This window comes from Nipponia nippon, unplaced genomic scaffold (genome assembly GCF_047370975.1).
Source record: "Nipponia nippon isolate SJK-2023a ecotype South Korea unplaced genomic scaffold, ASM4737097v1 scaffold_13, whole genome shotgun sequence".
In the NCBI taxonomy this organism is placed as follows: Eukaryota; Metazoa; Chordata; class Aves; order Pelecaniformes; family Threskiornithidae; genus Nipponia; species Nipponia nippon.
In genome coordinates, this window is record NW_028262324.1 from 17,189,360 (window position 1) to 17,316,506 (window position 127,147).

General features: G+C 52.7%; 1 protein-coding gene across 1 annotated transcript; it reads right to left on the reverse strand.

Annotated features, from left to right (window-relative positions):
• Positions 1 to 13,929: 13,929 nt before the first annotated feature.
• CDH22 (cadherin 22) lies at positions 13,930 to 100,953 on the reverse strand. The gene is made up of 12 exons (XM_087750101.1): positions 100,888 to 100,953; positions 72,518 to 73,483; positions 67,195 to 67,489; positions 56,526 to 56,645; positions 46,295 to 46,462; positions 45,040 to 45,227; positions 43,938 to 44,191; positions 36,472 to 36,608; positions 28,272 to 28,393; positions 27,839 to 27,956; positions 18,515 to 18,766; positions 13,930 to 17,063 (listed from the first exon to the last, which is right to left on the reverse strand). The coding sequence occupies exons 2-12, from the start codon at positions 72,740 to 72,742 to the stop codon at positions 16,525 to 16,527; spliced, it is 2,418 nt and encodes an 805-aa protein (XP_087606227.1). The 5' UTR covers positions 72,743 to 73,483; positions 100,888 to 100,953; the 3' UTR covers positions 13,930 to 16,524.
• Positions 100,954 to 127,147: the final 26,194 nt, after the last annotated feature.

The following is a 127,147-nucleotide window of genomic DNA, read 5'->3' on the forward strand; positions in this document are numbered from 1 at the left end:
AGCCCCCAGGCTTGCAGGGAGCAGCCAGGGGCAGACCAGGCACAGCCACCAGGTCACCAGCAATGGGGAGCACAGAGAGCCCTGGCGAAGTGCAGCGTGGTCCCAGGCTGCGCTGTCCCCAGCTGCTGCCTCGAGGTGCCAGGGTTTGTCCCGCTGTGCTCCCCCTCCCAGGGGGCCAGGAGGTCTTACCGAGACATACAGAAATTCTGCCTGCTGCCATGATCTGTCACCTCCGATTCTGCTGAATGTTTAAAAACCACCTGAATCTGAAGTGACAAATCCATCATTGACCATCTGCCACTTTGCACAGTCACCCTGCAGCAGTCCCTGACATTTCCAGCTCTGCCCTGACACAAGCCAGTAACTCGGAGATGAAAGGCATCAGCCCCAGCAGGCTGACAGGCGCTGCCCCCCGCCAGCCCCAGGCCCCACCACATCCCATGCAGAAGGGACAGCTGGGGTACAGGGGCCCCTCCCCAGCACAGACTTGGTGACCGTCTGCTGACTCCTGACAAGCACGTTGCTCCAGGCATGCCAGCCCCCCCACCAGCACAGTCTGTGGGACAGAGCCCATGGGACACCCCGCTGAGGGCATGGCCATCCCTAGAGCCAGCTGGGAGTGGCATCCCGGCCACCCCTGAAAGGAGCGCCGTCCCCGGGAACGGGGGCTGCTGCAAGCCCCGCAGGCAGCACCGTGCCCTCCTGCATCTGTGCCACAGGTTTCTCCCAGCACAGGTGAGTGTGTGGGGCTCCAGTGCAGGGTCCCCAGAAGCCTGCCCCTCCTCAGGGCTGCACAGGAGCCTTGCCACATCCCCACCGTGGGACAGTGCAGGCGGGCTGCCACACGTGCTGCACGAGGACTCAAATGGATGCCTGCTTGTGCATGAAGGACAACCCACCCTGGGGCCCTCTCCCCATCACCTGGTGGTAGCTGTCCTGTTTACTCCAGGCAGATCAGCATTGGCACCCTGCAGACCCACAGCTCCAGGGAACAGGCTGCTTTGAGGCAGGGTCATTCCCACGAAAAGAGCAAGCAGTATTTGCCACTCATCCCCTTGGCAGCAAAACACTCATGCGCCTCTGCTTGGCTGCAGCAGCTCCTGCAAGGTGAGCCCATGCTCAGCCCAGTCCCTCCCTACCACCACAGGGACCAGGCAGAGGGGGTCCCCTCTCTTGCAAGGTGCTCTCCCCCAGCTGCTCCCCACACTGGGTGCAGGAGAGCGTTACAACTACCAGCTTCCCAGCAAGGTGGCTGCACACCGGAAACCTTGTTTGGGGCTCCATGGCAGAGGCGGTGGCACTGCTCATCCCGGGCTAGCAAGCTAGCAGCAGCCCTGGCACTGGGGACCAAGCCCCAGAGCCCCGGCAGGGAGCAGGGGCTGCCCAGGAGGTCTGCCCAGGGCCCAGGATGCTCCTGGGCAGGCAGTGTGGCTCCCATCTCCCAGGACCCCAGGGTGGGCCAACAATGCTCACCACGGTGGCCCTGCTGAGTGCCTGTGGAGCCACTCCTGGCAGCCCTCCTGCAGAGGAACCACGTTGCAGCAAGCCCTCGGGGCTCCTCACCACCTCTCCTGTGTCCACAGCAGCCCGACAGGGTGGGGGAGTGGGGCCGGGTGCCAGGAGACCCCAGGGGGATGGTGGGGGCCGTTGCCCTACACCTCCAGCTTGGCTCAGGCCCCGAGCAGAAACAGCAGGGCTGTGGGAGAGCTCCTGCCTGCCGTTCGCTCCCTACTTGTAGCTGGCACAGAGCTGCAATTTACAATCAACCTGCTGTTTGAGCTAATTGTGCTGTAATTGCTGAGCTGTGCTCCCTCCTGTTTCACCAGAGAGCGGCGGCTCTTACACGCCTCTTGGCAAGCCGGCACATCCCACGGGCGGTCCCATCGCTCAGCCCACTTGCTTCCACCCTAGCCGTGCCGCTGGGCAGAAGCAGTTTTCCGTTCACTCCCTCTGCCAGCAAACAGCGTCTCCCGTGTCTGGAAGCTGCTGGTCGCTCTACGAGCCCCCACTGGGAGTGGTTGCCGGAGGACACAGGGTGACCAGGCACTGCCACACCACAGGGTGCACAGATGGGCAGGCACAGGGCACTTCTCCAAGAGACACCTCTGCCTCCTTGGAAGGCATCTTGCCAACGTTTCATTTTGATTAGATAAAATTTGTGCAAAGGAAGGAGCATAACAGACTGTGCCTGAGTCCAGGGGAGCAGCAGGACGGCGCCTGGGGTGCTCACTGTCCCACTGCAAGGCGATGAGCTAGCAAGCACTAAGGGAGGGAGATGTCAGGTTATCAATTGTAATTAAAGGACACTGTCACTGGAGGGGCTGGGCTGGTTCCCAGCAGCTCCCTGTCACTCCCCCGTGCTGATGCTGCAAAACTTGTACATCCTCCGTGCTATTTTAAAATCCCATCTTTAATAACTCCGAGACATCAGGAACCTGCAGGACAGGCACAGGGGGACATCAGGCACAACAGGGACAAGTGCGTGGGGAACCCGGTCCCTGGCGAGCAGGGAGGGCTGCAGGCGGGCGGCCCCCCGGCCCGGTGCCCCCCGCTGCGGTGCTCCCCGCTGCGTCCCGGGTCGCCCCCGGGGCCGGTGCAGGGTCGCGGCGGGGCGGAGCCGGCAGCGCCGCAGGCAGCGCCGGGCCCGCGGGACTGGGGGTGCGCAATCAGCACTAATCAGGCAGCTCACTAATTGCTGGGCCTCCTGCGGGGCGGTGATGGCTGGAGGGAGCCCGGCGGCGCTGCCGCAGCGGGCGGGCGGTGGGGCGGCTCCGGCTGCCCCGCACCAGCGGCCCTGCCCGCACACCCTCGCTGCTTCGCGTCCAGGGCAGGTGTCATCTCGTTTGTCTAAAAGCATTCGTGAAGAATGAGAGTTAAAAACTCACAAGGACGCTGTGATTCTTTCAAGCGAAAATGGTTTTAAACGGCAATTTTTCTGAGAAAACTTCCTCTTCTTCCATGTCCCAAGAGTTTTTCTCCAAGTGCTGCGTTTCCCACAACGTGTCGCTGCGTGGTTCCAGCGCTGAGCGTGCGTGGGGCCCCATCCTGGCTGCCCGGTGTCCCCGCTGGGTGCCTGGCACGGAGGGGCATCGCGCCCTGCGGCGAGGCGTGTGCTGTCCTGGCAGAGGGTCCTGCCCTGCACACACGGCTCGGCAGGACGTCCGCAGCCTGCCCTCAGCGTAGGCTCGTTCCTTCACACACATCTCCACCTGACAGGCTGGGCCCTATGTAAATTCCCACCATAATCACACTGAGAGCTATCAAACTATCTAATTTAATTTCTTTGTGAAAATAAATAGCTAAAGTGGCCCTAGGTACATGCATAAATACTTCAGCTTTATGTTGGATCTGTTATTACTTCTCCCAGCTTGTGCAGTTGTAATGCACCCTTAATAAGTACATATTTATTGCACGTCTCGTCCTGGTGGAATAGTGAGGAGTTTTTGCTGAATAAGCAGGAAAACAGCTTAGTCTGTAATAAAAAAGGAAGGGAGTTAAAAGAAAATATGCTGGGTAATTAATGATTGAGCTTTGAACAGCCATAATTTTTTATTAAGCAAGTATGCAAATATGGTATAAGTGGCTATGTTAGTATTCGACAACTTTTTTTAAACATTGATGGCTGATCTCTGGTAAGACTATCTCTCTCTTTCTTTGTGCCTGTGTGTACAGAGACATGAAGGCGGGCAAATGTGAGCATTTCCGCATGTCCATGGAGGTATTTGGGAGCGTGTACACAGGGAGCGTGCATTGCTCGCGGCAGCCCTGGCCAGCGAGCACACATGTGGCTTTGTACTGCTCCCCAGGTCTGCACAATACACTGCCTTATCTTCCTCCTCATTTGCTGTCATCCATTGTCTCTGTCTTTCTGCTGCTTGCTTTGCCTTGCCTATATATTTGTTGCATGCTTCTTTAATCCTGATAAATATATGGATTAGTGCGACACAGGGCTGGGGATACTGGGCTGGGAGAAGAAGCTCCAGGGATGCTGCCACCACTCAGCTCCAAGTGCCCTGCTCCCGCTGGCCAGCACTGGCACCCATTGGGCTGCCCATCCACCAGCCATGCCTGACGGCGCTGCTGGGTCCCTGCTCCAGCCCCTGGGGCAAGGTCTTGCTGTGTATCCGGCACCTGCGGCTGCGGAGAGGGGAAAGCAGGCATCCCTGGAGCACGGGACAGGCAGAGAGGGACGATGGGCCCCGGGGGTTCCTCCCAGAGCTCCATCCTTCCTGTGAAGCCCACAGCAGCCCTGTGAAGCAGAGATTTCCCATGCAGAGTTGCTCCGTCCCCAAGCACTAGCACCACAGCCACGCAAGCCAGGATAGGCACACAGGTGACAAAAAGTTACTGAGTGTGGCCAAACCAGCTGGGGCTATCACTCCTCTGGTTACCAGAGACCACTGCACCCCATGCAGACCCTGAGGCACTGTGGGGCAGTACGAGGGGCTGACAAGGGCTGCCCGAGCATTCAGCTGCCCCTTCTCTGTGAGGAGGGTCCCAAGAGTGCTACTGTCCTGGGGCACCAGGGGCAGGAGGGGCCATGCCAGCACCACGGGCGTCCCAGCCACAGGGTCTGATCAGGGCTCTTGGGGCTGTTGATGCTGCAATACAAGGGAGCACCAGAAACTGCGGGGGCTGCCCACAAACAGCACAAGGAGGCTTAACTCCCCAAACGAGTCCTGCAGCTCCATGGTCAGAAAAGATGGCACACCAGAGCAGTTTTTGACATGCTGAGCTGGAGCTCGCTCCCTGGGGAGCAGACCCTGAGTCTCCCTCCCCACTGGAGCAGCAAGGCAGAGAAAGGCACCAGCTAGCAAGGATAGCCAGGTTGCAGGAGTGACAGGGCCACAGCAAAGCACACAGCGACACTGGCAAACAGCAAGCTGATCTCCTCATTAGCCCTCATTAGCACGTGGCTGAAAGACAACACGAGTTTAAATTAAGAAGACATCACAATGGTCCCAACTGTGTTACCGCTGTGCTCAGGAAGAGCCCGACAGCTGCTATTTAATATACCTTCATGATCTGTCAGGGCATATGCACGCTGCACAGCGTAGCGCCTGTGCCTCAGTACACACATGCTTCTGCATGGCTGCACATCTCCACATGCAGACAAGAGCACCTGCTTCTGCACGTGCCCACCTCTGTGCAGGCATGTGTGTGGGGCGGTGGGACAGCCACGCTCAGCACCGCTTCCCGGTGCTGCCAGCCTGGCCCACGACATGGTGGTACAGGTCTGCTGCTGGGGAAGAAGGGTGTTCCTCCATCATCAGAACACCTTGCTATGGCTCTGTGTGTGCCTTTGGACTGGGCGATGGGGGTGTGCCTGTGCACGCCTCCGCATGTGGCCATGCCTGTGGTGACACAGCTCTCTCGCACGTGTGCTCACCTGAACCCCAGAGAGTCGTGAGACAGCTGGAAGAAGCCTGGCTGCAGGCTGGGGGAGCTGAGGGGAGGCAGGGCACAGGCTGCTGGGGGGAGACGGCGTCATGCAGGGATTACTGCTACCAGCACTGCAAAGTGGTGATATTAGCACTCAGTATTTATATGTTCCCAATGTGAGGCTTGCTAATGACTCCCACTGACACGGGGGAAGCTGGTGGCTGTCATGAGAAGGGAAAAAAAAGCAAGTTACTCGTGGGCATGGAGGGATCCAGCACCTGCATGGTGGGAGGAGCAGGGGGGCTGATGCTGAAGGCTTGAGCTCGCCCCTCTCACCAGAGACAGGGCCCTGCATGCAGGGGCTGAGCAGCCTGCTGGTGTCCCATGCTGCTGCCTTGCCTGCAAGCTCATCTGCCAGCCCATGGTCCATGCCTCCTGGTCAGCAGGAGCCCAGATCAAGGACGGCACCTGCCCCTTGTGCCAGGACATGCAGAAGGACCTCAGCAGTCTGTCCTGTGAATGGCATGGGTGGCAGGCACTGCACCATCCCACAGTGCCAGCAACCTGGTGGGTCTCATACAGAGATGGGATGTTCCCACCAGCCTTGGCAAGGAAAGCTGTGCTCACGGACTGATTGCTTCCTATCAGGCACTGCCAAGGCCACAGCAGCAACAAACGTTCTCAGCCACGGATTTCCCTGCCAGGCTTGTGAATTTTCCACCTATTTAGTGACAGTATTGGAAGTGCAGCCGGGTGCATTAAGCTATTTCAGCTGGTATTTACTATGCACCAACACCTGTGCAGGTCATGCATTGGTGCAGTGAGACTCACGGGCACTGCCCTGGGCAGCTCTGGGCACCTTGTGCGGATGGGGGAGCAGTGGGCATCAGCAGCCGGGAACCGCAGGCTGTGATGGCGCAGGGGCTGGGGCTGCCGACCTCAGGAAGCCTGGCTCGCTGAGACCACCGGACCCCTCTGCCTGGGTGCCAGGCACTCCCCACCCATCCATGCACAGCAGTGCCTGGGGCAGGACCCAGGCACCACTTATGGCTTTCTGCACCACCCTCCATTTGGCTGCCCTTAAGGGCAAGGTCTGGAGCCTGACCGGTCTGTGCTCACCTCACTGCAAGGAGCACATGAGACCCTCAAGCCCTGTGAGCATCCTGCACGGCCTGGAGGATACACAGAGAAATGAGTGTGGGGATGAAGCACCAGGCACCCCTTCATTTCAGAGATGGTAAATGGGAGAAGGAAAGGTCATCTTCCCGGGCCCCCTCGCTGGAGGAGCAGAAAGCTGCTGCAGCACAGCGCTTAGTGCAGACCTGCTGCCTCAATTATTTATAGGTACCATGGGTAGAACATGTTTTAATGACATTTGTGCTGGAGCTCAGCAGTGCGGATCTGCACTGAGCCAAAAGGAATATGTCAGAGGCTTTACGGATGGTAAAAGCAAGCATGTCAGTCACAGTGGCATGCTCACCTCAGTCCCTATATCGTGCTCCCCCTGCCCTGCAGAGAGCCCGCCCACAGCTCCCGTGATGGATTGATGGGCAAACCCACAGACATGCAATCATAAGTCACCAGTTTTTTTTATGGGCAAATCACAAGCAATAAGCTTTCCCACTAGAATTAGAATGACATCCTGGAAAATTATGCTCTGGTTTTACAGCAGATGACAGAAGAGCAATGGACTCCTTGGAAGGGGGTGTCTGTCCTCCTGTCAGGCAGCCACAGCCCGAGGCTGGGCAGGACAACAACACCCCATGCTGGGCAGCCTCGGGGAAGCTCTGCCCTGCTGGGGACATCTGCCCATCCACCCACCCGCCTGTCTGCCTCCCTGTTCACCCCATGCCAGCCCTCCTTAGGCCTGGGGTGGTGCAGACCAGGAGCCGGTTGTGTGGGCATGTGCTAGCAGGCTGGGCAAGGATGGGGCAAACCTGGCAAATGCAAACCTAAGCAGGAGATGAAGGGGATAGGACAGACCTGGGGATCTGACTTGTGGCTGGGCTACATTGGCTCTGCACACAGGGACCCATCCCGGACCACAGTGGCCCCAGGGTGATGGGAGAGTGTTGCTGTGCAGAGGCAGTGCTGGGTCTGTGCAGCCCTGGACAAGACAGTCTGGCAGGGGAGCATGGCTGCCTCTGAGTCCCAGGAATGTCTGTTGCTCTGGTGGCAGGAAAGGGATGTGTCTCTGCCTAATCTTGTAATCCTGCAGCCACCCTCTCTCTGCAGCTGGTGGGCTGGGGGTCCACAGGCCAGGGTCTTGGCAGCCAGACCTCGAAGCAGCAGAGGCTCCCGAGCAGGCTGGCTGGACATAACGTGCTCCAGCACCTCCAGTGCCTTCCTGGAGAGGAACCCAGGACACTGAGCTGTGATGCTGCAGCATCTCCAGCTCGCCTGTGCATCCAACAGCATGCCTTGTCCTGGGATTTAAAGCTAATTGGTCCTAGTGTCTCTTTGCATTTCTGCTTGCAGAATGTCATTTTCTTCAGAAAATGCTCTTTTGCAATTACTGTGAATTACACATGAAAAGCAACTCACCACATATTGATTAGAGCCCAGGAAAAGCACCAGAGCCATTTAGAGTAGATTAACTTTTTCTGGAAAATGGTTTCACAGTTATTTAAAGAGATTAATCAGTTCATTTCAGGCCATTTACTATTGTTTCTAGGGCCTAGCCCCCCTTGTTAGTGCGTGGCCTGGAATATCCCCCTCTCCATTGAGGGAAGAGCTGAGGCCTTCCCGGGAGGAGGTGTGCCAGGAGGAGGGAAGGAGCCCCTGTCCCTGTGGTGTGTGTGTGGGTTGCTGCTCTCCTGGTCCCTGCCGGCAAAGCAGGTGCTGCACCATGGCTGCCCTGGGGCATGCACAGGGCACACCGCCTCAGCCAACGAAAGTACAAGTGTGCTTCATGCCAGCTGTGGCAAAGGAATTGGAGAGCAGCATTTCTGGGAAGCGGCCCCCACCGCAGGCCAGGGCTGGGCTGTGGTTCTGGGAGCTGAACCTCCAAAGCAAGCTGTGCCTGGACAGACCCTGCAGGAGAGCTGCACGGAAGGGCTCCTGAGAAAGCTGCAAGCAGCAGAGCACAGCTTTCTGCCGCCTGACAGCCGCCTCAGAGCCAGGGCCTGCCCTCTGCACCGACGGCGTGCGCTGGGGTCCCTCTTGCTTGCGGTCATTGCACCCGTGCACCCTTGCCCTCCTCCAGCTCATGGCGACGGCAGGGTGGCATGGCCATCTAGCACCCTGCAGGCAGAGCAGGCTCCCTCCCTGAAATATTTCAAAGCATTTTTTCCTTTAGGAATAAAGTATAGAAGTCAAATGGCTCCTGTGGTGGAATACTTTCCAAATGTCAACACAATCTGTGCTACATTATGGCTAAATGTGATAATCTTAACGCCTGGCTTCTTGATGTCAGTGGCACTGAAGTCTGATGGATTGACAGACAGCCAGAATGACGTGCAGTCATAGCTGATAAGGGCTCTCTCCAGGGAAATCACAGCTTTTTTAAAGATGTTGGCAGCTACTAGCAAGTACCTTTTTATTTAAAAGGATTACAAGCATTGATTGCACTTCCTGTTTTCTTTTTATCACATTTCTGCACCAAGTGAAGCTTGTGCTGCGAGCTGAGCCTTTCAGACAATTATTCTGGAATAATGAAGGCGTGTCATGTTGGCTGTAATGAGTATTTTCAATGCCTAATTTGCGAGCAATGTGAAGGGATTTCAACAGCTGCCTGGTTCCTGGCTAAAGGTGAGTGACTTCTGACCGCTGAGGAAGCTGCTGTAGGCTGACTCAGCGGGGGTAAGTCGGGGTGGATTGTTTGTTAGTGATGCGTGCTTCTCCCAGCAGAAGAGGGATTAAAACTTCTCCAATTACTGTGGTTAAAACACTAGCTAAGGGGACGCATTCTGCTTAGGAATGGCTGGTGCCTGCTCCCCCAGCAAACAGCTGGACTAATGCATGCTCACCTGAGCAGCTCCTCACAGCAATGATAGGGACAGATGAAAAATATATGCCCATAAAACCACAGTATAGCTGGACAGGGCAGTTAACCATCCCCAAGCCACAAACACTCGCTGTCACTGGCAATAGATGAGGGATGTCTAAGAACAACTGCCTGGCATCCGAACGACAGATGACTGGCAAACGCACTAGCAGAAGTGGTGCATGGGCAGCATGCCATGCTGCACAACCCAAGAGAGGCAAATGCTGAGGCACTCAGCTCCCACTCCCATTTTTACCCTTCCTTGCTGCCCAATGTCATGACATTAAATGCCAGATGCTGACCCTCTGCACCTGGGTTCCAGCAATGGTAAGGGCAACAGCGAGGGCAGGCTAGACTGAGGCCCTTTGTAAAGCTGGGGCTGTGCAATTACTGTGCAGGGGCCCCCTGGTTTTTCTTTGCTGTGTTGGTACAATGGCTGCATATCCCGATTGCTTCAGACTCTGCCCACCTGTGTTGGATCCAGCTTTGCAAAGCCCAAGGTCTTTCCCTAAGAATCTGAAGAACAGTCATTAAATCCACGCTCATCTGGAAAAGGATTATGAGGCTGGGAAAAAGCCCAGGCTGGGATGTGTGAGTAGTTGATAGCCAGCCTGGCTGCTCCGCATGGCACCGGCGTCCTGAGCGGGAAGCAGTCCTGGCAGGCAGCAGGAACGCCCATTCTTCACCGCACTGCCCTGGCGTGCTCAGCAAGACGAGAGGGAGATTTCAGCCCCATTGACTGACTGTCCAGGAGCAAGATTCCAAGGCCAAGTAAAATTCAACGATTTTGTTTCTCTCTAATGTCTCTGGCTGTGGTAACACATAGCCGTGACAGCTGCCTGGAAACTCAGCTCCTGTCCCTGCCAGTGAGCAGGGAGGAATACCTGCTGCTGCAGACCACAAGCCTAGGTCACCACCAGGATGGTGGAAACACTCCCAGGATGGGCTGGGAGGCAGTGGAGCCACAGCAAGGAGAGAACAGAAACAGGAGCACTGCAGCACAGCAAGAAACCCCTAACAAGACACAGCTGTTGTCTTTGCACTGAGCACAAAGAGCAGAGATGCAAAACTGAGATTATGTGGAGCAGCAAGAGTCTGATACCAACCCTAAAGGAAGCTCAAGGGCTTGGTAAATGAAAGGATGCAGGGAGCTGTGATACTAGCTTTGGCAGAGGTGGTTAAAGGAGTCAGGTTTCTGGTGACAGAGCAGCTTCCTCAGAGGATATGGAGGGAAAAGTGATCACCTTCTTGAGCAGTGTACTACCAATGTGAGTGGGAGGTGGAGGCTTACACGGCCTTGCCTGCACTCAGTTAGCAGAGATGTATTTTTCTCCTGGGGGTGCAGATATCACTGCCCTTTTTTCATTTCCCCTTAATGATCCCAGTGGATCACATCCATCTTTTGTAAATAACTCTCCAGAGGAGGCTTGGACACCTTGCCTTCTGGAGCTCGCTGTGGCTCAGAGCGAAGGCATTAGCGGTGACCACTGCAGCGTCTCTGTGCTGGGGCCAGGAGCAGAGCTGCAGTATCCAGCTGCCGTCATAGCACAGGGCACCAACCTTGCAGGACTCGTTCAGAATGTGATGGTGGTAATTGCCACTGTCCTCTCCCAGCAGACAGCCACAGGGTCGTGCCTCAGCCTCGGAGCGGGGTGGTGAGGGGCTGACTCGTGTGCAGGTGCCAGGAGCCCTGTGGAAGGACGTGGAGCACCGCAGAAGCCAGGGCACCCGGGGAGCAGCCGCTCTTTGGCAAAAATGCCCTACAAAGCAGCACCACTGCAGCTGCTGTGCTCTGCTCCTGCAAAGCAGCTGGCTGCGACAGACTTCCTTCAGGCTAAGAAACGCCCAAAGCTGCAGGCGTCAGCATGCAGGGCACAGCATGGCCAAGTTCCGACTGCCACTGTCACCTTCTGAGCACATAGCAGTCACCTCTGCATGCGTTTGCTTTGCTCCTACAGGAGCCCGCTCTGCCCAGCAACTACCTATTCTGTGCGCCCACTGCCCCACTTCATGCGGACAAATGTGGGCATCGTTAATGAGCTGGGAGCCCTTGGCCCATGGTACTGCGTGCTCCATATCCCCAGGGCTGCCTCTGATGTGAGAAAACTGACCTGGAAGAAGCATCTTCACTCCACACTCACCAGCAGAGCAGCCCCTGGGTTTGCCCAGCTGGCCAGCTCAGCCCCTGGATCTGAGACAGTCCTGTCACTGGACACCAGTCTGCAGAGCAGGACTCGCTTAGAATCATAGAATTGTTTAGGTTGGAAAAGACCTTGAAGATCATCAAGTCCAATCATTAAAGGTTGGAGGCTTCCTCTCCTGCAGAAGCAAGGAGGAGATCAATCTGCCCTTGCCCTGCCCTGCAAGGAGCCAGAGGCTGCTGTGCAACTGCTGAAGACAGAGAAGTAGCTATAGAAAAACTTCCTCAAAAGGGCCTGTGTTGAGGGGGTATGGAGCTCTTAAAACATCTTCACAGATGCTTCTGCAATCAGAGCTCTCAATAAGCCTCCTCTTTTGTAGTTAAGGGTCTGGTTCTGGCTGGCAATTTGTTGCTTTGAGCTCTCTCCATTCGTCCACAATATCAAGAAGCAAATCCTTCTGCATGGCCCAGGCTCATCACACTCAATGCTAGGCACTTGTTACCTCCTTTGTTAGGAGCACACTAACTGCAGGTGCTTCCTCTGTCAATGGGGAGTTCCTAGGGCAATCCAGCCCACCTGATCCCCAGAGTCCCAAGGTAGCTAGGCTGCTTGTTTGGGTGCCTGAAGTTGTACAGCAGGATTCCAAGAGAGCGCATCTCTGTGCTGGAACATGAGAGCTCTTGTTGCTAAGGTCCTGGGCTGAAAACCCAGGGTGCAAACACAGAGCAAACATCAGTAGCTCCCTGCAAAGAGCAACTGGCCAATGAGTCCAGAACTGCTGGAACATACAGCTGTGAATGCATTGCTGACACACTTGCTGTGTGTGAGCAATTAACAATGACGCTTACAAAAAGGCCTCCTCAAGGCTGGTAGCTATAGAGGCACTTGCTGCAACTGTGAAAAGAAAAATAGTGCATACATTGAGGTCTGGCAGTACACCTTGCGTGTCTGAAGAACCCTCCAGCCTCAAGGCTCCTCCTCTCTGTTACAGCATCCCACTAACTGCTGTCATCAAAGGTCACCAGATGCTTCTTCCATAACATTTAGTGAATGATCAAGGGAGCAGGATGGGAGTGGAGGCACAGGGATGGTGAAGGATATGGAAACGCTTAAAGACCTCAGGGATCAATAAGCCTGTTTCAGAGTGAGGACTGCAAGATGCTATTTAAATGAATGTCACTTTATGGAGAGGTTTAAATTCTACCTGTGCTATCTGCTGACCATTGATGCCACCACAGAGTTTCGCACATCCCCTCTCTCGGTGCCGGCCAGCTGCTCTGTGCTGCATCCAGCCCTCTGCAGCGGGCCATGAATGGGTGCCAGAGCATTCGCAGCTGCGCACCTTGACGAGGCTTCCTGGGCCCAGGGGCATTCATGCTTGTTTGCCATTAATACATTGTTCATTCCCCAGTCCCTTGCCATCAAGAAAACCACCAGCAATTGATTTATCTGTGGTCAGGCTAGAGTGTCATTTATTTGCATCATTTCATTATTAAAACTGAGTATGAAGGAGATTTTTTTGCTGCAGCCAATAACTGAACACTGCCGTAATACACGGCATTACCAACACGAGAATGGGTCATGGTAACGAAACCCGTTCACAGTGCCCAGCTGTACTGAAGCTGGGAACAAGTATATGAGCAGCATCCGTGCTTTAGTGATCAGCTAGTCAGCTACAAGGCTGTCCATGACTTCAAGAGAACAACACTGAAGATGCACTTTTTAAAGAACGTTAAGGAACTCTGTTGGCTGAGACAGGAAGATCACGAGGATGCATCATCAGACTTTCCTTTGTCACTTGGTGTGAAGTTTGCCTCTTGTTCTTTCTGCCATTGTTCTGCAGGACCAAGGACTGATGACCCCCTTGCAGGACGAGCTGCTGCCACTCTCCCATGGTGGCAGTGCTTCTGGGGCCGTGCCAAGGAGCCTGCACCCGGCTGTGGTGGCTCACACCCTGGACCCTGGTGCTGGGGCGGCTCCTGCTGGGAGCAGACGTGGCAGGCAGGCACCACATCCAGCCTGGAGCACACAACCCAGCACCTCTTGCCACTCAAAGCACAACCCGACTTTTTCCACTTGAAGAGATGGAGAAAGCCAAGGGCGTTTTTTTTTTCATAATTTCCTTCAAATTCAGACAGAAAAACTGACCCTTGTCTTAATGAAGCTCTTTCTGATGAGCATTTCAATGAAAAATGGGAAGAAGCCAGAGAAGCAGTGTCCTGCCAGTGGGAACTTGCTGCAGGAGGCAGGCGATTAGGCTGCTGGCTCCTGGCAGGGAACACGCTGTGCCGGGCTGTGCTGCAGCCCGTCCTGCTGGCAGGGCAGCCAGCCCAGTCCCTCTGGAGAGGTGCTGATGGGACCACATTGACAGTACAATATGAGGAAACAAAACAAGACAAAATAAGCAAATAAGACTCATGCTAGACGACAAGGAAATAATTTATTTCCAGGTCCTAGAAAGACCTTGAAAAAATAACAAGGGTGAGGAAATCAACCTCCTAATTTCATTTGGGTAGAGAAAGAAAACCAAAGTGACTCCATCAGATATTGTGGCAGCTGCCAGCTCCTCCTGATGGGCGCGGGTGGCCAGGCAGTGCGGGGCAGTGCTGCACAGAGCAGCTGGCTCACTCAGCACCATGCTCCTCCCGTATTTACACGTGAGAGAGAAATTAAAACGCAAGCGTGCGTGCATGCGTGTTGGGGAGGACTGGCTGGTCAGGGATAGGGAATAACCCAGTGGGAGGCTTGCTAAACACATACCCTGTCAGACTCCATCTCCTACGGACAGAGCCCTGCTATTGCACAACACTTTTGCTAGAGGAAGGGCCAGCTCCGGAGGGGCTCGTGCACAGCTCTTCAGCCCGGAGGGAAAACACAAACACATTCCTGAGGAAAGAGAGGGGCATCACCTGCCTGAGGCTGCATGGCCAGAACCAGCACTCAAGGGCCAGTGCAAAGCAGCCTGTTGGCCCTGCTGACTCCTCAGCATCATCACAGTGAATCAGCAGCACGCCGGGGCGCAGGTGCCAGCAGCAGGCGCCTGCCACCTCCTTGGAAGGGGACCAGAGAGACCCTGAGAAGCGAGCAGCTCCCAGTCCCAGCACAAAAGCCAAGCTGTGGCTCCCGCATGGGCGGATGTGGCGGCAGCGGGTAGGAGCAGCCGAGGGCAGGAGCCGTGGCAAAGATGCATCCTGCCCCTCTCTGCTGTCAGGTCTCTTGCTGCAGCCAAAGGACCAACACCAGCAGCCGGGAAGCAAAATACAGCAAAAAACCCGAACACGCATGTACGTTTACATTTAAAACTTCTCCAAGGATAGAAAACACTGTGGCTAAACTAAAAGGACAAACCCAATAACAAGCCCAGGATGTGTCAGGCCTTGAGAGACCTTATCAGTTACCTATCAATGATATAATTGATTTTTTTTTTTCAACATGAACAGATAAGGAGCTGCGCTAGCCAACACGGCCTGAGAAGCTGCCCGTGGGAGTTGCTCAATGTGCTGCTCAATTTACCCTGGGGGAAGTCAGCAGGCTGGAAAGGTGCAGGGCACTGAGCACTTTCCTCCAGCATCATCTGCAGCCCAAGGAGCAATGGTACATCCCGCCAGCCTCCTCCTGACCTGCCTCTCAAAACCAGAGATTTCATGCAAAGGCGGTCCTGCTGTGGGAGCTTGTGTAGGTTTCTTGCAGGGCACCGGGCTGGGGTGGGGACACCCCGGCTTCCCTGAGGTGTCACAGACCCGGTGCCCAGCCTGCAGCAACCAGCTCAGCTGTGCAGCAGCGCCAGCAGGATCTGGCGTCATGCACGTGTCCTGGGAATGGCTTTTCTATCGCCAATGGTGATGCTTTGCTGTCACAGCTGGGTGTAAGCAGGAATTATCCCTCCAAACCAGGGGGCTGGGGCTCTTTCGTGCCCTACAGCATGGTCCTCTAGCCAGGACGCAGCTCTCCTCCACCACTGAAGGCCAGGGTGCAGTAATGTCCCGCCTTCTGCCCTGCGCAGCCCATGCCATTTGGTAGAAAGGTAGCACTTGGCTGAGAGCCCTGCAGACCTGGGCCCAGCCTGCCCCAGTCTGCACCCCTCCAATGGTGCTCCCCAGCACCACGGCTGCTCTGCAGCTCAGGCCACAGCACTGTGCCTCAGCAGCGGGTGGGATGTCCCCGTCTGTCACGGGGGCAGTGGGGCACATCAGGACCTTGCAGACGTCTGCTGTGCAGGGAGGGAGAGCCCCTTCAAATCACAACCATCTTTGATAACCACAAGAAAGGTCTAAAAACTGAGAGGTGAAGCAATTGCAGCTTAGAGGTGAAGTGTGTTTTGAAGTGAACTCTAGTGCAGCAGTCGACCTGTGCAGGATGTGACGCTGGAGCCCACGTCCAGCACGCACATCCCCAGCGCAGCACGCTCCCTCCGACACGGCACCAGCAGCCAGGCGCCGCAGAGGAGCCCACGTGCAGAGGGAGGGAGGACTCCAAAAGCAAGAGAACCTAAAGGCGGGGGGGAAGCTGAACATAAGTTAAAAGCTTGTTTCCCTCTGCAAGGAAAGCTCTTAAAGAAATCAAAGCACTTCAAATGCTCTGACTCAAGCGACAAAAACAATTTAGACAACAAATGACTCCTGTTTGCTCTTCCTCTCCTGAACTGGGCTCACTGAACAGATCTATTTAAATGATAATTTGTCAGGGAGAAACCCCCTCCAAACTCTCTTGAATTAGATTTTCTCTTTCTTAAATTAACGCATAGTACTTTAATGGAGACTGGTATTAAGGAGATGATGACGGCCACAGCGGCTCCTTTGGGCACTCCAGCCTCGCCATGCAGGTGCAGAGGCACCCCAAACAGGAGGCAGCTGCCGAGAAGCACGTCGCCCGGTGCTCCCTGGCCCCATGGCGGAGCCCCTCTCTGGCAGCTATGGAGCCTGGCTGGAGGCGCATGCTGTCCCTGCGCGGCACCTCACAGCATGGAGCTCTGGTCCAGGAGGTGCTGGGAGCCTCATTGGGGGGGTGGCGGGATGGCTAGGACTCCTCGCTGTCCTCCTCGCCCCTGCGCCCAGCGTAGAGCGCTGCCAGCTGCCGGAAACGTGGCCCCCAGCCCCCCAGGTAGGAGAAGTCCTGCTCTGAGCTGCTGGACCAGGTGTTGATGGAGCTCAGGGAGGGCACGGGGGAATCTGAGCCCTCGAAGGCGTAGGTCTGGAACGAATCGTAGGGTGGCACGGAGAGGTCCTCGTCCGCCTGCTCCACCTTCTTGCAGATATAGTCTCTGAACACGGAGAAGTCCAGGTCTGGGCTCTGCACCCACTGTGGGAGGGTGTGGAGCTCCGAGGCCGGGTTTCCGCTTGGGCCCCCCTCTCCTGGCCCCCCACCTCCGTCACCGCCTTTGATCTCACTGAAGTCATAGAGGCTGCGCAGGGCTGACATGTCATAGGCCTCTGTGTCCTGCTCGCCACCCCCTTCGTCATTGTATTTGATGACGTTGTCCCTCATGTCCTCGTCATCCTCAGATGTCATGTGGCTTTTGTGGTGTCGCTTCAGTGTGAGGATCAGAAGGACCAGCACTGGGAAAGGAAGAGACAGTCAGACAGGAGCAGGGGCTTGTGCAAGCTGTGCTCCTGCAGGAGCGAGGACGGCCCATGCTCAGCGGCAGGGTGCAGAGGCATAGCACCCTCCGGCACAGGGAGCCCCACAGCCGAGACCGCCGGCATGCCAGCCAGTTCCTATCAGCCAGGCTCATCAAGTAGCAGCTGTGCTGTGTCACTGGCTAGGAGAGAGGTTTGACTGGGCTCCAGTGCAGACCAGGAGCTTCCTTTCCCATGCAGCGTGACTGCTGAGACAAGAGGGACAGATGGATGAATGCACGGCTGGACAGACAAATGGATGGATTCTGCAGAAGATGAGTAAGAAAAAGGGGTGCATGATCGCTGCAGCTGCCAAATGCTGGGAGAGTGAATGTGGAGCAGATGGCACAGAGCCTGAGCAACGAGCCGCAGATGTGTCCTGGATCATCATCCATTCATCCCATCACCTTTAAAGCACCGATGTGCACTTTATTCGTTTGGGCAATTAGGCAGAAATTTGTTTGCACTGCGTTGGAAAATGAAACCAGTGTAAAGTGCACCCTGTGGGAAAGGGTTTTCTAAATGGAGATACAGCAGGAGACGGGGAGCAGAGATGTGCCAAGGAGAAGAGACTTCACTGAACAACGCACTGGCTTCCACAGATGCCCAGACAGCCCTCAGGAGCCAGCACCAATGCCGGAGAGCTTTCGGCAGCAGTGTCCATCAACTGCCCTATGCTAAACCTGAGGGCATTGCAACACCCCTCTCCCAGAGCCCCTTCCCACGCACACAACAAGCCCGTGCCTCCCCTGCACCTTCACACTGTGCCGTGGCAGCCCAGCACAAGCTTGTGCCAGCGCGTCAGTGGCAGCCAGCAGCATTCCCAGGGTGCAGGTCCTAACCTGGGCAATGCTCTGGTTTGCGTGCACCCCAGCTCCACATCCTGCCCACAAGCTCACGCACACTCATGCTGACCCTCTGAGCACTCTGAGGTAAAGAGCACAACTGCGTACCCCACACCTGCTGCCCTTGGCCACCGTGCTGGGATGCACATGTGCCCCATCTGCTGTGAGATGCCTGCTGTGAGTGTGGCATGGCAGCCTGCGAGCAGCTCGGCTCCTGCCCAGCGAGGTAGGGAGCAAGCCAGCAGCTCTCCAGCCTCTCCCAGGCAGCAGCCTGTGGGCCTGTGCACAGGGAGCCCTGCTCTGGCTGCCCTGCTGAGCCCAGTGTGTTGGAGCTGGGGCAAACATAGGAGCTTCCCCGATGGTCCCCCACTGGCAGGGGGCTGGGCTTCCTGCCCCCCATGCTGCAGCTACCAGCAAGGAGACAGGTGGCAGAGGAGCCTGCACCGTGCCCACAAGAACCGCCTGCGCTCGTTTGCGTGATGCTGGATAGAGAGAAGACAGGACAGGACAGGACAGGAGGAGGCTGGGGGACAGGCAGACACTCACCGACCAGAATGAGGATGCACACCAGCAGCGCAATGAGGGCACCGGGGCTCAGCGTAGCTGATACGACGTAGGCTGTGCTGTTGCAAGACTGGATGGCCCCGTTGCTGTCACAGCCGCAGACGCGGATGGTCAGAGTCCCCGTGCTGCTGAGGGCCGGTGGGCCACTGTCTACCACCAAAATGGGGAGCAAGTACACATCCTGCTCCTGACGATTGAAGCCCATTCTTTGTGTGTGCACCGCAGCCGTGTTGTCTGCAGGGAACAAGTAAACCCACAGCAAAGTCACTCCCATAGCACAGCCAGCAGGACCCGCTGTGAGCTCCTCCACACTCGAGATGAACACTTGGGGTGCTGCCGGGCTGCTACCACTCGCATAGTGGTTGTTTGTGCGCCAACTCCAGCAACCACCCAAAGAGGGGATGGGGCCTCCCTCCTCTCCATCACAGGGGAGCAGGGAGCAAGCTCGTGGCTCTCCTGTGCCACAGCCCCTCAGCAGCCCAAGCGCCCGTAGGTGGCCAGCTACGCTCCAGCACACACCCCTTCACTGGGCACCTCAGGGCCAGCCCAGTGTCTCACTCACCAGCGTACCCAGGGCACGGCGAACCCGATACAGGAGCAACAGCACGGAAGTGTCTGAACCATGCTGACAAACAATGCAGTTGGAGCAGAGAGAGGGAAAAAAACCCTTCCAGAAGACCCTCTGAGACTGGCACAGAGCAGGAATCGGGATAAAAATCTGTTGCTGACATTGAGACCCCCTCCTGACCTGACCTGGCCCGCTCAGTCCAGAGTGGACAGGGGTCTGCAGATGGCACTGAACCTACAAGAGCAGTTACTGCTTCCAAACCTGAGCACCGCAGGTGAAGGGTCCTACCTCAGCCAGAGGCCCAAATACCCCTAGGATCCTTTGTAACTTCTGAAGGAGCAGGCAGAGCTCCTTCCAAGCCTCCCAGCCGAGCCAGCCGTCCTCCTCTCCGTCTGCTCAAACCCTGCTGTTTCAGGGGCTCAGCCGGCACAGCATAACCAATTATGATCCCATTAACATGGCCACTTCACGGACCCCTCCAGGGCCCCAGCGCCAGAGATGAACCCAAGCAGCAGCTGTGCACAGGCAACCTGGAGCAGGGAGGGTAGGAACAGGGACTGAAGATTAGCTCGGCGCTCTGCTCATGTGTGCTACTCACTGCCAGCCAGCAGCAGAGTGGGCAGGAAGGGATTGAATAGTAGCCGAACAATTGTGGCCAGATGTCAGAAGTCGCTGCCGACTGTCTGCAGTCTTTATCTAATAAAACGTAGATTGGCCCGCTCACAGCAAGGTGCTGCTGTCTACAGACTTTCTCCTTATTGCACCTGATTTATGCTGGACTGGCCCCTTTCTGTATCAATCAGCTCTTCGATCGGAAAAGACATCTATTCTAATTCTGGCTCTTGGGCTGCCTGCCACCACGGAAATTGCTGTATGGATCGGGTGCTGCACGGGAGCACATGGAGCATGGTGGGGACAGGAGGCAAGCCAAGAGCAAAGCAGAGGGGCAGGCACACGCTGAGCCACAGGACAGGGAAGATCCACCGGACAGATGGGAAGCGGGGCAGATCCCAGAGGCACCGTGCAGCAGCCAGGGCACAGCAGAGCACAGAGCCCATCTCCCCCCCACTGCTCGGGGCTGGGGGCAGAGTCAGTCTGGGCAGAGCCTGCCAGGATCCCAGTGCTGAGCCCTCACCCAGCTCTGTCAGTACCAACGGCAGAGGCACAGATGACCTGCCCACAGGACTGCTGCAACCAACCCCAGCAAAGGCCAAGTGAGGGCAAGGCTGGTCTCTGCTTCGTGGCAGCCTGGAAGAGGAGGAGCTGGGGGTGATCCGCGCCCCCCATGCTGACACAGAGGTGCAGAGGTGAAGCCCACTCAGCATGTGCTGGAGCCAAGCGTGGCTAGGTGCAGCAAGAGCAAGGAAGATGGGCTGCCTGTGCCCAAAGGGGAGGCAGCAGTGCACGGGCTTGTGCGCGGAACAGCGCTCAGCTGTCATGGCACTAAATACCAGATTGCTGCTTCCTGTCATCAGGTTTCTGGACTCAGCCCACCACAGTTTTTTGTGTTGCCAGAATACAGCCGTGTGGCTGGGGAGAACAGAGCTTTTGGCACCCTAGCTGCGGAGAGCTGGGATTCCAGCATAAAGGAGACAGGGAGAAAGTAATCTCTTCCAGTTCACCTGAGAGCACAGGTCTGCCTTGAAGAGCTCAATGTGGGAAATGCAAGGATACCAGAGAGAAGACCACACCAGCCAACATTTGGAGGCTGCACTGAATGCCACAAGGGTGATGTTCAAAATCAGATCTTATTTATGCACACAGAACTGTGCTGCAGGTTACTAGAAAAACTCTTCCTTTGGATGTAGCATCTTTTATCCATTAAGGGAATTTTCCAGGTAACCTCACTCATCCCTGCTCACAGCAGCAGACTTCAGGCAGGCAACATCCTCAAGAGCACAGAGCAGAAGACAGCAATAAGGCAAACGCTTGTACGACTTGATCTGGGGACAGTTTGCCTCAGAATGGAGATACTGCCTGCAATATCAACACTCTGCCTGCAAGGCTGCAGCGCCCAGCACTGACCCATGCTTCCTGAGTCAGACGTGATCTGAGCGCTGCAGCGTCGCCAGCCCATGGAGGGGATTGCCCACAGCAGAGAGCACAATCTTTCTGCACCACATGCGTTGCCTGGCTTCTCTGTATGCGAGGCAGGGACCACCGACCCTCCGCCTGGGCAGCCACCTGGTCCTGCAGGACATCTGCCACCATGGCTGAGACTCCTAGAGCAGTACATGGCCCCAGCACAGAGGCAACTCGGCAGAGCTGTCAGGAGGAGCAGGGGAGCACCAGCCCCGCAGGCGGCAGGGAGGCTGAAGCAAGTGTGGCAGCCTGCCGGCACCAGTCTGCTGAGAAGCTGCCTATTGCCTACCAAGGATGATCTAGGAAAAAAAAAATTGTTATGCCAATCATTTGCACAAAGGTAACAAGATCTCATTTGGTGCTGCTCCCTCAGCTTGCTGCAGCATAGCAGGGAGATATAAATAATGTTAACGGCACCATCTCAGCAAGAGGCCAGGACTAACTTGTAGCTAGCCCAGCTAAACATAAGCCTTGGGCATCTAGATCCAGTAGAGATGAAGCCACAGGACAAATGGGACAGACCCACTTGCTGTGAGCGAGCAAGGCTCTGGCCCTCAGCCCAAGAAGGTTGCCTTCACTGGCACTGTCACACCAGCCAAGTAACCAGCCTGAGCTCGTGGTGGGATCCTGGCCCAGAGTATCCCTGTGCATACAGCCCCGTACCTCCATGTGCTGCTCAGCCTGTCTACAGCCCAGGTCTGATGAAATGCTCCCCCGGGCGAGCACCCCTTTAGCGCTGCATAAATGCAGGCGTAGCACCAGATCCTCACCTCTCTGGAAATGCAGCAGAAGGCTGGCGACTCCCCTTCTGTTTACAGCCTGCTCCAGCTCCTGTTAGGGAGGAGGACCTGCCACAAGGCACACTATTTTTAGAAACAGTCTCTAGAAATCAAAGGGAAATATATGTGCAAGTTGCAGAGAGGCAGCCACTAACCTCAGCTCAGCTGAGACTGCTCAGACAGTGCATTGCACTGCTGAGCTCCCTCACCTCCAAGTACGGGAAGGAGAAATATTTTCACTGCTGAACCCACAAAGTCAAAATAAAGCAGCCAGTACTTAAATTTATCAGCAGCATGACAGACAGCTCTGCTCGGAGAAACCTGAGCTCAGGAAGGGGCTGAGGTCTTGTTCTGTAACCCAGAACTCGGTGCTAGGGAGAAAGACAAAAACCACAACTACAAAACACTATTTCAAACATCATGAAACTACATTTTTCTCTCTTGAACAGGGTGACATGAACACTTCCTACAGGAGGGAGACCCACAGAAATTTCACATCTATACCTGCGACATTGCTCACCAAGGCTGGATAGCCAGACCCCAGCCTGGCAGAGACCAGCCCCCTCCAGGCACTGAGATGGCTCCAGCCTCTTCCCTGCTGCCCACCCGCTGTGCCCACTGCTCCCCGGGCACCCTGGACAACTGTTTTCTCTGTCGGGTGTTTACATCCCTGTAACTTGCAAAATTCTTCTGTGTTCCCTTCTGAGATACTCCAGAAAAAGCAGTGCTGCTGCCATGCAATGTAGTCTATTTGACCATAGAAGCAAAGAAAATTTTGCCCCGATCTGGGAAAATGTATCCTGGAAAATGCATCCAAAGCAACTTCCTACAAAACAATGTAATTTCTCTTGGTACAGTTGTTTCTTTACATGCAGCTGACCCAAGGCAGTTGCTTCAGGATGCGTGTCTTGCCGTAGATTTGTTTGTATCAGCACAGCCTGAGTTGTGGCAAAGAAAAGCCAGGCAGGCCTGGCCCTGCAGCCTCTTGTGTCTCTTCCTCTGCAGCAGCTTTCTGCTAAGCCCATTTCTGGGGTCATGAGATTGAGGAGCAGTGTTTCCCAGCAGGTGGTACTGAAATTTGAGCAGACATTAATCCACAGATTTCCTGCACAGATGAGTTTGGATCTCCACACTTACGTCTTCCTGCCCAGTCCTCGTGAGGTTGCACTTTGTGCTACAGTCACACCACTCTAAAGGTTGTGCCATGTGTTCTCTGAAGCCTCAAGCCAAACCACTTACTATCATTGCCATCTTGCTATACAAACTGACATTTACTCTGCAGGTTTCCTATGCCGCCCTCTCCCTGACCACACAGTGACATTACCCCGTGTCGCATCATAACACCTTGTGCGACAGACAGGAGACAGCATCTCTGCCTGCTTGAGGAGCAAGTCACCAGACAAGGCCAACCAATGTGGGCTGAGTGTGCAGGGACCAGTCAATACTGCTGTAAGAGGAAAGTTTAGGAACGCAATATACTCTAGTGGTAGCGTAGCATCACTAGGAACAATAAAATAATTAAGTCTCTCAGAGTCCCTCTTCAAAGAAGCTCTTGGCAGCTTCAAAGACAGAACTAATAAATCCTTCTCATAACTCAATCTTGAACAGCGCTAGGAGAGCAGAAGGGAGAAAGTGACCTCCAGTTTGGATTTTGACATCCCTGCCCTCTCCCTCACTCCTGGGGCCACATGAGCCTTTGCCTTCCCCTTCTCTGGCAGCTGTTCTGCAGCTCTGGTGCCCAGGCACGCCAGGTCCGCGGAGGTGCACGTGGCTCCCAGCTGGGCCCATGGCCACGCTGTCACTGGAGCTGCCCAAAAGGAGCACACCCCTGGCTCCAGCCCCGGGTGGGTGCAGCTGGCAGGAGAAGAATCCAATTTTTTCCTTTTGCCTCTTCCTTCTCCCAAGTTCTCTGGGTGCCAGGCCATGGCCTCAGTGCTGCTCATTTACCTTTCACTCTGCCCCCGTGGAGCTTTGATATTCTTTTTCACCCCCCTGTCAGCATCTGCGCTGCTTGTGCTGAGAACAGCATCCCTGCAGGGCTGAAGGAGGCTTCCTCTATCCTGAGGCAGTCCTCGAATCCTAACATTTTGCTTTTGATTGTTACAATTTTCAGATCTTCTATCACCCATTACGTGTTCTTAATGAGACCTGCAGAGACTTCAGACATCTGCTTGCCTAGCCCTTGAGCTCTGGAGTCAGTAGCTCTGTGTGTTGCTCCATATTATCTAGCACCCCTTCCAGGTTGCTGGGCTTGGATATTTTCTACCATCCCTTCCAATACAATTAGAGTTTCTTGGAGAACATGATTTCAGGCTTTAATTGCCTTTGATCCTTCTGTAATAAATTTTCTCAGGCCAGAAATATCCAGCAAAAGGCAAGTTAGGAGGCAGAGGATGGTGAATGCCTTTGGAATGGCACCAATTGGACCTGGGTGAGGTCAGCTTTTCCAATTCTCTCTCTTCCTTTAGGCACTTCATTTACTGGGCATGTTCCTTCTGGATTGGGGCTGTTGTTACCACACATGACATTTATTCCTTGTCTGATGAATTAGGAAGTGCTTGAGCACTCCAGACAGAGCAAAAGCAAGGAGAGATGCCATAGGAAACGGCACTATTTCTAAAAGCCCGACTCCTGCAAACCAGCTATAATTCAGCTAACACAAGGTCTCCTGCAAGGTCACCTTTTGCTCTTGTAGCTCCAACCTGGAGCATCAGAGCCAAGGCAGCTTTGCATGCTGCTGGGAGCTGACGAGCAGGGCTACAGGTGTTAACTGCAGGCACTTTGCAAGGGCCATCCCCGCTCCATGCAGTTTTGGCTGCAGTGGGGCCTCACCCAGCAGGGTTTGGGCAGTGTTGTGACTGTATCATGGCATTATCAGGCTGCAGCAGACCTGCCCTGTGACCACTGCCATATGCCCACTTACCAGCAGGTATTGCACAAGCTCTTCATCTGATGGACAGGCTGCCCCCTCGATCACCCTGGGCTTTGCCTAAAACCCTCGCAGGCTTCCTCCATGCTGCCCACGAGGAGCCCTAGAAGAGCCTAGGCAGAGCTCAGCATCCTCTTGTGCCCTTCTGTGCTACCCTACCTGGCTCTGCTCCCACCTGTGCGACATGGCTCTGCACTTTAACATTTAACCGACTCTCACTCCTGCTTCTCCAGCCTCCTGCAGGGTCAGTTTTGCCAGCAAGGTGCCTGCTCGAGCAGCCGCCTCCCTCGCTCCCCTTGCCTGCTGGGGCACCCAGCAGCTCCCCGAGGGAGCCCCTCCACACTGCAGCCAGCTCAGACCCTCGACACCTCTCTGGCATCTCGCAGCTAACTCGCTGCTGGCCATAGCCACCCAGGCTCCCCTCCTACCAGCCCTGCCACAGCCGGGTGCTCTTACCCTGCCTAATAAACTGTAAACAGGAGCATTCCCAAGCGGATGCTGGTCCCTGCCATGCTGAGGACAAGTCACCCTCCTGAGGTGGCTTTCTGCTGCCTTGCAGGAGCCGAGGGAAGTAGGTGCAAAGCAAAAGAGAGAAGGATTTAAGGAAGAGCTTAGTGAATCCATCTGTGCTGACATTCATCAGTGTCACTCCTTGGCTGCAAAAGCAATATTTATAAATCACGTTTCAAAACTGGCTACAAATTTGTACAAAGAAACAGATGGGTTGGTGGTAGCAGTTTGTCACCACTGATATTTATATGGAGGAGTAGAGACAAGTGCAAGAGGGGTGAATGCATGAGAGGGAGGCAAGGGGGGGGACAAAGTAGGACACAGCAAGGGAACCCATGAGAGCAGGGGGCAAAGGTGAGTGCACCCAGGGTGCTCAATGGACTGGAGAAAAAGCAGGGGGGAGAAATCAAAGGAAGGGAGATGACACCAAAACGCACACACATTAGAAATGAAGGGTGCCTCCATCCGCACAGGCAGCTGCCTCCTCTTGCTGTGGAAGACAGCATCACTTTGCAATTGGGAGGGTCTCCAAACACCCCGGGAATAACCCTGCAGCAACAGCATTTGTTTTCCTGAGAACAGAAGGCAGGGGGTAATGCCAGCTTTTACTCATTTTATGCAGTGTTGCACCACATGCAAAGTTTGTGGGATCGTTTAGCACGAAGGATTACCCTGTGCAACGAGAGCCTCATCCCACTCAAGAGAGCAGCAGCTCTGGAGGAGATGGCGGTGCACGAGCCTGTGTCCTGCACCCTCCTCGGGTTCTCGGGTTGCTGCTGGTGAACCCCGGCTGAGCGAACGGGGGGCAATCCCCACAGAGCACCGGGCAGTGAAGCAGCCCCCGCTGAGCTCCAGCCACCCCTGGCCGGGTCCCTCCTGCCAGACAGGCGGGGCAGCAGTGATGGCTCTGAGATTGCAACCCAGCAGCAGCTTACATCCCGGCTCAGAGCAGGGAGTGCAGCCCCAGGTCCCTCAATGCTTCTGGATAGGTCCGGGTAGGGACAGACACCGGGGTTTAACTCAGCACGCTCAAGCATGTTTTCATAAGGTCCTTCAGAGCAAGTGAAGGAGTTAATCACTGGGCGTGGGGCAAAATCTTGCAGAGGATTAAAGCTTGCTTACATGATAAGAAGCAAAGGTCTTGTGAACAGCTGCCCCATCAGTGTAGGGGGAGGGACTCGGGTCAGGAACAGCTGCACTTTTTAGGACACAAAGCAGTATCAGTCCTTCTACAATTACGTCTGAAGCTTTTTGCTGCAAGTTCCATTTTGACCATCCCTAGTAATGCCGAACAAGCAGGATCTTACATCAGCAGAGGGTTCCTCTGATAAGCTCAGAACAAACTAAATCAGACTTTTGACAGATGAAACTGCAAAAAGAGGGAAAAAAAATGGTTTAAAAAACCAACAACAAACCACCAAGCATTTCAACGTGGTCTGCTGGCTTCCATCTGGGCTGACCCCTTTGATGAGTAAGGGCACATCCGGCTCAAGAAGATCCCAGTATCTGCAAGGGTCTCTACTGTACTTACCACTGCAACCAGCACCTAAATTCACCCAAGACACCAGTCAAAAATAGGAAGCAGCCTGATAACTACCTTTCTAGATTGCCATCATCCACACAAATGCAGCCTGACCTTGCAATCCGCAAAACCAGATAGCAGCCAGGGCTCAGCCAGCAAAAACTGTGTCACACCTCGTCAGTTACAGCAGCAGGCAGGGATTGAGTCATCAGGAGCCGCTCAGCCCAGAGGCGCAAAGAACCCCAGAGCTTCCCAGAGGAACGGATGGGCCCTGCCCAGCTGCACTTCCCAAAAGACAGGATGAGCCTCAGGAAACACAGAGGAACCACGCTTCTAAACCACCACTTAACAGGGAATCTGGCTCTGCTGGCCATGTCCCAGGGAACCAGCAATGGCAGAGGGCTGGCTGCTGTATGGCCCCGCTGCCTCCCAGGACTCCTGAGCTGCTCCCATTTGTTGGGGGCACAGTGGCTGCCCACCTACATGGCAGCCCCGGGATGACCTGTGCTCCAGGATTTACCTTGGAGAGGGATAAATCATAATGCTCAAAACAGGAGAATGTTCATCTGCAAATGCACATCATCCCCTTGCCTGCGGGCAAGTTAGAGATTTCGCATCAGGAAAGGGACTGAGAGCCCTTAAAACATCAAAGGCTAACCAGACAGCACAAGAGGAGCTTTGGACCTGTCTGCAGCAGAGAAGAAAGCTGGCAGAGCATCCTTGAGGAAACCCAAACTGCTAGCTGACCAGTCCCACCGTTTCAGGTTAGTAAGGAGCCTTGCAGGGTACCCAAAGCATCCTGAGCTCCACCTGGCACAGATGGATCATAAGCCCACAGCCCTGTTTCCCTCCCCATGGCCAGCTGTGCCACTCAGCCAGGAGGCTGCAGGACTGGGAAGGGTGCAGCAGGGCTTACCCTTAATATCCAGCAGAGAAAAATGGTGGTTGTTGGTGGCTTCAGATGCCAGTGTGAAGTAGAAACGATGGCCGCTCTGAGGCTCATCACGGTCCACAACGCTTATTGTTTGGATCAGCTGTGGAGAGAAAGCAGAGGTGAGAATCAGTGCTGCCTCTGCAGCTCCTCCCACGGGCCCCACTTGCAGGGTCCAACCCAGCAGAGCATCACTGGCTTCTGCCACAGCAAGGGATGAGCCTTTGCCCCCATAGACAGGGTTAGCCATAGGACACCAGCAAAGTGGCTCCCAGCGTGACAGCAGCTGCACAGGAAGATGTTCAGGCAGAAGGGGAAGGACGGGCAGGCTGGCACTGGTCCACAGTGCTGCTCACAGCACGAGACCCCTGCAGGCGCTGATGGAGACCCAGGCGAAGGGCTGGGGGACACCCACTACCTGGCCTGGCTTGGCATCCTCACACACAGCAGCTTCATAGGGGGTGGCGAGCTCGGGTGGATTGTCATTCACATCCAGGATACGGATAGGGAGAGAGGTTCTCGACACCTGTGAGTGATTATCTGAAACAAAAAAAGCAGCAGAGCTTCAGCAGGAAGAGCCATCTGCTACTAGCAGGGAGCAAACCCTCCTTACATCTGTCCATCCAGAGGCCATCACGGCCGCTCAGCTGCTGCCAGCGCAGAGGGTCATGCAGCTCTGCCTGCCCACAGCACAGACCATCTCTGCGGGCCGGCGGTGCCCACAGAGTATTACTCAGCCTCACCACACCTGTTTTCCCGTAAAGAAACCCAACCACTGGGCTACATACCAAGGACTCCCGAAATGCTGTTGTTGGCCTGTTCTACCCCTGGAAAAGCTGAGCAAGTCCCCACAATAAGGGTCAGCCACCACCGATGAGCATCTGTGCTGCAGCCAGAAAGCACCAAGAGGAGACAAACAAATTCAGATGCAAGAACATCACACCCTGACTTGGATCCTGACCCTTACACCTCAGGGGGCTAGCAGCAATGGCTGAGAGCCAAGCGAGCAGAGAGCCAGGGTGTGAAACAGCTGGTATCAACTAAGAGCACAGGACAGTGATAAAATCTGCCCCATGCACCTCCACCACACCCAGGTGATTTGGGGTTGAATGCTCCCTGTCAGGGCATGAGACTCCTGCCCTGGGACTTGGGCATTGCACACTGACACCAGTTTTTACATTGCCATCAGCAGCTTGAACTTGAACCAAGCACCATTTGCCAGCTGGCACAGGGGGGTCACACGATAAGATCTAGGGCAGCCCTTTCACCCCCGCACGCACCAGCCCATGCCTCACACAGGCAGCAGCGCTGGGGGGCTCGCTGCCCGCTCCCCTCCCTTGGGCGCACGCGGAGCTGCTGGTGCTGCTCTGCACTCGCTCCACACACGGGATGGGGATTGCATTTACAGCTCTACTCACTGCAGTGCCGCTCTACCCCACGGCATGCACCGCAAAGGTACACTGAGCCCTCGCTATAAGATTATAAATCACTCTGGAGGGCCTAATGTTTTCTGAAGCACCTCATATGCTTCCAGAAATGAGAACTCCCGCATACTCCATCTCCTTTGTTTTACCCAGAGGTTGCAAAACTGTGACAGACCCGATGCCTCTCTCCTCGCTTGGGCAGTAGCTCTGCTGACTGTTTGTCTATAAAATTAATGCTGGCCCCCGCAGCTCAGGTGGGGGAGGACCCAGGCGAGAGGGGATTTAGCACTGCTCCATAATAACTAGGAACCTAAGCCCCCTCCCCAGAGCTGCCTTCACCCCTTTCTCATGTTATCACTCCCTCTCACCCAGACCAGCTGCTCTGGTGATTAGATGGTTGTTTTCGGGGGAGGGAGGCAGAAGTCGTGACTAAAACCCTCGAACGATGTGTTATTTTAAAAGGCATGTTGGTGCAGTGAAATAAACTGCAATTGTTTTCAGGGAGAGAGAAAGGGGGAGGCAGCGGGGTGGGAAGGGAGGGGGGGAGACCAGGGGAGGTGGAGGTGTGCCCCTGATGCCCACTGGGGTCACGAACGAGCAGGAGGAAAAAGGGTTCAATTCCCACAAGAAAAAGGATGACAGCATCTCATCACCCCCTCCTCAGCCCACAGGAAGATGGATAACCATCCCTGCTGCTCAGCTCTGAAGCAAGCTGCCATTGCCCTACAGGCACTACAGAGAGAAAGATGAGGAAAGGCAAAAAGAGAAGGGAGGAAGAAGAGTCCAGGAGGAGGAAGAGCCCAGGGCCCCACCTCTTCCCCTTCCTAACCGCGACCCAGAGGAGCAGTTCCTCCCCTGGCGCCTGATCCGACTGCGAGCAGGAGCCGATCCCAGTGCTGCCGAACTCTCCCCAGGACCCGTCAGCGTGGCACGTGCAACAGAGGGTCTGCAGGGCCAGGTCAGGACACCTGGGTGAGCCTGAGTATGGCAGCTTCCCTTTGAGATCACATCTCACAACCCCATGAGGAGGGATGTGATCAGCCTATTCAGAGCTGGGCATAACCGTAGGTCTGTCGTCTTCCACAGCACCAGCGAGCAGCTGCCAGGAGTGGTTTATGAGTGGGGTCATCCATGCGCCGCAGCACAGTGCCGAGGACCTGTGTCAACCCCTCTGCCAGAGCCATAAATAACATCCCTCTCCCCTGAGCACAGCTCAAAGCACAGGTGTCCTTTCTAAATGCACCCAGTCATAAAAAAGCTCTCCTTTTGCCCCCTCCAAAATTTCTGAAGCCTGAGGCTCATGCTTACTCCTGGCTCAGTGACAGCTTTAAAATTTGACGTCTCCAGGAACATCAAGGTTAGAAATGCAACCCTTCCATTGTTGTCTACACTTCCAGTGAGGCACACATAGGCTTCCTTTTAATTTTGATTGTACCATGACCTTTTTGAAGGTTCCTCAAGTGCTCTTTAGCAACCTTCCTCTTCCTTTGAGCCAGTACCTGGATTTATGGGTGGAAAATATGAAAAACGGTTGGATGCATTTGAAGAATCAAATAATCTCCAAAACATCTCTGAAATATGTTTTCTGTAACTTGTGTGGCATAAACTGAATTTATGATGGTCAGAAGCGAGAATAAGATTGTTGGAGTACATCTGTGATGAAAGGCATGATGCACCTAACTAATGCAGACTTCACATCTACAAGGCCAAAAGCTCTGTGCTTGCTCTACATACACCAAAATGTACGCACGTACCCCTACACATGCTCCAGCACACAGAAGTAAATGCTCAGCAGGCAGGTACCGCTGCCAGGAAGAACAGCAGACTGGGTGGATGACGGCTGCGGGAAGGCACAGAAACATGCCCTTGAAGGGCTCCACCAAGCTGCACCTGGCCAGGGGACGGGGCAGAGGGTTGCGTGTGCCAGGCTGAGTGCGACTGGAGAGGAAAAAAGTCGTCTTCCATTGCAGCGTCTCTCCTCGGTATTCCAGTTCAGCTGACTGACATGCAAATTAGTTTAATTATTTCTTCTTCTAAAATAAATTATATTTTGCAGTGGCTGCAATATGTTGTGTCAGGCAAAATTACATTCAATATTTTTAAACTAATTGATGTCAGCCTTGAGAAAACCTGATTGACAGCAGCGAGGAAACTAGGCTGCTACCTAAACGCTTTCCTAAATTAAAATTAAACATGCCGTTTTTCTGCGTTTCCTCCAGGAGTTGGAATGCTATTAATCTGAAAAGACTAAGGAAAGAGACATGGAAAATACACAGAACAAGGGGGAGATGTTGGAACCACAGCAGTGCAGTATGGAAGCTCCAGGCTGATGACTGGTAGCTGCCTTTGCCAACATGGGCTGAATTATTTCAGAGCTGCTGGAGCCTGCTGGGGGTGGGGGGACAGAGTTCTGCCCATCGCTTCCACACTGCAGCATCTGCACTTTCCTCAGTGCTACAAACAGTGCAGCTAAGGACAAGCAGCGAGCGTGGCCTGGACCCCCCGTGCCGGGATGCTGCCCGGTGGGCAGCGCAGCAGCTTTGAAGCAGGAGAAAGCCACAGTCCTGCTGCATGATGACGCTGAGACTGAGCCTCAAATGCTCCGGCTGAATCTTCAGCGACACCGCAAACTATTTTTTTCTTTAATTAACCATGAAAGTAATCTGAACAGTAAAACATTAGTCTTAAAACATTCAGATGCAAAACACCAACAACATGCCCTCTCCCTGGATTCTGGACAGCCAATCGCTTGCTGGACTAACACCGAGCAGCTCTGGGCAACTGCTCTCAAATGCTGGAAGCTTTGCAGCAGAAGCTCACAATAATGGGAAGGCATTGCAGAGATGCTTGACGACCCCTGCCACGGCAGGAAAGGAGGGGATCCCTGGTTACTGCTGCGCTGGGATCCAGTCCTTACCCCTCCAGACCTTCACACAAACTCACAATAAAGCACTTTGCATTTTTACACCCAAACCTCTACTGTGAAGCTCCAAATCCAACCATAGCTGAAGCACACATACTATTTGCACTCCTGCCTGCACATATGGCCATGTAGTGATACCACACACAGAAAGGCACTCTGCAGCTTTCCTGGGGTCTGAAGCACAGGTTGAGGACCATGGGCTGCTGTTTGTGGCTGCAGCACCTGGGGAAACACAGCTCACAGACACCGTTGGGCACAGTGTACAACCCACTCTCTTCTGCCTCAAGACCAATTTGGTACAATACTGGATTCAAAAATGTTTATTTTAGTAGGGAAGCCAGAAGGGCAGGGGTGGAATTTATTCCTCAGTATCTCAGCAAATTGGGAGAACAAAATGCAGATTAGAAGACTGGGATGGGCCACTCTGCTTTCCAGCACTCATGCCATGGCTGTGAAGCACAGGGTGGTTTTGAAGATCAGTGCAGCTGCCTGACTGCAAAGCAGAGCACTGATGGCAAGGACAAAACAGGGGCGTGCCAGGGGTATGGCTCGTCGGACACAGGCAGCTACATCAGAGGCTGGAGCTGAAAACGTGGCTCCCAGCTGAGGGGAAGCAAAGCGGAAGCAGCAGTTAAGCCAAGTAACATATAAATGGCTCTCACCTCTCCTGAGTCCTGCCTGAACTCAGCAGCATGAGAGTCATTAAATCGCATCCAAACACAATGCTCTGATTAAAGCCAGTCTCCAGCAGGAAGATTTATCATCTCAATTACCAGCAGTGGCCACAGCAGTCAAGGCCTCATCATTTTACATGAGCAAAGAGGAAAACAGGAAGAGAATCACTAATATTAGCCCAAGGAAGGTAAACAGCTTGTGAGGGAGATGAAGATTTATCTCTGGAAACACTTGGCCTGGTCCCAGGCCAGATTTGCTGAACAGCCCCCATGCTTCCTGCTGGCTGCCACATTGCAAGACCAAATATTCTGCTGGTCACCAGCCGGCAGAGGCAGCTCATGCTGGGGACTGCCTGTTCCGCAGGGGGAGACCTGCCCCTCCTCTCCTCCCGCCAGCGGCACACAGCCCAACCAGCCTCACAGGTGCAGCCAGGCACCTTCTGCAGCTTTTCTTACTGCTCCTCAGATGCAAATACACTCTCTCTGGTTATCTGTAGGTGGGACATGCACCCCTGGAAATGGTCTCTGCTGCAGCAGCACTGGGTCCCAGATGGGGCTCTCAGAGGTGGGGGGACAGCTCTTGTATCAGAGCTGCTCAAACCTAACAGACAGGCTGCCTGCGGGAACAAGTGCTGTCAGTGGGCAAGCTTTCCATCAGCTGCTGTTTGTTAAACCCTTCTCAGGACAGTCCTGCCAGCAGGCAGGGAGGGCAACTCAAGGAGGCCGTAGGGAGGCAAGACCTTGGTGTAATACACTCCAGGCCACGTGCCCATGCGCCACAGGAATCGAGCAGGCACAGCTTCCCACCAGTCCCAATGAGCTGGGGTGCCAGGTATAAGCCCAGGCAGTAGGATGCCTGGTGGGCTCGCTCCATTCCTTCTGCAAAGTTTACATCTCACTGAGGAGAGAGGAAGAATATTTTACCACGTGCCTCTGCCAAAGTTGATCACGTCCTGCTGGGCTGTGCAGCAAACCCTGCAGCAGCCAGCTGCAACCCGCATGCCCACAGCAAACACCACAGGGCCTCACCAGCTCCCCCCAGCCCCAGACACCTATGTGCTGGGAACTGCTGCGTGCTGGACATGCCAACACCAGCGCGGAGGCTCCCAGCCACCCCGTGCTCCGTGCTCACGCTGCCGCGGCTGATCCCACTGTGCTGGGCACAGCCCGACAGCTGCTGCACAGCCCTGCTCCGAAACCCCTCTATCACTTGGAAGGCTGTACCTTTACAACTGCCCTTTCCGCCAGAGGATTCAGACATAAATTGTACTTTAAATTCAATATCAGTCATTAATATTTCATGGTTACAAAACATGAAGGATAACGTCACTGGGAGGAACGTCTGGACAGTTAAAACAGATGAGTCAGAGCTCTCCACAGGAGAAGTCAGAGCACTGAAGAGCCTCCCTGGCTTTTGAAGCGATCCAGCCTGACAGGCTTCCCTGCCGGAGGGGAGCCACAGCATTTACTGACTTGTTCTGAAATCCTAGCTGTGGCGTGTAAATATTGTCCTTCTGATTCTTGTCACCTCAAGTTTCCTCTGCATGCTGAGTTGTGCTGCAACACCACAACCCCCTCCTCCCCGACCACTGCTGGCAGAGCCTTCCCATGGAGCCCACCGGACATGCCGTGGCTACGCAGGTGTGGCCGGGCAGCATCAGCATGCCTGCCCATTGCTGCCTGATGCCAGGCAGGGCTCATGACAGCACTGCAGCCAGACGGTGCAGAGGTCACGCTGGCCAGCAGGCACAAAGCATCAGTGCAGAGAGGCGCTTGGGACACACAGCAGAGCCAGAGATGTCCCCCCCGGGGCGGTGTGGGTCTGGCCAGGGCCGCTACTCCCTCCTCTCCCTGGGGCAGCCAGGCCTGCACCCTGGCCTGGCTAGAGCAGATGGCTGCTGCTGCGGCAGGGTGGCCCCGCAGCAGGAACCGATCTCTGGGCCTCAAGTCAGGCCCTGACACAGCTCCTCGAATGTGAATGGCATCTTCTTGCTCAAGAACGAGCAAAGAAATGAGATCCGGAAGTCCTGAGGGGTCTCTGTGAGTGAAGCCCGGGGAAGACTCCTGCTCACAGACAGACAGGTCTTGGCACATGCCTACAGATGTCAGAAGGTGCTCTGCAGCCAAAGCAGCTCCCTGGTACCAGCTGTCATGGAGTAGCAGAGCACAGCAGGTTCCAGGCTGCCCTGGCAACTTGCGCATCCAAAATGTGGAAAACTTTGAAGAATACGGCAATGCCTTTCTGCTTCCCAGCATTGTGCCTGGGACTGAAGCCCCTTCTCCATCTTCAGGCTCGGAAAAAGGATGAACATAGAGCACACCCTGGGGCCCATGGGGCCAGATCCACCATTGTGCACAGGACCTGCAGAGCCAATGAGCCAAGGCACTGTGCCAACACGACAGAGGCCAGTAGGATGCCCAGGGCAGCCTCACCGACTTCCTACCCGCAGCAGAATACCTGCAGGGAAGCAAAGCCTGCCCTTTGCTGCTATTATTTTCTTTTCATTCCTCAGGAGTTTATTCAGAGCTCCAGGACCCAGATTTGTTCTTTTCTTTCTTAACTGGAAAAGAAAAGACAAACAGAACTTCTGCTAGAAGCGTCCACACTAGGCTCTGCCATTCCCATCATGCAGAGGGAAGATAAACTAACAAAACCTGCAGAGCCACTAAGCTGTTCCCTCCTGGCTCTCCCAGCTGGGTGTGAGCAGATTTGCCAGTTACTGTAAACACAGGCTAAAGGATAGCACAGCTATAAGGGAAGGTAGAGACCATTACCAGCACTCTCATGGAAGGGTCAGAAAGGAGCTAATTTCAGAAGAGGACCAAAGAGCTTCACCTCATCCTCTGCCTGAGACTTTTCTGCAGGGTGAGGCCAAGTGCTGTGGCCAGAGCTGAAGCAGCCTGGTGGTACCAGCCCTGGCAGCACTGCTGCTCCCCGTCCCCAGCACAGGGGCTCAGGGACGCTCTGCCCCCACAGCTCCTTCCCACTGCTGCAGTGCTGGGACCTCCCATCCATTCCTTGCTGTACCTTGCCAAGCCTGCAGCCACACCAAGGGCAGGGAGACCAAGGAGAAAGGGCATGGGAGGCATCCAGAGCCACATACCCAGTGTGCAGGTAGAGCAAGTCTCAACCACTGTGAGCCCCCAGCAGAAGTGAGCGCTGGCAGCCGTCTGTGCCACAGGGCTCCAGTTGATTTGGCATCCCCCCACAGCATATGGCTGAAGCAAGGGGACGTGGGTGATGTGAACACAGACCCCCTGGGAGCCCCCAGAGCTGCTCAGCAGGTGTGAATGCAGGGAGCGAGCTGCGCAGGGATGACTGGCAGAGCTGGCGCATAGGTAACACAAATTTGATTAGTGTTCATCAAATATACTATTCGACCATGCTCCCTTATTAATGCTCGAGTCAGGAAGAGTATTTTTAGGTTGTCTAGGGAGATGTCAGACTCAGCGCTGCTGCTTTTTTTTTTTTTACTTCAGTGTTAATTAACACTTGCATCTTGGTCACCTCTACAGTGAACACACCCATATTTCCCCCTCTTGCCCATGCTGGTCCAGCACAGACTGTCTGCTCCACACAGCAGTCCTCCATCTCACCTGCTTCCATCGCCAGGACAGTGATGTTGTGCCACCCTGCTGTCTCCCGGTCCAGGACCTTTCCTGTCACAATGGCACCTGTGTTGGCATCGATGTCAAACATCCTCTCTGCGTCTGTGCTGCGGTCGATAGCGTACCTGAGACCAGGCAAAAGGGGAAACTGTGAACAGCTGGATGTGCCAGACCCAGCCTCATCATCAGCCCCAGGAGTATAGGGATTTAACACAACAGGCCCTGTATCACCGCTCTCACTTTTCCTCTGCTGCAGCATGGTACATGAAGGCCATGTTTCTACCAGACTGCAAGCCCAGAGCCCTCAAGTAAAATTGAAGCGTGGCTTTTGGTGCATAAAGTGGAACTAAGCACAGACTGTGGACAAGGGGGAAAACCTGCTCTGATGGGAACCTTATGCTCAGGATAGACAGAATGATATAGAAATCATGGGCTGTAACTTCACTCATGACTCTGGGAAGCTCCTGAGCTATAGGTTCAGGAAAGACACCAACCCAAACTGAAGGAGGACACCTCTGCTCAAGGAACCCACCTCACCTACCACCCTCTCTCCTGATCCTGCCACAGCACCCACCCAAGTGAGAGACCTGGAGGACAGTACAGCAGCACACAGGCAGGCTGTGAGCTGGACCTGCAGATAACCTGAACTGCAGCTACAGCAGTTACAAATGGCAAGGTCTCCTCTGAATCCAAATGGAACCTGTGCAACTGGAGCAAGAACCCTGGCAGCAGAGAGGTGTGCAACAGCCAGCATCCCAACAATCAACACAGCACATCATCCCCAGCAGCTCTGAGATTTGCCCTAGTTTGGGCTTCCTAGTTTCACAGGAGCAAGCTGAAGAGCTCCTCCAGCTCTAGCTGCTCAGCAGAGACCCTTCACACCCAGTTCTCACTCTCCTCCTTCAGCTGCTCCAGCGCTGGCCCAAACAGCCCCCTCCCTGGGCATCCCATCAACAGCCCACCCACTCCCCATGCCACCTCTGGGGAGCACAACTCCCACCTCTTCCTGAAGGGCAACACCACAGCTCACAAGAAGAGTCAGACACCTGGGTTTAGCCCTGCACCTTAGCCATGACACCACAAGCCCACGCAATCAGTACCAGTGGCATGTCCTGCATTTCCAACCATTGCACACAGAATAAAGCAAGCTAACATTAATCAGGGCACAATTAGATGTGTGCTCCTTGGAAGCAGGGACTGGAAGGAAAGCCCGATCCAGCTGAGGCCCTTGAGCACAGCCGTAACACAAATAAACACCACCACTGCAATCAGAATTAGAAATCCAGAAGGCCTAGAAATCACAAACAATAAAGCATAATGTTATTGTGTACAGCATCTTTCATACACACTGCATCCCAGAGTGCTTTACAGAATTAAATAATACAAGACAGCAAAGAGTACAAAGGATAAATTACCAAAAGGAGGGCTGTGAATAAATTAAAGCCTTCAGTCACATGTCCAACAACAGAAGGAAGATAAACGTAGGGAGAAAGCAAGCTGGAAAGCTGACAAGACAGGACAGTACTGAGAGGCCACATCAGACAAGAGGAGCAGAGCAGGACAGGCTCTAGGTTAGAAGCACATTCTGGATGGTGGAGGCCCTCCACACACTGTGAGGCAGCTTTCCCAAGTGCTTGCGCCTCACCTGGCACAGTCCAGCTGTGGTCTGTGGGTCCATCATCCACATGGCTTGCAGCTGAGGAACACCAGCTCACCTTCTGCATGCAAGGATAATCACTCTGCACAGAAGCATCGATGGCCTCCATGCCCTTCTGTCCCATGCCCTAGGGGGGAACCAGCTGCAGATGAGAGTGCCTCCTGAGGGGCACCTATCCACACAGCCGGGCAACTCTGTCTCTGATGGAGGCACATACAATGGCATTTATACACTGTTTAAAGTGTTATACAGTACCAGGTTACATTCCCTAGCTCTCTCCCTTTCAGGCAGACAGGGGGATGAGAGACAAAATACAACAGCACTTGCTTGTAGTTAAGGAAAAACATTCAAAAATCACTATCTAAAGCGCATCTGCGCACATTCACAATCTAGCACATTCTGCACCTATGTGGCTGGCTTCCTCCCCCCTCCTCGCATCTAGAGGTGATGGGGATCTGCTACACAAAGCCAGGTACAAGCCTAGGCATCTCTGAACCAACTGCCAGGGACTTCCTAGCCATCCTGCATTTTCTGCCCCAACTCCCAGCTGGAAACAGAGCCTCTACAGGCTTGTAGCCAGCTCCACAAGGGACAGTGACACTGTCTTGGCACATACTGCAGCCTCTCATCCACTCTGTGCTCGCTCACTGCAAAGGGAAAGGAGAGGTTTGGCCACTCTGACTTGTACACATCAGTCCAATGTACTGCTGGAAGGAGGAACGGAAACTGGGATGTCAACACCTAATATCTTTCCAATACCATAATTGATGCATTTGCATAACTGTTTCCATTGTTCTCCCACATCACCTGACCTGGAACACATCCTGTTCTTCCATTCCACTTTTGAATGCTGTTACAGTTCAAGATGGTACTTACTCTTCATGTGCCTTCCCTGCTTCTCGGGTAAGCACACGCCCGTTTTGTTCACACTCACATCATTGCTGCCTAAACAAAGATGTCTGCAAAAAATAGCTACACAGAAAAACCCAGCTAGTGACTGGAGACATCACTGAGCCTGGAAACATCTGACACCGGCTGCCTGCATGGCCAGAGGGCAGGAGGCTGGTAGGGGAGCACTCTACCTCATGCCACTGGTAACCTTTTCTAATTGCTTTGCTGCTAAGGTTGTCTTCTGCCACTTCAGAATTGTCTGCTGAGGACTGACTGCCTGTACTCTATAGCAGGGCACAAACCAAATCAGAAATCTGATCCCTTTGTCACCACCGCTACACAGAGAGCTGCCACCTTCTCAACACTGCACCAGGGGAAGGAGACAGAGCTCTGAGCCTTGCCTGCATTTGCCACAAAAGCAGGGCTGAGCCTGCTTCTATGTGCTGTGATTTTGGAGGTGGCCAGTCCAGGTGGGTCTGTAGCTCTCCATCTGCGCAAAGTGCTGTGGAGGCTCTGGAGCACTAGGCTGGCTCTGGAGTTGGGGACTGAGGGGGGACAGGGATGTCCATCCACCCCACCAAAGCCACAGCCATAACCCGCTCAGAGCTGCAGATCAACCTGCTCCACGCAACAACAGACCTCCCCCCTTCCACGAGCTTATGGCTAACCCTGTGCTAGTGAGAAGCTATCCACTGTGCTGTTTACATCATTTTGCGCAATACAATCTTTACCAACCAAAGTCTGTGCTGACCCCCACAAGCTTCTCCACCTCTAGTAGTCCAGCTTCATATTCATCTGTCCCACTGAAGTCAAACAGTGCTTCTCACCTGGGAAGGGGCAGCAATTAATCCCTGGCTCCTCCAGGTACTCAGAGATAGGGCATATGCTCATTCCTCCTAAAGCTGGCTTGTGCTCCATATCTGGAACTGCAGTCCCCAGCTCTGATTGGGATGCGGACCTTGTAATCCATTTTCCTCTCTTCCTGTTGGCACTGCCTGTTGGTTTGGATGTTACAAGTGACTGTTTAATTTAGACAGCTTTCTTGGTCTCATCTTTCTCGTGAATGCATGTCTCAAGCAGTTTGTTTCACTTCTCCCTCTGAATGCAACGAGGAGCACATTTTATGCCATGTGTTTTGTTAATAGGGAGCTTTTCAAACACTATGTGAAAAGCTTTTTGTTGTGTTTGTTTTTTCCTCCTCTCTTTTGTGTTGAAGCAGGTTGTAGTTCTTGCTGTGCTGTTGGAGTCTATAAAATGCCCGTGTCCAACACATGCCTATGGATTTGGTGAATGCCAAACAAGAATATCTCTGAGAACCTTAAATCCCAAGCAACATCTTCCCACTGCTGATAAAGCCTGGAATGCACACAATCAGAGCACAGGCTCCCACTGCAGAGAGAAAAAACAAAAGGCTCCCATACATACAGCCTCACGTACACAGACAGTCTATCACTATTACCTCACAATGGCTCAGCTGAGAAAAAACTGCACTATGCCCAGCTAAAGCCAAAAAGCCAACTGGAAACCAAATTCTTTCTGAAAAAGAGTGGTTGCAGCTTTTGTTAGGCAACAAACACGGATGGAATAAAATAAAAAGCACCGGTCCTTTAGAAAGGCATTTCCTGCCTGTACCACGGTGGGTTTTTGTGTTCCTCCCAAGGATGCATGCAGCTCCTCTGCCGTGCTGAACTTCAGCATGACTCCCTACTTCGCAGTGTCAGCACCAGAGGGAGGGTGTCCCTCTCAAGCAGCCACAAGCTGGGGCTGCTCACCCAGAGAGGTGGGGTGCTCTTTGGGCACCCTATGCCACAGCTCTCCTCCCACCTGGGCAAGCGGCTGCCGGGGCTCTACATCCATATGCAGCTGGGAGAGGAGCAGCAAGCAGTGCCTCGGATGCCTCCCAAGGACAGGGGAGTCAGAGGCCCCTTCAACTCTCACATCTCCATAACAAGTCAGTTTGCAGCCCAGCTTGTCTGGAAGGGATTTGTTCTCACACTAAGTGGGCACAGCCTTGTGGGACAAGCAGATCACCAGGAGGGCAGGGGACCACCAAGCTGAAATATGCCTCCAGAAGCTGCTTCAGGCTGGACAGTGTGGCAGGAGCTGCACAGCCCTGTTTGTGCTGGCCTGGGGAAGAAAACAAGAGCCAAGGGCACCTCCTTTCCCATTTGGCTAAAAATACTTCCCAAACCTCGTTATTGGCAGCCTAGTGTCAGCACGACCTGGAAACGCTGACAGAGGTGATTTTTACTCTGCTGTCTCTGGCAGGAGAGAGTGCATCTCGTCATGACAGAAGGTTGGGGCTCTCCCCTATCTACAGGGCAGAGCCAACACACAGACCAGAGTCCAGGAGACAGCAGCCACTGCAGAAACACAGCCATGTCTTTGCTCCCACCTCTAGCAGATGAGGATCAGGAAGTTAAAAGGGATCCACTAAACTGCAGCAACTTGAAAGGGTTCATACCAACTTCAAGGAGCTGAGGATCAAATACTGGTCATGCTGTCAGGACCAGTTGCTCTCTAACGTATCAGAGGTGAAGTACAAGTGCTGGCTTCTTGTGACTGTACTTTGGAGTAGCACACTTGAAATGTGAGGTGACTTACTGCCGTCTCCTGCTGACGGGTTAGTGTCACATCCTGGCAGGGTGCTGCAGGACACTTGTGTTAATGTTTGTGCACCACTTTGAAGCTGTGAACAGCTGCCTATGTGGCAAAGCATTTTATTAAATCACCTGGCTAGCCAGAAGACAGGAAAGCAGGAGAGATCCAACAGCACCTTCTTCCTGCATTGATGCCACATCAGCGTGACCAATATAAACCTGCATTTCCACTTGGTACATGCTAAAATGGCAGGGAAGGCTCACCCACCCACACTCCCCAGGCAAGCACTAAGTGAGCATCAAAAGGGGACGGAGCTGCCACTGCTCATAACAGCAGACACTGCAAGAACAGAGGGGAGTGAAGAGATGGACTGATAGAGACCAAATGCCACAAGGGAGCATGGGGGACACAGGATGAGCTACCTGCCCAAGGATAGCTGGAGGGAGGACGCATATTTGAATGCATCAACCCTGACAAAGGAAAACATGTTGCAATTCCCAAGCTGCAGCAGATGTCTGAGTCTTGTTGGCTGGGCCCTTGTGCCCGAGCATGAGGCATTGCCTTGTCTGGCACTAAGCTTGCTATAAGAGAGGCACTTGCATAGTGAAGTTTGGGCTCTAACCTTCTTGCTCCTGCTGAGCACTTGAATCTGCTTCTCTCTGCTCCAAGTCCCCATCACCTTCTGCACAGTAGCAGAAAGCCTCCCTCCTCTGCTTTCTTTTGTTCTGTCTGCAAACAATGCAACAAGCTCCACAGGGAAGTAGCACAAAGAGCAAGAAAACACAAGAATAAGAATAGTTCTGTCCCCAAGGCCTCTTTCCTACAATTACAGATCAGAAAATAAAATCTATGTTCTGTAGCACCGCTAGAAACAGTCAAGTGAAAAAGCACATGCACACATGTACACACACAGATGTGTAGAAAGACTGCACACATCTGAAGAGTGAAAGCTAACAGCCACATGCTCAGGGTGGGCAACAAAGAAAGAAATCAGACATGTAGCCTGAATGGAGAGGGTAGCCACATGACAAGGTGAGCAAGAGGTACTTGAGAACATGTCCAACAGACAGCACTGACTAGTGCAAGTGGTGTAACACTCACGTATATAGTTCTAGTTCCTGGCATGCCAAGACTGATTTCATTCACATTCACCCTAAAGACAACTTTCAGCACCCAGCTCTGTGACACAACTCTCTGCTAGCTGCCAGGCATCTGTAGATAGCAGCTTTCCATGTGTAAATTCTTCTCTGAGCTTTCTAAACATCTCAATCTTCATTTCCATGAAAATCTGGAGATACCCCTCACCCCACCTTGAACCAGTGTGTTCCCCATGGCTGTACAGCGCTGGAGCTCAGCACCCCAAGCAGCCACACGAGGACATCATTGAATGGAATCAGTAACTGTAATCGAGCCCTCCCTGGCCACGTCCTCCTCCATCCCACATCCCTGTCCCCGCTGTGTCCCAGTTTATTGCTGCCTGGGACGGGCTACCTACAGAGCTCTCAAATGTAAAGCCATCGCTGCTCATTTGAAGTGAGCAGCTGTGCACAAGGCGCCTTCAGCCCTGCCGTCACCTGGCATGAGAACACACATTTCAAGGAAAATTTCCACACGTTGAGGATGTTTTCTGAATACCAGCTTTCCACCCCAACTGCTTGTGACTTGGGCCAGTTGGCAGAGCCAGAAGGCTGCTTTGTGCCTTAGGTATTAAAAATTTAACAAGGTAACAATCTCTTTAGCCACAAATTACATGGAAATAGGAAATGTCCTGTGCAGATAAGCTGCTGCCTGGATTATGTCCCCTGCCCAAATATAAACTCCTCTGATCTTTGATCCCTGTGCACACATGCACACACACAGCGAAACTGTGGCTCCGCACTTCCCAAGCCTCACCTCATTTGCCATCCTTCATCACTGCCCTCCTGTCATTTCTGGTCACTTGTCTGGCCTGTGTCAGGCACCATTGCAGATACCTCACTGTCAGCAGCAAGGACAGGCAAGCCACCTTCCCCGACACTCCCTTGCCACTCACAAATCCATCACTTGCCCGTGACATATCTGTCACCTGTGAGATGGCTGCTCTTGCTTGCGCACAGGCTGCCATTCACCTGCCAGCTTCCTGTCCCATAGGACACATTCATGTGCTTGGCCACGCATGCAGCACTTGCCACCCTCACCTGCGCTGCCCCTCCTCCTCTGCCCCAGCCATGGCCACGAGGCCCCCCAGGCCACGTGTGTCCCTTGCAGGTGACCCCATGCCCACCATTGGAAGGAAGATGATATGAGGTTTAGGCAGCTGCTTTACCGGACAGGATGGTTCACTGTGTCCGGGTCAAGGGCGGTGACCACCCCCACGACAGAGCCAACGTGTGCGTCCTCCTGGACCTCCATCAGGTTGGAGGGGGGCTGGAACTCAGGGGGCTCATCGACGTCCAGCACCGAAACCCGCACAATGGTCTGGTCCCGGAAGGTGCCCAGGTCCACAAACCGCGGGTCCACGAACTTGTTGAGGGCCTCCACCACGACAGTGTGCACTTTTTTTGACTCGTAGTCAAGAGGCTGGGACAACAGGAGAGGGTTAGCCATACCCAGCCTGAGGAGCCCCCCTGCTGCCCTTTCCTTCACCAGAGACATCACAGGCAGCACTAAATCCACCTGCTCCCCAGGCAGCACCTCCGTGGGAGGCTGCGAGCTTGTGCTCTGCCCTCCTGTCGGCAGTGCCCACGCTGAGGGGGGCAGAAGGAAGAGGAAGCCTCCAGGCCGCTCCCCCCAGGGCCTCCAACAGGGCATCCAGGCTGCGCAGCGTGCCGGCAGCCAGGATTCATGGGGAAGACAGCACACTGTGTGCTGCAAGTGAGCGGGTTTTGATCATTAATCACCCTGCTATTATTTCTACAGGAGAGGCGATCTGAATGCAGTGGCCTTGGTGAACAATCATTCTTTCTTGCCTTCATCAAGTGTTTGCTTGATTGTTTTTCCCACCAAAAGCAGATACAGTCAAACTGCTGTTGGTCAGGTATAGGAATTAGGTGGGCATATTTCTCCCCTAACAGGTGCTATCAATAAAAGCTGTAAGCACTCGTCTCCATAGCCCTATGCACAGCTTCACCTATGCACGGCTTGCTTCTTCACTGCCACCCAGGGAGCCGCCCTGTGCAGGCTCCAGCAGGCACTGCGCTGCTGCTCCTTTTCAGCCTTTCCTCCCAGACACAGGTCTGCGTTCTGCTATCCAGGCAGAACAGAGGCAGGTCTCCCCCTGCACCTGCAGGCACAAAAATGCTACTGCTAGAGCAGTGCTCAGAGGAGCATTTATTTCAACTCAAATACAGCAGCAGGAGTCCCCAAAGGAAAGTGCCCTCTTAGAGATCTGTGCCCTCCCTACCCAGGCAGCTTTCCTCATCTCTCACCTTCTGTACTGTGATGACAGCCTCTTGGGTATTGCTGTCCGTGGTGACTTTGAACATCTCCACCCCTTCCTCATCCTTCACCTGATACGTCATGTCCGTGTTCTCCCCGACGTCAGAGTCCTCTGCCTTCACTCTCCCGATGGCAGTGCCCACAGGGGCAGTTTCAACAATGCTGAACTGATACATCTCTGGAGGAGAAAAAGGTACTAGGGTCACTGCTTCTGCCTTTGAACCTCCTCCAGCCTCATAAGGCCCTTCGCATACGTCCCTGGGGGCACCTCTGGACTAGAGGGCTGCCCAACCTCTACCAGTGTCTGTAGCCCAGAATGCCCTACCAGGAGAAACCTACCCCAGCCCAAAACAAGGGCTGAGGGAAGATAATGGGGGAGCACTAATGTTTCAAGGTGGCGGGTGAAGTAAGGGCTGATTTCTCTGTATGGACACTGCCCTACTGATTCTCTGATTCTTTGCAAACTTTATCATTTCTAATTTCTAGGAGATGCAGCTAAAGAGCTGAGCCTCCTTCAGCTGCAGCACCCTTTCTGGTCTGCCAGCCATGTGCTGCCAGTCTCTGCAGCTGGTGTGCACTGCAGAGATTGCACAGCCCACTCTTCGCAGCAGGATCACCTGCCCTTCTCATTTGGGGAAGGTCCTAGAGAAGACACAAGCATAAGCCACAAGCCACTAGCAGTGACTTGGAAAACAGAGCTGTCCTGTGACAAGGCTGCTATCTGTGAACTGGGCAGTGTCACCGTGCCTCATGTTGGGGCAGAACGTGCCAAAATCTGACACAGCAGCCAGGAGGGGCTGGGCCAGGCCAGCAGCCAACAGCCAAGTCCCTGCCCAAGCTCCCAGGAGACAGCAGCATGACAGACCAGGCTGCCTTCTTCCCCAGCACTGCTCACTGAGGGGTCAGGAAAGGGCCAGCTCTGCTCTCCCCAACACAGAGCCCTGCTCACTCCCAGGACTAGCACCAGGAGCAGGGGTCTTGTCCAGGGCCCCAGACTTGCTCAGCCAAGACAGCTGCCCCTCCGTCACACTGCCAGGCAGGGACACATTCAGACCCAGGCAAGGAGCTGCGTGTGCTATGGTACCGTGGTGCTGCCACCCTGCAAGAAGCATGAACAGCTGGGCTGACTCACCCTGCAGACGTTTGCCAGGCTGTGCTGGGAGCTGAGCTTCTGTCCCACCACCCACAAAGGGCCAGGACCATGACAAGGGCCGGTGCTCACCCCCCACTGCTGTCAGGACTTACTCTGAGGGAAGCGTGGTGGGTTGTCATTGACATCGGTGACTACGATGGTGACTGTGGTGGATCCAGACAGGCCACCCAGCTGTCCTGCCATGTCCGTTGCACGGATCACCACCTCATACCGGTCCTGCGTCTCACGGTCCAGGTCAGCCACGGCTGTCCGGATCACACCTGGAAACCAGCAGGACAGCGTGAGCACAGGCAGGTCACAGAGCACCTGCAGAGTCACAGACAGGGTGAGGCTGGAACGGGCCACTGGTCATTACCTCGTTCAAGCCCCAGCTCTAAACAGGATCAGCTAGATATCCCAGCCTCTCCGCATATGGCAGATGCTCCAATACTTCAATCTTCATGGCCCTTCCCTGGACTCACTCTGGTACGCCCATGTCTCTCTCATATTTGGCAGCCCAGAACCAGACACAGCACTCATGTCATCTCACCAGTGCTGAGTAGAAGGGACAGGTCACCTCCCTCAACTGCTAGCAACGCTCTTCCTAATGCAGCCCTAGGTGCTGTGAGCCACATTTGCCATAGAAGCACATTGCTGGCAACAACAAACAACATCTGCTGGGCCCCAGTGCAAAGGGGAGCAAACCCTTTTGCAGCCTTCACAGAGATCACATCAGCAAAAGCCGACTGAGGGGAGAAAAGGTCTCTGGAGAGAAGAACAAGCCCAGGGGGTTGTCAGCCAGGCTGAAACATCCTGAAAATCGCCCCAGAGTCCAGGAATAGCCACAGGCCCAACCTGATCCCAACAAGTCTCTGCAGCTGATTTGCAGGCATGTTGCATGAGAGGTTCCTGACTGCTGCTTCTACTGTGGGCTGCCAGGAGCTCTGATAGGGTTAAAGTCTCCCTCAGGGGAGGCTCGTACTTTTCTCCAGGGAGGCCAGGAGCCCAGTGAAAGATTGGTGGGGGCCAGAGACACAGGAGCAAGGCGACTTGCCCAGATGCAGGGGGCTGCACTAGGGCCAGCCTCAAGGTTTGCACAGAAAGGCTGTGTAAAAGCCCAGGCTGAGTCACAAAACCCCTTTGGCACAAATCTGCAACAGCCCACTTATCCTTATCTGCTCAAGCAGGAGCCTGGCTTGCTGCAGCATTCCTAACAGAACATCGGTGCTCCGAGCCCAAGCTCCATTTCACAGGTGCCTCGTGGTCCAAGCATGCTTGGAGAGCCCCCCTATTTGATTTGGAGAATGAGGGGGGGCAGTGTATTTCCAAAAGTCTTTCTGCACAAAACCCCTCATTTTCAAGTGTCCTTCTAAGTTAAGGAGACCAGAGATGATATACATGCTCTGTGTCAGGGGCTGAGGAGCACTAGATACAATACAGCTTAACAAAATGTATAGTATGTTAGTACTTTTTATGAAATGAAGTCTCTTAAAAGAAGTGTTTATAGGTCTTCAGTAGTCATCTGGGCTTGGGGGAAATGACCAGGACTAAAATATAAAGGAATGTAAAACAAGAAACAGAGTAGTAAAATCCAGAAAACACTGTGAAAGCCAGAAGTTATGACTTCCTATGTCACCCAGGAGTGTTTCATTTACATGGAAACAAAGCAGAGAAGAAATATTTTAAGAATGAAAAAGAAATGACTCTGCCCTGAGGTGGCACCAGGGGCATACATGAGCATGAGTGCACACATGGATGAAAGATTATTAGCAGCACATTCCCAGTCCCACTATACCAGCAACACCCCAGAACAGCCAGGAATCAGCTTAAAATCCCCTCCAGCTCAGTTTCTTAACATTCCCACAGATTTAGACATTGTTTTCTGATTTTGTAATTGCTCTCTCCAAGATTTTCTGTTTAACTATTAGCTTTACCTCCTCCTACTGTGAACTGCAAAATCCATCTTTGCTTTGTTTCACCAGTAATCCTGCCTGGTGTTAGGGAAGATGCTGGAAGGGGGTTGCCTGGCTGTGCAGTGTGGGTCTCCAGAGAGGAGGTCCGACCTAGAGGGAACAAGGAGTCCCTCCCTTGCCAAGTAAACAGCAGAGAATCATCCAGTTGCTCTCAGCAACTTGCAAGGCATTTGCTGACATGCAACAAAGCGAGCAATGGCAGAGCATCACAGCCATCCAAGCCACCTGGCTCCAGGCAGACACTTCTGGGAAGCCTTCAGCACAACTTGAGCACAGCAGAGGGGAGAGCTGGGTGGCAGCAGGCTGCAAGGAGACAAGATGTGGCTTCAGGGACATACCCTGAGGCTTCCAGGCATCAGCCCTCCACAGCCAGCAGGCTGCCACAGTTTCTCTGTTCTTGTCGGGCGTGATTTTGTGCACCTCCTGACAAAGGCCATGGGTGAACAGGTCACACCAAGGAGCCACTGGTGCTGGGGCCCAAAGGCAGTCAGAAATGCCACTGACCTGGGAGGATGAAATCCCGCCTGCCTCCCCTCCTTTGCATGACATTACAGGTGCAGCAGGAGCTAGCAACACTGTTCTGGAGATGTTTATCTCTCCTTGCTTTCTGAAACTAGCAATTATTCCAATGATTATCATTGTTAGGATTTAGTATAAAGACATAACCACCGTTTCAGATCCTTGCAGCTCTCTAGCTCTCACAGATAAGCACAATTTCACTCAGCTTCCCTTGTCCCTCTGTCATTTCGGTTCTGTAATTACCTGGACTCCCACTGCCTTCAGCCCCATGAATCGAGAGGAGGCTCTGCCTCACCCACCATCTCTCAAGCACTTCCAGCATCTGCCTGTTTACACACTTGGGTAACTCTCAGCCCTTCTATCACTCGATCACCAAGGCCCACACTCCTGGCCAGCATGCAGGTCAGAGGCAGCACAGAGCGCTGCAGAATTTCTGCTAGGGAGCATCCCAACCCTTCCACAGGAAGACAGTGGGCATTTACCCTGTGATGGGGCCTAGGGTCTGCACTGGCTCCCTTGTCCATCCTGGGTCTGTTCAGAGGAAGCCATTTGACCAGGAGTCCCACCCCACCTCATCCAAAGGTGCTGAGGGAGCACCGACAAGGATGCAATGAATGCACCTCTAGGCACGTGTCCCACCAAGAACTGCAACCTCCCGTCTGAGAGCAGACAGGAGTGGCCTTGCACAAGCACCATTTCCCCAGGGCTGCAGGGGACTGGCCTCAGCCAGTCATGCTTATAGGCATCTCCTGCCACTCCACTATGAATACAAAACCGTTATTTCTGGGCAAGCACTATCTCATTGAAATTTAAGCAATTCTGTTAATTAACAGGGTCTGAAGCATTTTATAATGAAAATGATTCATGTCAGCACAATAATGATGAATTGGGATGAGAGGGAAAAAGCTCATGCATTCACCAAGGCTGTAATGACTTAACTGAGCTGCTCATAATGATATAGCTCATAATGCACCATGCAAGATGGGAGGAAAGTGCTCAGGCACTTCCCAGAACACCTCCAAGGTCACCCATCCCAGTGGGGAGCAAGTCTGGGCCATTTGGCACAGGCAGAGAAGGGCAGACAAACGGCCCCAGACAGCTCAGATTCTTCTAGTGGCACAAGACAGACAAAACTCTTGTCTTTGATGGGGGTGCAGACTGTGAGCAGAAACTACCTCCTGCCAAGATGCTGCTTGTCTAGTCCATCCTGGAAAAGTGGGGGTCTGATGCAGATGAACTGCCCCATGCCCCAGGCCTCCAAGAGCCCCAGCAGGATGGTCACTGAGAAAGCCGTTCCCCCTAAAGTTGCATGGGCCACATCAGGCTACTACCGCAACTGTCAGGCTGGTTTTGCCTTTTAGGCTGAGGTACCACTTTGCTAGCGGCCTTGACAAATCAGGGCCTCCAAACACGCTCTGCACCAGTTCCTTGAATATGACACTATGAGTGCTGCCAGAAACACCCACCAGTAGCAAACTTGCATGGTCCCATCTCCTAGAGCCAGAAGAGCCTCTGCTTGCAAAACCTGACTCCCAAGGATTCTGCAAAAGCAGCAGCAAGTGATGGTGGCAGACCTGTTCTCAGGGCACAGTGACAGAAGAGGCAGGGACCTCCACTGCTCTGTGTAGAACAGGGAAAAGTCCTCGCTATCATCTCCCAAGATTCACCTTCTTTCCAGCTGGAAAAACTGTCAAACTTTGTCCTTCCCAGACACTGCTAACAAAGCAAGAACAACCTCTAGCTCAGACTCATCTCCCTAGTTCTTGTCAGCATCTGTTATAGTTGAATAATACAGACACATGGTGGCATACCCTCTGGTACAAGGCACATGTGGCTTTCCAGCATGATCCAGATTAATCAGTATAATTACCAGGCAAGGGGACACTTACAGCATCACATAAATACCGTCAAATCTGCTCAAACAGCAGACTCTCTTTGGGTGATAAAAACAAAGCAGGACAAGGCACTCAGCAGGTAACTGCCTTCCAGGAATCCCATCATTATGGGCTTTGCTCTGCTCTCAGATACTTCTAGCTCAGATGTCCACATCCTCAGAGACCTTCTGGACAAGGCACCTTCCAGCTGAGGGCAGTCAGGAGCCACACACTCCCTGCCACAAAGTGCAAAGACAAAGTCATGGAGTAATGTATGTGGAAGTATCCTCAGGAGGTCCCTGATCCAACTACAGCTCAAAGCACGCAGTCTTCAAAGGCAGATGAGATTACTCAGGGCCACGTCCAGTCAGGTTTTGAGTATCTCCAGTTATGGAAAAGCCACCTTCATGGTGACAAGTTTTCTCTTCCTGTGTCTTTTTACTGTGCATGCCTGAGAAGAGATAGGCTGTGTCTTCTCTATCCCCTCCTGTTAGGTAGCTGGATAAAATAGATTCACTCCTCCCAGCAGTTTGGTAAGTTAAAGCATACAGATCTCCGCCTCAGCCCAGGGGTGGCAAGGCACCTACCAAATAGACTGCAGATTCCTCACCCATGCCCACACCTGCCTGCAGGGACATAGAAATACCAATATATCTGCCAAGACACAAGTGCTGCTTGGCATCCTGGAGGAGGTCAGCCCACTGCAGATGGGGTCTTAGCCTCAAAAATCAGCACTTCATTGGCCCTACATGCACAGCCCCCCTTTCTGTCCTTCAGATCTGGGAGGCAGAAGCTACAGGCAGCCTGAGCAAGGTACTAGGCACAAGGTTCAGGATGTTCATGGCTCTTCAGCAAATAAGGTGCAGAGCTGAGATCTAGAAATGGAAACATTATGGTTGCATCAGCATAACCAAGCTAAGCAGCAAAGTTAATTAGAAGGGTACAGAGTCACACAACTATTGTGATGCTGCAGCCTGCAGTACCTTTCATAGCGGGTGGCCAAGTCCTTTTCAAACCAGTGTGCCCCATAGTTTCTAGGGCAGCACCTGCAGAGACAGAGCTACTGCCACTGCTCAGAGAGGAGCACCTAGCAGAGGCTTGTTCATGGACTGGACTCAGCCTTGCCCATGCCAGCACAGAGGCAGCAGTGCCCTGGAGGGAGGCACCCGCAGTGAGCTCTCACAGATAGGCCAGCACAGTTACCCTTCCTTTGTCTCTTCTTTTAGCAGCTAAATCCCTCATCATTTAATATTGATTCCCACTGCACGTGAGTAGACATACCCTAATTTCCTCAAGACAACCAAATATACAATTTGGTCCCAAACCAACTGAACTTTCTGCACTAGTCTGGAAAGGACTGTTAACATTTAGTCTTGCTAATAAGAGCACCTTAAATAAGCATGGCTTCTCTGCAGACTCTCATCACCCATACTGAGAGTCCCTTGTCCCTGTGCACAGCTCTGATGAATAAGCTTCTGGGATGGGACACAGACCTGCATAAACCCATGAGTGCACACAAACACGTACATACCAATATCTGTGTTTCCAGGCACCAAGGAGCATTTTTAACAAACTGGCAAGAGCAGCAGAGAAACACATTCTGCCTCCCACCACCGCATCACACAAATCCAACAGTTCATCAGCCCAAATCAGCACACAGCATGATCCCAGCAACAACTCCTCTCCCAGTCTACCCTTACTACCCTGGCATTAGGGCTGTGGTCAGTCTCCAAACGGGTAAAGCTGACAGGTAAGGATGAAACAACTAATGACTGCACACAAATAACCATAAACTTAATCCCAGCAGGCCAGTACTTCTTGTCCTGCTCTCCCTGGCACAAGTACCTCTAAGCCCTCACTGGCTAAGCGAGGAGACAGGCTCTAGAACTCAGGAGCTGTTTTAAGTAATCATAAATGCCAGACTGCATTTCAATTAGCCTTCTGAGTCCTTCTGCCTTTTCCCTGCATACAGCAGAATGACAGATTTTAAGAACAACCTCTTCCTTTCAGTACAAAGCAAGATTCCTATGCACTCTCCCAAACTGACAAGCTGGGCTTTTAGGAAAGCACCAAATACCATGAGTCCTACAATGTTCCCTGCTGCGATTGTTCTGTAGCAGTCAATATCCCTGCAAAGGGATGAACCAGGTTGTGCCCCACTTCTGGGTGTCAAGTATCTTCAGGTTTCCTCCTGAGGCTGTGGGCAGGGATTGCAGGCAGCAGCGAGTCTCCAGCCATGCTGGCCAGAAATGAGAAAGGGCATTGCAAAGAACACCAGAACAGACATCAACAGGCAGGCGCAGCTGTGTGCTGAAGAAAAGCTTTGCCCCTATAAAGGTGAATAATCTGCAGAGGTACAGAGTGCAGGGTGATACAGGGTGATATAAAGCAACATGAAAATTTGGCCTGCAAATTTAAATGCACTCTGATTTCTCCTCTCACATAAATGCACTGGGAGTCACATACTCTCTGTGCCCATCTCAGCAGCTGAAAAGTGTAAGTTAGAAGGATCTTGGTGAGGATAGGCTTCCTGGAGCTAGAAGAGGAACTAGCACTAGACCTCCAGACTCTTGTCCTGCTGGGCAAAGCTGGGGCTCACAGCCCCTGCAGTCTTGAGCCTGTCCCACAGCCAGTCGGCAGCCTGCTGCAGGGCGAGAGAGGGGCTCTCTGCAGTCAGCCTGAAGCACGCTCAGAGAGCCAACACCCACCATTGACAGCAGAAGTGGCTGTTCCCAACAGAAGCAGCAAAGCACACATATGTGCTTACTACTGTAAAAGCACAGCCTCCTCCAGCAATAACAGGGCAGCCACGAAACAGTGCAATGCAACTCACCTGTTACAAAGAGCAGACAAAGATCAGCTGCAGCCTATCTGCAAGCTGAGAATGAATGAGGAAGGCAGCACAAAGCCTAAATATGACTAATGCCTGCAGGCTCTTGCAAGGAGCCTAGGGGATATTCTCATAGCTGGCACAGAAAATCATACCTCCAAAGTTTGCGCATACAAAGCTCCCCACTAATACACCAAAAAAGCCAGCCAAGACCTTCAATATGTGCAAGGTATGTTCTGGGACCTGATTTGGGGTACACAACACAAACCCACAGACAGTTTCAGTGTCTGAAACTTAGTTCTCAAAGCATGAGAGGTAGTAGCTGGTGTATATGGAAAGAAAGAAAAAGCTCATATGCATTAACTGTGCCTTTTCTTCACCATGATTCAACAGTGCAGAAATTGAAATCATTCTCCACAGCTTTGTGGACACCAGCAAATGCCATGCTGCAGCACCCAGTATTCCAGTGGGACCATTTAGTTGCTTGTCCCCCTCCAAAAAGACGTCTGAGACACTGGGAATTCAGGGCTTATTGACTGGTAGGACTTGGCATAGCATGGCATCCAGATGGTTTGGGTCTGCCTTTGAAAGGTCCGTAGAATCCAAAATCCCAGCTGCGTACCACAGCTAGTAACATCCAAGAAGAGAAGGCAAACTAAGCAACGTACACATGGTTCATATCCTGTACTCAAGTGTGCAAACCACACTTGCACATGCAACACCTATGCTATGACGGACAGTGCGAAAAGAGCTGGTTGGAAAGGCAAGGAAGGAAGTCACACTAGAAGGAGTCACGGGCTTAGGCAGTGTGCAAGGGAGCACGTGCATGTATGGACCTGCAAGAAAAGGCAGAGAAGGAGGTCAAAACCAAAAGGGGAAAACATTGTTCTTTGTTACCATATATTATAAGAAATGTAACATGCCAGGTTTTTATGGTTCTTTTTATGGCCATTAATAACAATGGTGGCTCTGAGAGTTACGCTGCTGCTATGGATAATTAAATCTTATGCTCAGGGCAGAAGCCAGGCCAGTCAGGCCAGAATTCCCATGTGGAGCACTAAAATCCTATTCATGTGCAGAGTGGGAGCGGGATGGAATTTACTTGGGTGGATGGGCTGGCTCCTGGCCAGTACCAAAGAGACACGATGAAACAACATCCCCCCTCAGCACTGCCAGTCCTGTGCCTGCTGCCCCCAGCAGCATGTCCACGCGGGCTAGCGCTAACAGCGGAGCACACAGCTCATGCCAGGCATGAGGCCACAGGCAGTGCAGGACAGACTGCAGCCGCATCTTAAGCATTCCTGGAGCCCAGGTGAGGCAGCTACAAAAGGCTATTCGCAGCTCAGACATCAGCAAAGAGTCAGCCGCAGTACCGGCTTTAGCGGTCAGATATTCTGGAAGCAGACATGGCTCAAGAGGGACAGATGACTCCTGCAGATTGTCAGCAGTTTTGCTTTTATGAAGCACAAGGAAGTAGAATAGTAAATCAACCCTCCCAGTGTATCAAGCAACCAGCTTGAGAATTAAGACACAAAAAGTCAAGGAATCAAGAAGCTTGGATTCCCAGAGTGACATTAATTCTCACCACAGTCCCACAGGGCACATTTTAGTTTATGCCTTAATACGGAGCATTAATGTTGCTGCAGGAAGCTGAGCCTCTGCATGTCCTGGCTTGTGCATTTTGTGCCCAGTGGTCCCTCTTCATTCTAGCAGTCAGGCTTCCACTCACACAAAGTTTTCTCAGACTAACAGGATCTCACATACACCTGAATTTTCAGTGTTTAGCCCATTGTTCATTCATCTCCCCCCTTGTCTGCCTGCCCCCCCAATAAAACAAAGCAAATCTGGAAGAAAAGAAAGCCCAGGTGCAGCAGCTGCTGGGCCAGAAGTGGGTGCAGCCCCAAGCTTGTTCTTGTGCACTCTCCCCACCACACCAGCCTCTGTCTGGACAATGGCATTTTCCACCACATACCCCAGCTCTGCTGTCAGGTGTGCTTAGGAGCTACCAAATTTGAGCTTTTCTCCAATGGCAGCCAGGGCTGGTGGCACAGACAGGGCTGTGGCTGGCTTGCCCATGTGCACCAGACTGGTTTTCGGCAGGTGCATGGTTTCACGCAGATGCAGAGGCTCAGGCACACATACCTTCCTTACACTCTCCTTATGCCAGAGCCTCCAAACAAGTTTCACTCTGACTTACATAAAAACAGCCTTAGAAAACATCTATTAGCCCAGACACAGGTCAGCCTGACAGAGAGTTGGCACTTCAGTCCAGGGGTTGATCTCAGCCTGTGTCACTGCGGTTCAGCAATAGGGTGGGGGGGGGACTTCGCTGTCCAGCTTTCCAACAAGAGCTGTAGCTACCTAGCATACCTGTCCTTTGACAATTTTTCATTAAACTGTGGGTACTTTACTGCATGCTTTGTGCCTTAAATACCTCTTATTAGCATTTGAGTGTCTTCCCTCCTTAGAAAGCTTGCAAGGCTCCCATTAAGGGTAATGAGAGTCACACTCCTGGGAGGCAAGGAGAATATATACCCCAACATCTCCTGGTTACGGTCTACTCTAACCAGTATGTCAGAGCATCATCTGCTAGGAATTTATTACAGAGGCATTTTACAACAGGCTCTATTATAAGTTATTAAGGAATGGAGCAGCTTCTACTGTTCTTTCATTAAATATTAATAGAACATTTATAAACCGATCCTTAATTTAAAGTGTTACCTTTAATCAAAGCCCTGGTGATAACAATGTAGGCTTTGGTAAGGCCCCTCTGGTAGTACTTAAACCTTTCACACTGAGATTTTATGTGCCTGTGGGTGCACTCCTGCTCTGGGCATAGAGCACAGGAGAGCTCTGGCCAGTGCAGGCACGGGCAGGGCACTCTGGGCTGGCAGCTGCAGGTCTTGCTCCACAGTGCTGCCTGTTGCAGGCACTGCACGGAGCCAGGCAGGAGCCTGCAGGGCTGTTGAACCTCCTCTCCAACACCCAGTACTACCCATGGCATGGGTACCCCAGCACCAACACCCAGCATGGAGGTGCAGGCCTGCTGGCACACAGCCGTGCACTGAACAGATGCAGGACACATGGTCACGGTCTGGTCTCCTGATGCCCCACACAGACTGCCCCAGCCCAGCTGAGTGCTGCTCACCTGTTTTACTGTCCACAGTAAAGTGCTGCTCGCCCTCCAGTACACTGTAGACTACCCGGGCACTGCTCCCATATGTGGGGTCATCAGCATCAGATGCCATCACCTGCATCACAGAGGTGCCTGCAGCAGGGACAAAGAGGAAAACAAAAAATCAGGGAGGAGGTGAGAAGAGCCATGCAAACCTCAGGGCCAAGGGCTGGCAGAACGGGAGAGCAGGAGCCAACACTGATCACTCACACATGCTGATGAAAACAAGAACAGTTGGGTGCAAGTGCAGCATTGCCTCCCCTCAAAAGCCTGAGAGCCAGGACTCCAGACACTGCTGCAAATGCCCCTTTTGTCCTGCAGAGTGGCAGGAGGGACCAGACCATAGGACACCTCAGGGCTGCTGTCTAGGCAGGACCTGCTCTCCAGGAGATCACTGGTCTGAACAGCTGGGAGCTTTTCTCCCAGCAGATTTATGCTGGGAAGGAGCTGGGGACAAGATGTTATCACCACAGCTGCCCCTTTCCTTTCAGCACCGAGCAACACGGTCACTGCCAGCCTGGTAAAGGGACCTCCCAGCCAGGGCCTGATCCACACTGCAGCACCACATCTCTGCAGCAGACAGACCTGCAAAGGGGCGACAGCCATGGGAGAAGAAAGGCTTTCGCTTGCCCAGAGCCAGACACAGCACCATGTCCTCATGCTCTACACGTAGCAGGGCAAGAGGACTATAAATTGGATAAAAGTCCATCAAATGTCTGCAATTAAGTTATTGATTTTCAACACTGCCTCATTAAACTGGGTGCTTCACTCCAGCTGTCCCTGTGATGGCTTTAATTTGATATCATGTTCAACTTGACAAAAGCAGGACCCAGGACATGAGAATGAGGCCAGCAGCAAAGGGGCCGAGATCTACAGAGACAGCAGAAGGGAGGAAGGAGGGGAAGCACAATCCTACCTACAGACACCTCTGAGAAAGGAGGTGGTGTGACCGAAGACCTGTGAGGACAGGCTACCCAGTTCCACCTCTAGCACCAGACTCAGAGCATCCCTGCCCCAGAGGTCAAGCACTGGCACCAGTGCTCCTCTCTGGTGGGATGAGGTGTGGAATGAGAAGGCGGCCCTGAGCTGCTCATAGGAAAGATCAAACCAACTGGGAAACTCCCTACTGCAAGATACTGCCAGAGCCAAGAGCTGACAAGGCTGGCAAAGAAGCTGCTAATTTATAACGGACAAGATCCCCCAACAATGATTGCAGTTAAAAGGTAGGTTTTGCTTCAGAAATTACTCCAGGGCACGAGACCAGCCCAAACTGAAGGGGCCAGAAGAGAGTGTTTCACAGCTCACAATGCTGCATCCAGCACCTCTTAGAGCTGTTGTGCCACCAGCTGAGGACCAGAGGTACCACACTCTGGTCCAGAAACTCTTCTGTTCTACAGCGCATCCATCCATATGCTGCAAAGACAATCTCACAGGCTGGTCTTGGCTAGACCCGTGTCATGAATAACCCAGAGCCAGGCTTACTACTAGTTGTCAGCATCTGAGTCTAGACCCATTACATGCCCAAACACCAGAGGTACACATGAAGTCAGAAGCAGCGTCTGTTCCCACATCACAGTGGGCAGAAATGGAACCATCCAGATGGAAGATGAGGAGTTCCAGTCCCTGGTGCCTTCCTCTTCCGCTGTCAGGAGACCACAAGCCCACAGCTTGCAGGCAAGCCAGACAGACAGGGTGCTTCTGCACCAGCCCAGCCTGGACTCGGGCAGGAGATGAGACAGCAGAGAGAGCAATGCTGCTGTGAGCAGCTGGGATGCACATGCTCCCCCCAGTCCAGTTCACTTCTGATCTCCTGGAAAGGGCATTCACCAAAGGAAATGAGCAGCTACCATGGTTGCTTCTCATTCTCCCTGGCCATATTCTCAGAGCTGCAGCTCTGCTGATAACATGAGAATCCCCCTCATCGGTCTTCAGCAACAAGCTAGTTTGAGTCGACTTATTTATGCTCTGCTGTTTCCAGTAAAGTTATGGTGCATCCCTGCCAGGCACATCCAGGTTACACCACAGCAACACTAGCTCCCTGCCTTGCAAACAACTGTTTAAGAAATACTATTGCTGCATTTCCTTGAAAGGTTCTGTCCTGCCTCCTCCACCCCCTGCCTGCAATCACACAACTCTTTCACCAGGTACGAGCCAGGGCAGATCACCCCCACAGCAGCACCTGCACTGCACATCCCCTCGGGCATGGCTGGCATGTTCCCTTGGGAAGCTTCTGATCAGAAAGCTGAGAAGGAAGGGATCAGAGAAGGGAAAGTACATGGCACCGGGGTCTCCAAGCACCCCTTGCAGCAGAGAAGCCCTGCTAGGGATGCCGGAGGTGCCAAAGTCTGAGAATCAGAAAAAGCAGCACTTGCCCCTGGCAACAGGTAGGGCTCCCTCTGTGCCCAGCCTGGCAGCAACCAGCTGAGAGTCTATGCCCAGTGTCCACAGCAGCACCCCCTTGTGCACCTGCACCCTATAGCACCCATCACCACCACAGGGAGAACCCATTGACCTTGCACAAACATCCTACACTCCAAGAACCACTTGCTCTTGCCTAGGGACCTCGGAGGCAAAGGGGTAGGAGATCCAAAACTCATCCGCATGTACACGAGCCCATCAGAGTTATTTGCCTGCACTTGCCCTGTATACAGCATAACTTGCATCAGGACTGCATGCATGCAGACAGAGTAAGTGTCCCAAGGGCTGTGCCACAACCCTCTATCCCAGCCATCCCAGTGCTGTCACCCCACAGGTGCCAGCCCAGTGATCACTGAAGAGGAGGACTAGACACTAAAAGTTTGCATCAGGCTCTGCATCTCATGCTCTTTCTCCCCAGATGCATTCACGCAATTCCATAATTCATCTACTAATCCATCCCTGTCAAACGAACAGCTATACTCCTCGTGTTCCAGTATTTACCTGAACACTGCAAAACTGCATCAGTGCCAGAGGTGGGTTTTGTTTCTCCGTTTTAAGCCATGCCCTGGACAAGCCAGGCAGGTTGCTGCTCTCGGTTTTCCAATGCCAGCACAGAAGGCTCCTGGCCCATGGGGCTGCCTCCGGCTGCTAGGTGCTCCCAAGCACTGGAGCAACAGGGCTGCGGGGTGGCAGATCTGGGCTGCTGGGTCCCAGGTGTGAGCCCCATGTTTGGGACCAGCACTTTCCACTCTAGTTCAAGGGGAAACCAAGCACCATGAGGAGCATTGCAGCAAGGTACCTTCAGCTCAGACGCAGCAGGATCATGGCATACTGCCCTTAGGCTGAAGCCAGCAACCCTGAAGGTGATGAAGGTTCTGCCCTTCCCCACCTGCTCTCAGAGCATCTCATTAACAGATGAGCAACAACAGGCAGGTAGGGAACATTAACCCCATTTTGTGCCTTGACTTCTAGTCTGTGAAGATGCAACACAGCCTGCTCAAGGTCATCTATCTGATATCAGGAATTTAGGAGGCCAACTTTCCAGCATCCTCTCTTAAACCCCACTTATCCCTTTTCCACCCTTCCATCATCCTCTTTCAATCTGAAGAACAAAGGTCTTGAATTCCAGTTTAACTTGATCCTCTCATTCCTCTTTCCAGGAACACTGGCTTCCACCACTGCTCTGATATTAGTCCCTGCTCTCCAAGTATAGCACTGCCCACAGCAAGTACAGCATGTACGACTTTTATTTAGTTTTCTGGCATGTGCCTTAGCCATAAAAGATAGGATAAATAAAATCTAAACATCCATCATGTACTGTATAACCCACATCCCATAACCAGGAAGCCTGAACTCATATCCAGAGAGATAATTAGATACTTAAGACGAGGTAAAGACCTCAGTTCCTCCCCTGGCCAGCTCACCCCACAGAACCAGAGGAAACCAACAATTTTACATAAAGATTAATGAGCCACAGGAAATGGGGGGCAAAGACCCTCACTCCCAGAGCAATCCTCCCCCACAGCTCGCCTGCGGGGCTGGGTGCAGGAGGGGACACAGACCCTGGCTGCCAGCCATCCTCTGGCTTCATGGGCCCTGCCTGGGCTGTCCCAGTTCTGCAACCTCAGCCATCCTGGAGACCTGCCATGGACATCAGCCAGCCCTTGACTCCGCAGGCTGGGGAGATTAATCCCATCTCTACTGCACCCAGCAGGGAGCTGGGATCAGCAGCGCAGAGAGGGGCTGCCAGCACCGAAAGGCGCCTGGAGATGCCCCTGGGAACCCTTTTGCAAGGCCCTTTCCCTCTGTGTAAGCGCAGATATCAGCCTCGCTCAGCTGCCCCTGCCACAGCATGCTGCCATGCAGAGCTGTCCTCAAGGCTGGCCTGGCAAACAGCAGCTCCAAGTGCCTGGGCTTGGATGGACAGGGCTCTGCAGAGCACCTTTGAAATACTAATGCAGACCTGTCCTAGCATCCATCACCCACTTCCCCGCAGGACCCAGAGCTGCTGAGGCCAGTTTCAGCAATCCTGGGAGGTGCCATCCGCCTGCACACAGAAGGCTAATGGCTCCAGACCACTTGCCACTCATTCCAAACATGTTTAGTTAGAAGAAATGTCAACAGGCAAACTCCAAATACATCCAAGAGTAAAGAAGCCCTGCACTGAATGCGCAAGCAAGCCAACAGGACCTGTCACTTCCCCAGGGACAGAAGTACAGCCAGGCTCCAGGCTGCAGAGAGGTAAACAGGTAGCAGGAAAAGCCAACGCTTCCTAAATTTGACTGCCCCTCCTCATGGCAGCCTTCACCCCTTCCCTGGTGCAGGTAGGAGCCTCCAGCTGCTCTCCAGACCAGCTCTGGGGCTGCAGCCTGCACCTCCAGCTCGGACTAAGCGCAAAGGACAACTCTCTACCCATGCTTAGAGCACCTTCTGTGCAGATCCGGCTAGCTCCAGGACAGCACATGGTCATTTCAGCCCTGCAGGATATAAAGGACCCTGAGAGGACTGCTTTCTCATGCAAAGCCACATGCCCTGGACTCATGCCAGAGTGCAGCACTCTCATCTCAGGGACCTGGTTGGTGTGGGGGGCAGCTGAGATTTTTTATAAACAATGCAACTTCCAGCTTTTGTCTTGCCCAACACATGCAGCAGCTGATGCACCCCAGAACCAAGCAGGCAGGACATCAGGGAAGAAAATAAACCAGAGGAGCTTAAAAATTACTGGAGCAGAATTGAGTTTCTTGCAATCTCAGGAACATTCTGACTTGGTAGAAAGCCAAATCCGACCCAGAGGAGATTCACTGCAGAGCCCTCATGCCCCGCAGGACAAGCCCAAGGGAGCTAATCTGGCTGTGGTGGAATTGCTCAAACATACAACTGTGGAAACATCCTTTGGGGTGCCTGGCCAGAGAAACCGATTGCACAAGGCACCCCAGCCTGTGGCACCAAGCAGGTGAACACGGTGCCCCGGGGAGTAAACCAAAGCATTAAATTAAGGGGGCACAGGTTCCCTGAGGGACTTAGCACATGCAGACTGGATGCAGAGTAGGTGTAGCAGGTGCTCAGATGTGCAGGGCAGAGGGCTCAGAGCTTGCACCATGACCAAGAGCACTATGCTGAAGGGGAAGGGGTGTTCTCATGGAGGACCAACAGGCAGGGCAAGCCCCAGCTCCCAGCTACTTGCTGCCCCAGCAGCTTCCAGATGCACACAAGTGTTTTGAGCACTTTCTATCAAGGAAAAAAAAAAAAAAAAAGATCAGACTGCCTGCAAGCATTCTGGCTGCATGTTAAACAAAGTATTTTTCTCTGCTTCCAGCATGGAGATTAAACAATTTATCTCACAATAATCACTTCTGCATTCAGCCAGCTTTGTGCTAGAGTCAGGGCTTGACCCCAAGTTTCTGTCTGTACAGCCAAATCATCTCTAATCTGGACTTGGTGCTACACAGAGAAATAAGGACAGCAAAATGCACCAAGGGAGGAGTGATGTTCTGATGACAGGATGCACATTTCCTAGGACGTCCCTCACTCCGGGCTCCGCATGCTCCCCAAGCAGCCCAGAAGCGAGCTCTGCACTGCAACACCCACTCTGTGCAACGGAGTTGTCTTGCAGGAGGCAGCGTGTGCTGGATTTGGGCTCATGCCTGTGTGCGGGAGACAGCTGTTAAGCAGACCCCAGGGAGCTCAGGAAGGGAACCTGAGCTAATTTTAGCATCTCCTGTTACAAGGTGAAGCTCCTGCAGTTCCCAGGCAGTTGGCTGGGTCCCATCCTACCTTCTTCTGCAGCTCCAGGTCTCTTCCTAGTCTCCTTCCTAGTCTCTGCTCAACTCAGGCATTTTGGAGAGATCTGCACTGGGGTACCCACACAGAGGCTGAGCCTCAGGTGCCAGCACAGAGCAGCCTGCAAGCTCTTAGCCTACAGTTTCTTCTTGAGGTGACAGGACAGCAGTGGTTCTGCAACAGGGTCTGCAGCTCAGGACCCATCCTGCAGACAGACTGCTCCTTGGCTAGTCTGCGTGCATGCATGGCAGCTGGCTGTCCTAACCTGGCAGCGGGCACAGGGGGAGTTAGCGAAAATGCTCCCAGGCAGCACCACCAGCCCCTGCCTTCCTCTGCCCAGGTGGACCCAGTGCATTGCCTCCAGCAGCTGCTGCCAGCCTGGGGGCAGGACAAGGGCCTGCTCCTTCTGGGGGGCTGAGCAGGGAGAGCCCTCTGCCCTGCTGCAGCTCCAGCTGCCATCCCTGCCAGCCTCACACAGCACCAGGTCAAACCTGCCTCCTCTGCACTCTGACAGTTACATTCAATGACTCTGTGCCCTGCTGTCTGCAAAACAGTCCTCAGCAGCTGCGCTATTTCTCCTGATGCCTCAGCAGCCCCAGACCAGATGAGGTTTCCAGAGATAAGTCATTTGAAGCCTGCTCTTACAGCTGGTCCTGCCATGCCAAGGGAGCCCAGGTTGGGTCAACTTCCATTTTGGATGTGTTTCCTCAAAGTGCAGGAGCTCAGTGCCAGCCTCAGGCCTGTGCTCTCTGTGCAGAAAACACAGACTTCTGCAGGGGCATAGCACATGCTCAACCTGGCTCCATGGGCTGGGGGTTAGCTCCATGCACCACCTCTGCGCCTGTCATGGAAGACAGACACTGAAGCTGACTAAAACCACAGAAACCACCCACAGCTGAAGAAATCCCCAAGCTGAAATGGATTGCTGGCTGGGAGAGTATTAAGAGGATCATCACACATGCTATGTGTGCTGTGCCTCCTCCTCCGTAAGCATCCACTTTGGCCACTGTCAAGACAAGATCCTGGAACAAAGAGGCCTTTAGTCCACCCTGACTTAGACTTACAGTCTCAAGCAGCACATAAGCTGTCACTACCAAAACGTGCTGCCCTGGCCCCAGTACAGAGCAAGGGGCAGGTGTGTTGCAAAGCACTGCCAGCTACTCTGTGAGAGTTTGTGCAGTACTCCCTTGTTATTCCCTCTTAGACACTAGGAAATCAAATTACTTTCCCTCCCAGTTAGTACTCCTTCATTATGCAAATAATGTCCTTTGATCTGCTCCCACTGTCACAAAGCAGATCTGACCATATTTGTTTTATACCTCTTTACGCCCCAGGAAGGTAACCGCCTCTGGGAGCTGGGATTGTGCTTTCAGCAGGGAATGGGGAGCTGCAGCTGATACCTGCCAGGAGTGAGAAGAAAAACCACCCGCTTGGGCATCCCCAGGCACAAACCCCAGCAAGATCTGGGAAGGCAGGAACATGAGAGGAGGAAGAAGGGGGTCACCCTTCACTTTTCAGGCTGGGCCACAGAGCAAAGGCTGTCAGAGCAGCAGAGACAGGGAATGAACAGGGACAGGGAACGGAGCTGAGACCAGGCATGTTCACCAGCAGGTCGCCAGGCTTTGACCTGGGTCTTGATGTATTAATAGCCAATCCAAGCTCTCCCCAAGCTGTCCAGCCTTCCTACCTCTGCTTAGCCAGTACAGAGCACACCTCCATTCACATTCAGGAAGGCAGCAAGGCATGCTCCCCATTCACTCCTATGAAAATACCCCTCAGGTCTAGGGGAGATTATCTGTCCAGCTCAGGGACAGCAAACATCACTACCAATGCCAACCACAAAAAAAGCCATGATCACAGCTGCACCAGGCCTTGATGCCACAAAAGGAGTGCTCCCACACAAACAGGGCCTGGCAGAGTATTTCCCAGAAGAAAGTCCTGAACCTTATCTCCCTGACCCAGGCAGCATCCCACATCCCGCATCCTCAGCCCTTCCTACAGCAGCTGGAGCTGAACTTCACACACTAGATCCATGACCAGCCCGCCCCATCTCCCTCTGTGTTCACACCAGGGCCACAGTGGAGGAGCAGGGCAACTGCTGAACCCCAGAGGGTTGAGGAGAAAGCTACTTCTCAGGCTTGCTTGTTTATGCTTTCACAGGATGTGTCCATCCTGTCCTTTGTGCTACCTGTTCCTGGGCAAAGCACTTGTAAGGTGAGGGAGAACCAGGAGGGAGCTGGAGACTTGCAGCAGCAGCATGTGGGTACCCTCCAGCTCTGCATTCATGCTGCAGGGGACCATGCGGCAGCGCCACTTGAAGATGCTGTGTGAAGCTCTCCCTGCCCTATTAGTTGGGCCACCTCCAGGGCTAGGCTGCTACAGAGGAACCCTTATGTTCCCTGGGATGGCCAGGCTACAAAAAGCTCCAAGGTTGTTGCAGGCAGAGATCAGCCTGCTAAGCAGAACAGGCTCTTGGCTCCAGCTCCCCTCTCTGAGCATGCAGCTTGGAAGCACAGCCCACACCATTCACAGCACTTCTCTTTACTTCTAACTTCTGCGTATTTTAATTTGCAGGAATCGCCTCCTTTCATGTTGTGAAACCGTGTTTCTTTCTCCCTCTGATCTCCAAATTCGCACAGAAACTGTCTCCTTTGATACGTCTTGTTCACATCAGTCTGATCAGGCAGCTCCATAATTGTTAGTGATTTTTCAAAGAACTGGTATCCTTGTCTAATACTCAGTCTCAAGAATTCCTTCGTTTTTAAATGTTGTTCAGGCAAAATAGATTAATTTCTTTCTTCCCTTTGGGAACAGGATGCCTCCTGCTTTGCTGCTCACGTGCTGTCTTTAATTTCTCCAGGAGCACATGGCTGTAGTTCAAGGGATCACACTCTGACTCAGGAAAGTATTTGTGCAGGTAAACGGAAAAGGAAGGAGAGCTTGGGATGCCTCAGGAGAGCTTGTTCTCCACTCGTCAACAGAAATCCAGGCAGCAGCAGCTCCTCTGGTGTGGGCAATTCCTGCACATCTGTACCTGCTGGAGGCCATGCACCAGTCTCACAATATGCTGCACATTAATCACGGAGAGCCAGAGCTCTGTCCTGAGGCAGCACAGACCTGAGCACCATCTCCTGCACTCTGCTTCCAGGATGCCTCTTCAGCCAGACCTTCCTGTACAAGCACAGCAGGATCTGGCAGTTTGTCTGACCTGTTGAGCCCCTCATGCAGCTCAGCCCTGCTCCCCCAGCCCTGGCCCCCCCAGGGGCTCTCCCTCCCAGAGTTCTGTCACTGGCACTGCCACTCTCCCCCTTGCTGACAGTGTTGGGGACCTGCCTTATCTTTGATGTCAGTCAGTCTTTTGCAGGCTGTGTTCTACCTTGATGCAGCCTTTGGAGAACAGTGCTTTGTAGTTCCCTGCCTGCAGGGCATGCTGGCACTCGCAGTCTGCTACACACTCGGGCTAGTCAATGGGGGATAACTGATAGCCTGATGTGGACGGGTGATGTTCTGGCCAGTGCAGCAAGCCAGCCACTCTCCCTGGACTTGAGCTGCGCTCAGCAGCATGGGAACCCACCATCAGGCCAGCACAGGGAGCAAGCAGCAATACTGCAGCTCGTGCATCACCTTCCTGTACCCCTCCCAATGCTCAGGTGAGCGCAAAGCTCACTGCCCCCCTCCGCCATCCCTGAGGGGATGGACTCATGCAGTCTTGTGGCACACATCCCAGGCTGGCCCACAGCACTTCAGCGAGGCTGATCACCAATGAACTTAAAAGATGCCTGGTAGCAAGGGGATGGGCAGGCTAACAGTAACACGGGGAAGCCACACTTCTGTCACAGGGGACAGGGATTCCCCAATCTCAGCCAACAATGCCTGGCCTCTTGGAGGAAGGCCAAAAGTCAGGTGAGAGGGGCTCGGCAGTGCTGCATGCAGATGCACAAGAGGCTGGGCTGGGCAGCCGCGGGGCTCTGGAGGGCAGCAAAGCAGCACACAGAGGATGGCCTGAGGAGGGGCTGGGGCACAGGCAGGCGGAGAGGGAGAAACCCCACTCAGGCTAATCTGAACCCCAGGCAGCCGTGAGCCCCTCAGCAGGCAAGGGCTCAGTCCATGCCCCCTGCCCCCCCGCAGCGTTTGGGAGCGAAGGGGCTGTGCAAAACGAGGGTAAATGCACAGTGGGCAGCTGGCACCATCACGACCTGTCTTCAGGGCACAGCTTAGGGCTGAGACTGAGCGCTCAGCTACAGGCTGGCAACCAGCTCAGAGGATTTATTCACTTGTTTCCCTTAAGCCACCTTATTTATTTTTCCCTTTTGGCGCCCTAGCTCTGGTCTCAGCTGGAATCCTTAGGATTTGCAGGTGGTTTTGCAGGGTACAGCAGGCTCAAGGTTTGACAGGAGAGGCATGCAGGTTTCCCAACCCACCTCCTCCCACCCAGGAGACCTACCGATGGGGGACAGCTCAGCCACACTGCCGATGTAGGGCCCCTCCAGGAAGCGTGGCTCACTGTCGTTGATGTCCTGCACCTTGATGATGAACTCTGACTCAGGCTCCAGCAGCTGGTCCGTCTGCCGGTCGCGGGCCTGAGCCCGCAGTGTGTAGAAGGTTTTCTGCTCCCGGTCCAGGCGCTCGGTGGCATGGATGTCACCTGTGATCTCATCGATGAGGAAGATAGTCCCTGCGCCCTCCCCGGAGATAGTGTACTTGATGGAGCCGTCCCCCTCATCCGAGTCCGAGTGGATCTGCCAGGGAAAGAGGGAGAGGGTGGGAGCAGGCTGGGGCCATGCTTGTGCCCCCACAGCCGAGAGCACATGGGTGTGGAGCCCCAGTGCAAGGTGCCCATGGTCCCTGCCAAATGATGCCTGTGCATGGAGGAAGGCCCTATAAACCAGAACTTCAGTCCTGCCTATGCCACCAATACACTCGGCAGATCACAAACCCTGCCAGTACCCACCCACACTACAAACCAAGGGACAAAACGCACCGCTGTGAGGTTAGGAGATGCTGGAAAAGGGAAGGACAATTTAACAGCACTCCAGAAAAAGAGGCTGTAGGCAAGGACCCAGGACCCTGTCAGTGTAGGATCACCTCTCTCAAACTGCACAGCAGACCAGGGCGTAAAGGCAGCTCACCACCAGCATCTGTCCCCATCTACCCAGCCAGCTGCCCAAAGCCCATCCTCATCTGCCCCAGCCACAGCCACCCTCCGTTTTTCTGGGCAGTCAGTGCTGACAAGTCTCCTTGCCTGAGAGCTCACGTGCTTGCTGCACATCTGTATTGGGTTTACGTGGCAAGGTAGCAGGGCAGTCAGCCCCTCACAACATCACACCCAGAGCCCCCACCTGAGCAAAGCCTGCAGGAGAATGTGATAAATTAGGCCTGTGTTCAGAATGAAAAACAGACCCTGGGGAAGATGCTTTTGTAGCCAATCCCCGCTTCATTTTCTAATTAAGAGAACATTTGAAATTAGGAAAAGAAAGGGTAAACAGCAGCTCCCCACAGACCAGGAGCTGACTGGAATTCAGGCCAGACGTCCAGAGATAATTTTACTGGTGGCATTAAACTGAGTTATGAGGTTTTTACAATCCAGCCACTTATGAGAAATCTATTAACAGTAACTGGACAGGCAGAATGCATCTTGACAGAGAGCAGCATGGGCATTAATTGGGACAATCCATAATGGGACAGGCCCCCGGAAAGGTTTCATCAGCTGCTTTCATTTGCTTCCTACAATTTCTGCTTAGTATCAGCAGAGTCTTGTGTCCCCCCCTCCCAAAAAAAGAAAAACGCCGTCCATTAATCGGCTAATGAAATATGAAAATGTTTATGGGCCATTCAATCTTCCAAACTGCAGTTCTATAATCCACCTTTCAGACATACAGCTCTACCAGCGAGAATTTATACCAGAGCTGCCTCTTTTTTTATGATGCCTTCATTATATTTGTCTTGTTAGATACAGTTTATATATTTATTTCATGAGTGAGGGGCCCACGCATTAGACAATTTAATGCATTTTACACAACATTCACATATTACTGCCCATGTTGAAACATTTCCCAAGGCTTGCCTGGGAAGGAGACCTTCACTCAGCTAGCAAACGGGGCTGTGAGCCCAGCAGTGCTCTGGGACCACTGCGGCAGCTTGGCCGCAGACCTGCTGGGGCAGCACCTCTCGGAAAGTGCCTACAGGGATGGTCTGCCCTGGTCTGCAGGAGCATCCTGCCCTGGAGATCCCACCCCAGCCCTCCCTGCTGGCTGCTGGAGAGCTTGCTGCCTGCTCCACTGTAAAATCCTCTCCCTAATGTTTGCTACTACTCTGCTAGAGATCAAGCTTTTCAGAAAGAAAAAGGTGCACCTGGTCTGTACAGCGCAGGTAACAGAAACCTGCACTTTTCTGCTGAACACCAGGCTCATGATTAATAATTAGGCCAGAGATAAACCATCCAGCACCTCTTCCCAGAAGCACACTGAGCTCTCAGCACATCCTCTTTACATATTTGCTCATTGCTGACTGCTCGGAGCAGACACCAGCATCCCTGCAAACTGGAACGCTAGGAAGAAAAATGGAGCCTGGGCTCAAGGGGCTGTAGAGATTGATTTACAAGGGAAGATTAAAAGAGCTAAATCTGTGCTGCTTGACTAAACAACAACTAATGGGGGAGGGCTGGATAGCAGACTACAGACATCTGAGGGGAGATGCCACAGGCCCAGACCACATCCCAGGGATGCTCTCTCCTGCCCAGCCTCCCCATTAGAGCGGGCAGGCTCAGGGAACACCATGCTCCCATGCAGGCTTGGGGACCCCTGCTGCCACCAGGCACGGCAGGTGAGCGAAGTTGGGCAGCCCTGGCATGGCGCAGCCCCATGCCGGCCCTGTGTTCAGAATGAAAAACAGACCCTGGGGAAGATGCACTGCACTGCACCCCACTGCACCTTCCCCCAAGCTCCCTCTGGCCCAGGGGCTGCCTGCAGCACTGCACCCCAGGAGCAGAGGGAATCCCCTGCCTGTGGCTTAGCTCCTCCGGCCAAGGACAAGAATGTCCACAGCAGCCAGGGCTGTCCAGAAGGTGGACAAAAGGCTGACCTGTTCAGTCTGTCAAACAGAAAAAATAGTTTCCTTGTCCTAAAAGAATACAACCAGGAATTTTACGAAGCCATTAATTACTTACAAATAATTAAATCAAAATTAAATGTGAAGAGAGGTGCACATTCCTTATTAAAAGCAATTAAACAGAAAGCACAGATACACAAATAAAAAAATGACTCTGGGGCTGGAAAAGAAAGAAAATCAAATAAAAACTAGCCCATAATAAAGGCACACTGTTTGCTCCAACTCATAAAGCCCGAGTTCATCAATTTTCTTTAAATATTAGCAACTTAATTAAATCTGCTTTTTTCCTTTTAATCCTCTCCTCTATCTAAAATAGATCTGTCCACATGCAGAAGTTTGTAACTAGTGCTGACCCCATAATTCTATTTAAAACACCCAAAGAAATCCACATCAAACAGACAGCAGCCTCAGGGGAAATTACAGTTCAGAAGAAGGATTAGCTAGAGAACCCAGATTTTATGGAAATGGTATCGGCCCTTCGAAAAGCACATGCAGGTGTGCAAGAGGCATCCACGGAGGGCAATCCCCAGCTACACCTCAGGGAGCCACGGGTCCCCCGTGCAGGAAGGCTCCCGGACCCACAGGCTGTGCCAGGAGGGCTGGCACACTGCCCTGGGAAGCCAGGGTTCACCCCAGCCCTGGTTGCCCCAGGTGGGCACCCCAGCTTCCCTCAGCCCCAGGGAAAAGCCCGGCCCCGGGTTGCTTTCAGCCCTCAGGAGCAATGTTCACAGGGAATGGTTTTCAGTGCAGTCTGGCTGTTTACTCTGAGCGGGATGGGTGATGCAGTGAATGATGTGGAAAGAGGCTGTAAAATGGGTTAGTTGTAGGCTCCTGGGTTCATTTTGGAGATGAGGCAGTTGCTAGGCTACCTCTGGAGTTTGACAGGGCCTGATGCTTTGAGTCACTTCCCAGGGGAGTTGTGAATTAGCTGTAACTGCATTGAGCATCGTGGCAGAGGAGTGTGGCTTTCGAGTGTCTGCTGAAATGGACACAAATCACCACTGAAATCCCAGTTGGCCCCTAGCCAAGAAGCCTGTTTTCAAGCCTCCTCCAGACTCATGATCAGACAGCCCTGCTGCATAAGCTCTTGGGCATTTTCCTTTGGGGAGAGCTCATGCCCCCACAGGGGCAGCTCTAGCTGGCTTGCAGCGCGCTCCTCTGGTCCCAACAGCTAGCACTGCCTTCATCAATATACAAATAACACATCCTCCCAACACATGGGAGACAGGGCAGCTTCTCCACAGCTCCCAGAAATGGACAAAGCCAGGCAACCCCAAGGCAAAATGCTCCTTTAGCCTCAGGACACCAGGAGTGGAGGGAGCAGAGGTCCATATCCAGCCTCCCCACACCCCAGGAGGTCACACACCAGGGAAGCAGCAAGTTCCTAAGGACCTGCCCAGCAAGGCACTGTTATCTACCAGCAGCGCCAGGTTTGCTGGCACTCCTCTCCATAGGGTGCACAAACAATGGCAAGAGCCAGGACAGCATGAATAGCCACCCCCTTACAGAGAAGGGAGACTGCCAGAGGGAGATCAGGGCTTTTCCAGCACGGGGAGACCAGCGTGCTCCAGTGACCGCTATCACACCTTCTCACAGCAGAGCACACTGGTTACAAGCCCAAAACCTCCTAGTGCCTCTCCCTGGAAGTTCATTGGTGCCACTGCCTGTGCAAAGCCCAGCGAGGGTCTGGCCCTGGGAGCAGCACAGTAACACAGTGCAGCTCCCTGCCGGCACCCAGGAGCGCCCGTGGTACAGGCCTGATGGGCATAGCTCCTGGCAAGCCCCAGGAAAGCTCTATCACCAGTGCTAGCCCTCAGGGTCCCTCCAAGCCCCGCACACCCACACCAAGCACCTTCCACACCACGCTGTGCAGGCCAGCCTGAGATAACATAAATCCTGCAACAATCTCACTCTGGCCACAAACAAGAGCAGGATTTCCACACCACAACTAGAGTGGGACATCTCCTCTGCCACCCCCAGCCTGCAGAGATAATTAGTTAGGAAACAGCCACTGTAGCCTGCAGGTCCCAACAGAGCACAGTCCTTCCAGGACCAGGAGGGAGCCACAGGGAGGGGCCACAAAACAAAATCCAGCACATTATCCCCATGCTGAAAGGGCTACAGGACCAGGGATGGACCATCTTCAGGAAGCTGGGGCTGCACCAATAGCAGCAACTGCTGGGGCAGGAAGGCCCTTGTTGCTACAGCAGCACTTTGGCTCCCAAGACACGGCAGGGACCAGCATGACCAGATGCCCACCCTGCCGGCCCAGCCCAGCCTGCACATCTGCTCCAGCCCAGCAGGTTCTCCCACAGAGATGGGGCTGAGCCTTCCCCACTGTCCCCACAACACCCAGAGCTGCACCCCTTCTTGCACCCACCCCAAACACCACGGGAACCCAGCACACAACTGGAAGAACATAGATGTGAATTTTGGTGTGCTCCTGCCCTAGAGTCTCTGGGAACACATTAACCTCACCACCCCCAGCAGGGACCGACCAGGCTCTTGCCATCCCAGTCCACAGAGTACTTCTCTAACCAGACCCCCATAAGCAACCATCATGCAGGCCCTTTCTCCCCTGCCAGGCTCAGCCATGCTGCCAGCATGCCTTGCTCTGCCACTGGCTTGGTCAGCCCCATGGAGACATAGAGTTACCTTACCTTCCCCACATACAGTGGCTCCGTGCCCGTGTACTCCTCCACCACAAAGAATTGATTCCAGACCCAGCCACGCTTCACTCGCCCGCCGGCCAGCAGCGCAGGGTCCCCTGGCTGCCCCAGGCCAGGGCCCTCCACTGCGGTGTGCATGGCCCAGGCCCCCAGCTCCTGGATGGCGCAGAACAGCAGCAGCATGGTCCATGAGAAGTCCTGCAGACCCTTCGCCATTGCACTCTAGGAGGCTGCATGAGCAGTAGCTTTTGGACAGGCAACTAGCATTCTTTAGGGAAGAGGAGGAGGAAAGTCCACACTAGCAATGTGGGGCTCACTGGTCAATGCAGAGCATCCCCATCCCTGCTGCATGCTGTGTCCTGCAGCCGGAGTGCTCCTGTCCAAGCAGGCTGGAGTCACATCTGTAACAACAGGTGTCCCGGACTGCCCGCTGCTAGCATGGGAGCAGTCAGTGCTGGTGCCTCGCAGGCTGCTCCTGGGTCTCCAGAGAAGCGTCTGGCAGCTGTCATTTGCCCCCAGGGAGCAAGCTGCACAGCTCTGTGCTCGGCTGCTGCTGGTCTTGCTCGGAAGCGGGGTCACACACAGCCTACTGCCCACCCCGCCAGCGGGCAGGGAGCTCCGCAGTGGTGTGCGGCACACGGGCACCTGTGACTGTCATCCACGGGAAGCGAAGGGAAGCTTTTCCATGTATGGTTTCACAGAGGAGTTAACAGGACGAGCTGCTGTGGCCAACGTCAGCCTGTCCTGTGGTGGCCCCAGACTACTGTACAAGGGGTCTGGCAACACAGGTGCCTGTGCTGGACATGCAGTTCACAAGCCCATTTGTAACTCCCATCTTCAGGGGGGTGACATCCCAGCATCTAGCAAAGGGTCCTTTGCCCAGCTGATGCCGGTCACTTCCATCCTCTGCTGGCTCACGCAGGGAGGTGCAGGGCAGCTGGCAGCATCCTCAGGAGCCTGGAAAAGGCCAAGGTGTCAGTGCTGGTGTGAGAGCTAGCCTCCATGCCCTCCCGTGCTGCCCCTGCAGCCTTGGTCAGTATCTCCCACCCTGCCCTGCCCCAGGTGCCCCACAGCAGAGCCCAGACCCACAGGTCCTGCTAGAGCAGGGACCCTGGAAGGGAAGGCAGCAAGCTGCAGAGCTCTCATCACTATGAGCATTTGCTCCAGCAGGGACTTGGAGACCAAGGAGCCCACTGTCGAGGGCACCTCCTCACCATTCTGTCCTGGTCACCGAAGGGACTGAGGTCTGCTGCAGGCAGGGGGTCATCACTGCCCACACTGGTGGAAGACATGTAGGCAGCACCCCCGGCACTGCACAGCTGCTACTGCCTCTGCACAGGGCCAGACCACACCAGTCCTGCATGCACAGCCAACGCTCATGCTGGGGGATGCCAGCACCTGAAAGTGGGAGGTGCTGGCTGTCCAGCCACTGCTGCTAATCTTCCTGGCATCTCACTTCTGCAGCCATGGGCTAGGAGAAAAGCATCTGTTCAAGGACTGGCCATCTGGCTGACTTTAAAGCTAACAGTTTAAGAAAGGGCTCTAGAGTAAGCTTCAAGCCACCCACAAGGCACTAAGGATAAAGACATGGGACCTGTGGCCAAGGGTAGATTGCATTCAGTGAGCACCTGGGGAGAAGAGGCCTGATCAGGAGATGGGGATGGGTATGCAGCATCCATCTCTCCCTGCACCAGCACCCTGAGCTTCCACCAGGGCTCTGCAACATCAGCCACAGCAAGAACTGCTCATGAAACATGCACATCTTCACCGGTTTGCAGAATTAATCTCCTGTCATCTGTTACTCTAAACAGGAGGGGGAAAGAGGATGAATGGAAAGGAGGACCATCCTGGACTAGCTGGCCATCTACTCCCCATAGAAGGGGGACTGGACCATAGTCCACACAGTCCCCTGCATGATTCTAAACAGACCTAGCAGTTCAGAGCAGGGGCAGCTAGCAAATATTTCCTTAACTCTTCCTTGCCCTTGCCATTCCCCTAGTGTGACCACACCAACAGGGCAGTTTCCCAAAGCATCCAGTGAGCTGCACTATCATTTCTGCATTTTCCTGCCTGGACAAACACTTACTGAGATACATGAAGCATTAGTGCCAGGCATCATTCTGCACTGCCTATTCATGGTTCACAAGTAGTGTGTCATGCAATGTGCACAAATTTATTCATACACAAGGGCTCGCACTCATATTCCATCCCATGCACAACTAAGAGTACTCATACACACTGGCACTCTCTTTTGTCCTCACTCATATTTGTGCATCATTTGGGTGTACACATGGGTTTTCCCCTCCATGTACACATGCTATATTCCATACACATATGCACATGTCAGCTGTCACATGTGCAAGCCCTGTGCGCTTCATGCTCCAAGGAGCACAGGGTCTCCACGCAGAAGCCATTCCTGCCACTGCTCCTGAAGGGCCAGCTACTCTTTTCAATCTGGTGAGAACCCCTATCATCAAACATCAAAATATTTAACATCGGAGACTATACCTAGGGGAGTGAGATGACCTGTAGATGGGTGACAGAGTTGTTCCTTCCCACTGTGAGAAGTCTCACAGGGTAAAGTAACTGCAGCCTTCATTGATCAAACACAGATATAAAGGTCCCCACTCTGGAGCAATGGAGCTGAGGCTGCCCCACCCACAGCAGACTTCAGAGCAAGACATTCACAATGACAATAACAGGACACTTACAAACCTGTTTTATCACACTTACATGGATATCTAGAAGGTACATATAACAAAATATAGTGCACCACTGCCACAAACAGCATCTCTCCAATTTCTCACATCTGGGAAATTTGTGGCTATTTTGGAGTAAGTTCCCCAGACAGTGAGAGATGTCAATAAACTGAATAGCACAAACTGTGCCAGAGCAAGAGCTCCAGGCCAGCACCCAGAGCAAACAGTAAGTGCAGGAAGAACACCCTATCCAGCATCTCTGCCCTTGCCACTCTGCAGCACTTTTGCAGGCAATGCCTCCAGATGTGTCCAAAGTCCAAGTACAAATGGGTTGTACCTGGTAAATGCAACTGCCAGAAAGAGAACTTAACAAATAGTCCATTTGTTAATGGACATTTGCACATGTTCAAGGACAGAGAGCAGTTCTGCAACAACTGAAGACCTCCTGAACACATGGGGAGGCTAGAAGAAAGCCAGTCCAATGGTGCAAATCTAGGCACTATGAGTAACATCAGCATCCAAGGGCCCCGAGCTGGCAGGAAGGCAGCACGTTGCCCTGGCTGTCTCCAGCACGCAGTGCTCGGGGCACACTGCTGGCAGACAGCATCAACACTGGCTCCATGGGGGCAGTAGGAGCCATCCTCATTCCCCTCATCACACCATTTCACACCTGAGTGGCAGCTGCAAGCTGCCAATTTCCTCCATGACCTGACAACTCAAGCCACATACTGGAGCGAGCCCCGTATGCACGCAAGGATGGCGCTGATACTCATTCAGAAACAGGCACTGTGCCTTTTCTTTCAGTCTTGTTAGAGTTACAGCATATAAATGGAAGTAGCTAAATGCTAAACAGTATCAATAAACCAGTCAAAGCAACAACTGAAATGCACACACTAAAGCAAGGCAGGGAAGAGGAAGCGAGGGCAAAAGATGCTGCAGTGGGTGAGCACAGCTCCAGCAGAGCTGCTCCCCGGCTGGAGGACAAGCTGGCCCTCAGTTCCCAAGGCAACTTGCTCAGCCCTGTTGCATCTGAGCACTCCACAGAGCAGCTACTGCCACGGAGAGGAGAGTCCCGCTGAGCATGCATGGGCTGGGTTACCGTTGCTGTGGGAACCACAACCTTGTGTTTAGAGTCTCAGCCATTATTCTGCTTTTTACATTTAACAGGCTTCTCATCTTACTGCTGCATCTGAACTAATGTGGTTTGCTGGTGGCTGTCTCACATGTCCAAAGTTCAGCTACACTCAGCTGAGCTGTTTGCATGCTCTTCCTATGGGTAGCAATGGAGGCATAACCCAATTTGCCTCGATGCACCTCTAAGACACTCAGGTCCCAGACTGCAAAGCCCATCTATACAGCCTGTTGTGAGCTCCAGCCTTTGGTACCCAGAGCCACCTAGAAACACTGATGCAGAGACAGAGCTGTGGCAAGGCTCATTGCCACAAACTGGATTCTTCTCCACCCATAAATTCTCAGCCTGTTTCTCTGCTGTCACAGCTTCAGGCCACAGCTAGGGTCAGTGTCATGTCTCTTCTCAGTGTGCACACCTTTCTTTCTGGCTGTCGCATCACAGACCTCTTCCAGAGGCAGCGGACCTGAGAGCCCCAAGTCCTGCTTGTGCCCTTGCAGCAGCCTGCACATGCTGCAGCAGCATTCCCAGTACCCCAGGGCTGCAAAGCACCACAGAAGGTCCCGTGCACAGGAACTAAGACTAGCACAACATTTATTTCCCCATGTTATTGAAGACCTTTCACCAACAGCTGGAAGTGCCACTTCTCTCTGCCACACGTGAGCAGCAGAGCCCATAAATAACAAGTGGAAGCTGCTGCTGTTGCACAGCCAGAACCAGCCCACAGCACAGCATCCCAAGCAGGCAGCAGCATGCAGGTGCACAGCACACATGCACTCACATGGCAGCGTGCCCAGGCACTTGCTGTGCCAGGCAGGCTTTCACGTATGCAATGAAGCACCAGACTCTTGCACCACCCTGGGCTCAGGGTGATGCCGTCTCTCCTGCTGCTCTGTCATCCCCACTTCCCAATTATCAGCACAACTCCCCCCCCTCCCCTCCCCACAAGAGCTTGTGCAGTTTGTCGGTGTGTATTTGGCACAACCATACTGTACATTATGTTGACAGTAGAAATTACATCCTGAGCTTATGTTTTACACCGTGCTCTGTCAGAACTCACCGCAGCCCAGTGACCAGGACAAATTGAATAGCATCCCGTCCGTGTCAATATTTATTTCATTTTACAAATGCAGGCTGATGCAGGGGAAAGCAGGCAGGGGGAGGGGGAAGGCACAGGCAGGCAACAGCACATAAAAATAGCACTGCCCAATACAAAACTGTACTATTGCCCAACACGGCTGCAGTCGCAGAGCCAGGGCAGTAGTGCCCCAGGAGCCCAGGGGGGAGTGATACCAACCAGAGGCCAGGTGAGTGTCCTGAGAGCTCATGCAGTGCTCCCTGTGCCTGCAGCTCTGTTGGAAGGACTGCCACACCAGTACTGTTCCTCTGAGACAAGCCCTTATAATCAGCAGAAAGCGCAGAGCTCCCCATCAGCTACGAAAGCTGCAACAGAGCGGAAGCAGAGCCCTCCCTCCTCGACTCCAGCTTGCTGCCTGAGCTGATGCAGGCCTGGATGCACTGCCTTGGCTCCTTAGCACCTCCCAGGAGAGTTGCATGCAGAGTTGCATGAACTGCCTGCAGGAGCATCAGGACCGCTCCATCTGTTTGGAATGGCCACAAAGATGCTACAAAAGCTGCCGGGGAGTAAAGCAAGAGTAAGGCACTCCTTGCGCCACCCGGGGGAAGCCAGAGCCACAGAATGAATACCAAGCACAAGACAGCTCCCTAAAGCTTGGGCCTTCTCCTGCTTTTCCATGGCATACCCACACCTTAAAGAACACAAGAAAATGGGGGCTGCAGCAGGGAGGTTTCTGGTCACAGACAATAGTTCAGTCCTGACTCCCATGGTCCTGGGCATGGCCCTCATTGCTCAGTTAGCCATCTGCAGAATTATTTCAAACTGGGAATATCAGTTACCCAGCTCCAGCCCCATTACCCAAAGAAAAGGAAGAAGCAGACAGCAGCACAGCAGGGATGGTCTCCAGGGAAGGGCTATCAGTTCCTTCCGCACATGTATGCAGAAGCCCAACCTCACAGCTGTAAACCGGCAGCTTGTGGACTCTCGTGCTGCTGGACAGTTGCTCCTCACACTGTGCTCTCCACTGGCTTCCCAAGGGCAAACCATGCAACGACAAAGGGGGACCAGGGAAGAGCTATGCTGTGCCTGCATCCCAAGGTCTGCCTTGTTAATCTGGAGCTGCTGTCTCTCACCGCAGTCATGAGGAAGCCACATTGGTTCAGCACTGTTGTGTCAGCTTTGGCACTGAGCATAGCTACTACATAGGGAGGGTGGAGAGAAGAGCACAGGAACATGCAAGAGGCAGGTTGGAGATAGATGCAGAGCACAGACACAGCCTTGTCAGCAGTTCACAGTGCTGCTTCCAACAGGTAGGACTACAGCATCTTTGGAGACAACCCACGGCAGGAGTTAGATGGACAAAAGCTCCTGCTAGGCTCCCTAGTGGGCAGCCAGACATGCCTTGCTGTTGGAGCAGCAAGAAGAGCACAACTTCACACCAGCATGTGTCCTTTCCCAAACATGCAAGTCTACCCGGAGACCCTCTTCAAATAGTGAGGCAGACCTCCAGCACCGACCAGGGCCCTCCGTTCCCTGCCCAGCACGTCATGACTCCAATGTGCCTTTACCTGAGAGCTCAGAGGGTGAGCCCAAAGGGCAGCTCTGTCATCTACTGCATGCAGCAATAACAGCAGAGACCAAGGAGCTCAGCACAGGGTCCAGCACCATCCACATGTGCCAGCTGTGTCAGCTGTAAGGGAACAGCTGAGGTCACATGCAAGCATAACAGCAGCTATGGGGACCACACTAGTGCCAGCTCAGAGTCTGCATCCACAGGGAGCCCCACCTGCCTCATGCCCGAGAACGTGGGCAGCATGACAGCCCAGCCTCAGACAGACCTTACTGGGAGACGGGGCAGCAAAAAGCCTGCAATTACTTCAACAGCAATTCTTCTCTAGTACTGCCTACAGTGCAGCACGCACTGTGTAACCACATCTCCTCTTGTTAAACAGAATTCAAATCCGCTTAATGCTCCCCTTTCTGGGAAAAGGAACAGGCTGGCTAGAGCATGCTTCCAGTATCTGTTGCATGGAGGCAATAGAAGCATGGCAAGGCTGCTGCAAAGCTTTAAGATGGTTCATAATCTCCAGGCCTAGGGCTAAGACATGAGCTCAGGCTCTCTGGAGCTCACTTTCTCTACTAGATATTGTAAGACAAGATGAGGCAAAGACTTTTTTTCTTTTACTAACTTCTTGAAATCTAGAGATGAGAGAGCAGGCAATCTTGCCAGACATAAGATACTATCAACTCCAGACTAGGCCACGCGGCACACATCACATGCAAGTGTCCAACATCCCACACACTGCCTCTGACAGTGCACCTCAGTACCACACCAACCCTGGACCACTGCACCATGACCAAGCACCCACCTATATCCCCATAACTTCCCACAGCTCCTTCCTAGCATCCAAGGCGCATTTTACAGTTACCCCTTTGGGATGGACAACGGAATAGTCAGGGCATCCAGCCCTCAGCCCTACAGGGAGTGCTCTGTAGATTTAAAGCACTAAGGACCAACACCACAACCTGGCTGCTGCTCCAATTCCCTCTGCACCACTGCAGTACCCACAGCCACCATAAACAAGTGTCTTTGGCTGGAATACATTAACATGCATTGCTAATTCTGTAAGGGACATCAGCACTGGTGAGAGTAAAGGTGTGGGATGCCCACTCACATCAAGATGGATTATGATCACAGCTGCTGCACTGCAAGTTCCCATTCCATTGCAGATCCCATCAGTGATGTGGCATTTAAGGCCCAATGTTCAGATAAAACAAAGCTGGACAATGTGTCATAATGCTGTGGTGCCACAGAGAGCCACTGCAAGCTCTGGAACCCCCATAGCATCCCTCTACTGAAATACATTCTGCAGAAGGCATACTCTAATTCAGTGTCCTTTCCAGAATCTCAATGCATTTCACCAATCAAGTGAGAGATGGCTAGAGATATTGATCTGGATGGCACATAGCATCACAGTGTGTACAAATGCTGGAGATAAGTGGCTGAGGGATTCAAAACTGTAGAGGCTTTTGAAAGAGGATATTTAAATTACTTTTATTTTTACTTATTCAGTAAAAGGCTTGTGTAACCACAGTTACTGGATGAACATATCCCAAGTGCAGGTCCAGACTGTGCAAAGCAATGTTTGATAGCAATCTGCCTTTCAGCAAGTCTTCAGCCTTGATACAGAGCACAGAAGACAGGCAGATAACGATAAAATCAAGTTTTCTCACTAATGTCACCCTAGCCTCAGCTTTGACAACAGGGCAGAAAGCCCATTATACTTAGTAAAAGTTTAGTCATGCTTGTTCTTGAAGTAGATCTCTGGGTTTCCTCTTTCTGTTTCCTTGGAATTAATCTCCCAGCAGAGGACTTCTTCCTCTGCTTTTCTTCTCAGATAAACTTGCACACAGTCCAGGTGAAGTTGTTTTTCCAGAAGAATTTCTACCTACACAATGCTCAGGACTGTATGACTAAACATCCATTTTCTCCCTTCTTTTTAAGTTGCTTTAAGTTTAATTATTGTCCCCTTTGATGCTGCCTTGAGAAATTCTGATAGAGTGCAGCAACTGTCAGAGCAGGAGCTATTCACAACCTTTTGACTTCTCATGTTCAGTCACTTTCTGCTATCAGACACACTGGGAGGAACAGTATTTGTTAAAGCTCTCGCACAAGCATTGTTTGGAAAAAAGTATTTTCAAAGTTCAGGGGCCTTTTCCCTCCAAAGCTTCTTTGGTCCAAGTTTCAAAGAAATTTAATTGCAAAGAAAATCTCAAAGTCTGCCTTAGGGAAGAGGGTTTTACAGCCATAACGGTCTCGCTCTGCAGCAATTCTTTTCCAAATATGGAATTTTCATGCCTTGTCTACGTGAATACAGTACTTTTAATTTGCCTTTAAAAACAATCTCTGAGAGCAGGTGGAAGCAAAGGCATCTTCCTGTGGCCCTGAATACACACGATTCCCTCTGTCCAGGCCTGGGAGAAACCACCTCCAAGCCAAGAAGGAACAGAAAGCACAGAGCCGCTCTGCACTTAACACATCTGCAGGCTGGAGCTCAGCTACGCACATCGGGCAGAGCAAGCTGCACCAGCAAGGCCAGCACATCTGCATGAATCCCCAGACAAGGAGCCGGCTGACCACAGCTCTCGGGAGGCTCTGACTAACCAGGCAGACCAACTGGCCTCCAGGACAAACTGCTGTCTCTGAGTCACAAGGAGGCAAGTCATATAGATGGGAGAAACCACAGTCCCAGAGAAGATTGCTGTCCACGTCCAGAGCCTAGGAACTGCTTGACCCAGAGACAGCAACCACTGCTCTGCTATGCCATTTGTGGCTTCCCCTTTCTGAATTTCACCCTCCGAGCCCTTCAGCACATCAGGTCCCTCCCTGCCATTCAGCACAGGGACTGCAAGTGCTTGTGCTACGCATCCATTAACCCCAGCTCTGCTAGCCCACGCCAGTCCCTCCTGCTCCCTGGGCATTCCCATTCCTCCCCTCAGGATCCTGCTTGCTGCAGTTATGCATACAACACTCAGCACAGCTTCAAAGGTGCAGTAGCAGAAGGTGTTTCCCTCGTGCTTCCCAGAGGGGAGGTTTCCCTAGCCCCACAAATCCCCTGTCAGCTCTAGAGGCAGAAGCCTCTGACACCCAAGTGACAACACAGCACCAGCAGGCACTGGCCTCTTCATCCCTCTCTGCTGATTCGATGCAGTGCTAAAGCCTGGGTATCCAGCAGCTCAGGGTATACCTATCAGCACTGGCACAGCTGGACACACAGACACTGGCACAGAACAAAACACCTGCAGTGCAAACTCCTGCTGCCACCCCACCAAACCCCATGCATCAGGAGTGCTGGCATCTCTGATGCAATGGGGGAGAGAAGGCTGATTCCAAGGGATGATTCAAGGGATCGCAGGCAAGTCACTTTTTCCTGTGAACCTGGCAAACTGCCTGAAGTGCTAGCAAAAAAAGCAAAACAAAGCACTTGAGCGCTCAGATCTGACATGGCATGGCAAGTCTTTCCTTTGCATAGCAAAGTTGTATGCTGCTAAGCACTGTGCATGCTAGGACCCACCAATTGCTTCAGCAGAGAAAGGAAACGTGACATATCTGTCCACTTCTCAAAAGCTTGTGAACAGAATCATTAGTAGAGGCAGAAGAATCGGAAGAATCAGAGGGGGGAGACACAAAAAAGCCAACTAAAAAAAGAGAAGCCCCATTGCCACAAGCCCAAATCTGATATAAAAACTGAAAGGGAAAAAACAAGCAATGAGTTCAGTCATGACCTGGCAGAAAATTACAAGGGACCCCATGTAGGAAGCAAAATCCAGAAATTACAGGAGATTATCTTAGTCAAGGCTATTGCAAGAAACTTCTGAAGAACTGGACTGAGCCAGGGGACTGGCCAAACAGCAACTGAAAGTCTGTGACAAACTGGCATTAACACCCAGGTGAAGCTGAAAGAGAGCATGTGAAGGAGACCCTATTTCTAGCTGGGCAGAAGGACAATGTGACATTGCTGCTCCTCCAATGCCTGCCTACCCACTGCCTGCAGCAATGGACATTGACTCAGCCACCATGCTTCCTGCACATCCTTGCTCTAGGCTTGGCACCACTGGCAGAGAGAACATCAGAGATGCTTTGCCCCCACAGGCCAAGGGTGAGTGGTGCTGGTTATGGGGAAGATGCCTGTGACCATGGCAGCATCTCTACTGGGGTGGAGCTCAGAGCAGGTCTTTAATTTTAGGATCTGCATAGATAGCCGCATCTGAAAGTCATCCCCTTACAAATGCCCCGTACAGAGTCAGAAGTTGCATTCCCAACAGCCTCGCATCTTTTACACCCCACCACCTCATGAGGAGCCAGAAATGCTCCCATACAGTAGGGTAGAGAACCCCCACAAGCCTCCACCACCAGACCTGATTGCTGTGGCACAGCCCAAGGACACACAGGAACCACCATCAGTCCTCTCCTTGCCCCCTGCTGCCACTTCTTTGGGCCCTGGAGGCCAGCAGAAGTGACAAGAAAGGAAAGGCACGAGCACCTGACTACCCAAAACAGGGAGAATGGAATCAAGGCTGATAGCCCAGGCAAGTGGGCATCTGGATAAGAGTTAAAGGACAGATTAAAATAAAAAAAAAAATCACAAAATGGAATTCTTACACTTTGACAAATGTGGAGGGAATTGGGTTCTTTTAAGCAAATGTTTGGCAGATGCATGAATTATTTATCATTCAATATTGTCTGATTAAATGGAAAATTGAAGATGTTCACAGCTTTCTTGTCTGCAACTTTCCACCTCTACTGAAAGTCTCCCCAAATTCCTACAGAGAATAACAAGCGGGTATGACACTGAGCCAGAAGGGTTCAAAGAAACTTCCTTCAATTTGCCGCTCAGGGTTCAAGGTCAGGCTCAGACTCAATCCTCTGGTTAAACAAATACTATGGCAGGCACATGTTGCTTTCAGGAAGGTCTCACTGCTGCTCACTCTTCTGCACTATACATTTTAATCCTCTTGGCAATTTTGTCCCTGGAAATCTCTCGGTCCTCATGATAGGAGACATGTGACCCCTCTTTACAGAACACATGAGACCAAGGAAGTCTTCTCCTGTGGCAGCACACTGTCATTTTGAGACTAAGACCAAGTCAGCACAGGAGCACCCACACTGAAGTGGGGAGGTCACGAGGGAGGACAAGAGAGCAGTGAAAAGCAGGACAAGACTTTGGAGAGTTGCACCACAGGTCTCACACCTGCAGCTTTAGCAGTACTTTTTTCCAGTGTAACAGGACGATCAAGTTGTGCACAGCCAGATTAGAAAAAGGCACCAACTTTCTCTTGCAGATACCTTAGGCTGAAAGCAGTCTGAAGAGTCAAGTGGCTTTCTCAGCACCTCAGGACAAGGTCTGCACAATAAACAGCTGTCAGAAAGGTGGAAGAATGAGAGTAATTAGTCTCTTTAATGCCAATTTCAGCCTGATCTTTCACACTTAAGAAAACTGCTATAATGATTTCCTTATTTTCAGAGGAGCTCATTAAATAAGCAGTAGAAACAAGATAGTATAACACATAAGAAAACTATTTCTGCAACAATATCCTGCCAAAATCCACTGCTTTGCATCTGCACTCCTCAGCCACCCAGGCTACCAGACTTGCCCCGGTAGCACCTGTGCGGCAGCCAGAGCACCGTGCCAGCACACGTCACTCCCAAATGCAGTCATCACCATCAACCACCACCACCTGAGCAATACTGTCCTGCCTAAACACAGGCTTTTCTGGCACATGGAAGAAGAGGCTCCAGCTCCAAACCTTCCCACTCTCCAGCAATTCCTGAGCAAACACACTGGGGAGAAAAGAAGGAATCTTGGTACCACAGAAATTCAGGAACCTGAAGCTGAATGTTGCACAGCCTCATCCCCCAAACAGGAAGCAAATATGCCTTGCTAAGATACAGCCTTGCTCAGAAAAATCCACCACAGTTGGCAGAAATCCCTGGTAGCTGAGTCTTCTACACAGATAGCACATTTTCGCCAAGTCTATTTTAAACTCTGTGTCTCCAAGAGGAGCACAGCAAGAACTGAGCCACCGCACACCCCTTGGGGCTGCCCCAGGTGATCAGTGCCGTGCTACGTCCCTCAGGCTGCACTTTGAGCAGAAACAGGCAGGTGTTCTTGAGAAAGGGCACCAGAGCTACACAGACCCAAAAGGGCCTCTGGATGGTCACCCAGGTAGAGACTCTTTCAAAGCAAAGCCAACCTTCCCCTCACAAAGCACAACCAGGAGGAATTTGACCCTCTTGCTGCACCAGGGACCTACTACACACTAGAAGAGATGGGCCACGTCTCTAATCCTCACAGTACACCGTTCACCAGTGAGCTGTAGATAAAGGCTTTCTCCAGCCTATAACAGACTAAAAGATTGCAACCTCCTTGTAGGCAACTTGCAGACAACAGCAATAGGCTAAATTTTGCATTTGATCATTAATGATAGAGGCATTATTTATTTGGAATCATTTGCTTCATTCTACTAATTATATCACCACTACTGGCTTCTGATGATGCACAGCACTTGGAGTCGTGTCCCAGGAGTCAGACCCTGTCCAGAGCAACACAAACCACAACTGCCAGCACCACAGCTCGGCAGCATAAGTGCTATTTTACTTCCCCAGGAAAAACAGGCAGGTTTTGCCAAAAGCTGCTCACTGCCTTGCAGATACCACAAAGTCACGTATACTCTGGATGGCCAACATTTGGCACTCCTCCTGCACACTGTCAGATGTCCGGAGGGAGCTGTTGAAACCAACTATTGTCCCCCAAGGGCTTGCTTGGCAGATTCAGAAGAGGCTGGCACAGCTCTCTTGCATTCCTCCCACCCCAAGCCCTTCTTGCACACGCAACCCAACCTCCCTGCTGCAGCAAGAGGCAAACATCACGAGTTTGTGCCAAATCTGTCAGCCAGGTCAGTGCTGGCCCCAGGACTCATGGCCCCACCAAGCAGTCTTCACTGATGCTGCCAGGGTGAATAGCCCAGTGAAGAGAATGCGCATGGAAACTGGCCTCCCCCCAAAGCAGAGTGGCCCCTTCTCCCCCTCCTTGCCACAGCCCTGAACAGTTCATCTCCACCCCTCCAGGCACACAGCTGAGGGCAGAGGTGCCCCAATACCACAGCTATGCAAGCAAAAATCAAGCAACGGACAGAATAAGGCAGAAAGCCCTTTCCCCAGAGGGACCAGTCCCTCAGGAACGGAGTTGAGTTAGGATGGGAACCCTTGGAGACAAGGACAGGAAGACTGTCTCCCTCAGGGCTCTGTGTGGCAGAACAGCTACACATGGCCACACTACAGACAAAACTTCACTTGAATGCAAAACCAGAAGCTTTTAGCATCCCGTCTGGTAGAATCAAATTTTTGTATCCTTCCATGCCCAGTAAATTCTGTTCACAAAGAACAAGAAAAAAGGAAGTAAAAGCCTTAATAAATGCTGGAAGAGCAGGGAGCTCACACAAACTCCCTGCCCAACGTAGCTCCTGGATAATCTAGGCAATAGTTTATTTTTCTCTCCAGTATCATTTTCCCAGCTTGATCTCTGCTGTCGCAGTATGATGGTTTCACCCCATTAGCCTTGCTTAAAAAAGTGATCCCAGGACTGTGAGTGTTATTGCCCACATAAATCAGGAGGCTTTGAATACGGAGCACCTTTAAATAAACAGCTGATGGAAGTGAAGTTCCGGGATCATTATTAATAGCTTTTCATTTCTGTGTCCGCTGTGCTGTGACATTCTTTCCCAGCAGAAAGCCTCCGCTTCCTATCCCCAGTACATCTGATCCCATGAGTCCTCCAGTCAGAATGAATGACTGTACCTTTGTGTTAATTGCATAGCCCATTCCACAAACTGAATACTAATATTAACTAGCAAGAGGAGGAGAGTTTGCAGACCAGAGTGATGGGACAGTTTGAAGAGAGGCACGCCACCCCCACTGCCTTCCCCTGTGCACAGAGGTGAGGAGTGCTGGTCCTCTTGCCTCCCCTTAAGGAAGGGCAGATCCTGGCTCTTCCAACACACACCAGTAAATGCTAGAACGCGCGACAAGGCCCTGCTCCATTTCTGTCCTGTCTGCCCAGGGAGTGTGCCCTGTACTGGCCAGACAGACCCAGGCTTTCCCTACTCTGCCAGCTCCATCACACTTCTCACATACCCGCTGCAAGCAGAATGATGCCTGCCACTCTCCACACTGCAAATGACTCCTGGCTGAGTCCAAAGGGACACAGACCCTTGGAGAGGCAGCCATCACAGAGCAGCCTTGTCAGTACTTATAGGTGCTGTTCAAAGACTTTATCTGGCCAGATCCAGTTTATTTTTCACTAGCATGCCTTGTCAAGGGAGGACTTACTCTCCTCCTTCACCTTCAGCTATTAGGGGCTCTCCTGAGCGCTGCAGGCAGGTGCACACTAGCCCAGAGCAGGTGAGAGCTCTAAATGCCATGGGCAGATCTAAGGGCAGCAACAGCTAACACTGGAGAAAGGCACATCACCCATTCCCCTCCCCAGGGGTGATGAGCCTGGGATAGAACTAGATATCTCATCAAGAGGGACCTTGACCACCTGCTCTGGGAGCCCCCTGTATTGCTGTCTGCTGCCAGCACTGACATACAGGTGCTCCCAGTCTGGATTCCCAAAATGCTCATGCCTAGGACCCAGGCAGAGTTCCCAATGCTGCTGCTGTGTCAGCAAATTACATCATCCCCCAGGCTAGTGTCTTTTCTGAGCCACAAAGTTTCTCCTTTGTGCAGATACATCAGGAAAGGCCCTGCAAAGCCCAAAAGAGGAAGACATGGTCCTGCTGGCAGCCAGTCCCGATACAGCCACCAATGTAAGTGCAAGCAAAAAGGCTCCACAGTGGCCAACAGTGCCCAAGGAGAGGCTGGCACGGACTTTACAGCCTCCCTGCTCTTTCTGCTCTTTACTGCATAGAGACAAGAACTGCGGGTCCTCCTGCTACACCCCATCCCCAGTTTCATTTTACTGTTCTTGACTAATGACACCACATACAGGTTGTGCTGCTCAAAAGAGAATACACAGGGTAAGCAAATATGCCAAAAGGGCCTGTTGCTTCAGTGACCTTTGTTGTGTATAAATCAAAAGGGCTGCAGACAGCAGCAAACTCCAGGAACAGGTGATGGCTTTTGGTTTTACTGCCTGCTGCTTGCTCTTTCCCAATTCCAGTTCTCAGCAAGGAGATTCAGGACACAAGCACCGACACAGGCATAACAAAAGGTTCACCTATGAGAGCACCAAAGTGGAAGCAAGCATCAGAAAACTGTGGAGTGTGGCTGAACAAAGCTGAGAGACCACTGCAGACAGGATGCACATTTCTTGGAGGACTTTAAGAGGAAAAAAATTAAAGTGTTAAATCTGTCTCCTGATTTCAGGGTCCTTCCCGAGCTAGAGTTTGAGTCATTGATATCATGATGCTAGCACAGCAGAGCCATGTCGTTTTGACAAATCAACAAGAACACCCTAGGTTTCTGGATATCATCCTGCAAGCCAGATACAGTACTAGCCTTCCCTCTGCAAGAAACTCTGACCACTTTGTCAGGTGGAAAAAAAAAAGAATTTTATTCCTCCCCCACCCCCTCCAGCATTGTATTTGCAGACTGTGGACCAGCATCCAGCAGTCATGTAGGACCTTCAAGTAAAGGAAATGTAGTGGGCACCACATATGCAAAACAAGACAGCCTCAGTGTGTCACTAGAAACGTTGCTTTCCAGCCACCAGACTTCAAGATCCCATTGAAGCATCAGCTCTCAGCAGAGGCCAAATGTGCAAATTGCAGTTGAAAAGGAGAACATTCCTGAAAGCTCAAAGCACGTGAACACAGCAGACTAGAACAGAATCGGCAAGTAGCTTCACTTTAATGTCACTACCAAACCAATAGCACAATGAGGAAGGACAAACTGGGAGCTCTGGGAACAATTCCTCTGCTCAGCACAAGTGATAAAGGGAGATTAGTTGGCCAATTCCTCAATCAGGCATAAGGGTTCAGGGCTTTGGTGTAAAACTCTATCAAACAAGACTGGCATCTTCACGTCTGACATTCCAGGATGGACACAGGACACAGCGTGGGGTTTTGTACAGGTCATATTTCACAGTCAGGCCCTTTGCCTCTGCCACTCCTGGCAATAGTGAGACTATGAGAATCTTCTCTCTCCAGCACACAGGCTTTGAAGGGTCTTTCCTGATGTATCTGCACAAAGCAGGGACCTTGGGGTCTTGTATGTAGGTGCTAATGTTATTATCAAAAGGAATAAAGAGGGACATGGTGAAGTAAGAGGCAGCAAAGCAGCCCAGGGAACAAAGGGAGAAACAGCAAGAGAGATACTACAGTAACAACAGGGAAGACAGAAAAGCAAATGGACAAAGTGCATGTGAAAGAATAGAGCCAAGAAGAGATATGCATACATGTGAGCAAGTAGGATCATGCTAGAACACGTGAGTATGCATGCACGCAGGAGGGGGCACAAAAACCCACGTGGGCAGGTGCAGTCATTTGCAGCTCTGAGTCCTTCAGACCCACTGCACATTTGCAGCCTTGCACTGCTTCAGCAAGGGGCCTCCCCTAGAATGCCCCCGTGCACATGCAGGACTCCTGTGACCTAATTCACTCCATCCAGCACACAGCCCAACAGCCACTCGGTACTGGTGATAAGGAAATATCTTCACAACCAAAAAAATGGAAAGAAGCTGGCTCCGAGTACCCTCACCAGGAGTGTCCACCCTTTCCCCAAAGCAGTTCCATGCTTGAGAGGGGGAGAACTGGCAGCATACACATACACAGTCACAATCCCACTTTCCCACATGCAAATATGGCTTTCTGTGGCTTTGTCATCCTCACATGCTTTGTCCATTTGCATCCTGCTCTCTCTATCATTACATTGCAGATCCTTGCTGTCTCTCCCCTTATTCCCCGGGCTGTTTCACTTCCTCCTCCCTCTCCACACTCCTCTTTAGCTTGTTCAATGACAATCACGTTAGAACTCAGGCACATAGCCCCAAAGTCCCTAGTGTGTGCTGAAGCAGAGCCCACCATCCCCAACCCAAGCAGCCAGATGCAAAAGTGCTGAAGTCCTGAATTGCGCAGGCACCTTTACTCCAGCCATGCTGTGCTATTCCCCTGCATGCTGCCACACCAGTCTCCAGGCCCTCATCACTCCTAACACCATGGGAGGTAAACATTGGACTGGCTGAAGCCAACTAGGCTGCAGTCAACTGGGAGCACTGCAATGCAGACAAACGTGCTCCTTCGTGTCCTCCCCTCCAAATAACCACCCTTCTCAGGCTGCTGGGCTGGCAGCAGCCTCAGGCAGAGTTTGGGCACCCAAAGCCAAGTGGCATCCAGCCAAAAAGCCATTCTCTCCCATGTTGGAGTTGGAGCTGTACACATCTCTTGCCACCCACCTCTCCCATCAGACCTCACAGTGAATTGACACCAAAACTCACACCTGAACATGCAGTCACTGTGATTCAAAAACAGAATAACAAGACACAGCTGCCCTGAGCAGAGCTGATACCAAACTTTTGAGAGGTTCAGGACTGAGCCAGACACAAGCTCTGCATCTGTTCAGTCCTCAGCCCCCTGTGGCAGGGTGCACGAAAAGCATTAGCTCATGAGACAGCTTTCCTCATCTTGGTGCACAGAGACACAGATAGACCTGACACACAAAACCAAGTAAAACAAACTTATCAAACACTTCAAGCACCAGCTAGAAAAGGAGAAAGAAAAACTGTCATTATTATTTCTAAATATACTTGGGAGGCACCAGATAGCACAGTGATGGACTAGATATAAAAAAGAGAGAGATGAGTCTCAGTACCAGCCTTTGATCACTCACAAGGGAAATGCACGTGCCGCCTTGTGGAAGCCAGGACCAGACACTGCGTCCTACCTCTGCCTAAGCCCAGATCAGCTGTGGTTTAAAGAAAAGGCCTTCCAGCCTGGTGCTTCACAGTCACTCCCTCTCATTTCTGTTTCACAGCAGACAGCTTTTCACAGCCAGGACAGTGCTGGGTATAAGCAACGGACTCAGCTGCAGGATTTTCTGGTTCTGGGACAGTCTAAGGTTTGAAAAAGGCCTCCCTAGAAGCACCAAACCTGACTGAAGCCTCTGCCCAGGAAGTGAAGGGAGATATTCAGCAGCAGCCACAGCCCCCTGAGAGTGGTCACAGTCAGGTCCTGTCCTGTCAGCTCCACCACTGTGATGGACTGAGGCTCATTTACACCAGCTGAGCTAGCAGCTCACTGCACATGAGGCTTGCTTTCCAGCACTCAGTTGTCTCTCCAGCTTCTCACAACAGAAAGTATGCCTGGCAGCATTGCAGGCACTGGCATGCCTCTGCCCAGGACAGTTTGAGAGTGCCTTTGCCATCAGATCCCCAGGGCAGAGGCCTTATATCCCACTGCACTCCCCAGGTCTAACAAGGGCTCTTTTGCAAAGGGCACCAGGCACTTTCCTACAGTGCAGGCACCTCAAAGGGGCATGCAATAAAAGGTGTTTAACAGTCCCTGTACTGGGTCTGGCTGGGATGGAGTTAATTTGCTTCATAGCAGCTCATATGGTGTTGTGTTTTGCTTTGTGACCAAACCAACGCTGATAACATATTAATGTTTTAGCTATTGCTGAACAGTGATTGCAGAGCATCAAGGCCTTCTCTGTTTCTCACTCTGCCTGCCTGCCCACCCAACACCCCCCCCCCCCCCCTGTAAATAGACTGGGGGTGCACAAGAGGTTGGGAGGGGACACAACCAGGCAGTTAACCCAAACTAACCAAAGAGATATCCCATGCCATCTAACATCATGCTCAGGAATAAAAAGAGAGCAGGGAGCTCAGGGAGTTAGCCACCCTTTGCTCAGGAACTGGCTGGGCATCAATCTACCCATGGAAGGTGGTGAGTGTTTGCCTTTGCATACCTTGTTTTGTTTTCTTTCTCTCTTCTTCCACTTCTTCACTTACTAAGCCATCTTCATCTCAACCCACAAAGTTTTCTTGCTTTTACTCTTCCTTTCCTCTTCGCTTGTACCACTTGGAAGTGGGGGAGGGAGCAAGCAAGCGGCTGTGTGGTGCTTAACTGCTTATAGGGGTTAACCCACAATAGTCCCAAAACACTCGGCAGCACCACTGCTGGCCATGTTCACTGCCAGAACAGAGCAAGTCAGACTGATCCTGTTCTGAATGCATTAACCAGAAAGCAGCAGCCATGGCACAGTGAGAAGCTGCCACTCTCCTTGCACAATGCTTTGAGCCTCTCAGTCCTGTGATGTGAGCTCACATTTCCTCTCCTGGAGCAGCCCAGCACCACCAGCTCATCTGGCTGCCATCACCTCCCAGTGAAGCACCCCCCCACCCATCTCTAATTCACCAAAGCATGTCAGCAGTCTAGGTGCCAAACCAATTCAAGCCTGAACTGATGTTTCCAGCATCCTTCCCATCCAGACATGAGTCTCCCATTGCATGAAAATGTAAACAGCTTTTTCAGACAAAGTCCATAAATGCTCACCTGTGATTGCTACTCCAGCTAGGGAAGGTTCAGTGCTTGCATTTCACTTCATGCCTCCATCGCCTTGTGGTACCAAGGAAGGGAGCAGCATCATATGCCGAGACAACAGTCAGTCCTCTAGGCAGGACTAATGATGTCACACTCCACAACCCTAGCTCCAGCTCACAAGCTCTTGCCTGCCTTAGCTAATCCATTGCCAAGTCCTGGGCAAGGCAAAGCAAGACCATGTCTGCATCTGCAGGGTCAGCCACAGTCCCTCGTCACTCATCCCACAGTCTGTGGAGGCTCACAGTCGCAGCCCTGGTCCGTTGCATGCCTGTGGCTCGCCCGCTGCCCACACAGCCAACTGACCAAGGTGTTGGCATCTAGCACCGCCATACCTGCCATGGAGGCTGTTCATGTCTCACAGCCACCAGAAGCTGGACCAGATCAAACCCACCCAAGGGTGCACTTGAGAGATGAACTTGAGTGGCAACACAGAGAGGAGGGATTTGGGAAGGACATGGTCACTTCTCAGCCTCAGTGAGGCTAGCTGAGCCATTGCCCAGTGGAGCATCCTGCTTCTAATCTCATCGCTTACAGCACCTGTCAAATTAATTCGTTAATTGTCATCTCAGGCTGTGCATATGAAACGAGGATGCATGGCTCCCTCTGCCGGCACATGGCCCGAGGAGGAGCCCCACGTCCTCTCCTCCAAAAGTCAGGGAAAAGCCAGACCACTGCCTGCTTGCTGCTAGCCTGCAGCTGCTTCAGGCACTAAGGGCTCGGGGCCAGGCCCTGAGGGCCAGCCGAGCCACGCACCAGCTGGCGGGCACAGCTGACCTCGCACCTCAGCAGTGGGCACCGCCACAGCCAGTCCAAGATCTGGCATGGGAAGATTCCCCATCTCCTGCGTTGCGGTGCAGGTCAGGATGCCCGGCGAAGGTGCACCCTACCTTTGGACAGTATTACTGGAGCAGAAGTTTTATTGCAAAAAATATCATGCCATTGGGGAACAGCTCAGGAGGGCTGTAGCAAGCGAGTGTTCAGCTGACTTTTAAAAGTTTAAGCAGGGATGTAATTTCTTAAGGACTCTGCTGATGCTCAGCTATTCCTACCTGCCTGCTATCAAAAGGTTCAGCTGTATTTCATAAGTGGGAAGGCAGCCAAGCTCAGAAAGCTGGTGAAGCCCAGCTCCTGAAGGAACCCCTCACCTGTACAACCTCAGCCTTCTAGACTCCAGTGACAGGGGAAACAATTTCCTCTCCCACACATGCACCACACTGTCACCAACAGCCACGTGCCTTGTCAGGGCTGTAAAAACAGGTGAAAAAAACATGTTTTCACACTGTTAAAAAAATGGAATACTGAAAATCCAGAAGGATGCAAGGCCAAGGGTAACTCTGGAGTTTGGTACCAGGTGGGGGAGGACAACACAATGTCCTGTCCCAGGTTAACAAGCTCATTTGCTCACTTTTAGTATGTGCCCATCTCAAACTGCTCCCCTCTAGAGAGGGTGACTAGGTGCTGGTAGTGGAGAGGAGGAGGTGCTCTGAGCTTAGGAGCCACTTTTAATGCCAGGGATTACTGGAGAAACAGCATTTTGGGGATTTGGGATTCTGGGAAGCAGCTGCCATAGGAGCAGAGGAAGATAATCCCAGTGTGACAGACAGAGATGCAAGGAAGCAGGACTGGAGAAGAGAGTGCAGCATCCCCAGGCACACACAGAAGCTACTGTCTTGCACAGGGCATCCTGCACAGGGAAACAGCCATCCCACAGCAGAAAGAGGCTGCCAGAACAAGGGCCTGGCCCAGGGCTCCCAACACCCTTCTGTCCTGGGATGGCCAGACCATGAGGGTTTCTAAGCCTCTGGAGCAGTCAAACCTTTATCTGTCCTTCCTGACTCTGGCCCATGTGGGGATTCGGACCCAGAGGAGCAATCTGCCCCACAGCCTGCAATCAGGAAGCCCAGGCTCCCTGGCCCACTTGCAGCCTCCAAGCAACCTGCAAGTGAACAGCCAGCAAAGGGAATTCAGGCTCTGCCAGGGAAGGCAGCAGGGGGGCGCTGAGACAAGCAGACCCAGGACAGGGCCTGGGGGTAGAGGATACATGCCCCAGGGGACCCAACTCTAGTGCCTCTCAGGTGGGCATGGGGCCTCAGACCCCCCCCATAAGCTGGGGTCTGCCTGCACACAGCTCCTGAGTGCCAAACCATGGGGAAGAGCAGCAGTGGTCAAGAAAGAGGATCAAAGACAGATGGGTGTTACCTGCAGAGGCTGTGCTGAGTTCCCAGGTGCTGCTGTGCACAGCACTGGGGGACAAGGCTTCCCTGGCTGCCCTCACAAGCTTGTAGCTGCAGCGCATAGGAAGGGCTGCATGCTGTAAGGCATTGGATACAGCTCATCTGCAAGAATGAGCTCTCTCCTGCCAGACCAGGATCAGGACCATATCACACACTCCTGCTCTGACTCTGTTTTGCAATCAAAACCTCAGGGAAACACTAGCTTACCAAAGCAGTGTTTAAGTCCTGTGCTTGCTCCCACAGCTGCTGTTTCCAAGTGTCTCACATCCTTCCTCTGCTGAGCGTACACACCTTTCCCCATCCACATGCGTACCACTACCTGCCTGTGGCTACATTCACACATAAGCTTCTGCTGAAAGGAGTTCAAAGCTGTCGAGGCTCTATTTATTGCCCAAGATGTTTCTATGGCGACTCCCTTCACATCCCATCATTGGCTGCAGAAAACTTCTGACCATCAACAGCTTCAGGTGAATTGAGGACCTCAAGCTTCAAGTCACCTGCAGTTGTTAATGCCACCAGCTACAGTTAATTAGGAAGAGATTAACAAAAACCCACCTGAAGTGGCAATGGTGAGTGAGGCAATGTCAGCAAGTAAAAAGGAGTGATCCCATATCTCCTTTACCTTGGTGTTCTCTGGAGTAGTGTAGCAGGGAGAAGCAACAAAGAGGGGTAGGGAATATCTGCAAAAGGTTGCTGGGCAAACAGTTCTGCTTTCATGATTCCCTGGAAGGACTTCCTAATCAGCAAGGTTCACACAGCTGCTGTAGCCAGAGCACAGGACCACTTCACCCTATGCAGTGGCTGGCCCTGACACGCTGCTTCCCAAACCAGGGGCAGGATGCTCTCAGCTCTGCTTGGTAAGCATCTGGCTAAATGATTCTACAGGGCAGCTGCAGATCCGTGGCTGTTGCCGACAAGCACGAGGCCCAGCATCACCTCCATCGCACCCACAGCTTCCATCATCAGCCAGTCAGGGTCAAATTCAGCACAGGCAACAGCAGTGACAGAGTATGTGAAACAGGCAAGGTTGCTCTCCATTTGTGGAGAAGACCCTGCACACAACAGTTTGATAGCTGTTTTTATAGGCACTTTGTCCAGAGTCTCAGTCCTGCAGTGTGTGAGCTAAGGCATAGCTCTCACAAGAGAACTGAAATTAGGAAGTGTAGCACTGAGTGGACTCAAAACTGAATGAGCTCTGTTGGGCTTATTTTTCCAGGCTCATTGATGGCACTGCCAGAGCCAGAGTGAGGGGCAAGGAAGTGAGTAAAAGCAGAGCAGCAGAATGGGGCACAGCACACAGAGAGAAGGCGAGTGCAGATTTCTCACAGACAAGAGGAGCAGGGTAGGACTGGGAATCCAGAGAAGTGCTGCCATTTGCTGAAAAAATGGCATTAGATTGCAATAAATATTATAACCTTCACTTGTGTTTAGTGAGCTATCCTGAGATGGGGCACCCAGCAGAAAGGAGACACTTTCTGCAAAGCACCTTGATTTTCAGCACTGCTTGTAGGTTTAGCAGCAGTGAACAATCCAGTCCAAACACAGCCCTTGGGCTGGCTGCCTTTCCTATGCCCAAGGGCACAACTACCCCCGCTCTCAAGAAGAACAATGTGGGGGCCTCAGCTTAGCAGGGTCTGTCCTCCACCTTTTGTTCAAAGAGGCATTACAGGACCTCTGGGGAGAACTGCCTGACAGCACCAGGGCTGCCTCTGTCTCCAGCTGGTACCAGTGCACACACTCACCACCACTGCGCACCAGTGCGTGCACTCACTCACCACCACACTGCTTCCCCATGCTGGAGCAGGGGCAGCAGGGCACCAGCAGAGAGGCTGGGTCAGCTCAGCGAGGAGGCGGCAGAACAGGCACTCTGAAACCCGAAGTTTGAAGATAAAAGCCGTGCCCAGCCCACTGAGGCACAGGCAGCCCCAGATCAACCCTGTGAATAGTCTCTCCTCATGCTCCCACTTCCTACTAGTGTTGCGTATCCCCATTTGCCTTATGTGCACCAGGTAATGTTAACAGCAAAGGGAGCTCTGCAGCTGCAGTGGGCTCCACACCTGGCTGCCACCTACCACATGCCAATGTCCCACAGGCTCTCACAGGAAAAAAGAGAAGGTGCCATAACGCCGTCAAAGAGCCGGAGACATCCATTTGCAGGGAGAACTGAAACCACATTGCAAGAGGATCTGAGGAACAGCATCACCAAGAAGAAAGCGCACAGCTTCCATAGGAAAAGAAAGAACCTACACCCTCTGCAAGCATCCCGGCCAGCCTTGTGGAATTAGGGAAGGCACAGATTGCTGAAAAAGACGTCCACTTTTGCTACCCAGACATTGCAGTGCAGAATCAGCACTAAAGTGCCATCCAACAACCCTTCCCCAACAGGATAAAACAGAACTATCTCCTCTCAGCACAAAAGACAACAAAAAGAAAGAAAAATGAAGGAAACAGAGACAGACTAAAATAAAGTCTGGACTAGTCTCTGTAAACAGGGTTGTGGCAAAGGATAAGACTGATAATTATTGTAATGTGCTGTGTTCCTTTTATGAACTTTGCAAATAATAAAAAGTGATGATTAAATGAAATAGAAATTGTGAACTGGGAGGATGGGTTTCTGTAGTGGCTACCGGCAGGAACAGAGAGCCCCTCCACAGCTCCCTGAAGCAGAAACCAAGCCACAAACTGGATGCAACTGCAGACACAGATGCCCCACAGGGCTGAGCAGGTAATGGGCACCCAACCCATGCTAGGTGAACGGGTGAGTCCCAGTCCAAACCCCTGAAATGAGCTCCCTGTATACCAGGTCTGCATGGGAGCAGGGAAGGCTGATAGGCAGCAATTTGCTGCCCAAATCCAGCCACAAAGCCCCAGCTTTTCTGCTGGGCTGGAGCAGGGACTGTGCTTCACAAGCAACACAGCTCACAGGGACATGTAGGTGTGAGCCCTGCAAATGCTAGAGTAGCGAAATCCAAGGCGCAGAACTCTGCACCCTCACCTGCAGCCCGGGGCACAGCCACACACAGACATCACCCAAGGACAAGGTAAAATGGGGGGAGCCCTGCTAGCTGGAGAGCAAACAGCTGGCAAGTGTCGATGGTGCAAGGCAGGACGCTCTCAGGGCTACAAACAGGGTCCGAGGCAAAGCTGGTTACATCGTCCCCATCAGCCACCCTTCTGTGCAACGAAATGCCACGGAATAGACTGGTGGTAGAGACAAAAGAGACCCAGCGAACGGCAAGGCACTGTACAGCATGTCCACCTACCACCTCAGGCAAGGAATCTTGTTCGGGCTCACACCCACCTTATCTTTACATGTAATTTTTCAAAAAAGCAGATCACTCCAAACAGCCCGTGCCTCGGGATATGGATGGACTTATCTGCAGAGAAGTGTCATTGCTTGTAAACCCAAACGCAGTTGCATAACCACATGGTTAAAAGATAGCGACACAAATTCATACATGGTTGTATTCTTGTGTACAAATACTGTTTAGCGACCTGATGTCAAAAGAACACAAGTATCACCACACTATTTCTTCTTCAATCCATTTTTCTTTACTTTTCAAATGTGGGCTTTCAAAATATAAAAATAATTATTTGAAAAAAATGTAATTGTACTTTAAAGGAATGACATCAGATCAAATCCCACCTAAAGTCCAGTTTTGTTTCAAAGCTTCTATGAACAATCTAATCCTTCTAATGAAATAAAGTCCATGGCTAGCAAAAGGAGCCAAGCATTCCCTCACAATATTTGCAACCAAATTTTACTACTACGGGCTAGTGATTAGGAGCACAAAAGTAAAATTTGCTAGGAAAAAAAGCCTGCTAGCTTTATATCATTTTCAAGGTGCAAAAACCCAAAAAGCTGATCAGACAATACACACAACAAACAGTAAATTATGACCCTATTCTGAGAATCCTTACACACAAGCAAGGAACTATGGATTTTTCAAATATAATATTGCATTTTAAATCATGAAAATATCATATTATTTGATACAGAGCTAGGAAAAATAGGATTTTAACTGTTATTTTTAACCCACCGACAGCCTTTTCATTTTTTTTTCTGGAGACCTGCTAGCTTCTTTTGAAAAAGAGTTTTAAAATTGACCTTGTTTCAGTAGCCACTTCTCTGTCCTACGTATGAAATCACCATATCATATTACAAAGTGTCAATGCACCAAAAAGCAAAGGGCATTTTTTTTTTTTTTTTTAGGCAGGAACAAAGCTGGCTCTTTTTACCTATGAAACAGCACATACTTTTTCTTTCATAAGCCCACCAATTTCAACATTGTATTATTCAGCAACGAGCATTTCGTACAGAAACCAAGCCTCGCTTGCTCCGACCCCCACCTCACTGGAGCAAAGAACTGTACACCGTACAAAAGTCAGTACAGAATCTGGGCCAGCTTATTCAGATTTTAGTGGGCTCTACCCTGTGCTGCACTCAGGGTACGATCAACATTTTCAGGGATTTCGTCAATGAGCAGCAGAACCACCCTTTGGCCTTGAAAACAAACACAGTATCAGTACAGGAACACCATTTCAGGCTCTTGTTTCCATTTCCCCCTGCTATGTGATACCCAAAGCCAGAGAAGCAATTTATTTTCAGCATTTGAAAACTGATATATCAGGATCATGATCTCCAACCCTGATAATTGTTTGCTGCAAATACTCCTTACCCAGTGTTCATGAAAGAGGTGGAGAGCATCCACCAGTCTCATAAGGGAAAACCTGGCAAAGCCCAGGCTCTGTCTGAGCTGGGCACAAGATCTACAAGTACAGAGACTGCAGGCTTCAGCCATTCTCTGAACATTAGGTACTCTGAAGAGATAGAAACAGGTCCCAAAGAAACAGTCATCATCTGATATTTCCTTGGTGGTGTGCAAGACTATGGTATTGGCTGTGGTTGCAACGCATAGTATTTTAACAGCATAGTACCATCCTAGTAGCAGGGACAGAGAGGCACATCTCCCCATTTATTTCCTCAGGCCATGCAAGCAAGCTCTGGAGAACCAGAGTTCTGGTGGAGCCACCCTTCTTAGCCCTCTCAGGTCCAAAGGCTTCCCTGAGATGCACTGCACTGTCTGATGAAGTTATGTCTGAACTCTGAGCCTGCCTCTCCTTGCTACTATCTACACCATCATCCCTGTAACTGGTCTTGTTCATGCATAAAATGAGGTTAGAAGAAAAGACAACACAGATCTCCCCAGGTTGTGAGGGATGTAACAACTGTCAGAAATCAAACAAAAAAAAGAACAGAGGCACCTACTGCATCCCCCCTTCCCCTGCCAGCACCGTGAGCAACCACAGGAGCCTGGCTGTCACAGGATGTGCTCCCAGGACGCTCAGCAAGACGCACTCAGTGCTGGCAGCCCTGGGCCTGGACGAGTTGCTGTAGCTGGACATGCAGGAGGAGCAGACGTGGCTGCAGCACTTGCTCCCAGAAGGCCTGTGCACAGCCATTTGGGAACCACATTTTAAATGAGGAAAGTGCTAGTTTTAGCACAGTTATTTTTAGTTTGTTGTTAGACAAATGTGGCTCTGTAAGGAGAGATGTTACCCTGCCTGCTAAAAGGACTCCAGCAGGACTCCTGAGGCATCTCAGCTGCATGTTCACACACATCCCTGAGCAAAGCCCCTGTGGTAACGAGCATGAAGGGCTCTGGTCACAGTAAGAAAAATGGGGAGATAGCTCTTGGGTAGGAAGGAGCCCAAATAGGATGTTTTAAGATAACACCGGTTTAAAAAAGAGCTGCAGCTCTTTTAGCACCCGAGCACTTTAATTGAAGGGTACGCTGAGACCCTGCTGCTGACAGAGCCGGTGCTGGAGCCCTGGGTACCACACGCTGAGCACCCTGGCAGCGATACCAAAAGGAGCATACGATCTCCGGCTTCGCCTGCCCTCTAACCCTGAAGCGACCCAGCGGTCGCAGCCCGCGGTCCCGGGGCGGCCGGGGGCAGGGCCGAGCCCGCACTCACCGGCGGGGAGCGCCAGCCGCAGCCCCGCCGAGCGGCAGCAAAGTTTGCGGCGCGGCGAGGGACGGAGAAGTTGGGCTCCCCCGCGGTGCCCGCCCCGTCGCGCCCCGCCGCCCGCCGAGCCCGCCGCCCGCACCGGCTCTTACCTGGGGCGGCGGCCGCGGCGGCCCCCCCGCGCGGGGCGCTCGGCCTCCCGCGGCATCCTGCGCGGCACCCGGGCGGCGCGGCGCACCGGCACCGAACGGAGCGCCCCGGCAGCCGGGCACGGAGCGGATGGCAGCCTCGGCGCCCCGGCACGGAGCGGATGGCAGCCCCGGCAGCCGGGCACGGAGCGGATGGCAGCCTCGGCGCCCCGGCACGGAGCGGATGGCAGCCTCGGCGCCCCGGCAGCCGGGCACGGAGCGGATGGCAGCCTCGGCGCGGCGGGCAGTGCGGCGCCTCGACCGGCGGCGGCGGCGAGCGGAGCCGGCTGCTGGCACCGGGCGGGCACGGCGCTAGGCGGGGCGCGGGCGGTGGGGTGTGTGGCTGGGGATGCATGTGCGGCGAGAGCCGCCTTCCTCCCCCTCGCTTCCTTCGCTCCCTTCCTTCCCTCCTTCCCCGCCGGCCCTGCCCAGCCCAGCCCAGCCCAGCCTCTGCTGGAGACTCTGAGAATGCAGCGCCGGGTCCGCGCCCGGGACCGGCCCCGGGCAGCCGGCCCTGGGGACCGCCCCTAGAGACCGCCCGGCGGGGACCGGCCCTGGGGACCCCGCCGCGGAGACCGGCCCGCTCCGTGCCTCGGGACCCGGCTCCGGGGCCTGCCCCAGCCCTGTCCCCGGGACCCGCCCGGCCCCAGCCCCGGGGACAGCTGCCCGCCGCGGGCTGCCGCGGCCCCCCGGGAGGGCGGGGAGGCGCTGCCCGCAACGCGGACCCTCTCCCCCGCCCTGAGGTGCCAGCAGCCCTGCCGTGCCCCCGCCCCGGGCACCCGCGTCGCCTCTGCTGACCGCAGTACCGCATCTCTTCGGGGACCGTCGGGAGCGGCCAGGGCCACCCCGGAGGCAGGGAGTGAGCCACCTTGCTGGGGGCAGACCTTGCCTCCCCTGGCTCAGGCCTGGCCCCTCCAAGCACCAATGCCAGGCGGTGCCCGGGGCTGAGAACGCACAAACTCTCTGCATGGGAGTGCAGCACTGGGCCGGGGTGCTGGGGCATCCAGTAGGTTAGGGAGACCCCAGTTCACCCTTCGCCAGCCCTTGAATAGGGCCAGATCCAGATGGCCCAGTGGCAGCTTGGCAGGAGCTGCGGTAGGGGCTCTGGGCATGACGGGTAGGCTCTGAGCACTGCAGGGGCTGGGGCTGGCAGACCCCCTCCTGATGGTGGCCATAGCAGCTGGCATCCTCAGCACCCACTTCAGGTCTCAGGTGCCTCCTCCAGAGTCCTGCCTGAACCATAGCGGGCACCATCCAGGCTCAGCAGCACTCTGGGTTCACAGTGGCAGGAATGGCTGCACAGCTTGCTGCCTGCAGTAGAGTCACATACCAGCAGGATCCACAGCAGAGTGCAATGTTTACAGACCACTCTGGGCATGATTAGGACGGGTGGAAAGTGGAAGCAGGGAAGAAGCTCAAGGCTGGTGAGGCTGCAGTATAATTTTGGGACAGATAAATCTGATCATGCAAGTCAGGGTTTAGCCACAACTCAGGCAAACAGCCCCCAGTGGGACATTTTCCAGTCTCCGCTATCCAGTCTCACACCTTACCTGGAGGAAATGCTCTCCTACTTCCACAGCAATCTCTGGTATTGGGCCTTGGAGTCTGGCCCTGGAAGGAACATGAGGCAACACCAGAGAAGGGAACGCCCTGTTACTCCATGTGTGCAGCTCCTTGCACAAGGCAGGCAAATCCTCTGCTTGGCCAATACGGGCCAAGAAACACTGGTAACCCAGCCGCAGGTTATCCACAAATCACCTGGGTATGGTGCGTCCTGCACACGCAGGTGGCCTGCAGGTCAGGGAGAGATGGATGGAAAGCAAAAGAGAGTGGATTCATCCACAGCATGAATCCAGGAGGAGTGACTCTTCCTTTCCAGAACCAACAGACAAGTGGCACACAGATCCAGCAGCAGGTTCAGGCAGCTGTCCTCCCCACCTTTGCACTGGCTAGCACAAGGCTTCCCATCCTCATACTGCTGCATGACTCCCACCCTCAAAGGCCAATGCAGCCCTGAAGAAGACCTAGGAAATGTTCCATACCAGCCCCGTCAGACATGGAAACATCTAGAAATGTCCTCAATCCCAGTGTGAGAGCGAGAAACCTCCCAGCTGCAGGCACTGCTGCCAAAGTAGATCCCACTTGTGCCTGATGCTCTTGTAGGGAAAGGAGCAAAGTCTGGAGCACAGCTGCTCCACCGCTAACACTGTCTGCAAACAGAGACCTTGCTCAGTGCCAATCTAGCCCTAGGACAGCTGCTAGGCTCTTGTGCCAACATTGACACAGGCACTGGGAACACCCAGATCCTTTCCCTGGGACAGCCAAGAGGCTGCCTCTCACAGTGCAGTGGCAGTACAGATGGAGCTGAGCCCACCTGGCAGAAAGCATCCAATAAGCTGGTGTGATACTGGGTGGAGATGGTTCCAGCACTTGTCTGCAGTTGTGGTACCCTTTTCCAATCTGTTTTTGCTAAGACCCCCTTACTCTGGAGCCAGGTAAGGTTTGTCTGTCCTGCCATCACCCCCTCCCCTGTGTCACAGCTGCTCCATGCCTGATCTAGTTGAAGATGTCCCTGCCCATTGCAGGGGGGGTTGGACTAGATGACTTTTAAAGGTCCCTTCCAACCCAAACTATTGTACAGTTCTATGATTCTATGCCCTTTTGCTGCTGCCCTGCAGGGTGCTGATAAGGCCAGCCAGGCCTGCCCCAGCCTAGCTCCCAAATGAGCCCCAGAGAGCACTGTAACAAGGCACGTTATGACAGTCCTTCCATGAGACCTGAAATCAGCAATGCTTCAGAGTATGCCCAGATCACACAGTAGCACAGGCCAGGAGCCGCCCCATGCACCATGGGGAAGGGATGACGGAGGATGCAAAGCAGGAGAATAAGGACCACCCGTGACACGATCACTCCCTTTGGGAACATGGCTCCCCACACACGCGTCAACACTGAACACAGCCTCCACAGCTCCATCCTGCAGCCTCTCTCAAAAGTCGACATCTCTTTCATGTCATGTCTTGTATTCTCAGTGACAGAAGGATGGATGGGTTATCCTTTGACTTCGCTGCCATCCCCTTTATCTCCATGGGAATTTAGTCCTCATCGGGCTTCTCCTTTCCTCTTATTCCCATCATTGCTTTATCCCAGCGTTTAAATAGCTCTTTTGTATTTCTTAGCTCTCCTCTACCTGCAGCACTCTTCCCTTATTCTGATATACTCTCCCCATCTCACTGAACTCCAGGCCCCTTTGCTTTGTTCTCTCCCTATCTCTCCCTTTCTTTCTGCTAGTGACTTGTTCCTTTTCTTGTTGTGATTTGTCTTCTCTGCTCTGTCCCTTTCACTCATCTATTCTCCTTATCTCTTTTTGCTCCTTCCTCTTCCTTTTCCCAGTCTTTGCATCCCCCCCTTCCTCTGTGTGCCTTTGTCTGTAAGGAGTTGAAAGTTAAAAGCTTTTCCAACTTGATCCTGAGCAGCTTTCCCTGGTGCTTTCATCTCCACAACACATTTGTAAAACTGCTCAGACTGAAGAGCCATGACATGAACTAAAGAAATATCAGAAAGAAACAGGACTCCCAACATGGGACGGAAATTTACCTTCTCCAAGAAAATCTCCCTGGTTCACTAGCACTGAGGTTCTCTCTCCACAGTTCCTGTAAACACAACATAAAAACTGTTTACCAAGATTTCCTCTTCCTGGCCTCATCCTCCTCCCTGGTGAGTTTGGGCGCTAGGAGAGGCAGACACAGGGGTGCCCGAGAGCTCCCCATAACTTCCTGCCAAAAAGTAGCCATGGCTGACCTGCTGTCCCTCCCCTCTCACTAGAGGCTCCTGCCAGGTTTGTCATTCCTGTTGTATCACAAACTCCTAGCCAGAGGGAAGAGCTGATCACACCAGGAAAGATGCTCTGGCTCTTGTCCAGTCCTGCTCCCTGCTCCTCCTTCATGCAAAGATGGCAGAGACCTGGCAAGCTCTCCCAGGTGATGTGTCACCAACCCCTCTTAGCTGCCAAAAGGAGTTATTTCTTACCACTTTCTCATGTGCTCTGTGCAGGGTCCAGCATTGTTTGGGGTAGAGCTGCTGCAGACAATGACTTCAGGAAAATTCAGGGAAGAAGTGCTTTTGAGCCACTGCTTTCTTGGTGCTTCTGTGCAGCCTGTGCTTTGCAGGGTTCATGTGTGAGCACGGAAGTATGGTTGCTCTTACCTGACCAGTGGTAGGGAATTTCAGAGTTACGAGTACAGATTTGTGCTGTGTCACATGGAGCAAGTCAAAGTGCTGTCTGCTTACTTGGAAATTTGTTGCTGAGAAGCCCATGAATCCTGGCTATTCTCACAACTCTACAAGAGATTAATCTCGTTAAATCCTCCTACTTCTTCCCTATTGGAGAAACAGCTTCAGCACAGGACAAGCTCTGTGACTCACCTCTCTGCTGGCAGAGCCAGCTCCCATTAATCTAGCTCCCTGTCTCATGTCCACATTTGGCTGGCAGGCAATCCATCTCCAGTCCAGCTCTCTGTCCAGGATCCAGCTCCCCTGTCAGTCAGAGCCTGCCTAATGCGGGGTGCCCTGCAGGGCTTCTCCCTGGCGGGACACGGGCAGTCTGCAGCCCACTGCCCAGGATGACAGCAGGGGACAGAATATGGGATGGATGGGTGTTTGCTAGGCAAAGCAGTATCCGGCTGCAGTGGCAGCTGGGCTCAGCCTCTGACCAGCAGCCCTGTTTTCATTGTCTGACCTCACCCAGCCTCATGTCAGCAGAACAAACAGAGATTCATAGAATAATCATAGAATCGTTTAGGTTGGAGAAGACCTTTAAGATCATCAAGTCCAACCATTAACCTAGCACTGCCAAGTCCACCACTAAACCATGTCCCTAAGCACCACGTCTACATGTCTTTTAAATACTTCCAGGGATGGGGACTCAGCCACTTCCCTGGGCAGCCTGTTTCAGTGCCTGACTACCCTTTCAGTGAACAAATTTTATCTAATGTCTAACCTAAACTTCCCCTGGTGCAACTTGAGGCCATTTCCTCTTGTCCTATCACTTGTTATGTGGGAGAAGAGACTGACCCCCACCTCGCTACAGCCTTCTTTCAGGTAGTTGTAGAGAGCAATAAGGTCTCCTCTGACCCTCCTTTTCTCCAGGCTTCACATAGCTCAGTCCCACCAGTCTCACTCTTCATGGGGTGTGGGCTTCAGTCTGGTGCCCTCCAAGTTCACCCTGAAAGGAGCTGAACACTGGGTTTTAGGACTCGCAGAGAGGGCTTTGCTCCCAGCGCTGCAGCTCAGGATGCGATGAAGGCTGCACAGAAGCAAGTCCACCTGACACTCTCCCTGCAGAGAGTCCCTGGGTGGTCACATTTGCTCCTGCTGTGCTCAGCAGCCACCTCCTGCAGGCAGCACGTCCTTGCCTTACACTGCCTGTCTCCTGGGGGCTGCAATGTGGGATGCCACGTTACATGCCCAGATTTCCTCCTGCCTTTTCCTGGATGCTGCTCTGGCACACGTCTAGAAAGATGGACCCCACAGGCTGGTTGCACCACATGACTTTCTTCATACCTCATGGCTAGGGGAGAGGCCTCTGCACGCCCAAGAAGCCCCAGCACTCTGATTCCTGCTGGAGACAGAGGCAAGAGCTGAAGGCAGCAATTCTGTGCTCACACAGGTCCTGCAGGGTTGGGGCCACGCCTTAACACACCACAGAGTGTGCCCACATGAAGCTGGAGCTGATATAACATGGTTGGAAGGGGCACAGCCCAGCGCTGCGCTGAGTTTGCTGGGCACACATGGGCCAAAACCCCCAATCTATTGCCCAGAGCTGTTTCTCACATGCCACCCCACTTACTCCTGCCAGTCAAATGGCCCTGCCTTGCTGAGGCTCTTTGGTGCTGCTTCGGGTCTTTTCCTGGGAGCATTCCCACTGTCCCACACATTTAGGCACTGCCTGTCACCAGAGCCTGGCAGCTCCCCCCATCTTTATTCTCCCCAAGTACTGTGTCATTTGCAGACTCCATGGTGTCAGCCTTGTGATTAGATTCCAATGCCTTTATGAATAATTTGTTGCGCAATTACAAAGCAAATATTTAATTGAACTTTATGGAAAATTGCTTCTGCTTCTGAGCACTGAACCGCTGGATTGGGATAGGGCATTGTGTGACCACACCAGGCCCCAGGAGCCCCGTGAAGAGGCTAGCAGCAAACTGTCAGACCCCTTCCCCAGCAGCTTGTGGCCAGCATGCAGACAGCTGGCCCTGGCTGCTCCCTGCTGAGCCTATGGAGAGGAGTGCTAGACGATGGCTCTGCACTGGCCCCAGACACTGCCGCAGGTGCACCAGCTGCAAGATTGCAGTGCAGCTCCCTTCCCTTGGGAGTGCATCCTGGGGCACTAGCAGGAGAACATGTCTTCCTCAGTTGAGCAGCAGAACGAACCAGCTGGAGCACTCCCCCAGTGTGACCAGTGCTACGTTGGAAGAGCCCAGCATGAAGTATGTCACTGTAGAAAACATCTTTGTGACAAGTTGTTGGCAGTCAGGTTTCAGCAGAAGGATAAGGACAGATGCAAAGACACTGGCTTTCCTTCTTTCCAGTCCTCTTCCTTCCAGGACAAGGCTGGAGTATGCAGATGGGAAACTTGCACTGCAGCTGACTCTGTAAGGGAGGGAATGCCTTTGCTCACTGCCCATGTCTAAACAACATGGGGCACCAGTCTGAACTGATAACAAGAGCTTTGGCACCAGGGTGCCCATCCTGGGAGAGGCTCCTCAGCACACACTAGGGCCAGCGGTCTGTGCAGAAATACTCTGTGTACCATGACATCACCTGCAGGCTCAGCTGGAAGCGTTTGAATGGAGGGGGTCTGGACAGACCTCAGATTGGCTATGGCATCGCCTCTGGAGGGAAAAACATCTATATCAGCAAAACCAACAGAACTGGACGAAATCCTAATTTACCATGGTCTGTAAAAGAGGCTGAAGTGCCTATTTCCAGTGAGGCGAATTTGAAATTGAAAGAGGAAAACGAGTGCATTGAAGAGATCAGAAGCTCCTTTCCAAGCACGTATCTGGTGCGGGTAATTGCTAACTGACCTGGAGGGGCTCTTGAAATCGACCTAATGCAGCAGATTCTGCTGCTCAGAGTGACTCTGGGGCTGGGGACAGGCATGCGCATGCAGTACCCACAGCTGAGAGGCTGGCATGACAGGATAGGCTGCTGTGCACTCAGAGGGCTAGCAAGGGAGAAGGCAAGGCCTGAGGCCAGGGAGGTGTTGCGGAAGAAGGTAACAGTGGCCTGTGTGGTGCTCGCCCCCCTAAGTATTCTAAGTCTAGCTAGAGTATGCACAGCTGGAAGAAAGGGACTGGTTAGTTTTTGGGAGCTGGAAACTTGCTCTTGCATGGGGCAGGCCTATTTGCAGTGATGGGGAAGGAGGGCTTGGAACCTAGCCTGGAGTGGCTGTGCTGACACACTGGGAAGGGATGGATGGGGAGTCTGCTCAGATGAGCTCAGCAGCTGAGGCACTGGATCTGGACCGTGAGGTAGGAGCTGGAGTCCCTGGTCCAGTGCTGAAGGGTACAGAAATGCAATGTACCCTCCTGACAGAAGTGCATGGTTATTAGTTTCTCTGCACAGACCATAGTAAAGAACAGCAGTTTCCCATGGGAACCTAGGGATATCCCCTTCCCCAGCAGCACTTTCTTGCCTCTCAGCTCAGCTTGGGCAGCGCCTTCACTCAGCTCTTACTTTTATGGCTACAGATGAAGCAGCACAACTTACTCTTTGCCTCCCAGCCACATGCTTCCTGCTGCCAGCTCCCCCCAGGACCAGGTCCATTAGCTTTTGCCTCTGGCAGCTCCCCTTGCTTCCCAGCCCCTGTTGCTTTTCACTCACAGGCATTAAAGGTTCCTTTCAAGATGCACCTTTCTGCTCCCTCTGCAATCCAAGCATTTCTTTAACAAATAGCATTTGTACTGTCTCTGCGATGTCTATTTGGCTTCGAGCTTTCATCTCCACTGCTGGTTGTGCCCAGAGTGAAATGCTGCCACTCAGCCTATAAAAATTAATGGTTGGGGCAGTTATTTGTAGCAGTCATTCACCATTTGCCTTGCTGGTCCAGGCTCAGACTATGGCCTGAAGAAAGCCCAATGGCAAATGTTGGGCTCTCCTAGTGGCCTGGCAGACAGTGTGACTGAGAGGTGAGCCGGGGAGAATGACGCCCTGCTGTGGGATGTGTTCACACAATGCCCTTCCATTGGTGGCACGGGCACTCATTCCAAGTTGTTTGCTCCCAAGACCTACAGCTAGATGCACAGCTCACCACCTAGGTATTGCAAGGAAGTGGATAACTGAAGCTATGCCCTGGATATGCAATATAACAAACCAGCGCAAAGAAAATGGAGGAAAGGCAGAGGTTCGGGCTATCAGGTCTAGGCTGCATCCAGTGGTCCCAGCTATATGGAAAGCTTAGGACAGGGCTAACTGGCAGGAGGAGCATGATACAGCCTCCTTTTGTCATTCTCTCCCTAGTAAACACATATGCACGCACACTCACCCCCCCCACCCCCCTGCCCCTTACACACACTCTTCTGTGGCCCTGACAGCAGCCAAGAGCACAGAGAAACAGGGCTCAAAGCTGTCATAATTTTCCCATAACAATGGCAGGAGAACTGTGGTGCAGTGAAGGCCACAATCTGGCTGCCAAAAGCTGTGGAGAGGATGTAAGCTGGAAAATAGTTGTTTATTTCTGGTACTAAGATGGTCTTTGGACTCACATCCCAGAAAGGCAGAGTGATCTGACCACTTCTGGAGTACACTAGTGCTGCGCTCTGGATTGGGAAGACCACCATAATGTGGTTGGGAGGGACCAGCAAAGCCCTCCAACACCGAAGGGAAAGGAAGCCCTATTCAGTGCCTACATCTGGAAGGTGCAGCATCAGACCCAGGTCTGCTTATCTTTCATCATGCCCAGTCCCCTCTGACGCAAATCCTGCTCAGCCACCACCACTATTTCATCCACTGCTTTTATCAGACAATATATGTGCATGTCCAGTCAATCCCCCAGCTTCCTTCATCCCCCAGGCAGCCCCTGTTGTACTGAGGTCTCTTTAAAGTTATGCTTTCCTTGTGCCATTTATTGTTCTGCTGTTGCCAGTAGAAGGCTTTTCTGCGTATATGATAAGCTTCTACAGCTTTTCCAAAGTGCAACTGCAGGAATCTGAACCTCCCAAAAGACATGTTCTAAGTGCATCATGTTGAGCTCCACTGGTCACTCAATTACCAGGATCCAGAGAATGATCCTAACTTTTTAAAAATGTTAGTGTTTCCAAACTGTGCAATTGTGTCTTCCCTACTACTTTTCAAATGGCTCAGTATAGGTATTTTTAGAATAGATTCAAACATAGTCCATCACACCCTTTGTGCACATGACTAAGTATTCACCTGTTTAGCTGTTGTAGGCTTCCCTTTCCTTTTTCCATGGATACCATCCTACTAACCTACCTTGAAATTGTCTTTGTCTTGAAGTTAGCTGTGGCATAGAATCATAGAATGGCATCTCTTGACTGGGTACTTTGGGGTACCACTTCACAGGGTAGTCTATGAGATGCTATTACTAGCCGGAAGTCCTCCAGAGCCTGGCTGCAGCTTTTATGAACACACACTCTGAATCACATTTTGCAGGCTTTTACAAGGATATGATTTAGGGCCACATTTGTTGTAACTTGGAGTTTTCTGGGAAATACTCCTACTTTCTGTAGGTGCTCCATATTTGTTGCCAGTGATGGTGCTCTTCTGGGTGGGCAGAGGAGTCCTCTTGCCCAGCAGACTTCTGCTGTTGCAGCTTCTGGCTCTTGTACCTACACTTGCCTTTCCTTTTATGCTGTATGCAGAATTCCGCAGATTAGTCTGTGTTCACAGTTCTCACAGATCCTCAGCTCCAAGGTTTTACTGCAGGTCTTTAATTCTGTCACATATTGAGCGACTGTTTCTGCTTCCATGAAAAGGACTGGAAATGTTAAAATGGTTCATTGTTTTGTGGGATACACAGCCACATTTTGTCATGTTTACATTTTCTCTTACGCGTTCCTTTCCTCCTCCCACCTGAGGCACAGAGACTGGGGCTTTTGCGTTAGTGCTTCTTTCATCTGCACTAATTGCTGTTAAGTGGATCTCAAACTGCCTGACAGTTTCCGTTCTCTACTGCATCCCAGCAGGGAAGGATTTAATGCTGGACCCTGTAATATGCTTGTTAGTTCTTCCAAGAGCTCCTGGAAACCACTAAGGCTCGTTCTTAAACTATGTCAGAGGAGACACCTTGCAAAGAGAAGTATATGTATGAGGAAAAGATTGCCTCCATTGGGGCTGCTACTGAACCAGCCCTGACAAAAGTGACTTAGCTTTCTGAACAGTGAATCGCAGGGGGTTAAAAATAATTTCCCAGAGTATCTTTCTGTGCCCCCTGTCCTGAGAACTAGCAAGACTTGGTATTGTGCAAGCACAGACCAGAGAGACCACTGATGGCAGCACACATGCCCTGGAACATGGGGAGGAAAGTCTCATCTGCTTCCAGACTCTGTGGAGTTCAATGCACCCTGGTAGCGTCAAGCAGTGGTGTGCTCAGCGCTCAGCAAAGATGAGCAAGCCAGCCAAAAGCTCTGCATTGCCATTGCTCAACACACTGCATGTCCTTCCTTCCTGCACCAGTATCTGGAGAAACCAGGCTGGTGACCCTAGAGGTACCTCCTTTCACCTGGCAGCAGCTATCCCATAAGTCAGCTCTCCAGCAGGTCATGTTTGACCACTGCCTTCTTCACTATGCTTCAGAGCTGCCAAGACACACACACACTGGTTTGGCATTTAACCCCTCCTGGCCCTGGGCTGGCAAGGAAGGCCCCGAATCCCTCACACAGGCACTGTGCTGTGGTTCAGTTCATGGCGCACACAGCAGTTGTCCAGTGCTGGTGCTGGGGACCTGCCTCCTTGCAGAGAAGCAGCCTGTAAGGGCAGCTGGGCAAAAATGAGCCCATTGTCCCCTGGTGACCTGGGAGCCTTGGCCTCCAGGCTGCCAGGGTCTGGAAGGCCATGCCCAAGTAGGGCCATGCAATGGTCAGAGCGTGGCTCCTTAGGGAATCCTTGAAATTGCCTTTGGATAAACAGCAGCAGCTTGCACCATGGCCCTGGGGCAGGGATGAGGAATAGGCTACACATGCCACTTCCTTCTCTTAAACTTCAAACGCACCATCAGACCTAAATTATTCACTTGTAATCCCTGGAGTTGGCAGCAGCTCAGAGAGGATCCAGCTCAGGTGATAAGAAGGAAGAAAGAAAAAAAAAGAACCCATTAAATTTAAAAACCTCTGAGAGTCATAAAATGTAAAAATATATTCAGGACAGGAGCCAGGCCAGCATGGAAAAGCTGGGTGCAAGTAGGGTCTGACACTGGCAGCTCTCCGAGCATGAGGTGGGTACCATGAAAGATGAGGGAACCTGAGGCTGAGAAGGCTGGTGGGGCTTGGTAGTCCTGGGTGCTCAGTTCTGTTACCTCTTCTAACGCCTCACGGTCCTTTGTCCTCTCTCTGTGGTGTAGATGGAGTGATAAAAGAGCAGGAAATGCATGCAGAGGGAATAGAGCTGTGCTAAGAGTGTCCAACCCAGGCTGAGAGCAGAGTCCTGCTCTCCAAGGTGGCAGTCAGGAGACTGCCCTCTCCCTCTCTGCAGCCAGACCCCTGGCTCACTCTCCCCAGAGAAGTTGTTGGGGATCCCCAAAGCCAAGGTATGGAGCAGCTGTGCCACAGTGCCAGCAGTACCCAGCAGCCCTATCCCCAGGGACATGACCAAGATGCCCAGAGCTGCCTTGGCTCCTGCAACATACTTGGAAAGCTCTTGTTTACTGGGATCTAATGCAGTTACAAAGCTAACTAAAAACAGAGTGCAGCTCCTGGCAAAGCATGGGCTGCAGAGAGCTGGAATGAAAAGCATTTAAAATGTCTTGCTTCATCAGCCTGGCTGCCGCTGTGCCCACCAGCTTCGGTCTGCTCCTGCAATGAGTGCTCCATCACCTCTGAAACAAACTGCATCGATCAGTGAGACACACTCCCATCTCAGGCCTGGAAACATGTCCTGGCACAGCTCCCCAGGATCCAGCACCCCTCCCCATCTGCCAGGGACAGAGCAAGCAGCAGGCACCCGAGGGTACTGCTGCTTTGCCCTGTGCCATGCAGAAGCGTCTGCAGCCAGTGGCACAGCTGCAGCCCAGCTCGATCTCCACAGCACAGTGAGCCCAAGCCCCACACCTCTGCCTCAGGCCAGACTACACAAAAGCCAGAGGGTCTGACAACAGGGTGGTGGGCCCTTCCCAGAAGCTCTGAGGATAGCTTCAGGAGACACAGGAGAGACGGCAATATGTCCTGCCTCAGTCTCAGTGGCTCTGCAGTCACAGAGCTTGACAACACCACAGGGAAGGTATTCAGTCTGAGCTCTGTCCAGGCAGGTGGGCAGCTCTCCCTTCACCTTCACCTGCTGCCAGTGGCACATTGCAAACGGCTGTGCGGAGGACAGACGGAGAGCAGCAATGCAGACACTGACTGTGTGTGCCAGCAGATCCCAGATCCCAGGTGTTCAGTGCCCTGGCAGACCTCCACAGGGCAGAGGGGAGGGCTCAGAGAGGACTGCGCTTCACAGCAGTTGGGAGAAGCGGTGGCTTTAGAGTCTCAAGGGCCTTGTGCATCTTCTTGTTGCAGCCCACCGGCTATCCATCCCCAATGCTCTGGACCCAGACCCACGCTGAGCTTTGTGTTTCCAGCCTCTTACAACATAGCTGAAGCTGCCTGAGTCGACTCAAATCCTGGGGCTCCATGTCAGCTCCCATATGCATATCTGAGATGAAAAAAGGGGCTGCAGGCACTGCCAGGGTTGCGCCAGCCTGGCTTGGAGGGGGCAGGCTGAGACTGTTACTAACCAAGACTCTGCAGACAGAGCAGCTGCACTTCCCGCCTTGGCTGCACCTCCCAGTGAAGGCTGCCCGGCACCTGCAGGGAGCACGGATCACTCCTCAGAAGAGCAGCCAAATGGGAAGGTCTGTGTGAGCCCGATAACAGCTGCTGCTTGGCTCCTCTCCCTGGCAAGCCTGCATGGGGCACACAAGTGCCAGTGTCTGGGGCTCCAGGAAAAGGGGGGGGCCACATGCCCCGAGGCCAGGCCAGTATGTCTGTCCTTGAGAGCCCCCAACACAGCTCCTCCTGATAGAACCTCCCCAGGGAGTGCAGAGTGAATGCTCACCCCCATGGCATAAGGGTAGGTGGGAAGTGTGTACCCTCAGTGTGGTCAGACACTTGCAGATGCTGAACCAGGCTCCTCATGTCTATGGCAAGCACAGAACTGGGTGCTGTGGCGCAGAGCGAGAAGCCACCACCTCTTCCCTACCAGGGCTCAAGGAATTTGTCCCTGCCCTAAGGCAGACTGAAAGACACGGAGCGGCGGGCTCTGGACCACCAGCAAGTGTGGCTGGCTCTGGACCACCCAGGGCAGGATGGGAGCCCAAGGCCAGGCGAGTACTTCGCTTGCACTGAGATGCCAGCAGAGAAGCTGTGGATGGAAGGGGTAAAGCCAGGTGAGAGAGAAGAGCAAGGCCTGGCCGTTAGTGGCAGGAGTGCTGAAATTCACTATTAAACTACACTCTAAACTGATTTTTAAAGTTCTCTTTTCTCTGGAGATGGTGAAAACACAGTGCGAAGTAAGCTGCCCCCACTTTTCTGCACAGCAATCAATAACCCATCATTGCATGAAACCAGATGGAAGTGGGCACCTTCACCCAGCACACACCAATTCCAATTCATTCACCCTCCACCAAAGGCATCTTGACAAGCAAAGCAGCTCTACACTTCTTCATCTGCTGAACCAACACAGCACCAGAGCAAGGCCAGGGTGCTGAGCAGACTGGGGCAAGTAAGCAAGGATGGAGGATGTTTCCTGGGTGTGGAAAGGAGAGGAAGGCCTGGGAAAGGTCTCCTGATGCCCCGGGGACCATGGAAGCCACAGGCAACAGGACAAACAGGAGGGTCACTAGTTCAGGAAAAGTTTATGCATGCTTCTGCATCAGAACTTGCTGCCTCAGTTCTGGCAGTCTTGTGATTTAGATGGAGGATAGATGTGATGGCAAAGACAAAACCTGGGCTTTTCAACCCATTTTCACACTCAGCACCTGTGAGATGGGCTTGACTTGTTAGGTGGGTGAAGAGACCACAATGATTGTACTGGGAAGGAAGTAGAAAACAAGGCAGGGAGAGTGAAGATTGTGATCAATCACAAAACAATCAAAACAAAAACTAAAGCCCAAGGTCCAGAACTTGACTTTTTCTCATGCAAACCTCTCTGTACCCTTGTTATCAGGAAATCTGGAATCAACCTCCATCCCCTGCAGGTAAGGAAGGAGGTGAGAGGGATCGCAAGACATTGCAAAATTGTTTCTACTTTTACATGCATAGGAGGCCTTTGAAGGAACAAGGGACTGCCCATCACCTCTATTTCCACCTGGCAAAGGTACTAGCACTTCCTGGGCCAGCAGTGCCCAAACTCTTGGGAGGTACTGTCCTTGGCTGTAGAGGCTGTACAGGCCTTTCTTTGGGCATCTTGACACTTCAGGGCCATAAATGTCCCAGTCAGGCTCCCCCCTACCTGCTGGGGCCCTCCCCACCTCTTCCTGGCTTTTCCAGGAGATATGGGCAACAGGGCTGCAGCTCATGGACTGGCTCCATGGCAGAGGCTGTGCTCAACTCCTGCCCAGCAGCACCAGGGAAGGGCAGGAGCAGCAGCAAGGAGCACATGATGCTGAGGCAGGCAGCACCCTTTTACCCTGAAGATGGCTGCAGGTGCCACTTCTGCACCAGTCGGAGAGACTTTTCTTCCTGCACAAGGCCAGTGACTTGGTTCTGCGGCACCCCTATGCTGACATCGAGATCCCAGCAGAGCTGCAAAGAACAGGCTCTCCACTGGCGTTACACCCCACTGACCCCACCCTTTGCCAGTTCTTTGTGTCCTGAGGGTCCGCAGATGCCAGCACTCCATCCCACCCCAGCTGCTCACTGCTGCGGAGCAGAGCGAGGCAAACAGCTCCTCAGAAACAAAGCCCTTTCCCGAGTGGGCTCGGCTGCCTTGCCTGCAACTAAATATTCAGAGGCACTCTGCGCTAGCCCTTTGATCGGCAATTTATCTCTCCATGCCACAAGTTTCCTGGAGCCTGGCGTTTCCGCCCCATGCTCAGCCTAGGTCCCAGGAGCCTGGGAGACAGGTGTGAGGAATTAGCTATAGGGACTAATGCTCTGACAGGAACCAGCACCAAAAGCAGGGGACAGAGTGTAATGTTTATTACATTTGAAGCAAAGCAAACATGTGGCCTACTTAGGTATCTAGAGAGAATTAATTGGGGAGTTCCACAAAGCAGCAGATTATAAATTAGAATAATTTTCACCAATTTCAGCCCATTCATCTTATTTCACACCAGGCACATCAGCTCAGTCTGATGTGGCTGTGCGCAGCCTCAGACCCACAGGCTGCTGTCTGGTGGCACAGGGGGACTGTCAGCAACCAGCCCCACGGGCACTGCATGCCTAAACCCATGAGCAGCGTGTGGGGTTGAGCCAAGGCACACGCCTTGAATGGAAAGCAAACTCAGAGCCTTGAGGATGGCTCCACAGGTGCTGAGTGCCACCAGCTGTCATCTGCAGGGGTATCCAGAGTGCTCTGCTCCAGGGACTGGCCCCAGAGACAGCAGAGATGCCGGGTGCCTGCCCTGTGCTCCTCCATCCTCCTTCACTCACTGGCAGCCAGCAGAGTGGTGGGGGGCCAGCAGGGCTGTGCATGCACCTCCTTACCCTCCCCACCCTGGTTAGGATCCCACATTAGGGACCAGGCTTTGCTGATGTGACATAACAGGCAACCTCAGGCCAAGGTCAGGTGGAGACTCCCTTTGCACAGCATAAAGGTCACTCCTGGGGTCACCACCCATGATGTGCAGGTGCGTACCTGGAGCTGCTGGGAGTGTAATGGTCTGCATGCCCAAGGCACTGGGGGCCTTGGACTCACACCTCATGGAGGGGCAACCCATTCGCAGACAGATTCCTGTGCAAGGAGCAGCAGTGGTCAGAAACTGGCAAAGCAGCTTGTGCCTGAGGCACTCTAGCCCTCAACAGCCCAGGGCCCAGCAGGTGCCCCTGAGGGGCACTTCAAGAAATGCTCCTGAGGCATTTCAGGAATTCTGGCCTGGAGCCAAAACACCCAGAGCAGCCACTGCCTCCCAGATGGTGGCATCTTGACAGAACCTCTCAAAGCAGAGGATTAGAATAACTCTGATTTGGCCTATACTTATCAATCCCAAGGGGACAGCATACAAAATACCATATTGATGCTGGGATCATTTCTCTCTAAAAGGTCACCTGCTGCCTTGCTGGAAGGAGTGTTAAAAGAGCCACTGGAGATGGCTGGGCAACACCTGAAAAGGAGGATCGATTCCTGAAGATGCAGTTAGGGTCAGACCACAGCCACCATGGTCTCAACTCTCCTGCCCTTCACAGTGATCAAAGGTGGGCAGAACCAGAGGTGGGATCAGAGCCTCACAGCACCCACCTGTGCAAATGAGAGCACTCCCAGGAATGTGTCTTCAGGGTTCCAGACACAGTTAAAATGGTTTCCACAGGGAGCAGCAGAAGTCTGGCCCAAGAGTCCTTCTAGCCCATGCTGTGTCTCCAGAGTGGCCAGGAGCAGAACACGGACAGGGCAAGCAGGCGTGATGTTCTTCCTGACAATCTCCCAGACTCCAACAATTTTCAGCTCAAAGAGACACATGCCAATTTGTACTCGGTCTTTTCCACAAAACTATCCAGAAGCAGGATGCCCCAGGAGCTAGCATGCTGCCAAGGGCTTCAGAGATGCATGTACAGCCTTGCCTCAGCTGACAGGGCCAGACAAGTTTCATCCCATGGCAGGGACTCCTGTCAACCTGGTTTTAGCAGCTGTAGCAACCTGCGTTGACACACGAGCTGTGTGATTCAGCAAGCCCACCAGAGTCCTCACTGCTAAATGTGTGTGATCAGGGCAGAGCCCACCAGACATCCTAGCCTAGATGCGGCATGGCCCACATACCAGGTCCCATCCAGCTGCTGCCTTGTCCCTCCTGGCTCTGACTGCACAGGGAAGCCCAGGGCTTCTGGATGGGCGCCAGGTGAGGAGTGCCTGCCACAGCCTGGTCCCATGCCAGAGTAGCTTTCTACCCCTTCATTGCCGCTCTCTGTGTGTCAGCTGCAGCCCCCACTCTGCACCTGGCTGGCTGATAACTTGTGTCATAAAGAGAGAGTTTGTTCGAATGGCATTACTAATTAGTATAGAAATACTATTAGCATTGTTAATGCATTCCAAACAGTTCTGCATGTTGGCACCATGTGAAAGCAGCACTGGGGCAGAGACCAAGGTGGCAAAGCCAGGCCAGGGCCCGGACTGAGCCCAGCTCAGGTCTGCTGATGCTGAGCAGTGAAACAGCATCGTCTCTGCCCCAGCACTGCTCTCCCGAGTACGGCAATCAGTACAAGTTGGACTGGGACAGATTTGTGTCTCTGTGTGTGTATAAGCACACACGTGTGTGTGGTAGGGAATCATGATGACAGAAACTACCCAGCACAAGAATTTCAAGACAAGAGAGGGAAACTGGTAGAAAGGAACTGAGGCAGGGGCATGGGGGTAGCAATAAAACCAAATGTAAAGTGGATGAATTATTTACTGCAAGAAACAATTGTGAAGTCACTTATTCTGGCTCTGTGCATCCTAAATGGGGTCTGCAGCGCTTCTCACATCTCCCTAGTGTGCCGAGTGATTTTTTAAAAATTGGATGCATGAGGCTGGGGTAATCTTATAAGAGACTCCAGAAGATCAGTTTAGTATTGATCATGTGCTGAATTTAAAGGCTTTCCACATCCATCTGCTGCTGCTACTCAGGTGACAGCTCAGCTGGGACCTGGGTGCTCACTGGGTGCCTGCACCCCAGAGCCACCTCATTCGGCTGCACCCTGTGGCGGGGCTGATGCACAGCAGCATGGGGGGGCCAAGGCATCACATTGGAGCTCAGTTTATGAGCCAGCAGAGTCGTATGGCTGCTCCTCACTGAGCCTTTTGATGAAGTCCCCCCAATGGATCAGTCTGCTGTGCTTCTGTCATCACTGGGGCCAGCTGGTTGTGGATTGTAGTGGATCATATGCTCATCTAACAGGGGCAGCAACTGCCAGAGACCAACAGAAAAGGGTGACAGGGTATAGAGAGCAGTTTTCACAGACCAGCACCTAATGCCAAAACGCTGCACCAGAGTGACTGCACCTGGCACCGTCCCCAAGAAGGTGCCAGCTGCCACTGCAGGGCAGCCATAGCATGTAGACCTGTTCAGCAAAGCCCCTCACCAGTGCTCACACAAGTGCTGCCAGGAGCCACTGCTTCCTGCATGGAGCAAAGAGTTGGCCTTGGGCATGGAGGAGGGGGCTCTGAGCACCTGGTGCTTCTCTGGATGCTGCAGACAAGACTATAAACTGAACAACCCTTCCTGAGCAGGCAAAGGCCCCTGCAGCCCCCTCATCTGGCAGGATGCAACTGGAGCACAGCTGAAGCACAAAGGGCCCCATCATAGGCAGACAATGCTAGCATGAACCTGGAAGAGGTCCAACCCTGGGGAGACAGGGTGACAAGAAAAGGCACACAGAGAGACAGGGTGCAGGGAGGAATACACATGGAGCAGGACCTCTGCCCATGTCTTGAAATAAGTGTCTCCTGGTGTTTGCCTTGGACTCTGCAGGTCTTCTAGGCACGGGACTGCAAAGGGTGAGCCTGGACTCCAGAGACAATGGCCTGGCAGCAGGATAGTTGCTGTGACATGCCCACAAACGTGACAGGAAGAGGGAATTCAGGCATTACGGAACTGTGAAACATATTGCATCATGATGAGATTTTAGTTTTTTCTTTTAACAATCCGCATATTGCAAGTTGTTATGAAGTCATGAAAGCTGTGAGCCATGCTGTCCAAAAGACAACCTGCTTTATGATGCTAAAATATAAAGTGTTTTTTGCAAAACAATGCAAGTTAAATGTATGAGAAATCTACTGATTTACTGAAACAGGAGATGTGCAGCATAGAAAAAAAAATTACTCTTCCAGGTCCATATTTACTCAACAAAAGACCTATATTCAAATAACACTTAGAGTAGGTCACTGGCATTCTCACAGAGGTTGAGTGGCTGAAAGTAAGGCTACAACATAAAGAGGCCCTCTTAATCAGCAGAGAGAGCAGAAATTGTATGGACATGCTTTAAAACATCAGGCGCTTCTTCAAAATCCCCAGGCAAAAATTTGAGTCTAAAAATCCATTTTGCAAAGCTGTCAACTGGGGTGAAGTGGGGCTGAGCTGTTGCATAGCTGCCCACAGGTGAAAAAGTGCTGAGAGGCAGCGCTCTCAACACAGGGCACTGCCCAGTGAAGACCTCAGTGCACTATACCTGGTAGATGCTTAGATGCAGATCTTAAATCCAGACATTGATAAGGCATCGAATTCTTTTGCTATTGTTGCTGCTGCTGCTTTGTTTTCAATAGCTGCAGCTGAACATTTAACCTTTACATTGATGGAATGACCTAAACATGTTCTTCCAGGCTCATCGGCAGCAAGGCTCTCTCACAGCTAGCAGAAAAATGCCTTTCCTTTCAGCCTGGCAAATCAATATGCTGTGTGGCTGGCAGACTTGGAGGTGTCTGCTCCCTGTTCCCCTGCTCAGAACACATGGAAGGGTCTCAGAGGTGGGATAAAAGCATTTCTCTAGATTGCCAGGTCTAACAGAGAGGTGGGCATGAACCTCCATCTTCTTGGCAAGCAGGAGAAAAGCAGCTCACAATTTGGAAACCATGTAGTTGTTCCAGCTGGGAGGCTGGCTCTGGCTGCTGCTGTCCCAAGCCTGTGGTCCTGCCAGCAGCTGAGGCACTTATTCAGCATCCAAGGATTTCAGATGGCACAGAAAGAGTTACAGCAAGGAGTAGCAGATTAATCACGAGTTAATATGATTCCATGTTTTTTATTACTCTCAGAGTATTAAATTGATAGCCTGGTATCAAAGGCCAGAAGAGTCATCTCTCAACAAGATGAAATGTATGTAGCCCAGGACGGAGGAAAGCTGCAACATTCACAAAGGCGTCCATAAAATTAACATTTGGATGAGCATGTGGGAGAACACAGACCATGAACTGCAGCAGCAGGTTGGCAAGTACCTGCCACCCTGCATTTAGAGCCCAGTAGACACCGTTGACTGGGTGCATCCTCCTGCACTGGTGCCTGGCTGAGTGGGACCCCAGACCACGGGAGATGGTGGCATTTTGGTAGTGCTGTGGGGAGTAAGTGACAAAGGCAGGAACAGGCCACATCCCAGATCTCCTCAGGGGATCGCTCCCTGGCCCTAGTGGTGGAAGCATCTCCCCTCGGTTTGGCTTAGACTAGACAGGTAGGCTCAGACCCTCTCTCCACCCTCAGCTTTCTGCATAGCTCAGTCTGTGCTGTCTGAGTAAGGACCAAATCTGGCAAGGCAATGGGACCTGGGGAACATGCTTTTCCACAGATCACAGATCAGGGAGCCCAAGATGTGTACAGTCATGCCAGGAGCCATGAAACAGTGACCCCAGGCACACCCCATTGCCCCAGAGAGGTCAAGAGGCCCTGAGAAGACCTTGCCTCTCTCTTGCTGCCCCAGGACTCCATCCCACCATCCAGGTGCCTGAGGGCTGTCCCTCAGCACAGCAGAGACACTGGACACCCAGTACCTTGGCAGCTTTCAGGGTGCACAGCAAGGTGATTATGTCTGTGTGCACATCACAGTGCGGACACAGGGCAGAGATTGCTGACACATGGGCCCATTCAATGTTCTGTTACCACTGCTTGTAGAATCACGGTCTTGGCACCTCTGGGCAGTGAGGGCAATACTCTGGCCCTACCACAGAACTAGGGACACCACAGACCTACTGGGATAGCATGGTGCTCAGGGCCACACACTTATCCAGATTGGCTGGTCCTGCATTGCACAGCACACACTTCTACATGTGTAGGCACGATGACATGTCATAACTGTGTGTGCACTCAGCTGCCTGCCACGTGTACTATGCTGCAGGCTCACACACCTGGTGCACTGTCTCAACACCCAGTGCAAATGGAGCCATTACCACTGCTGCCTGCAGTATGACTGCTTTGCAATTAAAGGAATGAAATGTTTATACAGGAATAAATCTGTGTTAATGAGGTGAATCCTGCTCCCGCCCTGACAGGCTAGGAACTTGGAGGAAGAGAGAAGTTTGAAATATGCGCCGCTCCCAGCCAGCAGCTAGGCCTGGGAAGGGAAGTGGGGAGGGAAAGGGGAGCAAACTCAGGCAGCTGGCTGGTTGCGCGCAGGAGCCACCAGTTCTTTGATTCCCCTGTCTGGTTCCCCCCACCTGGAGTTAGCAGGAGAGACCAGATCATTGTCAGGCTTGCTCAGGCTCAGGAGGTGTTTGAGATGTTTCCTTCCCTGGGAAGAGGACTGCACCTGGCTCAAAGATTTAGGAAGAGCACAAGCAATTTGGACAGTGATGCTGCCACAGAGTGGGGACACAATGCTTTGGGCCCTTCCACCTCAACAGCCTGTCCAAAAAAGTCCATAGCAGGGGCTATGCAGGAGGAAATCCCTATGCAGGTCATCCTTGCTCTCCTCTGTTCCTCAGAAACACCGCACTAATCCCTGTCGCCTGCCTACACAGGAAACCACGGAGACAGAGAATCCAATTAGCTTGAAATCCTGCTCTGACTCCCGCACAGCATCTCCCTCTGATAGAGCTGTGGAGCTGCAGAGATAAACGGTGCATTAGGATTCCAGTTGGGTCTGGCAGGCAAGGATGGTTTTGGAATTGCAGCACCAGCCCAGGGAACAAGTGAGGCACCAGCATGCCTTTCCCAAGCCTCCCTCTCCACCTCTGCCTCATACCAACTCTTCCTCCTTGCTTGTCCTGCAGCACCATTGCTTCAGCTGAGCCTGGCTGTGCAAGGTGAAAGCCGAGGACTGGGGCTAGAGCCAGCAGGTCTTCAGTCTGGCTTACCTGCCACAGGGCCTTCACTCTTCGCAGGGGGAGGAAAACCTCTCAGGAGTTGAATGGCATCAAAGTCTTTTGGCTGCTGGGGGTGGCCAAGGTGGCATGAAGCGCAGTGCCAGGGCCCATCTCCTCACCACTGCAATGCCCCAGGGCATCTCTGTGTCTGGAGGTCCCTTCAGCACTGGCATGATGCATGTCACTCTCAGCTCCCTTGTCCCTCCTCCAGCAGGGACCGGCCCTGCACGGCTAGCTCTCTGGAATGATCTGGGGGACAAAGCAGGTCCTATCCCCACCTAATCCACCCTGGACAAGCTCAGCACAGCCTCTAGCCAAGCAGAGTACAAGGGGTAACTGTTGCTGACTCTGTGCTACACCCTGGCTGTGCCCATGGCAGCAAGTCTCCTGTGCCTGATGCTACCACAGCCATGCCTGCTGTACTCACGTTCTTCCTTGCACTCACAGTAAATTACCTGCTTTGCATTTTGCAGCAGCAACTTAACAGTATTAATCCACTGTGTTCTGTCTTTAACAAACACCATTATCATATCACCAGCCAGGATTATGCAAATCCTGAGAAAGGAATTATTTCTCTCCCCAAAGTCACCTTGATTTATCAGTTTCAGCCCAAAATGAAACAGAAGTTGCTTCGGATAAACTGTTAAATTCACAACCACACCCAGGGGGCTGTGATGGCCCATAGGACAAAATACACATCCAGGCCAGGCACAGCTGCGCCCAGCTGGGTGACCCTTCATATCCACAGGTGACACAGGGGCAGCTGGCCCCCACCAAGACTGCTCCTGTGCCAGAGTGCAGGTGGACCTGGACACTAAGGAACTGGGCCCTGGACCAACAGCTGGGGAAACAACCCCCTTGCAAAATACCCCTGGGATAACTCCATGGATCCATTCCCCAGGCACAGGGCTATGGGGCAGGCCTGAGGCTGTGCAGAAGCATGTGGGGCTGGAAACAAGGAAACTTTCCAAAATTGCATTAAGGATTGCTCTGTGGCTGCCACTCGTCTGTCCCCATCCCTGTCCCTGCTTTCCGGGTCACCACTTCAGGACTTCAAGTTGAGCCTGTGTCATGTGTAACAAACGTGTCCTGCCATGCAAGTGTGGATGCTGCTAGAGATCAATGAGCAAATCTGCATCCCACTCCAGGAATTAGCTCCTTAACAGGGTCCTCAAATAACATAATGCCTTTGTCCATAATTTCCTTTGCTGCAGAGATAAAGGCTCCCCATCCTTCTGATGCGGCTAGACCAGGCTATAGTTGCCCCTCACCTTGTAAGGAAGCACTTGTATGATTAAAGGTAACCTTTTTCCCATTATTTGTCAGCAATTTGAGTCAGTCCTTCAACAGAGGGCAAGAACAGCACCCTAGTAAGAAAGAAGGACTTCTACTCTTTCGTGGGGCAGAGAGAAAGCTTCTGCAACCTGAGCAGAGCCTGATCTTGCAAGAGGAACCAGGCCCTTGGCTAGGGCTTTGCCTTGATGGCCAGCAATTACTTTATGTGTTCTGACTCAGTGCAGAGGGGCTATTCTGAAAGAGAGTTCTCCTTCAGATTCCATTAGCCATGGATGGTAGCTCTGTAAGAGCAGAAAAAAATTCCCCAATTAGCCCTGAATATTTTTTATTTTCAAACTCAATGTGTTCTGGCAGATGAAGAATCAAGGGCAGCAACCATGTGTTGGAGCAGCACCGTGACTGCAGGTTGGTGCACTGAAAAGCCATTGACAGGTGTACACTCAGCACCTCTTGTGCTTATGGCTCACACATAACTCTAACAGAGATGGGAAATTCCTCCAAAAAACCATACTGTGACAGAGACAAGGATGAAATCAGGCACTGGCAACCTATGGTAAAATACAGCTCAGTAAAACATAATTATCCCCAAACCAAAACCTGGAAATAAAAACCTCAAAAGAAATCCCTCGCACTATGCCTGGACACCCACAGCCAGCACATCCACACCCCTGGCTATGGTCTGCAGTCCACACACTGAGAAAGTGTGCAATCTGCATTCAGCCTAACCTGCTCTGGGCCTGGGGAGCGGTGAACTGCCCAGGCTCTGTGGGGACACCTGGGGCCAACACAGAGCTGGGTACAGGCTGGCTGGTGCTTGTGGTGTGGGATGTTTCAAACCACAAACAGAGACTGTGAGGAACAACTGAAAGAGCCACCTTGGCCATCCCAGGACAAAGCCTGAGCGCCAATGGGAGAGATGCCTCCACCTGGCACAGCAAAGACCCAGGGTTCAGGCTGCTCCTTGTCTCAGAGAGTCATTCTCATCCCTGCTCTGATGTGTTCAACCTGATCTCTCCTTGACCTGTTCCAGCTACTCTCATCTTCCCCTCTGTCTCCCCCCTGCCCTGCCCCCAGCTCTCATTTCCAGTTGTGCCTGATGTCTTCCGATCATTTCATACCTTCACTCATGCTGCCCTAAACTGGGCTCTGCCAGGGCACCACTGTCCTCGCAAGGTCAGAGGGAAGCTTGGAAAGAGTGACTACATCCTCCCTGCCTGAAGGATGCAAAGGATGAATCTTCCCAGATGTAGCCAGTCCTGCCCACCTTCCAGCTGGGACAGTCCCTCTCCACAGACATGCACCCTCTCGGAGGCAGCCCCTGCTCTGCTGAGGATGGGGACAAGGGAGTCCAGAGGCTGGGAAAGCAGCTGCAAAGCTAGAGCACAGGAGGAATGCAATGGCAGAGACAGAAACAGGGAATGCAATTCAATTTTCAGAGGCTGTCCCACCAATTCAGCTCAGATAGATGATAAAAAGCCCATTTCCAGCGATAGGCACCCTAATCCCCAGCTATCCTGCATTTCCATTTCCGAGAGGCGCTATTTCCAACAGGGAGGCATTTTCCCGTCTAGGTTTGCTAGAAGGGACAGCAATGGATTAAATAGCAATTTTTCCAGCACCGTTTAACTCCTTCTGTGCCTGCTCCTGCCACTTACGCAAGCACTGGACATACAGGGCAGCAGAATGGCTGCTGCACTGTGCCCTGGAGCAGAACAGAGCTGGGGGCCTCTCACAGGCTTTTCCCAGTGGTCTGCAGCCTGAAGAGACAGGGAAGAGGGGAAAAACTAAAATGCATCGGCAGTGCAGGCAGAGCAGCTTAGATCAGGAATTTTTTATTGCTCAAGGCAGGACTCAGACTCAACCATGGGACAAAAGCCATGCAGTGAAGCTTACATCCAGTGTTAAAAGCATTAGACAGGTCCAAAGTGCTGCAAGACTGACTTAAAACTACATTTGCAAGAACACAGGCACATAGAGAAAGAAGGAAGCAAACCATGCAGTGATGGCCATGCCCCCCACATGCCCACCATGTACCCCACATCTCCACAGTTTAAGCATTGTGGTGCAGGTGCAGCCTTTGCCTCCAGGTTACTGGGGAGGAGAAAGGCAAAAGCAGCACGTGTAGCAAAGAGTGCATTGGCTGAAGAGGGACTGACTGGCACAAAAACACATACACATCAGTGGGAAATAACCTCACTGTCTTCAGGAGGGCCATTCTCAGCACTGGGTAACAGTGGCCATCTCGAACATTTTGTATCTTCCCCCATCGCTGTATGCTGGGGTTGCTCAGGGCCACCCTCCCCAAGGATGGCTGGTGCCTGTTACCAGCAGTCCTAGACCTCACTATTAGCAATGGCTACCTTACGAGAGCCACCTAACTTCCAGAATCAAGCAGGACTTCTCACGCCACTGGGAAGCCACTAAGCTACAGTACTCCTTGGATGTCAGCAGTCTTTCCCCAGACGCCCATAGCCAGCCCTCCGCACTTCCGCCACCCATCCCAGCCCTCTTCCTCATTCCACTGCCCTCACTCTGTGCTGAGGATCTCCATTTATCCCCATTTCCTGATGTTAGGGCTCGTACCCACTATCTGAATCAATCCTTCAGGCAGCTGAAGTGCCTGAGACTCCCAGCCCTGCTTCTGTAGCACAACCGATTGCCCTGGCATCCCACACAGCAGCTCCCTCCCCTCTCCCAGACATCAAACTCTCCCCACAGCACAGGAATAAAGCCCGAACATTATGACTTAGCCCCTCCAGACCCCTCCCTTGACCCCTGTTATGAACTGAACCAGGGA

Coding starts and splice junctions, on each gene's coding strand:
- CDH22 (XM_087750101.1), bottom strand. CDS start 72,742: ATGGCGAAGGGTCTGCAGGACTTCTCATGGACCATGCTGCTGCTGTTC. Junction 36,609..43,937: donor ACAGTGAACCATCCTGTCCG/GTAAAGCAGCTG, acceptor GCCTGGTCTCAG/GTACGCTATCGACCGCAGCA. Junction 28,394..36,471: donor TGTCCTGGCGATGGAAGCAG/GTGAGATGGAGG, acceptor TTTTTGTTTCAG/ATAATCACTCACAGGTGTCG.